The sequence below is a fragment of the Phoenix dactylifera genome, chromosome 6 (genome assembly GCF_051530095.1).
Source record: "Phoenix dactylifera cultivar Ajwa chromosome 6, Ajwa_hap1_PhDact_Kaust_v1.1, whole genome shotgun sequence".
NCBI lineage: Eukaryota > Viridiplantae > Streptophyta > Magnoliopsida > Arecales > Arecaceae > Phoenix > Phoenix dactylifera.
In genome coordinates this window covers 31108519-31240404 of record NC_143195.1, presented here as the reverse complement: position 1 = coordinate 31240404, position 131886 = coordinate 31108519, and the positions used below count along the sequence as shown (strand labels likewise).

At 39.2% G+C, this 131886-nt stretch overlaps 10 protein-coding genes across 14 annotated transcripts; 8 read left to right on the top strand and 2 right to left on the bottom strand.

Annotated features, from left to right (window-relative positions):
• The first annotated feature begins 11625 nt into the window (after window positions 1-11625).
• On the top strand, window positions 11626-17890 carry LOC103716901 (NAC domain-containing protein 37-like). 2 transcript variants are annotated; one of them, XM_039126671.3, is made up of 4 exons: window positions 11626-11782; window positions 15319-15484; window positions 15686-15957; window positions 17172-17890. In XM_039126671.3, exons 2-4 carry the CDS (start codon window positions 15322-15324, stop codon window positions 17736-17738), a joined length of 1002 nt encoding a protein of 333 aa, XP_038982599.2. In that variant the 5' UTR covers window positions 11626-11782; window positions 15319-15321; the 3' UTR covers window positions 17739-17890. The 2 variants fall into 2 exon arrangements, with proteins under 2 accessions (XP_038982599.2, XP_038982598.2); XM_039126670.3 differs by having other exon boundaries at window positions 15275-15484.
• Window positions 17891-18757: 867 nt separating this feature from the next.
• On the bottom strand, window positions 18758-19928 carry LOC103716902 (histone H3.3-like). The gene is made up of 2 exons (XM_008805099.3): window positions 19791-19928; window positions 18758-19693 (listed from the first exon to the last, which is right to left on the bottom strand). Exons 1-2 carry the CDS (start codon window positions 19860-19862, stop codon window positions 19355-19357), a joined length of 411 nt encoding a protein of 136 aa, XP_008803321.1. The 5' UTR covers window positions 19863-19928; the 3' UTR covers window positions 18758-19354.
• Window positions 19929-28081: 8153 nt separating this feature from the next.
• Window positions 28082-42604, top strand: LOC103716903 (lysine-specific histone demethylase 1 homolog 3-like). Of its 3 annotated transcripts, none has more exons than XM_088723636.2 (9): window positions 28246-28401; window positions 28603-31381; window positions 32694-32835; window positions 33241-35757; window positions 35859-35952; window positions 39536-40023; window positions 40140-40856; window positions 41342-41416; window positions 41704-42604. In XM_088723636.2, the coding sequence occupies exons 2-9, from the start codon at window positions 28650-28652 to the stop codon at window positions 41767-41769; spliced, it is 6831 nt and encodes a 2276-aa protein (XP_088579762.1). In that variant the 5' UTR covers window positions 28246-28401; window positions 28603-28649; the 3' UTR covers window positions 41770-42604. The 3 variants fall into 3 exon arrangements, with proteins under 3 accessions (XP_038982600.2, XP_088579762.1, XP_088579763.1); XM_088723637.1 differs by having other exon boundaries at window positions 28285-28401; window positions 28710-31381; XM_039126672.3 differs by having other exon boundaries at window positions 28082-31381.
• Window positions 42605-45640: 3036 nt separating this feature from the next.
• On the bottom strand, window positions 45641-52639 carry LOC103716904 (V-type proton ATPase 16 kDa proteolipid subunit). Its single transcript, XM_039126674.3, has 3 exons — window positions 52447-52639; window positions 52045-52330; window positions 45641-46046 (listed from the first exon to the last, which is right to left on the bottom strand). Exons 1-3 carry the CDS (start codon window positions 52520-52522, stop codon window positions 45914-45916), a joined length of 495 nt encoding a protein of 164 aa, XP_038982602.1. The 5' UTR covers window positions 52523-52639; the 3' UTR covers window positions 45641-45913.
• Window positions 52640-55358: 2719 nt separating this feature from the next.
• On the top strand, window positions 55359-67401 carry LOC103716905 (ubiquitin fusion degradation protein 1 B-like). Of its 2 annotated transcripts, none has more exons than XM_017845154.4 (10): window positions 55359-55579; window positions 58246-58284; window positions 59875-59955; window positions 62490-62514; window positions 62613-62645; window positions 62763-62884; window positions 62996-63126; window positions 63278-63504; window positions 65750-66003; window positions 67090-67401. In XM_017845154.4, exons 2-10 carry the CDS (start codon window positions 58282-58284, stop codon window positions 67180-67182), a joined length of 969 nt encoding a protein of 322 aa, XP_017700643.1. In that variant the 5' UTR covers window positions 55359-55579; window positions 58246-58281; the 3' UTR covers window positions 67183-67401. The 2 variants fall into 2 exon arrangements, with proteins under 2 accessions (XP_017700643.1, XP_008803325.1); XM_008805103.4 differs by having other exon boundaries at window positions 55449-55579; window positions 65744-66003.
• Window positions 67402-71719: 4318 nt separating this feature from the next.
• LOC103716906 (rho GTPase-activating protein 5-like) lies at window positions 71720-79022 on the top strand. The gene is made up of 5 exons (XM_008805104.5): window positions 71720-72500; window positions 75169-75289; window positions 75380-75499; window positions 77960-78190; window positions 78284-79022. The coding sequence occupies exons 1-5, from the start codon at window positions 72118-72120 to the stop codon at window positions 78830-78832; spliced, it is 1404 nt and encodes a 467-aa protein (XP_008803326.3). The 5' UTR covers window positions 71720-72117; the 3' UTR covers window positions 78833-79022.
• A 10623-nt stretch (window positions 79023-89645) lies between these two features.
• Window positions 89646-91148, top strand: LOC103716907 (transcription factor bHLH14-like). Its single transcript, XM_008805106.5, has one exon. The coding sequence runs from the start codon at window positions 89709-89711 to the stop codon at window positions 91023-91025; it is 1317 nt and encodes a 438-aa protein (XP_008803328.3). The 5' UTR covers window positions 89646-89708; the 3' UTR covers window positions 91026-91148.
• A 10841-nt stretch (window positions 91149-101989) lies between these two features.
• LOC148703217 (uncharacterized) lies at window positions 101990-104140 on the top strand. The gene has a single exon (XM_088723326.1). The coding sequence runs from the start codon at window positions 101990-101992 to the stop codon at window positions 104138-104140; it is 2151 nt and encodes a 716-aa protein (XP_088579452.1).
• Window positions 104141-104493: 353 nt separating this feature from the next.
• Window positions 104494-105606, top strand: LOC148703216 (uncharacterized). Its single transcript, XM_088723635.2, has 4 exons — window positions 104494-104666; window positions 104768-104891; window positions 104979-105302; window positions 105412-105606. The coding sequence occupies exons 1-4, from the start codon at window positions 104509-104511 to the stop codon at window positions 105538-105540; spliced, it is 735 nt and encodes a 244-aa protein (XP_088579761.1). The 5' UTR covers window positions 104494-104508; the 3' UTR covers window positions 105541-105606.
• Window positions 105607-115977: 10371 nt separating this feature from the next.
• On the top strand, window positions 115978-119159 carry LOC103716909 (putative lysophospholipase BODYGUARD 3). Its single transcript, XM_039126675.2, has 4 exons — window positions 115978-116924; window positions 117028-117362; window positions 117468-117667; window positions 118394-119159. Exons 1-4 carry the CDS (start codon window positions 116324-116326, stop codon window positions 118716-118718), a joined length of 1461 nt encoding a protein of 486 aa, XP_038982603.1. The 5' UTR covers window positions 115978-116323; the 3' UTR covers window positions 118719-119159.
• The last annotated feature ends 12727 nt before the right edge of the window (window positions 119160-131886 follow it).

The following is a 131886-nucleotide window of genomic DNA, read 5'->3' as shown; positions in this document are numbered from 1 at the left end:
AAAAATTTAAACTTGATGTAATTACTCGTTGGAACTCCACATATAGCATGATACATGATGCATACCCATATAAAAATTTATTAAGTGCATATATTAATGATCGTGGATTAGGATTTACATTGACTGAAACTGATTGGAATAAAGAAAAAATTTTGGAAGATTTTTTGCTTAGTTTTTATAATGCTACCAATGTTCTTTCTGGTATTTATTACCCTACTTCATGTTCATTTTTACAACAAGCATATATAATTAGTCAAAAATTTGCAGAACATAGATATGATGATGTTTTAATGCCTATTATTCACCTAATGGAATCTAAATGGAATGAGTATTGGGACAGGATATGTCCTATGCATAACTTAGCTGCTGTATTTGATCCTAGAGTTAAATTAAATGGCGTGCTAATTTTACTTGATGCATACGCTAAAAATATGAATCAAGATGCTGAATCTGCTAAAGATGAGGTAAGACAACTTCTTTATGATATTTATGCTATATATGATGAAAAAATTCGTGGATCTAGAACACAAATACAAACCTCTATTCCTCCTTCTAGTAGTTCTCGTTCGTCATCTATTTTTTCATTCATTGCACAGAGAAGACACACACATGCTTCAAGTTCCTCTTCATCTTCTTCATCTTTAAGTAGTGAACTAGAATTTTATTTACGAAATGATCTTCAGTCTGCATATGATGAAAATCAAATAGAGAATCTAGATGTATTATCTTGGTGGAAGAGTGTTAGAAATCAATATCCTGTTATGTCTGCAATTGCACGCGATATTTTAGCTGTGCCGATGTCCACGGTAGCATCGGAATCCGCTTTTAGTGCAGGTCGGCGTGTTCTTGACGAAAAGAGAAGTAGGATGACGGGCGAAACGGTGGAGATGCTTCTCTGCTTCAAGAATTGGCTGGATGCTGAGGCAAGACTTCAAGATAAAGGTGGACATAATACAACATCCTCTGATGATGATGATACAAACACTACTGAAGACTGAAGACTGAAGACTGAAGACTGAAGAGTGAATACTGATTCACTGAATCACTGATGATTAGTAAGATTTCTTAATTTTTTATAATTGTACATTTTTATTGTATTCTGGAGGTCAGACCAAGGTCCAAACCTCGGCCCTTTCTTAGTTTCTTATTGTATTCTAGAATCTAGAGGTCAGACCAAGGTCCAAACCTCCCTTCATGTACCATTTTGATTTAAATTAATAAACTGGTAGGGGTCTATGCCAAACCCCCCACCATTAAGGTGGCTTTATATTCATAAATCAAGATTTCTTAGTGTTCAATATTTATTAATTTATTAAAAAAATTTTATCGGGCCGAGCCGGGCCCAGGCCCGGACCGTGCCAGGCTCGCGTGCCAGCCCGGCCCAGGCCCTTATGGGCCGTGCCGTGCTGGCCCGCGGGCCGTGCCGTGCTTGGCCCGCGGGCCTAGACCGGGCCGTGCCGGCCCAGGCCCGAAGCGGGCCGTGCCTGGCACGGCCCGCTGGCCAGGAACCTCTAGCCCAGCACGGCCCTATCAAAGGGGCCGTGCCAGGCACGGCCCGGCACTGTAGCTGGCGGGCCGTGCCAGGCACGGCCCGGCACTGTAGCTGGCGGGCCGTGCCAGGCACTGCCCGCTTCGTGCCGTGCCGTGCCGGGCCGTGGGCGGCCCGGCCCAGTGCCCATCTCTAGCGTTCACAGGTCGGATCATAAATAGGCTCATCCTAAGTTTCTGATGGCTCTCGCATAGATGGGCTGATGGAGGCCCTGTTGGGCCAACCAGCCCATAAGCACGATATTCCAGTCTCCACAAGAGTGGATCAAAAGTTCAAGAACTGGCCCAAGGCTTTGGGACCGAAGACTACCTCTAAGACAGCCCTCATCACATAAGCACCAATTCTGTTTTATGGAAAGGGTTTAGGTTGTCTCCCCTGGTGACTGCAATCAAAATATGAAAGGAGATTAAGGGGCCACGGCTCAGATTCCATGCTCCCTTTCTTAGTCGCTTTCTTATTTTATAAGACTTAGTTTGGAGAATAGAACATAAATTTTTTTCGGTAAATGTTTTCACCCTCAATTAGGTGCAGTTAAGATCGCGATAAAATGAAGGGAGTCTCAATCTATATTTGCTCAAAGAATGTTCATCTCTATTTTTTAGTATTATAAATATCATGGTACAATCCATAGTAGTGTGGTTACTTTTGATTGAAAATCCAAATATATCTCCACTTATGTCGCTATCTTTTGCAGCATGTAGCAAGTATATCTATCAGGGGGGCATTTTTCATTCCAAGAGTGAAAACATTAGGGAAGAAAATTGTTTGGCCTTATTCAGACACAAGACCTCTGGGATTCTTTGAATCCAAATGAACCATATCAATTTAGGACAAGGGTTGTATCCTTCTTACATACGGATCCACCATTGGATCGCACAATGGTCGCTTTGAGATCTATACGGCAGATGAATGAAAGAGTTCGTAGTGCTTTGAGAGCTGTACGGAGCATGATCCAATGGTTGACGTAAAAAAAGATCAATCAATTTTTCATGTGAAAGATCCAGACGGACCCCTCTAATCTACTTGGGCCTTAGTTGCTGTGTAATCTAGAGCTCTCGGAAACTCGAAGAATGATAATTTGCCTTGATTTTTCAAGGTACCGCTTGGTTATGTGTTAACCGAAGATGTGCAAAGGAATCATTATCAGATATCAATCCTAAAAAAACTGAAGTTGTCTAACTGCATCGCTTCCTAATCTTGTATGGAAGCTGAAGAAAATATTACTCAATGTTGCTTTCATTTTGGTTAGGCCTGGACCAAAATGCTAGATCACCTCTACCTTCAAGGACCACAATACCCCAAAAGACAAGCTTCCCTAGCCTTGGCCTCATTTGGTTCTCATATCAAAATAGCTTAAAGCCAACACCTTCATTTTGCTTCGGCTTATCACTGGATTAGATAAACAACTATGAAGGAGCTAGCGATCCTAGGTGACTTTTGTTCTGTTTCAAAATGTCACCTCCAAGATTGGTTATTTTCATTAACATCAAAATTCTTTTTCGATAGAACATGTCGAGGATCATGTGATTAATAAAAAATAGGTTAAAAAGAGATAAGAAGCATGCTTTTAATCCTTTTGGCACTTGCTTATTTGATACAATTAATATTATTAGATCCACCATGTAGCCTGATCACCTGCATTCAGACTTGTTTCTCTGTGCTTTGAAATCACATTTTCCTCCAAACATTTCTAATCCCACCTCGTAGTCCTCAAGAAATGTATAATGCTGAGCCTAGCAATTGAAATTCTTCAACAAAATTCGGCATTGTTCTCAGATGAGTTTATGTTCTTTTTCTTCTTTTTTTCTTCTTTGCTAAAGTGGGTAGATCATACTCAACGAGTACGGATGCACCCAATAAAATTAGAAAACAAAATGTCTCCGAGTGCCCATAACAACTCTCCATTTCCACCTCATAAGGTACTACCAAAATGACTGGCTACATAAGCAGCCACCCAATCCGCAGCTCCATTGGCTTCTAGAAAAATATGCTTGGCCTGGAAAGCCCCTCTATCCCTCCATGTTGCTCGGATATCTTGGAGCAATGGATGGTCGCATCCGTTACTCGGATCCGGATCCAAGAGCTTATGTTCTTTTGCCTATGCCCATGGATGAAGAAATTTTGCAACGAGGAGCGAACACGGGCATGTTAACGGGATCAAACAGGCGTGTCTCCCCAAGCATGAACACATTTGGGCTAAGTCGATCTCAAGATGCCATCATGTACGCAATGGACCCTCACCATTAACTGAGAAAAGTAGTCATCACTGGTGACGACCGAGGCACGACCAGCGCCAACCCATCTGTCCATGGACGATCCATGCGGCAGTGCCTGCTTGCTCGCTTGCAAACATCATGGCTGCTACTCTCGCTTATACATTCTTCTGCGTTCGAGTCACCATTCTAAGTGGCTCGCACCCGCGTACTTACCCTCTCTTCAGCTTTTCCCTTCAACTCCTTTCACACTCCACTGGTACTAAAGGTTCTACGCTATTGTTCCCTCTCTCTTTCATCTGGCTTCTTCTGATGCCATGATTACAATATCCAAACTAAAGCTCTTAGAATTAAGACTGCTCATCTATTGAGGAACTAAGGAAGGATCTGGTCAAACGTCTATGGTTTTCTCAAACAAACAAACAAAAAAAAGGAGGTGATAGCTATCATTTTGAGAAAATCAGACTGATAGAATGTGTTTATGCTGTTTTACTGCCATCATTAGTGAACACATTTCTTGTTTCATTTAGTGGAAAAATGTGGTAACGAGGCATGGCGCGAGGGGTAGCTACCTCTCAATAATTTTTGACCGTTATTCCATACAAGGGAGCAATCATAAGCTATGTCCAGTAGAGAGAAGCTTGAGAGTCACAACCTCAAAGGAGGAGTACAGATGAAGTGCGTGTCCATTAATTTCTTCTTCTTCTTTTCTTTTTTTTATTGATCGAGGCATCGCACTCCTCCCCTTTCACCAACCTCCATCAAGAATAGAAAATGGCAAGCTGTATCAAATTTACCTTGAGCCCCTCCCCGGCTCCTTCTAGAGAGAGGGAAGGGCCCTCGAGGATCTAACCTTTTGAAGCTTACGCTATGGTGCTGGTTACTTTTTTGATGCGAACCTAAAGAGATCTCTTTGTATGGGTGTTCAATTATGGCCGCTGTCCCCCCTCGGAGCCGGATCGGGTCACCGCCCGCAGGGCCAGAGCGAAACGCGTAAGGTGCGGGGCTCAACGAGTTCAATGATGCTGTCCTCCCTCCGCCGCCCCACTTCCCTTGGCTGCAGTCCCTCCCCTTACTTTGCTCAAAACTGGTCGCTTTAAGTGATGAAATCTAGACCCACAAGTGCTCCATCATGTATCCATTCTACTACTATTTGATGGCTGTTCATCTCTATGTCACATGCACCATGGCAAAGAAACAAAGAAAATTATGAAGATGTTAAATGTATATACTAAGTATGTGCAGATGTGATGTCTATTTCACCTAGAGTGATATGCCGGACTTGATCATCTATTTCTTGAGATCAAGCATTATAGTGTCATTGCAATCTTTCCTTTTGAATATTGCTATAATATATTGAACAAGTTTTTATAGAAGGAATATTGAACGCCTTTTTTTTTAATATTTAGCACGAAGCCAAAAGAGATTTTGTGAACTTGATCAATTAGGATGTCAGTGTTGCTAGCTATTGTGAATTGTAATCTTTTGGGGATGATAAGCCTTGCATGTTGACATGCATATCTTCAAATTAAGTTGCCAATTGTAGCTCTGTTTGCCGACTTCAGAGAAATATGTGCTTAAAAACAAAGCCGATGCATGCCGTGTAGTGTAATCACAAGAATGGTAGCAATGTAGTATTGCTCCTGATTTATTTTTTTTGTAAATATACCTTGTTAATCGCACGTGCAAAGTGAGGTAAAGAGTTCTTTTTCTAATGGTTCTTTCCCCCTGCTTCTCCGTTCAGTGTTCAAACAAGACGTCCTTTATTGCATATTTATTGTCTATATTCGATCCTGTTTTAAACAATGTCTTCATTTTGTTATCCTTATAACAAATAATGGAGAAATTATATCATTACTAGATTCATTTATTTTTTTTATTAAAGTTATGATTTGGGTAATCATGAATACTTTTTTATTCCATAGTGTTGATGTGGATGGAAGTTTACTAACATTTATTTTGTGGGCATTTAGGGACAATGCCGGTCAATGAGCATAGATGATATACTCGATGGGCAATTGATGCGATGGCCAATCACATTCAAACAATTAGTTTTTGTTAGAGGACACCAAGTCTTTCTCAAAAGAAGTAATCAGTCCAAGTGAAAATGCCGTGGGCCCTTGTGTCTAGAATGTGTGTATGTATGTATATATCTATCTATCTATGTATATATATGTATGTAAGTATATGTATGTATGTATGGTCTCGGTATAATGTGATGTAACTAAGGACTAAGCTTGTCTAGCTCATTATTGTGTACTAGAGCCAATACAAAGGCATTCCTTCTTAATTTAACTTACACTTTTTCGATAATTTAACCACTGGAAAGGCATATTACGAGGTAAGCATACAGAAAGACGACGTTTTGGTAGTGGGGATGTCAAGCCTCAGCGGATATGGAAAGAGATTGATAAGATCATGACCACATTGAGCATAGCTACAATGTGCATCTAAGAAGATTAAGCTTGCATAGGCATGTCCCACCATATAATCCTATGGATTCTTGCCCAAATGATCTTCTTTACATCCGAACACTCTAGCCTCTTGAGCCTCATAATCTCGAGAAATAACAACTCATCACTACTAAGGAACATGCCGACGCCCTTATTTTTTAACCAAGCGAAGATCCAAGTCCATGTCATGTGACTCATATTTAAGACATGTAAGTGTTCAATTACAGATCCTCTGTTGATACGGCCCTTAGATTTCGTAATATTTTTTGAGAGCATACATCTCGAACTCAACCTCTCTCTAGTATACGTGCTAAGAAATGGGCATCATACGACACATATTACCTTGGATTTCAAGCATTAGCTCGAAAACTTGCATCTTGTCTGAAAAAGAACATCAAGCATACAACTACTAGCTCCATCTGTGATGTTCTATCAAAGTGAGAAGTATGTCTTTCATAAGTGGTCCCAAAATGAGCACAAACAAAGTGAACAAGCTATACCGCATTGGACGATTGGGAGCTGTCGCCGGAGGCAAAAAGGCTCCCGGATTGTATATCATTCCTATCCATGCGGTCATTGCGGTTTTTCTCTTCTGTCTCATTGAAATAGGAAGTGCTGGAATAGTCTATACCTTTTTCATAACAACGTACTCTTGTTTATCTTATACGTAAAGTACTTTATTCCTTACCCATATTAGATCGACACGTGTGTCGCCAACGTCTCCTCCAAGATACATGTCGAGCGTTTGCTTTGAGGTTTTGGTCCATTCACCTGCATGATGAACTCACCTCTCTCATTTCAAGGAGCCCATGGGCAAGGAAAAAGGAGAGAGGTTTTATTGTTTATCGTTGGCTTATTTGGAGAGGGGGGTACTTAACAACTTCATAGAGAAAAATTGTGTCGAGTGATAAAAATGGTCCAAAGTCGAGACTGTATGCAATACCTATAAACACGATATTTAGGGAGTATTTTGATAGTTAGCACCCTAGATAGTGGGCAGCAACAACTCTCTTTTTCTCTCTCTAATCTATGGAGATCTTGGAAAGTATATCATATTTCGTGTATTAAAAGTTTACATACGCAAAAAGTGCCTCCATTTAGTTTCTTTGGTTTCAAGATAATGCTAATTGTAGTGCTAAAATATTCCGTTGCATAGTTTGGTGAAGCCAATCATATAGAATGAGCTAGACATCAGACAAACAAATATTCGGATTCATGGATGTTGCATTATTCACTACTAATTCTCTATCAATTTAATAGTACTTTTTGAAAAATGCAATGGTAATGAATGTACCATCACCTTGTAATACATCCAAGATCATCTTAAAATAATAGGGTACGGGCAAAGTAGACCAAGTTTTATTGGTGCCTCATTTGAAAAAACACACAAAAGATATCCTTGGTTTCCTTTCTAGATTGTAGATGTTCTAGAACCAGTTTCACAAAAAAAATAGAACTACCAACATAAAGGCCTTAAAAGGGAGATTACTCATATTCGCAAGATTAGCGAATTACGCTATGGATTATCTAGCCAATGCTACTAACTTCAATAGAATGGATGCCAAGCACCAATTAGGCTTTTCTTAGCACACCTTGCAACATTGATTCGAGATTTATGAGCTACTAAGAATGAGGTAGAGGACCATTTCAATAGATGGCTCATGCAAACCGTGCAAAATTATGCATGATCATGCATCATCCTAATTTAACTTGGTTCATTCCGAGGTCGTTAGCATGGATGGCAGAGTATCAAATAAATATTATGTTGAGCTGCGTGATATACCACAGGATTAGAGCTGGAAATTCTGGACACCAGTTTTCAAACAGCAGGAAAATGAACTAAAAATCATTTTTCGTAGGCCAATTAGCGAAGCCAGGAAGGGGCGGTGACTCAAGAGCCGCTCGTCTCTTTTATGTTATCTCCTTCCACACGTGTTGGTTGGAGAAAAAAAGAAAGGGAATAACGTGCGCCAGCGGGGCCAAAAGGTGGATTGCGAGGATAACGTGAGAAATTGGTCAAAGGCAATTTATTGCCTATAGTTATTACCTATAGTTTTGACCTTGGAGAGGAAGAACCCGGCCGTGGGGCGGGGGTGTGGTCACTCCCCTGTGAGAATGATAACCAGTTATCCAAACGATGGAGGTACAACTAGGGCCTTCATGTCTCTTGACTACCAATTCCATTACTCTTGAAAGCTCTAATCTTAGGGCTTTGAGTGGAAGCCCATGGTCCCAAGAGCGTTCGACAATCCTTGGTGTATTGTTTACTCAATATTGGTGGCATTTAACAATGGCTGTCCTTGAAATGAGTCACAGCTCGTACTTTTGAGCTATTACTCTTTTTAACTAATGAACGATACAATAGACATGTATCTGAAGGTGAACATAGCTGTAAACTGGGTCGCCTTATTTACTGTCCAATATGTTGGAGAGATCTTCTGGGCATGTAACTGCTCCTCCACCCCTATGTTATATTCTTTCTCTTGACTCTGCTAGTTATCTTCACGCTAGATCTTTGTGACTAGCCGTTATAGTTATATATATATATATATATATATATATATATATGTATGCAATTGAGATATATAAGCTAGCTTTGAGTGGTTCATTATATATAGTGGAATTAGTATCTCACAGTATGAATCGTAACGGATACCTTATAATGTTCGATTTGTATAATGTAGACTTTTGATGATGTATATACTTTTTCCATTAGAAATTTGCTCGAGAGCTATTCTTGATTTTATTTTCCCCTGTAGATATATATTTAAATTATCACAAGTATGATGTTGTTGGAGTTATTTGTGATGCAACACACTCTGAAGAATTTTGGAACTGGAATTATGTCTCACTAGAACTCTCCATGTGTATAGCATGGAGGTGGGGTTCGAGCATAAAGAGGCACATTAAGGTTATATCTTGATAAAATGGGGGCCGAGCAACCTGGTGCCCCTTGAGACCGTGACGGAAGCTTCAGGGAGTTCTCATTTGCTATGAAAATAAAATACTTTTCAACAATCTCAAATATGGTGAGCCCATAGAAAGTAGTTCTATAACATGCAAGTACCATAAAAAACAAAGTAGAATTTGTTTAAGCACTCAAATGACAGTGATTTCTTGAGAATGATTCATTAAAAGAAGAGACAGCGCGAAACATGCCCAGGCAGGCATTTAAAAAATGTTGCCCTGCCATTTGGGGCTCGTTTGGTTCGCGGAAAAAGAAGGGGGGAAAGTGTGGTCAACGGGAAAGTAATGAGATGCCTCTTGTTTGGTTGGAGTTTTCAAATGAAAGAGACGGAAAAGTTGTATTTCCATGGAAATATAATTCCTACATTTCATGGGAAAGTCTTTCCCATGAGAAACATGGAAAAGTTACTTTCCCATGAGGCGGGAATCACTTTATTTTTATTTTTTCCCAAAAAGACCCTTCAACATTAAAGAAGCATTAAAGAGATATTAAAGACTTAATTTTTATTAAGGGCATAATAGGAATTATACATAACATTTTCAGAAAAGTGGATGGCCAATCAAACATAAGCACTTTGGAAATTTGTCACTTTCTCATGGTCAACCAAATATGTTAAAAGTACTTTCGTAGGCATCCTCTTCCTATGAATTTGTTTTCCAGGAATTATATTCCTAGGAGGAAAATGCTTCCCGCGAACCAAATGAGCCCTTGGTTATTGTTAACTAATCTTTGTGCATCCACTGTTCTTTTATTTAGTGTTTCATTTACTTCTATTAATCCAATAAGATTAAGTCATTTACACACTAGGACATTTTTTCTTGAAACTTTAATTCAACTTCTTACCTTTTATTTAGAGACTCAGCTGGTTGACTCGATCGACCTGTTGGTCTGATCAACCCATCGACCCAACAGACCTGTAACCCATAGCCTGTACCAGGTTTCCAAGACCAAGCAGCTCGGACCCCATGAACAATGGCTCTCTCCCTGTCCATCTTCTAATTCTAGGTGGCATTGAGGGCAAAGAAAATATGAAGGACGTAGGATGCTTCGAGAGGGTAGAGAAAAAATGAGAAATTCAGGGCTTTCTCTTTGCATGTAAGTTGAACCGATCGACCCACAGTTGAACCGCGTCAAAGAGGAAAGCAGCTGTGAATCGGAGGATCTAGCGGTTTTGTCTGGGTCACCTTGTTCAGTATATGGGCTACCTTTAGAGAAAAAATAACCTTTTTCTCAGTGTACCAAATTAATGTTCAAAGTTTACCATTTCGTGTATCTCCTTTAACTTGCATGTTCACTTTCAAAATCTTAACTCTGCATTTGTTGCTCAAAAATCTTAACTCTACATCTTTATAGGAGCAATTTTTGGTTTATAAAGAAAACAAATGATTTAGATTTTAATCTCGTTTAATTTTTCCCCAGGTATGCAATTGCTGTTGAGTTGCAATGCCTCATGTCAATCAAAATCAGTGTCTTACCTACATAAATAGCTTAGGCCCTAATACCACTTGTCGTGCTTGTAATCCTGAATTTAATATGATTTTGCAAGTGCAACAAGTTATTTACTTGTAAAGAGAAAAGCAAACTGTTGGTAAATTAGTTTTTTAATAATGTCCGAAAAATAACAAGATCTTTCCGAACTCAAAAATGATAAATCAAATGTCAAAATATCAATATTCTAGTCAAATTCATTTCTTACAGATAAAAATATTTAAAAATTATGTTCTATGGCTTGAAGTCAGCTTTTTAATATATGCTTATTTACCTAAGCAGATGTAGAAATTTCCAAAGATCTTTGACTCGGCTTACTCCAACATGACTAATGCCATCTCTTGGATGGATAGGTAGTCGTGTTCACAATGTCATTTCCTTATTACTCTAATAATCCCAAATCCACAATGGGTTATGAAGCCACAAACAAAGGTGATTATGGCATCAAGTAGCAAGGATGTTACACTGAAGACATTGTTTTATCTTTGAAATTCTCAACCATGTCCCAGGCACTCAATTTTACCACCCAACAAAGCCAGTCATCATCAGATTAGTACACCCAATGAGAGAGACCACCCAAAATTTTAGGTGGAATGTCAACAAACAAGGAAGGTGGCAGCATCAGCTCGCACACATCATGCTCCTATCCATGGCCGTGCTCAGCTGCACGTTCCACGCTACCACAGCCCCCAGACAATTATATTGTCGATGTTAAGATTATCGCCCCGAGACGGGATGGAATGGTCGCCAATGGTGAGCAAAGACACTTTATGATAAGATAGCAAAAAGAAAAGGTGCTTCAGAAATACATAGAGAAGGCTGGAAAGAGAGAGAGAGAGAGAGGCTTTGGAGGGTGGTGGGGTGGGCCAAGGAGGGTGAAGGGGCGACGTCAGCGACGGGGCAGCAGGTCCTTCATTCCATCAACCCACGCGCAATCGAAAGGGGGTCCTCTCTTTTTTATGCCTCCACCCTCTTCTTTCACCTCTCTCTTCTAACGGGAGCTCCCAATTCCTCTCAAGTCTCACCATCGCCTCTTCTTCTAAGATCCCTTCCATCTCTCTCTCTCTCTCTCTATAGAAGGGGAAGCTTTGATTGGTTATAGTTTTTTAAGGTGAGTTGCAGTCGCTGCACTGAGTCCCCTTCATAAGAAATGCATGGGTGTAGTATCTTTCTATCGTCTGCTCCATGATCTTTCTATCTCGATCTGTTTGTTTTCCCCATTTTTTGACTCACGATGATTGAAGATCTTGGTTTTGCTCCAAGTGTCAAATTTATGCTGCTGTAGCTATCAAAAGTGCTTGGGTTTTGTCTTGGATTTGAGTGTTGTGATGATACAAGACATCTTAGAAAGAGAAGGAATTATCCATATCATACAGTTAAAGATTTAGAGCACCTGAGTTGTTCCTCCTCGTATTTGTTTGCGTTTTATAATTCTTAAGAGCGCTCAACTGTAGCTTTGACAAGTTCATATATAACTTTTGTGACGATCTTCTCTATTTTCATAGTTGTGGTGTAGAAGCATTAGGGTTTCTGTTGGTTTTGTTTTTCGCATCCGGTGATCTAGGCCATCACAGAGATAGCTGTTCTTCTTTGTGTAATTAATATTTCAGGTGTATATCTTTCCTTTACAAGGATTAAAAGTGGTAGATATCATTAATTAGAGTAGTATTACAGTTGTTGTTGCAATGCTATTCTGCTATTTGTTTCAAGCTTCAACCTTCTTCACCTTTTGTTTTTGCCAGTAGGTTGACATTAAAAAGAAAGCATGGTTTGCTAATGGCATTACAGTTCTATTAATTCTTAGCTTCAATTGTCATTCAATTTTTTTTCTTTTCTATTATTTGTCCCATTTGAAGTCTAAAATTCATCACAAATATATCAAATTATATTAGGCATAGTGTCTTTTTTTTGGATGGAGAACTCACTCAAGTTGTCGTAAATTTGCATCTTATTCTTCAGGAGAAAATCAGAGACTAATTTTACATAGAGATCTTTCAAATCAGGATATAGAGCTTGTACATGAAAGATATAAAGATTCTTCAAATTACTTATTAGATTGTTCAGCTTGTTGAATAGTTTAATAGACCTACTTATAAACCACTTACTTTTGTAACAATTTTTTATTTTTTATTTTATTTTATTTTCTTGCAAATTCTTTATAAATAGCTTCTGTAAACTCCATTTTTCTAATAAAGCCCGGGTGGCTTTGCCTCCCTCTTATCAAAATTAATTTTCCATAGATATTGTATTTTCCCATTCCCTCATCCATTTTTGAATTTCAGCTAGAAGTGACCAGCTTCATTTGTATAATATCCTATCTCTTATTTTGGAATAAAATTTGTTAATCCATCTTTCTCCAAAAGTCAGTCTTGCTATTCTCTCCTAATTATTTCTATTTCAAAGTGTTTTCTCTCCCATTCTCAAGAATAAATAAGAAAAAAACGGAGAGAAAGAACTCCCTCCATCACCAATATCTTTCTGTCTCTTGATAATTCCAATCTCTCTTCTAGATCCAATCACTTAGTCCACTAATCCTCTTTTCTCAAACAAATGATCAGCCTAGCTATTAAGTTTTTCATTGTATAGCCTCTCTTCCTTCCTGCCGAGTCCCACAATCTCTCTATGTCTTCATAATTCTTGTAATAATCTCTCTTCTAGAGCCTGCCAATCTCTTCCTCAAACAAATCAATCTAGCTATTACCTTTTACGTAATATAGCTACTTTGCTCATTCGCTCTCCCTCTCTCCACCCTCCCCCCACCAACCTCTCCCTCTCTAGCGTATACATAGCTAAAATCCATAATACAACACCAATACCCAAGAGGATTGACACATTTAGACTTTTCTTGCCGCAGCTGCTACTGCTTCAATATAAAATACTTATGAAGTTGGCATTCTGAGTTAGTTACTCTACAGAGGCCGAGGTCGTCAGATGTGCCATGGAAGTCCTAGACAAAGGGACAAAAGGATCAGAAAGCTGTGCAGGCTTAGTGTGCTCGTTTTTTAAGCCTCTCCTTGTCAGGCCTGATCCAAGAAAGAGTCTCCCTCTCTCCCCGTTCATTCTTTTTGCTCCCAGACCAACTTTTTTCCTTTGAACAAGAAGCGCATGCTCTCTCCTAGCAAACGTCAGCCACTTGTCCCATGCTCTGGGGACCTCACCTACCTTCTGTTCTCTTTTTAAGTTGTGTTATCATCTCTCTCTCTCTCTCTCTCTTCTCTATTCAATGTTGCACGAGGAGACTTTCTCAGCCAATAGAAAATTAAGTTGCATGACGATGGAAAGCTGAGGACTGCTTAAAAAGCTCAGAGAAGATAAATAGATGGTGATCCTTTTCTGATGGATTTTCTCTTTCTTAGGAAGAAGAGATCCGCAATTCCTAGCGAGAGAATTTATGAGAATTGTTTTGTAAAGTCAAGGCTCTTCCTAGTGGGTCTAAAGAAAGTGCTCAAGGTGATGAGACTAAGGGCATGATGAATTCTGAAATGATTTGTTACATCATTAGATAGTTGTAGACTTGTAGTTATCAAGGAGTTCAGAAAATCTACGTTCTGCCTGTATAGTTTAGATGGTAAAAGGACATGAATTTTACATTTTAAAGAACATGCGTAAAAGAAATATCAATTTTCTTTGCTGCTTGAGTTCTCATATGGATACCAGGAACAATTCAGTTTTCTTTGTATGCTACTATTGAAATGTTTTATGATGTTATGAATTGGTAGTGCTGTTGATTTTTTTTTTTTTTTTTTTGAGCAAAATGGTAGCAGTTCCAAAACGAAATGCATAAATTATTTTTGTATGCTTGCTATTTTCTTATTCTCACTCAAAACTAGATGTATGACCCTGTGCGGACTCTAGTGAGCATGGACTTTTTTTGCCTACAGAAATAATGATCTTCATTTCTTATTTCATTTCCATAATCTTTATAATAATTATATCCAGTCAACTATTTCCTCCATCTAGGAATACAAATAAGCCTGACAATAAGAACTTCATAGTTACTCTTTTGGTTGTCTTCTTTAAAGTCAAATAGAAGTTATATTGCTGACCGATTCTAAGTTTTTTGTTGGTAATACTATATACTGTGATTGTTAAAAATATAAGATCATGGGTATAAGATGTTCTCTACAAACTTTTCTCCATATTTAGATCATCTCCAGCATGGCAAATGTTCTGTAAATAAAAAAATGTAGAGCGGCTTTGAGCTTTCTCTCTTGGTCAGTCTTTCTTTTATTCCCCTTTCTATATTGGAGCTATGATTCTTAGTATGGACTAATGGAACACATGTTCTTTGAAGAATCATTTACACCATTCCCCTTCAGGGGACAACATCATTAGCAGGAATTGTACAACTTGCCTGTGGTTCTTCTCAGACCATTGCAGCACCAGCTGCTAACCTAGAACCACCATAACTCCCTTCTGACTTAATCAAACTGTGAAAACACATCATAGCTGCTTTCTTCTCCAAGGCCTTGTGTCCAGTAAATAGGCTGCCTTTCCTTTTGGGATATGAAAAGCCCGACGTATGACACATGGCTTCATGTGATTTGAAGAGTTCTTTTAACATATAATAACATCTGTGTGCTTGTGTTGTTGCATTGCCTAGGAACGATTGGTGATGGAATTATGGGTGGGTGGAATTTGATGCAGGTAATGGACTCCATGGAATCGTGTGTTCCTCCTGGGTTTAGATTTCATCCTACTGATGAGGAGCTTGTCGGCTATTACCTTAAGAAGAAAGTGGCCTCTCAAAAGATAGACCTTGATGTCATCAAAGAAATTGATCTATACAGAATCGAACCGTGGGATCTTCAAGGTTGGAACGATGTACACTTTAAAAATCTCTCCTTTCGGGATTGTTAGTAGCTATCTACCTTTTTTCTTAGCTCCTAAAAGTTCTTAGTCTTAGTTTTGGAGTTACCCTTCTAAATCTTTTACAACATAGGACTGGTTCATATTTATCTTTCTACAAATACAGAAATAATGAGTATTGTTCTTTCTTATCATGTACTAAAAGAATGGTGTCAGATCGGATATGAAGAGCAAAGTGAGTGGTACTTCTTCAGCCACAAGGACAAGAAGTACCCAACGGGCACAAGGACGAATCGGGCAACCATGGCTGGTTTTTGGAAGGCAACAGGCCGGGACAAGGCCGTCCATGACAAGAACAAGCTTATTGGCATGAGGAAGACACTGGTCTTCTACAAGGGAAGAGCACCCAATGGACAGAAGAGTGACTGGATCATTCACGAGTACAGGCTTGAGTCTGAAGAGAATGGACCACCCCAGGCAAGCTCAAAAACAAACCTTCTCCCCTCTTAAGCTTACAAACTTTAGGGTTATATCGAAATGGTACAGAGTTAAAATATTTGGTTATCTCTTCTGTTACTTTTATGGACAATCTTCTTAGAGGATATGTCTAAGAATAGTTTTTTGCATACCTACACACACACACACACAAAAAAAAAAAACCTTAACAAACCTACGTTTGTTTTCTAGAACACAAAATGGTCGAATTTTCAGGAGAAGATTGGTCTAAGCAAAAGCACATGAAGAATAACTGGATGGATAAAGTTTGAGCCTAATTTGCCTTGCAGTAGAAAACGTTAATTTCTTTACTATCTTGCTTAGTATAGAAGAATTGTATTGGATTAATGGCCATTGCTTTAGACAGTGCTCATCCAGAAAGGAGACTTGGTAGAGATGGATTTTAGAGATTCTGTCTGTGGACTGTGGATATATACGCATAGCAACAAAGTAGCCCAGTTGCGAACTCACACACCTAGTTTTTGCCTGCAAAGTCAAATATGTACACCTTCTCTTTTTGAGACAGGACTCCTTTTAGTCAAACTCCTATTCTATATATATTGCTACAGTAAAACATTATGTTCCGCTATCTTTTCTTAACCTCTTCCTTTTAATCTCTCTTCAGAAGGTCTTAATATCTTTATGGAGTAATGCGGTAGACAGCAACAAAAAGTCTCAAGAAAAAAGACCACTCGCAAAGGATTTTTTTTTGCAAAAAAGAACACTAGGTGGGTAATGTACAAACCCTAGTTTCTGAACCGACGCCCGAGTGGACCGTTTTGAGCTAAAGACTTAACGTATATCAAGAATCTTTTAATCAAGAGATGTCCCACTTATCCCCTCCCAAAGGACGGACCGAAAGCCATCATCCCTTTCTGTTTTCATATTAATCGTTTGTAATATATGGAAAAGTTTCCATTACACTCACAAAAGGAGCTTTTATCTCCTATTCACTTTAGAACAAGACTATATATCCACCCAAATGTCACCCTTCGCATCTATCAACTAACCAACGTGTCTCACCCCTCAAGAAAACTTTATAAGCTTGTCCTCACTTTGAAAGAAGATTCTTTTAAACGAAACTCCTGTCAACCTCTCTTGACTCCTGTCAAAAAGATTTTTCTCCTCTTCTCTCACTCTATGGTACGCACTAACTAATACTCATCTCCTGCTCCTATCCTTGGTGCTCTTTGCAGGAAGAAGGATGGGTCGTTTGTCGAGCATTCAAGAAACGACTCGCCTGCCCAACAAGGAGCGTCGTCGATGTGTGGGACTCCAACTATGGCTATGACGAGCCCAGCAGGGTGATCTCCGCCATGGTCAACCCAATCGAATACCTCCAGATGCAGCCCAAGACTCTCCTTTGCAAGCAAGAGACCGAGCGCGATCGCCTGAACCTCTTGCACTCAAAACAATTGTTCCAACTCCCGCAACTCGAGAGCCCCCCCCTTCCCTTAGTGAAGCAACCCAGCCCACTCTCTACAGCCATGGAGAACGAAGACGAGGAGCAAACAAGGGGGTGCAATTCCATCGAGAAGGTGACCGATTGGAGGGCCCTCGACAAGTTTGTTGCATCCCAGTTGAGCCAGGAAGATAGGTTCAGCGCCCAACAGGTCGTCTCAGATTTTGGCGTAGACAGTGACCCGGAGGACATCGCGCTGCTATTGCTTCAGAGTGGAAGGGAGGAGGTGGGCAAAATGAATGGGCTCTTGACCTCCGGGGGACCGGAATGTGACATAGGCATCTGTGTATTTGAGAAATGAGCCTATATGGAGAGGTGTAAGGGAGTTGCTCGATCAAGACTTGTTCTTTCTTCTTTCTTTATTCTATGTATGTTTGTGATTGGTTATTACAAAGTGGGGCTTTATGGTGTATAGAGAGAGAGTTGCAATGAGCTACTACATTATCTCTACTATCTCCCATTGCGAGTCTACTGGCATATCTGGTTGTCGCAGAATGGGAAAGAAGTATTGTGTGTTAATACTGTGTTGTGTTTATCAAAAAAAAAGATTGTCTTATAACCTCTCTCACTTGAAAAGAAGTCATGAATCATAAGCAGGCTAAAGACGATCATCTTAGAATATTTTCTTTGGACGACAAATAGCGAGAGGAACCCCAAACAAAGGCTTGCAAGCCAAAAACAAGAAACAGAAATATAAAAAAGAGCAGAGGCCACATACAGAGAGTAGTGTCTTCTTTTTATTTATTTATTTTGAAAGGGGAGGGAACCATCCGTGCTATGACCTAAATTTTTAAGATATTACTGCTTGGGCAAGCCTCAGTCACGAGCCATCGAGCCTTTTTTTTTTTAACTGAATTTTTTGTGCCTCGATTTTTTGTTTTCTTTTCACAACTGAAACACGAAAACCCGCATAGTCTTAACAGCTCACGTGAGATAAGAGTCAAAGGTCGGGTCAAGGTCTGGACGAGGGAGGGTGAGTTGACCCATAAATGAACTAATTGGACCCAGATAAGATATCATTAGCTTAATCTGACCTAATTCATTGCTCCGCTCCAAAGAAGCTCGAGTCAAGCTCCATCAAATGCCGCACAAATCAGACTTAAACCAGCAACATTAGCTTAAAATCAGTTTCAAGCCAATCAAAAATCAACCCAACTCGGTCAAATACAGCTCCATAAGACTCGGATATATTTCAATTATATATTATACATTTCATTCTTCGGATCAATTAAATACTAATTTAACCTTAAATAATAATAACAAGAAAGGAGACAAATGCTGATCTCATTTAACAATACTTTTGAGTTTTGATCCGGTCAAGTTACAGAATTGAGTAACAATAACGTCCCAAACCTTTAAAACTGATTAACCTCTTCTAATGGAAATTGACATGAATCCTACCAGACAAATGTACTAGGAACGGGCGGCGAGACAGTTGCATGTCATGTCAATTGAGCACCCCGCCCTAACTTTCTACGGGACAGGGCCTGCGACACCAAAATCTAACTGGCCGACGCAGTTCAGAGACAGGCCATACCTGTCCCGACCACGAGACATCTCATATCACCATCATGACAGGAGATCCGGCCATGGACGACAATTTCCCAAATCAAATTCATCATGGCATGTCGAACAGAACCCCAAAAAAACCCAACGACCTCTCATTACACTTTCTTGGCGTTGCAAAGGCTCGGTTTTTGTCCGCAAAATCAAACAAATCGTTCTAACGATTAACACTTCGAACAAGAAAAGAAGCATCGCCATAGTCTCTATTTCCAATGTTTTATCTCTAAGATAAACATATACATCGAAACTATTTTTTTAAATGGCAAAAGAAAGAATAGATAGAGAGACACGAACGGAGAACAAGGAAAGAACGGGTACGGGAAGAAAACGAGAAAGGGAAAAGAGGAGTCTCTAAGCGCGCTCGCCACGGATGCGGCGTGCGAGCTGGATGTCCTTGGGCATTATGGTGACGCGCTTGGCATGGATGGCGCAGAGGTTGGTGTCCTCGAACAGCCCGACCAAATAGGCCTCCGCCGCCTCCTGGAGAGCCAAAACGGCATGGCTCTGAAACCTGAGATCCGTCTTGAAGTCCTGCGCGATCTCCCGCACCAGCCGCTGGAACGGCAGCTTCCTTATCAGGAGATCCGTGCTCTTCTGGTACTTACGGATCTCCCGAAGCGCCACCGTCCCCGGCCGGTACCTGTGGGGCTTCTTCACTCCCCCGGTAGTCGGAGCCGACTTTCTCGCCGCCTTCACGACGAAATCCAACAAAGAGGAGGAAAAAAGATTAGACCTTTGAAAGAAAAATTTGTCACCAAGTCGGCGAAATCAGGGAAGGGATCAATACCTGGGTGGCCAGCTGCTTCCTCGGAGCCTTGCCGCCGGTGGATTTGCGGGCCGTTTGCTTCGTACGAGCCATGGAGGAAGGCGGACGGCTAGGGCTAAGGTTTCAGGTTGTTAAAACCTCGAGTCTCGGAGAGGGAGTAGGAACATGGGATTTAGTGGAATAGAACCGGCTACGAGGGTCTTATATATAGAGAGAGAAAGGGGACGGTGACGTGGGTCGGCGGTTTTGGGAGCGGGGCCGCCTGTTGCTTAGGAATTGGATAATCGGACGGCTGCGGATTTCTCTGGAAAAGCAGTCGATCCGTGTGCCTTTACCATTGAGTCGGGTTTGGGGAGGGGTTTACGAATCGTGTCCGCGATTGAACCGGAGAAAAGAGTCAGGAAACGATCTGAACTCGTACAGATTAACGACATCAAACATGGACAAAGTCCTGGGGAAGGACTATGATTCTGTGAATGATCCAGACCATACCTGATTCGCTTATGCTGTGTTTAGATGGGGATTAAGTGGGGCGAGGGAATAACTGTTAGTAATATATTATCCAAATAAACAAATAAATCTAAAAATTATAATTAATGAAAAATCTTAAAGGGAATAATATATGTATATATTATTCGGCATCAAAGTAATTCTATTTCAATAAAAAAAAAAATCTATTCTAGCACAAAATAAACCTATTCATTTAATATATTTAAATTATAAAATTGTAAATATTACAAATGTACTAATATTAAATTTAAAATAAAAGTTAAAGGTACTTTGACACTATTAGTTAGTGGATATAATCATTAGAAATCACACAAATTCCAATTTTTGCAAAAGCCTAAGTGCAAACTTAAATTTGTTGTTACGAATTAACCAATTTTCAAATTCTCCGTTTGAAATTTTTTAAATTAATAATAATTGATTACTAATTTTGTGCCAGCAAATTAATTATTGTAATTGAGATCTAAAATGTCAATTCAATGAATTATAAGATTTATTACCTTATTAGAATAATTGATTACTAATTTTGTGCTAGAAAATTAATTATTATAATTGAGATCTAAAATGTCAATTCAATGAATTATAAGATTTATTACCTTATTAAAATAATTGATTTAGATCTAATAAGTCAATTTAATGAATTAATTATTATGTATTAACTAATTTCCGAATTTTCCTTATTACCTTTTTAAAATGATTTACTGAATTATATATTACTAAAAAAAATAAACAAGCATTTCTTTGGATTGTTAGCAATATATTGTCTAAATAAACAAATAAATCTAAAAATTATAATTAATGAAAAATCTTAAGGGAATAATATGTGTATATATTATTCAGCATCAAAATAATTCTATTTTAACACAAAAGAAATCTACTCTAGCACAAAATAAACCTATTAATTTAATATATTTAAATCATAAAATTGCAAATACTACATATTTATGAATATTAAATTTAAAATAAAAATTAAAAAAAAAGCCTGATTGAAGGCAAATCGAAGCGCGTAAACGCTGTCTCAAGGAAGTGTTTGCCCCCACGTACGTACGGGTCTTCCGGCAATCTTCCTTAGAGATACGACGATCCTAAACTTCTTCTTCGGTACGTCTCGGAAGAAGCCAAATCAAATCCGATCGAACTTGCAGATCCAGCGAAGAACGGAATAAAAAGAATAAAATAAATTAAATATAATTGCAAAAATGAAAATCAGAAGAGGCTAAGAGGCAGAATTTTTTTTCAGAATTTTTTTGATATTTTTTTAAATTTTTTCGTATCCCAAAAAGATGAAATCAAGAAGCATTTATTAGGGATAATTGTGCCGGGGCAAATGGATCGTTTTGCGGATGCATTCGTGCTTTCCGTAGATGCGCCCGTGCTGATTTCGCGAAATTGGAATAACGAAAGCGTTTCGCGAAATTCAAATAAAAAAAAAAACAGCAGCGGGCGCCTCCATCAATAACCCCCATACCCTTTCTCATTTTTGGCTTTTGTGCCGGCGGGTTAGCCTATTCCCATGCCGCGACATGTAGGAGGATATCCCTCCCACTCAGGGGATAAGCCTATGCATGAGGATGGATGGAATAGACTTAGGCCCTGTTTGGGGGAGCTGTTGGCAGTAGAGCTGTTGGAAATAGAGCTGTTGGAAGTAGAGCTGTCTGAAGTAGAGCTGTTATAAAAAGCTGTTTGCTGTTTGGTAACTACATTTCTAAAGTGCTGTGGCGCTTTAACATGTGTTTGGTAAACAAACTGAAAAAGTACTTTTGTGTGACAAAATGACCATAAAGGACATTACTAGTATTATAAAACAGAGCATAATAAAATATAATATGTATTAATACATAAAAATATGATATAGTATAATATTAATATAATATAATATAATATTATTATAATATAGTACTATAATACTGTGTACTATAGAATAATAATTTAATATAATAGTAAATTATTTAACATAACATATCAATATATTATGGTATAATGTAATATAACATTATATTTATAGTATAATCAATAATAAATGTATAAAATATTATAATTATTAGTGTAAATTCATTTTTCATCCTTCTGATGACCATTTGCAGTTAACCAGCGGCAGTCTCGACGGAAGGAAGCCAAGACGGACGCACGTTGCCGTGGGCGGACGCCGCCGCTCAAAAGGGCACCCCACGATTTCCAATATCATCAAAAATATGAGCATAAATTAATTTTCCATAATATAACATAATATTAAATTATTTAACATAATATATTAACATATTATGATATAATGTAATATAATATTATATTTATAGTATAATACATAATAAAGGTATAAAATATTATAATTATTAGCATAAATTAATTTCTCATAATATAATATAATATTAAATTATTTAACATAACATATTAATGTATTATGATACAATATTATATTATATTTATAGTATAATACAATAATAAAAATATAAAAAAAATTAATTAATAGCGTAAATTAATTTTTACTCTTCTGATGACCATTTATCTCCCTAACAAATTTTCTTGCTAGATGATAAAATTGGTTAAACAATTACTAATATTTTTATTTATTTATTTATTTATTTTATCTTCTTTATTTTTTTCATTTCCTTTTCTTCTTTTTTTTTCTTTTCTTTTATTTTTCTTTTCTTCTTTTTCTTTTCTTTTCTTTTCATTCTCTTCTTTCTTTTTCCTCCTTCCCGAAGCTTCTCCCCTCCCTTCTTCCTCCCTTGCCTCACTTATCCCGCATGGTCATGCAAGGGGCGATCAAGCTCCCGGCGGCGCGACGACGGGAGGATGGGCGACGAAGCCGAAGAGAGAAGCTTTGAGGAAGAGGGAGAGCGGTCGGGGGAGAGGGAGAGGTGGTTGGGCGAGGGAGAAGAGACGGAGGGAGTCAGGGGCGGCGACGGGGGAGAGGGAGCAGCAGAGGAGGATGGAGAAGAGGAAGACGATGTCGGAGGCGGCGGCGGGGGAGAGAGAGCGGTAGAGGAGGAGGGCGTTGGCGACAGCAGTAGGAAAGAGGGAACGACAGAGGAGGACGGAGAAAAGGCGGAGGGCGTCGAGGGCGGCGGCGAGGGAGAGGGGGCGGCAGCGAGGGAGACGGAACGGCGGCGGAGGAGGGAGAAGAGGGGGAGGGCGTCATGGGCGGCGGCGGGGGAGATGGAGAGGAGGGGGATGGGCGGAAGAGGAAGAGGAAGAGGAGGGTGATGGGCGGAAGAGGAAGAGGCGGTGGATGGGCCACTTTGGGAGGAAAAAAGGATTTTTAAATGGGGGTACTTTTGGTAAAATAACAGCTTTCTGACAAAGCTGAAAACAGCTTTTGGGGGGAAGCTACAAATTAGAGCTTCCCCCCAAAAGCTGTTTTCAGCTTCCCGCAAAAGCTGAAACAGCTTTTCCGAAATTTTACCAAACATCTTTTTTTGTTTAAAAGTACTTTTGGAGTGCCAGAAAGTGCTTTTTGGCCCTCCAAAAGCTCCCCCAAACAGGGCCTTATCTACTTTCACATCTTAAGTCAATTTGTATTTTACACTCCTACTTTTTCTATCTGTCAAGTATAAAAACAATGGGAATAATTTTGTATTTGTGAAAAAAATCTAAATCATCATGAAATCATGAAGTCATAATGCACTATATTCCTTCATCTTTTGGCCTCTCACTTATTCCTTCAATTAAACTCCAAAAACCACATATCTCATGACAGGAGAGGGAATAAACCTATCCGTTCTATAGTGCTCAATTTTTCTTATCCGCTTTAAAATTATTCTGCAAAAAATGCAGCCTAAGTCAAGTCAATGCGTAATTCGATTCGATATGATGTAAAAGCACGAGTGAATTAGAATTCATGAAACATTATTCAACTTATTCTTGATGAATTTAGTATTCGGCCGGCTAAATCCCAACAAACAAACATATAAAAAATTGAATTTAGAAAAGCAAAACAGCAGAAACTTCGAACTAGTCAAGGAATTATTTCTTTGGTTTGTCCACAGATTAATTGAGGTTTAGGCCTTTGTGCGACAAATCTGCTTCAATTTTAAATCGATTTGATTTGAGCAGAATCAGGCAAGTAATTTTTCTGGTTTAATTTGTATATTAATCATAAGTTTTTGATAGTAATCATGACTGCTTAGACTAACGATATTTATGATCTAAATTTAGTTTAACTAGTTTAGGATTTAACTAATTTATAGTTATATTAAAGCCGTTGATAGAAGAACAATAAATGGCGACATTTCTCTCCTGTGAGAGCCTGTTCACAATCTCATGGGCTAATTAGGTTAACATGACCTGAAAAGAAGGATTTGTGTGCTATATATTAAGCATCCATGCTATATAAAAACGTCCTAAAATAAATGATTTTTATTATCTCAGAAAATATCTTGTGATGTAGTCTATGTAAAGAGTTAGTCTCTCTCTCGGCTGCTTAACAAACCTCATTCGATGAATCAGGAATCTAATAATCCCTCGTTTTTGCCAAAGTGCTTCTTGAGGATCCATCTCTATATACATCACTAAATTAGAGTTTGCTTGTGGATTTCCTCTAGCTATTGACACTTGGAAGGGGAAATATATCCCATAAATCCTCATTTTAGTGCCTCCAGAAACTATGATTTGTCTGTATGTTCGTGTAACCTTGAATATAAAAACCTTTTGAATGTTCAATAGGGGGAGGGGGAAAAGAGCTGGATGTTAAAAAAGGGAAAAAGAAAAAGCTTGCATCTAAAACAAACTGTTGATGTGGAAAACCATATAAATTAAGTCTGAATAAAAATCACATAAATATTATCTTTGTTTCGGTAATTCATTTTTTTAATTAAATATAAGCTTTCCACTTAAGATATATTAGAACTTATGAAAGCAGTGAATATTCACCCATTATCAAGGTAAGCTTTCTTTTATCAAGACTCATGCATTACCAGGGCACTTCAGTTAAATGATTTTATGAGAATTGATATTTTATCCAAGAATGTATGCTATTGTTTTCTTATACACATTAGAGCGATTTGGTACATAAAGAGTTTTTATCAAAAACAGAGTAAAACTTTGTTGATGTATTGTAACAAAAAAATGGATGTAGTTACCACATGGAATTAGATCTAAGGCCATGAAATTAGTTTTAGAAGGAACTAGCTTCCTATTGGCTTCTCGCCAGCTTTAGTAGTATACATATGCATATAAATGCGTATGTACATCCATATATACATGTAGGTATGTATGTATGTGTGTGTGCATATATATATTCACATATACATGCATGCATGTATATATGCATCCTTGCTAGGATTGATGCGTGCGAGACACATGCATAACTCGCCATAAGATAAAAGGAGAACATGTATAATGAGCCTCGGAAAAAAATTCAAAGTGATAAAGACCAAATGGGCATTGAGTAGAAGTCAACTAAAGGCATCTAATTAGAGACCAAATATGCAAGAATGGCCATAAGAATGTTGACATGAAATAGGTCAAATGGAAGAATGGCAAGGATTTCAGCTAATTAAATAAGGATATCGAGCTGACAGTTGGTGCGGAGCAATCATGCTGAAGAACGTGTATAGTGAGAAGAGAATTGGTGTCAGTTACTATAACTGTTAGGAGGGGATGCAGACGTGGATGGCAATAGCCATAGCAGATAGTTATTTTATTTTAGTATATATATTGGGATTGTACTTTATATGAAGCACCATTCGACAATTAATTCAATGTATCTTTTTACCTTATCTTAGTTTTACTCTATTAGTAGTTCTACTATAGGAGTAGTTGTAACTTAAATTTCTGCCATAGCCCAATACTACACTTTTATCGTAGCCCAATGCGACGCTTTTATCTGATCCATCTTCTTTGAATTTGCAACGTAATGAAAGTGAAAGTTCTTAAAAGTCAAGGTACACGGACCATATTACTCTCTATCCTTCTTTCCATCCCCATCATCATCTTTTCAGTTGATCAAATGTCAGTGGCACATTTGTACACATCAACCTTGTTACTGTTGAGACTTGACACATTTCTTTGCCAACCAATCGAGTTCCCAAGTGCTCGCATGAACGAGATAAAAAGATTTAAAACTTGAAATTTCCATATAAAATATTAAGGGCCTATTTGAGTAATCCAACAGGATTAGGATGAATTTCCTGCTGGATTCATAGATTGGGCAGCCTGTTTAACTATGACTCATATCAATCAAACACTTTCTAGCCATAATCACATGGGAAAAAAAAAAAGATCCCCATGAATCTTTTTTTCTCCTTGTAGATTAACAATCCAGCAAGCTAGGAGGCCATTAGAAGATGTAGGCTAGGTAGGCCAACAGGTTTAATTCCTACAGAATCCAAACAGCTCTACGTAATCTTGCTATTGTGTTTTTTTGCCCTGTTTAAAATACTCGATATAACTTGTGAGTCCAATAATCTCTTTCCTTGTCTTAATAATACCAAATCTAATTTCCAAATAAAACAACATATCTTGGATATGCCTCCACCTTCTAAATCTAATTAAATTTATTGGGTGCAAAATGACCAAACCTCGAGTCCTTAAGGGCTCGTTTGGTTCGCGGAAAAAGAAGGGGGAAAGTGTGGTCAACGGGAAAGTAATAAGATGCCTCTTATTTAGTTGGAGTTTTCAAAGAAGAGAGAAGGGAAAGTTGTATTCCCATGGGAATGTGATTCCCACATTTCATGGGAAAGTCTTTCCCATGAGAAACATGGGAAAGTTACTTTCCCATGAGGTGGGAATCACTCCATTTTTACTTTTTTCCAAAAAGTCCCTTCAGCATTAAAGAAGCATTAAAGAGGCATTAAAAATCTAATTTTTATTAAGGGCATAATAGGAATTATATATAACTTTCCTAGGAAAGTGGATGGCCAACCAAACATAATCACCTTGAAAATTTGTCACTTTCCCATGGTCAACCAAACATGCCAAAAGTACTTTCCTAGGCATCCTTTTTCGAGGAATTTGTTTTCTAGGAATCATATTCCTATGAAGGAAAATGCTTTCCGCGAACCAAACGAACCCTAAAGGACCTCCGCAGCTGCTACCCTGCACTTAAATCCATCACCCCCACAGAGAATATTAGCATCACCAATCTTAGATTAAGGCATGGAAAGAATTTCCATCAACCACTTCATGTGCAAATTAGAGTTTCAGTAAATGAGGTGTCCATATTGGGAGGCAAAATACAAGGTGAAAGTAGGGTTCATTTATAGTGTGCTTGTCAATGATTGCACAGAAGGGCAAACTAGATACAACCAAGATCCAATGCTCTTTCTACTATGTAAAACTCAATGTAACTGTGATCTAAACCAATTTTTTTATACTTACGCCATATCATGTTTTTATTAGATATTTCAAAAGTTCGTTAGCAGTTATCTTTTCCAAAAACAGATAATAGTAATCTTCCTTCCACTTCTCTCTTTCATGAAGGTGAAACTCGATATCGGCGGAACTCGGTTATTATGTGATTCTATTTGTAATTATACACATCTAAAAACTAAATTAAGATTCTTAAAATTCTGTTTGTACCCACCAAATAGACCTTCATCATCCTTCCTGTGCCTCATACAGACTATTGTAGTCTCATTTGGTCTACATCATCATGTAAACTTTGGAGGATTTCTTTGGCTTGATATTTAATTACATCAATTTTCTAGTTTTATAAAAAAAATAGATTCATATAAATATGCCTGTTTATTTATTTATTTATTTATTTAATTTTCAGAAGCCTTGCTACTCTGCAGTTTTTCTCTGAATCACTCTTCTTCTTTGAACGTATGCTTAATATCAAGCTGCCCATCTCTCATAAGAATCCTCTTCTCACAAAACAGCCTCAAAAAGAAAAAAAAGGCAGATGGATAAATACAAAAAGAATCCACAGCCTGGAAGACTTGTATAAGAAGCACAAACCCAACTCCGAAAGGAATCACCGAAGGCAACCCCAACCCCGCCCTCCTCCCTCTCTCCCCCTTTCTCTTATAAAAACGGCCCTCTTCTTCGTCCTTTCCTTGCTCTATCTCTTTCGCACTGTTTTCCTCCGACTCATCGGTCCTCCGAGCGCCGAGCTGCCGATATCCATCTGAGGTCGCCCAATCCGCCTCGCTGTGCCGCCTCCGGACGCCACTATCTCTCTCAGGTCAGCTGCTCTCTCCCCTCGTCCTCTTTCGAAAGATTTGTTTCCATCGTTTCTTCGTCACAAACAACAAGGCTGAGCTTCCTCCAAACCTCTTCCCACCTTCCCTTCGTTCTGTTTTGTTTGGTGGGTTTGTGAGTATTTGGAGGTTTTCGGCTCTTGGCGTCGAGAAAACTAGAAAAATAACCATATGAATGATGCAAGGTGTTTTACAAGAATCCGGTTTTGGTGGCTCTTTCGATGATAGTGGCATGGTAGGGTTGGGAACCACGGAACTGACCTATTTGAAACCTTGTTCCAAGAGCTTGAAGGTGGCTGATGAGGCGGAGAAGCAGCAGTATGGAAAATCATTGCCTTCGGTAACGATGGGAGGCGAATTGGATGACGCTGAGCGTCCTCTTGGATCGCTGTTCAAGCTGAAGAGGTCGCAGGTGGCGACGAAGGGGAAGCCTCTGGTGGTAGAAGCTAGGGCAGAAAACCCTAGGGATGAGAAGGGGGATTCTGGTGAGTTGTATGATACATTGGCTAGTTTTAGGAAGAAGGTGAAGGACCCAAAGAGGGCTAAAGGTGCTGGCGATGCGGGATCCGGAGTTGAAAAATATTCTTCCTCTTTGGATGGGGTGGAAGTGCCCGACTGGGTGGAGGATTCAGGTTTAGATGTGCCACTTGAAGATGCAGTAAAATCTGGAAGCAAAATATCTCAGAATGATTTGGAAGAGGAAAATGAGAAAAAAGGAATTTCAGGGCTTTATGAGAGTTCCGACTGTTCTTCAGATGCGAGTCTGGAAGATCCGCTTTCTTCTTTTTTCAAGAGAGCTCGTTCAGGTTTGGCAAAAAGAACTTGGTCGGTTTCTAAGAAGAGGAAGACAGCAGAAAGAACTGCAAGTACTGAAATTGAATTGAAGCGACGTGCTCATGAGAACTCAAATGATTCAAGTTCACCAGTGGTTGAGGTAACCCCTTCATTGGATGGCAGGTTATGTTTACATTCTGATGGAGCGCAACAATGTCTCGTTGCCAGATGGCAGGGTAGAAAACCTCGTGGTGCTTCTGTTGCAGAGATGAAGGAAGTTAGTGCTGCAGTTGTTGAGGGCATGGATCAGACTTCTAATGATGAAATGTTGGAAGAAAAATTGTCTGTTGTCTTTGGGGAAACCCTCTCTTCTTTGGCTCCGAAAGAGCGGGTCGGAAGTCAAAAATCCCTTGAGTCAAGACATAGTTCCAGCAGAACTTGGAAAGAATCACTTCCTATTCAAGAATCTCCTTCTATTTCCCATCTGGAAGTTGGAGTAGAAAGTGCAAGGCATGATGCTGATGGTTTTGACAGATATGCTGAAAGGGATTTAGATAATTTGGAACCTTCTCTACTTCAAAAAGAATTGAGTTCTGATTTGGTTCTGGAAACAAAAAAGACAAGGCCTGCAGCAACCGAGGAAGATGGATTGGGTACATTTATAGGAGACAGCAGTAAGTTGAATCAAACTTCTTGTGAAAACTCAGATGATATGCTGCCTCACCAGGTGAAGGATGAGTTGTTGGGGCTGGTGGATAGCTTGAAGCAATGCTCAAACGGGAATACGAGTCACTTGATGCATAAGGTTGATGAATTATCAGCTCCTGAGCCCATTTCAACATGGACGGGTAATGTTGTTGAATTTAAACCATGTTCTCAAAAAGTTATTGGCAGGAGGCCCTCAGCATCTAAGGATGTAACATTTGAACATTCTGATAGCACCCGTCTTCTAGTTCAAGATTCAATTACTGTGCAAGCAGCCAGGATCTCAGAGGAATGTTTAGAATCTGGCAATGCTTTGAGTCGAATAATTGGTGGTGCTCCTACAGGAAACTCTTTACTCCAAATACAAAAGAAGGAAATCATAGAGTGTTTAGATAATCAGTTTGATGATCCATGTGAAGAAACAATGGCTAAGGATACCATCATGAGAACTGACAGTCTAAATCTACCTTCCAAGGAAGCATTTGGAAAACCATCTCCTCATAATGATAAGGTATCTTCTGTTTTAAGATGCAAGCAATTGACAGAAGCTGATGGCTCCGACATTCTGTTAGTCTCATCCTCTGTAAATCTGAAAGAGTCTTTGTGGAACTCTCTAGATCAGAAATGTGAGCCTCCTATACCAGAAAAGATGGATGTTAATCCTGATGACCGTTTCAAAGAACAATATGATACTCTCTCACATTGTGTATCATTGTCAGATTGTGGTATAAAGGCAGAAGATATTCATGACTATGATGATAATTTAAACCTGCCCAGAGATGTTCCTCTATCTGTTAAGTCAGAATGGATGCCGGTCATCATGCATCTAGAAGAGAACTTGGGACATGGTAATAGATTACCTCAACCTTCCGACGTAGATATCACAGTTATGACTTCTCAAGTAGATAAAAAATCAGCTCTTTCTTCTGCCATCAACTGCAAGGATTTACCTGTTACTGGTGAATCTTTGGACCAATTTGTTGAAGAAAACTTGCTGGAAGATTTAGTTGATGCATCCAAAGAGCCATCTGTTGCAAGAAGTCCACATCTTCTTGTCACCAAGGATAACAGTACTTGTGCAGCCTTTTCTAAGGCCAATATGTTGGATCTAAAAGAAACCTATCACATTGTTGCAACTGTCGTGTCAGATCATGATAATGCAGATAATCAGTCAGTGGTGCCCTGGGTGGTGCGGAATATAAAAAGGTGCAGAAATGTTGACACCGCATATGAGGGAGATGTTGACTGGGAACTGATGCATGAGCAAGGATCGTTTACAAATACCCCTGCATATGATGGAGACCGATCTGTCAGAGCAAAGGATAAATCTGATTCACATTCGAATATTCTGGATGAGGCAAGTAATTCTCGTACAGCAGCAGTAGCAGCCGGGTTGAAAGCTCGTGCCATGAGTCCAATTGAAAAGATCAAATTTAAGGATGTCTTAAAACGCAAAGACGGTCTTCAAGAATATCTGGAATGCAGGTCTGTTAAATCCCCTTCATTTTAAAGTTGGTTGTTGTTCCACATGATTTTCCCATTGAAAAGTTGCTTAACTTTACAATGATGTTTCTTAGAGTTTAAGTTTCTGAGTGGGTAATAACTTTTAACATGTCCTCATTGGCTACATTGGCTTTTGCATTGACTTATATGATGGCACTGTATTTTTAATTCTAAATTCTCATGTTTTTTAGGAAATTTGGTTTTCTTTTATCAATCATTGTTTAAACTCTCTTACAGTTAAGCTGTGAGTTTTATATTCCCTGACATATTTGATATGTCTAGTTCAATTTTTTCTCAGTTCCAATCCCATGATCAGTGAAAGCGTACATCTCATTAGTACTATTATTTGGTAGGCTAGTTTGATATTTTCCCAATAGTCTAAACCAAATCGATTGTTTGGAATAGAACATCTATCCAGTGTTTGAAGGATGTAATTAGAGTGAACTGTGCACCATGGTTTTTTGTCAAGATAATGACCAAGCTGAATATCGTTTGAGAAAATGTTTCACACTTTTCATCTTTTGATGGTTGTTTGTTGGAATATGCACTAACGGGGATGAGCCGTCATTAGGAACCGCCATGGGATTTTTGTTCTAGGTCATTCTTACTAAATTGTTGTCAATGGAGCTGAAATTGGAGTGACATGGTGAACAATATGGGTAGAATGATAAAAAAAACATCATTGCTGAAGGTGAGTCATCAGATTTCTTGTATGTAAAAGTAGTTTTAGCATTTATAGCTTGTTGTATAATTTGAAGGATAACGAATTGGGTACAACCTCTAAAATATATTTTTTATATTTTTTACGGCATTGAGCTTGACAAGGAATACTAACCTATGAATATGTTGAAAATCTCTTATCTAGGCCTTCCTCAAATAGCCCTGCTTAATCTTTTTTTCTTTCAATAATGTTTATCTATTTATCATTCTCATGGTGAATTTCTGCATGCCAAAAGGTAATAAATTTTTGATAACAATTATAATTATGAATTGACACAGAATCTGTATAATTTCCTTTCTCCACCACTTTTTTTCATGTTTCATATGCTTTGACATGATCGGTGTTAATGATCGAGATGTATTCTAATTAACATCTTCTCTTAGTAGCACAGTCTTTGAATCTTTAATATTCTTTTTCTTCAGACATTTTCCTCATTTTAACTCAAACAATTTGATCTGATGTGGCTTGTGATCATCTACAGCCGTAGGACTACCTAGGTTTTGCATCAGTGGCTTTTTGACTTGATGATGATTCGCTAAACATGCCTGAATTTGTTTTTGCATTTCATCCCAGGAATTTAATTCTAGGTCGCTGGAATAAAGATGTGAAGCACATATTGCCTCTTGTAGATTGTGGTGTATATGATACCTCTTCAGAAGATGAATCACCCTGTGATCTTCTCATTCGTGAAATTTACTTGTTTCTGGACCGCAATGTAAGTTTTCTTTTGTAGCATCCACATGTTTCATGATATTCATTTTTATTAGTGAGTTTGAGTTCTGACTTACACAAGTCACTCTTTTCTTTTGAAAATTTCATCATATGACTAGTTCTTCATTAAGTTGTCGAATCAATAATTGTGATGGGCAGGTGGCAATTGATAGTTTAATTATCACCAAGCTTGATATTGAAAGACTGGCTTAGGGATTTTCTTTTCCCTTTAAAGAAAATTTAGTTATTATTTTTTTAAAAAACTTGTACATTCCACTCATCTTTCTCAAGCATAACCTACTTTGCAGTACATAACCATATTTATTTCTGTGTTTTACACCTCTTCTTCCATTTCAAAAACAAGATCATTATAGAGCACAGAATTTAACTTCTAACAAGCTCCTTGCAGGGTTATATTAATACAGGGATTGCATCAGAGAAGGAGACAACAAATCTGTGTGGTATACCTCATTCTAAAGTTCCAAAGAAATTCAAACCTAACAAAACTAATGGGGTGAATACAGCTGGTTCTGAGCATGGAATTCCCTCTGTTCAAAGTCAGTTTAGTATTTCTGAAAATTTTGAGATAAAGGAGAATGATATGCCCTTTGTAGTTCAAAAAACAAAATTGAAGCTTGATGCTGAAGCTAGTGAAAATAATAATCTCCAATCACCTTGTTCGGGATCAGAGTTATCCTCTCAGGTGAAGTCAAAGGAACAAACAGTTGGCTGCATGGAACTAGATGTGCAGTCTGCAAGTAGAAAATGTGAAACAGAAATAATCAACAGTGTTAAGGTTGGAGATGATATGTGCATGGATTGGCATTGCAGCCCGAGGAGTGGGTATGGCAAAGTCGTACCAGATAACCAAGGGATTCAGCGCAATGATCGACAGGCAAAACCACATGGTGGTTCAATTTCTGTTTCATCTTCTATCTTTGGTCGTGAACCAAATCCTGATGTTTCTGTGAAGCAGATAGAAGATTTCTCTGATATGCATCAATCAGTAGAAAGTGAAAGAGAAAATATTGCATATATTGAAAATATTGGGGCCCGTTCGACTGAAGTACACTCTATCAAGGTGGATAATAGTACTGAATCTGATTTAAAAGTTCTCAAGAGAATTATAATTGTTGGAGCTGGTCCTGCTGGCTTAACCGCGGCACGCCATCTGCAACGCCAAGGTTTTTCTGTCACTGTTCTAGAGGCTCGTGATAGAATTGGGGGTCGTGTGTATACGGACCGCAAATCACTTTCAGTTCCTGTAGATCTTGGTGCCAGCATTATCACTGGTGTAGAGGCTGATGTTGCGACTGGAAGACGGCCAGATCCCTCCTCTCTAATTTGTAGGCAGTTAGGACTTGAATTAACTGTTTTGAACAGTGATTGCCCTCTTTATGATATAGTCACAGGTCATAAAGTTCCTACTGAATTGGATGATACTCTGGAAGCTGAATATAATAGTCTCCTTGATGACATGGTTGTACTTGTTGCACAAAATGGTGAAGGTGCAATGAGGATGTCACTTGAGGATGGACTAGAATATGCTCTTAGAAGGCGTTGTATGGCTCAGTCAACATCAGTGGCTTTAGATCAAGTTAAGTTGGTCTGCAATTCTGGAATGGTGAATACTGTTATGAATCCTCCCATGGCCACTGAAATCACCAATGGTGCTGAGGACAGTCCTACTATGAACATATTGAGTCCTCTTGAGAGAAGAGTGATGGATTGGCACTTCGCGAATCTGGAGTATGGTTGTGCTACCTTGCTTAAGGAGGTATCTCTTCCCTACTGGAACCAGGATGATGTTTATGGAGGATTTGGAGGGGCTCACTGCATGATTAAAGGGGGTTACAGCACCATTATAGAAAGTTTAGATAAGGGACTTGATATTCACTTAAACCAAATTGTTACAGAAGTCGTCTATGACATGAAGGACTCAGGTGAAGTTGGCCAACATCAAAACAAAGTGAAAGTAAGCACATCCAATGGTGGTGAGTTTGTGGGAGATGCAGTCTTGATCACCGTGCCACTTGGTTGTCTAAAGGCAGATACCATTAAGTTCTCTCCTACTTTACCAGGTTGGAAACAGTCCTCAATCCAGAGGCTTGGTTTTGGTGTGCTGAACAAAGTAGTGCTAGAGTTCCCTGTAGTATTTTGGGATGATACTGTAGATTATTTTGGGGTTACTGCAGAAGAAACAAGTCGGAGGGGCCAATGTTTTATGTTTTGGAATGTCAAGAAGACTGTTGGGGCTCCTGTTCTTATAGCACTTGTGGTTGGGAAAGCAGCTATAGATGGACAATTTATGAGCACGTCTGATCATGTAAATCATGCTTTGATGGTTCTTCGTAGACTTTTTGGTGAAGCTGCTGTACCAGATCCTGTAGCTGCTGTTGTAACAAACTGGGGCTTGGATCCTTACAGTAGGGGTGCTTATTCCTATGTTGCTGTGGGCGCATCTGGGAAGGACTATGATATTTTGGGGAGACCTGTTGCAAACTGCTTATTTTTTGCTGGCGAAGCAACCTGCAAAGAACATCCAGATACCGTTGGTGGTGCAATGTTGAGTGGTCTTCGAGAAGCAGTTCGTATTATTGACATCTTCGGTACTGGCAAGGATCATGGGGAAGAGGTTGATGCAATGGAAGCTGTACAAAGACGGTCAGATAGTGAAAGAAGTGAAGTCAGAGACATGTCAAAGAGACTTGATGCATGCAAACTTTCCAGTGTTCTTTGCAAGAACGTAGATGACATGCATGGCTTGCCCACAAAGGAAGGCTTACTGAAAGATATGTTCTCTAGTGCAAAGACTACTTCTGGACGATTACTTCTGGCAAAAGAATTGTTATGCCTTCCTGTTGAAACTCTCAAATTCTTTGCTGGGACCAAGGAGGGACTTAGCACACTCAATACTTGGATCCTTGTAAGCTGATTCCTCTTTTAATTGTTACATGTGTGAATTTCAGTATCAGGTTACTAAGATCCTTGAATATCTGAACACTGTTCTTTACCATTTTAAATTAGGATTCGTTGGGCAAAAATGCTACACAGCTCTTGCGTCATTGTGTCCGCTTGCTTGTGCTTGTATCAACGGATCTTCTTGCTGTTCGTTTGTCTGGTAGGTATTTTTCCAGCTGATGTTTTATTTAAGATTTCAGTAAAGCATGAATTTTCTGCATCACTAAAATAGAATTAATTTGCTCTGCCTATCTTGTAACTTCTAAATGCCTCATGTTGCATCCATTGCTCTTCTGTTGTCTATTATGTAATTCTTGTGATGTTCATGTAGATCTGTAGATTCTCTCAAGTACTCATTCCAGTGAACGGTCAGCATGCTGGTGAAGACGTGTTTATCTTATCCAACTTTAGTGACTAAGTGAGGAACAGTAGGGGAGGAATGCGAATATAAGTGGAGACGTAGAAGTTGCACCAATTAAGTACAAAGTGATCAATAACTAATTAATAAAGTATGGGCCTATGGATTGAGGATATGTGGAAGCACCCACAAGGAGAAGTATTTAAATTTGTACTATAGGATCATGAAAAGGAGCAAAGCTTATAATTGTGACAAAGGAATTAACAAAACTTGCTGTTAAACGTAGTCCTACAGTTGCTATGGAGCTTACTCCAAATAATTAGGTCAAGGTTAATCGTTGTAGTTAGTTTAGCTTGAAACAATTTTTTGTTCTCTAGTTAATACAGTCATTTGGGGTATTGCTTCTTTAGCATAAGCTCTCATCTTCAGATCCCATCATGTATATCAAATGATCAAATGCCAGGGGTTTACCCTTCTTTTGGTCTTTAATAAAAACATGCAAGTAAAGTACGACGTATTGGCCTGAACTAGGCGATATGGGGCGTGCCGTATATCCAGTATGGGTGGCGTACCAACACTTGGTATGCCAAAAAAACTTCGTACTGTACTGTACCGACACTGTGCGAGTGTGGCACTGGTACGTGGTCCGATACCGAGACGGCGAACCTTGCATGCAAGTGTGACTGCTCTATGGAAAACCTCATTGAGTGGCTGAATGCTTAAAGAAGATATTCTCTTCCATTATTCATAGGAAAGGTTCTCTCTTTTTATCGCCAAGGATGTGATGATTTGTGTTTGCTAGTGTTGGCTTTCAAAATCTTGCATATCTTTGTTAATTCATACAAAAAACTTGGATGATTTTCAAAATTTGAAATCAATCATACGGCTGCTTTTGGGGCATCTGATTTTGAAACCATGATTTTATCCTCTACTATATTTGAAGTCATTGAATTTCTAGAATTGAGAATTGTAAGAAGTGTTTAGCTATTAAAAAAGATTAATGGAAAAAAGTAGGATGATGGGGAGTGAAACACGAATTCAAAAATTTCTTCTTGAAGTAGAACCTGTTTTTGTGATTTGAGGTAGGAAATTTTGTTGCAAAACCAAAAACATGATGGTATAAAAACATAACTTGTAAATTCAAGCAGAATGTGGAATCACGAAATATCATGATTTTGTAGTACATTCTGAATATAAGCTGAGAGCTTGTAGCAAAACTCTGATATTTAAGTAGCCTTGGCAGAAGGCTTAGCATAATCAATATTCTTTTTCTCCTCACCTTGAGGAGTTCTTTATTTAACGCACAAAGGAATAGATAGAACTAACTTGTCTTCCTCAAGCTGTTGACTCCTTATGAGTGCCATTTGATAGGTATTGGCATTGAGTAATCTTTAAGCATAGCTGCAGTAGTTAAATTTTTGCAGCATTCAGGACATGTAGACACCAAGACATGACACTCTTTGGCACCCCGAAAATGCAGTGTTATGCTTATGTTAGATAAAAGTATTGGCACTCGGAACGATCATTAAGTAACTAGCAATAGGCATTTGAAGTTGTGACATTGTAACTTAAAGTCTTTCTACTTGTTTAGATTTTTAACAATGTTAGATTAATGTTTCTAGACACTTCTTAAGTGTCGCACTCGTTCCCTCTCTCTTTAATCTACTATTGCATTAAATGCTAGTTTATACTACTGACATATGTATGTTTTTGTGCACTCTCATAAATGTGCATAGGAAATGTTCTTTAGTTCATTTTCGTAAGATTGCTATGAAATTATATTGGAAATTCTATGCTATCGAGGTTGCTATCAGGGTAGCAATGTACCATGAGCATATTGCACACAGGTCCAATATCATTCCACATTGGCCTAAACCTCGGCAATACATTGCAACACACCTTGACACAAGTTCACAAAATTAATCCATTCATGTTTATGCTTATTTTCTGGTGTCAAAACAGATACAAGCTTACTTAATTTAGAGTAACAAATAGGTTGTTAATCTTGAAAGAGTAAAACATGTTCAAAGTATTCCATTTGCCACCTAAAAATTATTATCAGTACATAAGCTTTTTGCTTATTTAATCTTTATGTCTTGATTGATGACTGAATAAATAAAGCATATATGAGCTACTAATTGATAGTATTACATTGTGAAAACTAGCATAAGTTGTGAACAGTAGTTTTGTTACAGTTATTGAAATTTATGTGCAACGAGGATTACAAGAGGCAAAGAGACTTAGGGTCTAGAAAGAGGTGGGAAAGGTGGACAAAAAATTTGGAAAAATTTGCAGTAGCTCCAAAGGCTGCCTTTAGTGGAAACAATTGACAAATGAGGGTATCTAAAGCTGATCCCAAGTAGCTGGAATAATGCTTGATGGTTTATTCCTTTTGTTTTACCTTATGAAAGTTTTAAGTGCCTTACCCAAAAAAAAAGAGGTTGTAAGTGAAGGAACATAAGTGGCTGGGTAGCTTTCTTTCCAAGATGGGACCATCCCCGCACGACAATATTTCTTGGGAAGTACAAAATGTGCCTGGTTGATCAAGACATTTAAGCTGTTAGTCTTCGTGACATCAGTGAAATTGCTTATGGTGATGCAAGTGAACAAAGAGATATTTGGGATTGATGAGAGGACTTGAGTATTGCATGTTGAAGTGCTTATTTTTCTGCTCCAAGAATTTTAGAGGGATCACAAGGAGGGTAACAGAGGTCATACTCTGCATCCCCAGGAAGTGTTTAACTAGCACCTCTCATGGATATTCTGCATATGTTCTACTAATTAGAAATATGGGATCTTGTGATGCACAACTACTGGAGAATCTTCATAAGGTCATGTAGTAATAAATAATATGACCTGGACTGAGGGCAGGTAATCTGATATCTATTTGTTTAGCGTACTACTTTTATTATTTCATGTACAATATTGGATTAGTGAGAAACTTTTGTCTTTAAATACAGTAATACTGTCAGTTGTTTTTGTGAACAGGGAGCATGCATTTCTTGTTTTGACCCAAAACGCTGTGGTTCATTTGGAACATGTATTTTTTTTTAATTTTAACCAGTCAAATAAATGCTCTCTATAGCATACTGTAGCATGCTTTTGCATATTTTTCTGCCACATCATGTCTTTTTCAGTTTTTTAATATGCAAGATGTACCTTTTAGTTAACAAGCATTAGATTTTCTTATTGTATGTATGTATGTATGAATGTATAGCATTATCAGACATATGGTTTTGAAATGGTGGTATTGATACATTTTGAACTATGAAGCAAATTTATTTGATGAACAATTTTTTTTCTTTTTTGAAGTTTGTTTTGGTTCGCACGCTAGTGCTTTTTAAACCTGTTGTCAATTTTTTTGTGTGTGTTTTCACTGTTGTAGGGATTGGAAGGACTGTAAAGGAGAAAGTCTGTGTGCATACTAGTCGAGATATCCGTGCTATAGCAAGTCAGCTGGTCAGTATGTGGATAGAAGTTTTCCGTAAGGACAAGGCCAGAAATGGTGCGGTGAAACTATTAAGGCAAATAACAGAATCAGAATCATCGATGGTCAGATCTAAAGATCTGATATCAGGAAAGCCACCTCTACATATGGCTAGTGAAGCATTGGATAGTAAAGGCAATTGGCAGGTTCCTTCAACTGCTAGAACCCATTCACCTTCCAGAGCAAATAATAAGAAATTTGATAACAGGATAGCCAAGTTAGAACCTTTAATAGAAATAAATTCTGAGGTTAACTCATCATGCTCCCAGAGAGTGATACAGGGTATGGAATCTATGTTGGAGAATAATGTGGTAATGACTGAAGAAGCACCTGCAGCCTTTGCTGCTGCTGAAGCTGCACGTGCTGCTGCTCTTAAAGCTGCTGAGGTCCCTCTTTTCCTTCTTCCATCATCAATTAGAAGTTATTCTGTTTTCTCATTGAGTATCAATATTCTTGTTCTACCATCAACTGACTGAATTTAGATATCTTGTGGTTCTTGTAGGCATATGCATCTTCAGAAGCAGAGGTTAGTGCATGGCGCGATCTTCCAAAGATACCATCATTCCATAAATTTGCAAGACGTGAACAATATGTACAGATGGATGAATCTGACATAAGAAAGAAATGGTTTGGTGGTGTTCTTGGAAGGCAAGATTGTATATCTGAAATAGACTTGAGAAACTGCAGGGTGAGAAATTGGTCGGTTGATTTTACCGCCTCCTGTGCGAAGCTTGACAATTCAAAAATGTCTGGTGATAACTGTACAGAGAGGAGTTATTCAAATGAAATGGTATGCCCTTCAAATCTAAGAGAACATTCTGGAGAAAGTGGAGCGATAGATAGTAGATTGACAAAGGCATGGGTTGATACAGATACAGATGGAAGTGGGGGTGTCAAGGGTTCTCTTGCCATTGAGAGGTGGCAGTCTCAAGCAATGGATGCAGATGCTGATTTTTATAGCCATATGCACATAAGGGACGAGGAAGATTCAAATAGAATGTCAGATGTATCCAGTGCTAGGCACCAAGGGCAGATGAGAGGAAGTTCTGCCTCACAAGTTGCAGGCAACAGATCATCATTTGATGGTCAACCAAGAGGAGCAGACTGTATTAAACAAGGTGTGGTGGACTATGTGGCATCATTGCTTATGCCTCTGTATAAGATAAGGAAGATTGACAGAGAAGGATATAAGTCTATAATGAAGAAAACTGCTGCCAAGGTAAGCTCTTGTTCTATTCTTATCTCATGTAAAATTAGGAGGATTTAGGTCAATGATTTGCATTTTGCAATTTTGGCATATCTTTGCTGTATGTACTCTACAGGTTTTCGTATTTCGTCATTTATAAGTTCTCGGAGAAGAGTCCTTGTCTTGCCAAGTTTTCATCTATATGTCATTTTATTTCTTATGAGTATGTCTGTAGACTCTGGTTAAGTTCTGATTGTGCTATCTTCTGAGTCTGCTTATGCTTATGCCTGTCATGTACCTTTTCTGCCAACTTTGCTAGTTCATTAGATGAGTTGCGATATGTAGTATGAGATTCAAAGGTCATAATTTTCATCACATCTAAGATTATTCATACTAGTTATCATTGGGAACTAGGTGTGGAAACATTGAAATTATTGGAAACACCCCTTCCCTCTTTCTTAAGTTTGAACTGTAACATTTTGTGACATATGTTTATTTTCTTTGCTCTGATTTTTCAGGTCATGGAACAATGTACAGAAGCAGAAAAAGTGATGGCAGTTTATGAGTTTCTTGATTCTAAGCGGAAGAACAAGGTCTGCACTTTGTTCTTTGACCGAAATTTTCCACGTTGCTTCATGCAAAAACCTACTTAATCATGTTTTTTTTTTAATCTCCATAGTAGCAACTACTTTTATTGGCTGTTTATTGTTTTTGCTATGTTGTCAATATGCTGGCCTTTTTTTTGGTGTAGTTATAATATCCTTGTGCTAGACATCTGAAATTTGTCCTCTGACCTGTTGTACATTTTCCTCTCCAGAGTGAGTACTTGGCAGCTACAGTTTGTCTTTTGACTCTGACTGTTTTATATATATTTTTGCAGATTCGATCTTTTGTGGACAAGTTGATTGAAAGGCATATGGAAATGAATCAAAAAGCAAAGTCATGATGCTTCCAATGGCTGTCTTGGAAGCAAATCATCTGCAAGTGATGCCTGTTATTTATAACTTGCATCCTGTTGAAGAACCAAAATGGCTTATGAGCTCTTTCTGCAGTTCCATGGAATCAGAAATGCTTGCCAGTCGATTGTCTGTTTTACAATTTTCATGCAGAACCCATAAATTGTCAATGCTGAAATGCACTCTAGGATATGGCACAAGCATCTAGTTGAAAGCTGTCAAACCATATGGAGCAACTCTATGGACCTTTAGCATTCCAAGATTCATGGAAAATCAGATCTTTCTCCTTCAGGGACAGTCCCTTGAGGACTTGCACGAGCCTCTTTCTTTCATGTGCTTTGGGGTTCACAAGGATGCTTCAGAGGAAGGAGAAATAAAGTCATATAGGGACTTGGGTGACATTGGTTTCTAGTGCTGATCTTAAAGCAACAGATTTTTTGCCTGACCATTGGTATTATGTCGAGGATCAATTAGATTCAAGTGCAGTTGTTCCATTTGGTATCAACCGGAGCTTGTATTCTTTATACAGATTAACCCTATTCTTTGTTCAAGGATCCCATACATGAGGCGATCTTTTTCCTCTTTGTTCATCTCTGTACAAAAAAAAACTGACAACTTGCATAACCTGTTCATCCCTCTTCTGAAGTGGTTCATTGCTCGAGTTTTGTATACAAAAAAAATTAGTCCAAATTGTACTTAATCTAACTTAATTGTGGGTTTGTAAGATGGGACCCCTCATTTCTTTGTTCTCATGCAAATAGACATTGATCATAAAATTTCTTGTACCATATATTAATTGACAGTTTAGATATTTTGGTCTTGCCAGCTTTCCTCTTTAGCTCTGATTTAATTGAATAATGGATTTTATCCTAAATGGAATATCACCTAATCTATTTTCCTAACTCCGGCATCAATAGCAGTTGTGTGAACAGGCTTGTTTTCGTCGTCCTCTTTCCCAACAGTTAGAATGGTGAAATTGCAAAGAACAGGTTGAAAGGTAGGTTTCTGTTGATGCTGCATTACTGACATTTTTAAACTTTTCCTCATTTATTCCAATGATGCTGGATTTGTATGAATGCAGTTTATTAGTCAAACACAAACGCAGCATTTAGATCGCATTCGCCTGCCATTTCATAATTGTCAACAAGGATTCTGGGCCTAAAGTAGGTTTGATTTTGCAATGTCCATTCTTTATGGGGTTTGCCTATAATTTCCATGTTTGTTTATGCGGACTTGACAAGGTTTCTTTTAAAAATGCTTACAGTCGCAATGTCTGCATTTTCTTCAGATGATGGGGGCTCCACAGCTGACTAAAATAACCTGTTACTTTTACATGTTTTTTTGCTGTGTCAAGGGACTACTTCAATATAAAATTTTGAGTTTACAGTGATGTTGAATTTCACTCCATGTGTGTTTTGCTATGGGACTTGCTGTTGATTATATTCTCTTATGTCTCTTTGCTGGTTGTGTCCTCTTAAGCAGACGTTCAGTTCTTTTCCTTGTAGACCCTAGCACGACATTCTCTCTGTACCTCCATGACCATGGTATGACTCGTCTTTACAGCCTTTTGCCATGACACTGGTGCTTTGGTGGATTGAGGCAGCATAGGGTGAGCATTATCTCCAATTTTAATACTTGCAAGCTTTCTCAATGTGTGATCTATACTTGCTTTTCTAAAGCTTAACAATTTCTGAGCAGAATCCTGAATAACTTCTCGTAACATTTGGGCACTGAACAAAACGATAAGCTTTATGTGCGAGACAGGTTTACTCTCCATTCAGTGCTCTCTCCTGATGCTGTAAGCCTTTACATTTAGCCCAGCACGCAATTCCTTTGGTTATATTAATATTGCACAAGCCACAGTTCGCTGGTGACATAAGCAAGCGTGCATTATTGCTGGTGATTATTATACTGACACTTTTGCCTTGTTGTAGAATAATTTGCAGCTCATGCTATGCAAAATGCTAGCAATTTGTCAACGACAACTTTTGCAAGCATGTCGAATATTGTTTTCTTGATATTACCTTTTTAAGCTTTTGCAGTAGAATGCAATCCTGTGGATGAAATACAAAGTCGAATGACCATAATATATAACTACTCTGAAGTTCTTGTTTTGATAGCATCCTTCTGTTCTTTGTTTCAGATTACTATTGCAAGCGCTTTATGGAATGGTATCGTCGCTACCAACTTTTTCAGCTGAGAGCGTGCTGGAGTGAGACACATATTCAGTGTTTTGGTGGCTGGTGAAAATGGGACGATCGTACTTGACAATCATGTTGAATGACTGGAGATGCAACTGTTTTGGATTAGAGTTGCATTCATGAAAGATCAGAATCCAAACCTGATCAGAATCCAACTGATCGTACTTGATTATAGCACTACTTACAGCATCTGTTAACAATACATGGTTATAATGGCCTTTGGTGTCCTCTAAGAGCCACCGATCCTAAGTTTGACAATTCTATGATATGGTATAGGATCGTCAAACTGGTTCAAAGTTTCCATTCGTACTATTTCATTGAGTCATCAACATGTCTTGACTTTCACGATCTTCTAAGATCAAGAGAAAAGTACGGGTTAAGCCTCATTTCTGTGTCCTGGATCTCCTATAACTCAACCATCTCCAATAATTCTCGTCAGGATCATTTGTGTTACTCTCAAGTTTTAAAGGAATAGGGATATCTGTCGTTTTATATACAAGTAACATTTATCCCAAAAACAATGACCAATCTTCTCCACGCAGCTTCACATTGTAACAAAGCAACCTGGTTTAAAAAGCACACGCTAGCACCACTAAATCAAGATCTTCGAAGGCGTTATCTTGTTCTCACTAGCTCAAGCTTGTTCTAGTGGCGAGTTCTTTTATTAGAAAGATTCGGCTTTGTATATTAAGAAGAGTGCAGCATGCAAAGATTTGCTAGTTTCACTTAAAAATTGTAAATTTTTTTAATGAAAGGATCTTTACTTCAAATAAAATAAGAAATCCAGTTCGAAACAGTTGTAGCATCATCTTTTGCACCAGCATTGGCATCTGCCAGTCTCTTTCTCTCTTCCTCCCTCTCCCTCTTCTCTCTTTTTTTCTCTCTCTCACGGTCTACATTCGCTCTCTCTTGTGTCGGTACAAGTTCGGCACGATATGGGCCCATACCGACTCAGACCATCGGACAACCGATATCGGCACAGTAGACCGTGTGCGTAAAAGAGTAAAAGATTGCACCTACACAAATACCCATTCAATCATGGCCGACTTGGCTCCTAAAAACAACCTTGTCATAGCAATGTCAGCAACGATGCCTACTCTAAACGCTACGTTTGCATGCTCCACCTTATCTCCATATGAAGCATGTTATTCACTTTTATTTTTTTTAGAGACAGTATTATGCAAGCAGTCGGTCCATGCACTGACATAACAAGAGTCATATATAATTATAAACCGCTTTCATGCCAAAGATTTCATATCAAGTTAGCCTTGAAATAAATAAATGTGCGCAATATTTAGTTTTATATATTTTATTATTATTATTACCTTTTCACAAAAATTCATCAAGCTGAAGCTTTAAGCTGTAGACATTATGTAGAAAATGATTCTAGCTATACACCAGCAAGCTGGCATATAAAACTACAAATTTAGATGGATAATTCTGTCTATGTAGTGGGCATTGGATCATTTCATTGGTGAAAGTTACAGTTGAGGTGCAAAAGCGTTATGATGCGTGAGCGTTTGTCAAGCACCAACAAAATATAGATCCAAAATATAAAATCGAAAAAAATCCAAGGCTACCACCTCTGAGCAGGCAAGACTGACACCTTGAATCAGCATCAAAGCTAATTAAACAAAATAAAGAAATTTAGGCCACCAGGTGAAAAAATTGGTCAAGTTTACATTGGCAGTTTTCACAATAGCTGAAGCTCTAATTCAAAAGCTGCAGCCTAAAAGGTAACAGCTATGTTATCTTTATTCGCATACATATTCATCCCTATTGTGCTAAAAGAGTAATCCTACATAGAAAATGACCAGTCCAAAATTTCACGAGAATACAAGCACATGAAGAATTGCAGACCTGGTATGATTTTGAGGCAGATAAGGATCTAACTTTCCAAACAAGCCTACCAAGCATGACTCTCCGCCCTCTTTTAGTCTGCTCTTGATTGGCCTGCGCGAGATGATAGAATGATGCCAACAATGAGGCCATAGAGGGCCAGCGCTTCGGCAAAGATGAGGATAAGGATCATTCCAACAAAGAGCTTGGGCTGTTGTGCATTAGCTCTGCAAAACAATTAAGACAAACCGCAGCAAATTTCAAAAGGTATTCTAGTGGTAAAACCATTTTATCCAAATAAAACACCAACATTCCAAAGACCACTTATTTTCATTTAGTAAAGGCCAGGGCCATTTCAAAACCAGTTTTTTGTGGAAAACCTGAAAATTTGAAAGCCTCAACTTGTCCTAACTATCATAACCACCAGGTTTTCTGATACTTGGCTGATGGAATTTATCAAGCGATCTTCTTTGTTTGTTTAGCAAAACAGTCGGCTGGGCTTCCTTCTACTCATCAATCATCACAGGAAACTATCTTTTAAATTTTAGCTATCGACCTTACCATTTGTTTTTCTTATTTTGGAGAAAACTTGATGAGGATCATTTGTTCACCAAACATGTAAAAAGAAACTGTATCATTGAAGAATATGTCTGGAGAGAAAACTTGTTATATCTTTTTATGTCCATTTGTTAATTAAGAAACATATTGAATAAATGCTCTCCCACTTGGATCAGCTTGTTTCTCAAATTTGGGCGAAGTGAGCATATTTTAGATGATCCACTGGTTCTTATTCTGCATTGATAACAATCCTCCCTCTTTTAACAAAGATGTTAAAAGCCTAAACTAGGTAAAATTTATCTTCATAAAATTTTAGTTGTTGACCTTCAAAAATCAGTGAACCTTTGAATATGACAAAAAAGCCATATTTTCTTTTACAGAAGAACATGAAAATTTGTATTTGTTAAAATATTTGTATTTAAGGATGGCTTTCTTGTAGGCAAGGCCTTCACAGAGAGCTTTCTCATGCTTTGAAGTAGAAGTTGCTAAGAAAGAAAACTATTGAATTAAATCTTTGCCACACAGATTTGCTATGATAGAAATTTACTGAATTAAATGTTTGCCCACATGGATGAGCTTTCCTTTTATTTCTTTCTTGTTTCCATTAACCATATATTCATGACCCATTTCTGCTTACCCTTGACATTTGAACTTGCAACAAGCCAATGAAGTCAATTTTAACAAGCATGGGCGGCAACAAGCCAAAAAGACTGCACAAAAGAAAACCCAAAGGAAAGCCAGAAAGTAACCAATGAATAATATGTGGTATGAAGATCTATGGAGCACTGTTTAGTAACTTTGGAATCAATAACTGAAGAAAATCTGGAGAAATAGATCAGTCGGCCAATAAGGCCTGACTTTCCCTCTGTTTTTGTTCAGACGTGGAAGAATCTATTAGGTTTAAGGAAATATTGTGCATGTAATATTTTTTTATACAAGAGTCCCATGGAACTCGATTTGGAATGTTGGTTGTTCCCCTCAAAAAAGAATAAGGGAAGACAAACTGGGAGTGAAGACAGACTTACGAGTTTTAAAATGCACAAAAGCAAGCTATCATTTCCCCTTTTTCTTCATCCTACAACTTTATTTTTCTGCTGCGACAAGATCTAGGCAGCAGATTTTCTGTCCTGCTGCAAAGAGTATGATCACTGTATCCTTTAGGTTGTGTTAGGAAAAGGAACAGAAATTTCTGGTATAACTTTTCTAGTCCTCAATAGGTAAAGTTAATTGCAGGAAATTGGGATGCGTCTTAAAATTGTGGTTGCATAAAGTGTTCTTATCCCCATTTAATAATTGCATAATACCAGAATACAGCTGACAACAGTGTGGTTACTTTTTTGTTAAAAAAACAAATATGCTCCAATCTTTGTTGTTAACTTTTGCTAACAAGGGGTGTTTTTATTTTCGGGTCATTTTAAAAAGCAGGTGGGGATAAAATGGCAGGGAGATGCTATGGAACGGCTGCTCCTAAGATATCCTAGGTTTGACTGAATTGCAAGGGATTATGAATCCCTGCATCTATTTTGGCAGCTCAACAAAAATAAGATGAGATAATAGGCTCTGTCCAAACTCTATCCACCTTCGATAGGGGCATTGTCTTGTTATAATCCCAGCAATTCGGGGTCATAAGAGAGCCAAACTTAAGACATACCTGCCCCTTTGGCCAATTTTTGCACAAAGTATCTGCCTAGGACTTGAACTTGTGCCATTGTGCTTCTCAACACAACCCTTTTACTATTGCTACAAGCAATAGCCCCTTAATCTCCCTCATTATCCTTGTCACGACCATAAGCTGTAGTCTGTTCAAATCAGGTGCTCACCTAAAATAAACGATCCTATACAGCATAAAGCACTGATTAAACACACCACATAACACTCCTCTTCCAGCCATTGGATCCTAAGGTCTAGATTGAAATCAATATTTAAATTATTCTGCTATCCTTATTGAAGTGATATGTCTATCTAGCAAATGATAGTTACCTGCCTCGATTCTACTCAGTTTTGAACTGTTGGGGGCGGTTTAGGCCCCTAACCTTTTTTTTCTTTCCCTTTTTCCTTCTTTCCTTCCTTCATTCCTTTTCCTTTTTCTCCCTTCCTTTCTTTCTTTCCTTTTTCTTCTTCTTCTTCCCTTCCTTTCCTTCTTTCCATTTCTTATTCTTTCCTTCCTTTCTTTCCTTCCTTTTCTTCTTCTTTCCTTCATTTAGTCAAGAGAGACAAGCCAGCCTCAGAAAGTGGACTCTTAGCTCTATGATATACTCCAATATTAAACCTATAGCAAAAATTATAGTTCTGGGAATCCAAGCTTCAACGATTACATGTCCGAAATTGAAAGATGCTTATGATGCATGGCAAAAACTACTACATGTAAGACATTCGACCTACCATATAGTAATTTGACTAACCGGCAATATTGATTTTATACCATTAGCATGTCAACATGCCACAATAATAAGACAAGGACTTGTGTATAATAATGATGTGCCATTAAAAGTTCCTCAAATTCCCTAGTGGAAGTTGCTATAGAGTCAATTTCCGTGTTTACATCAGATGGCAACAAGGACTGCCAATCCTTTCTTACCCCCAAACGACTTGGTGATGATTGCAACACCACTTTATGCATTGATAGGAGAAATTTAACTTTCATGTTTCTGGTATGACTCAAGAAGGTAACCCAAGGATAAGGTATAGAACTTGCAAGATCATATAGTAGTCAAGATTTTTTTCCTATTATATTTTATTTCTTTTTTTACAGTTTTATAATTTCTTGTTAAGAATTCTTCTACCAAACCACAGCCTATTTCAAGTTTGGAGACCGACCATATCATCATTGGGACGTTATTCCCCAATCGTTTAAGAGTTGTTGGGTAAAGGTGATCTCATGGAGGAAAAATTGAAGAGAGTTGTTGGGCCAAGGTGGTCTCATCAAGGATAAATTGAAGTGTTCATGTGTGGCCGGTAAGACACCAGGTCTTAATATTTTCAGACAGCCACGCTGTTTTTTGTTTTCAAAGCAAAGCCTATACTTGCACTCTAAAAAGAGGCTATAGTGCTAGTATCATTTCTAAAAATATCTGCAAGTGCTGCAGAGAAATTATGAGCCAAATCAATAGTATAATTTGCTTCTCATAGTATAAATTTTCAGAAGCACATAGGAATCATGAAATAAAGAGTTTGTGACTTGTATAAGGAGCATGCTGTTGCATATAAGTGATTTTGTTAGACAGGTAATTTATATTATTCCTAAGATTTTTGATTAATGGATTCTGTGAACCAAGGTCGGCAGAACCGTTCCGAACCGCCCAGTTTGAAGCATCTCGAGTCGTACCGGCCGCAGACAGAGATGGTTCTAGTGACAAAAACGAGACCTGCGCTGGAGGAAGAGAAGACAAAGGAAAAAGAGGAAGAGAGAGAGTGAGGGAGGGAGGGAGAGAGAAAAATAGAGAGGAAGATCGAGGCTGGCCTCCGCAGCCGACAGAGAGCCGCCACGTGGATGAGGGAGCCACGGAAGAGGAGCTCGCTCCAGTCCCATATTTCCTTCAAAACAGAGGCCGGAGGGGCTCCTTTTATTTTTAAGATTTTTAAGTGAAAGTCGGCAAACCAATTGCCAACTTCACTTAATTTGTTTTAAACACAAGGAACCAGAGGGAGCCCTTCTTCCACGGTTTCCCGGCAACTCTCTAGCCTCCTCTGCGCAGCGGCTCTTCGGCCCTCCACCGGCCTTCCTCGGCCTCCTCCTTCTCTCTTTCTTTTCCTTTCTCATTCTTCCTCTCCCCGCCTCTTCTACTATGTCTATACGGACTCGACATGGCACAGCACGAGCTCGTACCGACTCGTTCCATCGAGCAACCAGAATGGTGCCCGATACCAGTTCCGCCGACCCTGCTGTGAACTTCATCAAATCTCAAAAACTTTTTGTATCTAGTCAACTTCTTTTATCAACCTTTTTCCACATCATGGATCCTATTGCTCTCGATAATATTATCTTGTCTTCAACCAGGCCTTCACTACTCAAATATTGCAACTATCAATAAAATAATTTCTGGAGTAACAAATAATATATTTTGAACCACTTTATATGATTCTAGGCAAATATCCATGAACAAATATTCCTGACTAGATAAATGTTTGCATACGATAGGTTGAACAAGAATTGAACAAACAGTATTACCATGTAAAGTACTTTGAGCATCCATAAAGCTTAATTGGGGCCTTTGACCAGTAAAAGCTTAATTAAGTATTTTCAAACATCCATGAAACATTAAAATAATCCTAAAATAAACATTAAAAAAACCCAAAAAAGTATCGCACCAGTATCAAACCGGTATGCATTTGCATATCGAGTGTTGGTACCATACTATACCAGTTAGATATGGTTTGGTATCATACTGTACCGGTTAGGTGTCAGTATGATACTCGAAATTGGAACCACGGGCCTTGATCATGCCAAAAAGAGATTCTAGGGATAGGAGAATGAAAAAATAATCAAGGGAAGCAAATCATGCAGAGAGAGGGAGAGAGAGAGATCATAGGGGTGATGAAAGAAATGTTTTTACCCTCTTCCCCTTATAAAATCTCTTTGTGTCTCTCATTAACCTCTTCCTAGTTTCCACATTTCCCTAAAGCATTCGCATTATTATTTTAATTTCTGTTCTATATATTATATCTTATTTTCTTATATTTATTTTATATTTTATTTAACATATTTTGTTTTTTAAAAAGTTTTTTACCTTTCATTTTATTCTCTTTTGTCTTCTTTGCAAACAGTTACTGCAAAGGCACACTATTCATTCTGCTGAATCTTGCAGGCTTTAAGTAAATGGAAATTTGGTAGTGTGTTTTCAATTAAACCCATCGGTGCATTGATCTTCTCAGAAAATGATGAATGATTTGATAGATAAATCAATTATCACCATAACAAGAGTGCATTGGCTAACCTATTTCACTGGAAAGAATTAATTTGTGACTTGATACCTGAACACCATCTAACCAATCAAGGCACCAAGATCCTTGTTGAAGAATCAATGCACCATAATTTTGTCAGTTTTATTTAAAGTCTCATTCAGATCAATTTACCCCATAAATCGCTCATGCATATCTTGCAACAGAGCAAAAATCTCACATTGACTAAGACAGCTTAGAGATAACAAATAAATAGAGGCACATCAATGCAGTAAACGGGTCAACAAGATGCATTTAGCTTTTTTATCTTCAACATCCATCCATAGCCCATCATAAAGATCATGCGATGGATCACGAATTAAAACCAGCAATCAAAATAACTTTTATGGTTTACATAAAAATAAAGCTGACAGCATAAGAATCATTTAATCTCAGCATTCATCCATAATTCATCAAAAAAAAAATCATTGAACGGATCCTGAGTGAAAACCCAATAATCAAAATCCTACATTTCTGAAAAAAAAAAGTGGACAGCGTTTTCATTTAGAGGGAAAGAACTTGCGAAAGCCTAGCTTGAACAAAGAATAGGATCAAGATTTAGACAATTTCCCAACAGATCCATTCCGACCAAAAATAAGACAAAAAAGAAAGAAAGAAAGAAAAAAGAATTCTATATTCACAACACTTTATAAAATCAAAGCAAAATAACAGCAGATCTCAAAAGAGAAAAGAAGGGGGGGGAGGGGGGGGGGGCATATTGATTGGTACCTGACGCCGGCGTCGCCGACGATGCCAATGGCCATGCCGGCGGACAGGCCGGCGAGGCCGCAGGCGAGGCCGGAGGAGAGGTGGGCGTAGCCGTCGAAGAGGTAGTAGGACTTGGCCTTAGGGTTGATCCCGGTGCTGATGATGACCGCGATGATGAGGCCGTAAATCCCCAGCACTCCCGCCATGACCACCGGCACGATCGACTTCATCACCAGCTCCGGCCTCATCACCCCCATCGAGGCCACCCCCACACCGCTCTTCGCCGTCCCGTACGCCGCCCCCATACCTGTAATTCAGAGAGTCCAACAAACCGACGGCTCGGATCAGATCCAAGACATGATCATCATCATCGCCAAGAAGAAGAAAGAAACGAAAGAAAGGGATGATTATTTTTATTCTTACAGGAGAAGACGAGGGCGGCTGCGGCGCCGAGGAAGCCGAAGAAGGGTGCGGTCTCGTCGCCGCTGAAGCTAGACATCTTCGAAGACGAGGGGGTTGAGAGGCGGTGCCGGAGACGCTTCCCTTTTATTTTTCCGTTCCAAAGCGGGAGGAAGAGGAGGAGATGGAGTGGCAGAACAGAAAAGGCATCGCCAACTCTCCGTTTTTTATTAAAAAGAAAAAAAAAAGAAAGTAATAAGTTGTTTCCACGGTATTGGTTTGCGGCGAAGGTTCCTGCTTGTGGTCTTCCGCGCGACAGCGTAAGGAACCGTACAGCTCGATTTTGACGGCAGCTGATTTTGGCGAAATTCCAGCGCGTGAGGGAAACCGTGTAATTCGTGGTGAGAAAGGCTGGATTTTCGCTGGCACACGTGAACTGATGGAAAGTCGGGTCGGACTGGGGACCGCATTGGAAGCGGCCGAGTTTTTATATACGAGCGCCCGCATGGGAGACTCGTGACATACAAAATCTTGATGATATGATTTAAGAAACTGGTCAATAATATAAATCCAATCAAATTTTTTCATTATTTTTAAATAATTATTTTTATTATGAAATTTTACAATCAATATCGAAAATTAGATATTGTATGATTTACATTATCAGTCAATGTTTCAATGTTCTGATGCTAAATATATATTGGTAGAGATCTCGAAAACTATAATTTTTTAATATTTTGCTCACACCTTGACTAAGAAATATTGAGATCTTAGTTCGTCTCACGGCCTGTCGCCAATCTAGATGGCCGGTGTTTTACCTATAAGAGCCTAGATGGTAGCTGATTAAACTGTCAATAGCCACGGCGGTCCAAGAAGGCTTAAGACAAGATACAAAAAATTTAAGCCTAAACTTGGATTTTAAGATTCTAGGACCAATCGGTCTCACAATCTTGAGTATTGATGCATACAGTAGTTTGGGCTAGGCTTGTGAGAATGATTTGCTAAACAAGAGTATTGAAACCCTCTTGATTTATTAAAAAATCTAAATATAATAGTTTGGCAATCTAGGAGTGATCGGAACTGGAAATTTGGATGATCCATAATGCTCTAGAATTTAATCATCATGCACGTGCAAATGTACGTGGCTACTCCTTGAGATTTTAGATATAGAACAAATTTAAGAGGATGTTAGCATGAATTAGTTGCTAATATACCTTGCTCAGCAAAATTTTTAGATTTTTTTATTTGATGTATTATATTGTTAACTTCTTGTCTCAATTATTTTTTCACTTCACTCTCAGCGTATGGTCTTGGAGAACATGACTATCTTCTCTTTCTCCATGTTTCCATTAGGAAAGGATACTCCAATAAGCCAAATATACATATAAGAACATTTCAAGAAGCCAAATATATAAAAAAATTCTTCATTATAAGCTAAAATGTTGCCTCTCAACCATAGTTTCTCTCTTCACGCTCCACTGCCACAAGTTCTCTTGCATTTCACTTTATCATCAACCACTTAAAGGACACTTTAAACAAAGGTAACACAGCCATCCAACACTTCGATGATAATGTTCATACTATAAGGTTAGGTACATTTTTTCCTTTTTTGGATAGAAGTAAGGTACATTTTGACATTGTCATTTGACTTTTATATGATAGAACAATACATGTATGCATCCTGCCTTTTTTTTTTTTTTGATGAAAAATATGAGGGGGGAGGGACCAGCCCACCCGCATAGCAGCCCTTACTGGGGCCCCCTTTCACCAGAAAATATTTGATACAGATCGCAGGTTTTCGCGTGCCTTCTCCGACTTGTGAACTCACCGCCTCACGTGTGGGTACGTCACCCCAGCGCCACCTTGGTACAGGTGAAAGAAAAACATATCCGCCAACAAGCCGTCCGGGCGTAGAGCATCCAGTCCCTTAATTTAATCGACGCCCGCACGTTTCAAACCTGGATAACTTGGATGGAAGTATTGCCCCCTCACCACCAGACTACCACCTCAGTGGCACATCCTATCTTTTTTATTAAAGCCTTGAATCATTTATTTGTGCATGCCTTGAAATTTTTTTGTAACAACGGGTATATTTCTACGTTATATCCATCGTAGTTTCTGATCATCTTAAAGATAATAAATTTGTCGTTATTGAAGGCTCTTTTCATAGTCCATGGATTAAACTTCAACATGTCAGGTCCATAGATGGACATTTGAACTAATTTACTTTTTCATATTTCTCCTTTGTTTCTTTTCCTTTCTTTGTTTTGTTCATCTTGTTTTCTTTTCTTCTTCTTTTTTTTTTTTCGCTCACTGTGTTGTTATTGTTGCTGCGTGGCTCGCCCAATGAAAAAACCCTAATGCTATTGAATAAGTTGGATACCAACCCATCCTTTGTTTATCACGGTAGGTTTATCATTAAGACCAGCAAATCTGAATCTAATCCAAATCAGCAACCTACGGATAGTTATGGGTTCAAAAATAGATCTATAACGGAAAAATCATGATCCAGGTCTAGTCTACCGAAAATGTATCGGCCTAATCTTAGTCTAACCCTATCCAATATTGGCTAGGAGATCGATTTGTATGAATAGGATCAAACATGGATGTGATCATGGCACCATAGCTTAGCCAATATACAATGCATAGCATATCAGCACACTTGTACCCCTCAATTTTTTTGAATTTATTAAATTATATTTTCCACTTATTGCTTTGATGCTGGCTGAAAATTACAATCCTCTTGGAATCCAGATCCATATCTAATTTCAACCAGATGAATGCAGTGTAGGATATACGTCAACATATTCGTGCCCAATTTGCAAAATCGACGAGCCATATGGCATCTGGTCTACTCCGACCTATATCCTGGCCCAGCCCCATCCTTTCATGGACGCGGCTTGGATTAAAACCTTAGACTCCAACATCTGGTCCACGTCGGCTCGAGGGTACCCGGATCCGACCGGACCCGCTGGCACCGCACGCATCGCCTGTGGCTGTGACCTATATACGAGCCATATGAAATCCCGGTTCACCGCCGTCCGGGGCTGATGCTTTCCCCATCGATCGCCAGATATTCCCCTCGGAGTGCACGTTCCTGTCTCTTCCCTTCCGCGCGGTAGAGCGGAGCCTTGGCAAAATCCTCTCTCACCGAGCGGTATTTTCTCTTCTGCGCCCTCCAATTACTTTTCCTTCAATCTCGTCTTGATAAAGTTATGAAAACTGGGAATTCTTGATTTGTCTCTCCTTTGATCTTCGATGCATCTGAAATGTTGGATTTTCCCCCTTTTTCTAAGCTCGCTGTTTGCGTCCCCCCAATTGCAATCTTGAAAACTAGGGTTTGTAGTTTACTCCAACAAATCTGTGTCCATGTGAGACTGTTTGACAAGGCTCAGATTTTTTTTATTATTATTATTATTTTTTTTTTTTTGGGCAGGTTTGTTGTGCGCGCGGGGGGGGGGGGGGGGGGGGGGGGGTGCGGTGGGGGGAAAAGACGTGTTTATGGTCGAATTTTTATGATCTTGCTGATGCCAACACTCGGAGTACGTTGGCCTCGGCAGGATGCTGTGTGTTTGCGCGTCTGTGAATTGTAAACACACTGATGAATTCAGAGGATCACCAAGAAAACTAAATTAGTAGGTGAAATCTTTAATTTTATAAATTGTTTTCTCCGATGCGTAGATGACAATTGGAAATTGATGGGTGATAAATAGCAACAAGCGTGTCCTTCCTTTGGACATGATAAACTACGGTGCGCTAAACATGTTCATAAATTGCAGAAAGGAGATTTGAGCTATGAAATTAATTAAGGGCCTGTCTGGATTCTTCACTGCCATGCCGGCTGAATATCATGCAAAAGGAAGGAATCGGATGATGAGAGGAGCCAACAGAAGGGAGAAATCAGGAAAACCAGGCTGTCCGATCAATCTTGCTACTTCATGATTTCTGGGGCACCAAGATTTACCATCTTAAATAGGTTTGGCTATCCTCCTGGGGTTACAGGGCTAATCTGGATGTCCAATCCATTCTTTTCAGCTGAATTGCACTCGTGTGGATGTTTTAAGGGGATTTCCTAGTCGGGCATCCAAACTGCTCTTCAATCAGTCAAAGCTATGTAAAAAAGTTAACTTCAAGGGGAGGATTTTGACTTACATATGATGAGGGTTGTGAGCTTTTGCATACAAGGATATTGCAGCTCAACAATATAGTCATGGCTTGAGGGTTGCATGGATTAAATTATGAAATTCCAGTGTTTAATTAATTATGGGGGATTTAAGTTACATATGATGAGGGTCATGAGCTTTTGAGTACAATGATATTGCAGCTCAACAAGATGGTCGTGGCTTTAGGATCACATGGAGCTTTAGGATCACATGGACTGAATTCTGAAATTTCAGTGTATAAATAATTATGGCTACAAGTTAGTATATTTTCTAGCAAGAGAACCGAATAGGTTTCCTAGTTGAATTCTCTTCTTCAAGGGTGAGAAGGGAAAAGAACCTCTGTTTAGCTTTAATAAAAAAAAAAACTCTGACACTTTAGAAGATCGCAGCAAAACTGCTCAATAATTCACATTTTTTGTATCTTGATTCTCTACTTGAATCGCCTCTTTTATACAATGTATGCTATTTGAACTATCTCTTGTTCTAGTTCCCTTTATACAATCACTGAAAATGGGATATAAGTACAAAACGCCCCCTTTTCACCCCATGACTATTTTTATATGTGATGCAGTATCACTTTCCAGTATAACCTGCCTAGTTGCTTCTATTTATGATGAGGAAGTATCCTAGGCTTCTGCTGAGAGGTTTGACCTTGGTATATGATGAGTTCAACTGACTTGATGAAGAAGGGTCTGTGGCCTAAATGATACTTCCCTAATACTTACAGAGCGGTTGTGATTGCGTTTAATATACCTTAATCCAACTATAACTGATCTTAGACCTGATCGAGGAAAAATGGATTGATTGATTGTATATACGACATTTGAACCTGATCCAATACTTTGATCACACTGGTCATACATTTGCAAAACTGCAAAATTGAAAGACATGAACAATATAGATTAGTCCAGGATGAAATAATTCAAAAGGTGAGTTTTTTTTTATAAATTTTTTCCCCATAAATTGAGATTGTACATCTCAACCTAAACTAGATGCATGGTGAACTTGAACCATTTAATAATAATCTAGAGTCAGAAATAAAGCCAATCTGGGTTGGATTATGTCAAGTTCACAACTTATCCAAATTATTTGCACCTTCAGAGTTGATCTTGACCTTTCTGTCCACAATGGCCACCATTTTAGCCACCACCGCTAGATAGAAGGAAGTATATGAAACTTTAGGTTTAAAATATCAAGTAATATTCTCTCATTTTCTTCTCCATCGTAGCTCTCTATGTACTTAGAAATCCTATCAACTCTCTTAGTGAACTCCTAGAGATCTAACCTTTAAAATTAAACACCTAATATTCTTATTCTTTTTATTTCTTAAATAAGTGGCAAGCTGGCTAACCTTCATCTGTTATCTTACCTATTCAAGTTGCTGGACAACTTGCCTTGAATGTGAATATTTTATACATGATAAAGTCAGGGCATGAATTCATTTCATGAATATCTTCTTATTTTCTATGACTAAGCTTATTCATGATAACATAGGCTTCTAATTGTGGTTAACTAAGTATTCAGTGTATATATGCAGTTGCAGATGAGCCATTATGTATTTTTCTTTTAAGTTTGTAACTACTGTTTGACATTTTCATGGGAAATATACATATTTTCAATAGTAAATGTTACTTACGTGTGTTGAATTGCATACTGATAGGATCACTGGAGGGCTAAGTGCTGGGATCTAGGCAAAATGGTATGTTTTATTGGTGCAATTCTCAAAACTTTGTCCTTACTACAGTATTCGTTTATTATATATGGAGTTATTAGAATGTTAAATTTAACTTTTGAAATCCATATGTTATTTTCTATTATATTAATGATATTGTCTCATAAATGCTGCATCTTTCATTGTGATCTTTATGTTCCTAATTGTTTGTTACATGTTGTAGCACTATTGCTTTTTTAAGAATATTGGAATATGCCTTTGAGGGATCTGATTAGAAGGTTGTGTATTTATTAAATTCAGGTTTTGTGCCTTTTTTTGCTGTGGAAATATCAAATTGTTGGTATTGAAGATTTTGCTATAGGTAGATTGCTCTACTACTCGCTGTTTAGAAAACAAAATTGAAACTTGCCACGCCTTAAGTCATGAAGCAATTAATAAGGTATTATAAATTATACAAATACATGCAATAGAGTCTCATGTGCGGTACTTGCTTCATGCCTCTTCTGATTACTTTATGAGAGGCATGCCAGTAGGGAGAGGGATGATTTTATCAACATAGTCATCAACATCTCATTGTTGCCATTGTTGTCATCTTTTTGTGATGTCTGTACTTTTAGTGCTTTACATAGATATGTAATGTTACCTTGTACAAATAATCATATGATGCTGGATATTTGAACCAAATGCTAGATCTTTAATCAAGTTTTAGCAGCCCAGTCAAATGTAACAATCATATCCTTAACTACTTAACCTTGCTTTTTCACATGATTTTTCTAATGTTTTGGATCTATCATTTAAAAAGTCTCAGAAGCTTATGCTTTGCCTGTCAGTTTATCGAGGATTCTAAAGGAACCAACCTCTCTGGGTTCTCGGTTGCCTACCTTTATTTTTTACCTTTTCTTTGAATAATTAAAATAGGTAGTAGACAATAAATCTATGCCTTTCTCCATCTTTATCAAAATTTTAAATCAAGCTTCGCTGTCTCGGTATTGGATCCGTACCGGTGCCACACTAGCATAGTATCGGTATGGTATGATACAGAGTTTTTATCGCATACCGAGTGTCGGTACGCCATTCATACTGGGTACCCATACTGAACCAGTAGTACCGTAAGCCCCGTACTGCCTGGTTCAGGCTGGTACGACGTACCTTGCCTTGAATAACTTTATTGACATTCACTTGCTTACTAGTAGTTTTATTGACTTCTTCCACCATTTGTTCATAAATAAATTGACATCTTTTTCCATAATAACTAGAGTGGCAATGTTGGCACTTTGTGGTCAAGCTCAATGTCAGATCTGTTGATATGCTGGATTAACATTCTTCATAGCATTACAACCAAGGTTTTAAGTACTTGAGTGGACCAGTCTGTACCATGCATACTGTATAGGACATATAGAGAATTGGTATTCAGTATACTCCCTGTATTAACACTAGGTACTGGGGCGGCTTACTATACCAACACTCTGTACGCCCAAAATAGTCGGGTGGTGGCATGGGTAGCGAATTGGTACTTGAAACCTTGTTTACAGCATTTTCCATATGCAAAATTTTGAAAATAAGCATCTCAACAATTATCTTCATTCTCCTTGACTTTTTTGCTTTCAAATGTTGCAGTTCTTCGATGATTATTATGGTTATCATGGAAGTTCTTTTGAGCAGACGTACCGTTGTTATTCTGCATCTTTTATTGATAAGGTTTGGTGTTCTTTTCATGCTGTAACTCACATGGTGTTACTAAATTTTAAGTTTGCTATACATCTTAAGTTATATGTTCACTGAATGCTGTTTATGCTTTTAACTGCCATTTTTTTGTTGTCCAATGATTGCTTGATGTTTATAGTTGACTATCCAAAATATGTCGTATGCTAAAAACCCTTGCTAAATACTCTTTGGGTTGCAAGAATCATCATTCGTAATGGAGCTACTTATTAAGGAGAATAATTGACAGTTTACTTAGTTGCTCCCATGTATAGATTTTTTATCAAATAATTGTTTTCTGGGATATCATGACACATAAGAAGGTCAACAGATATACTATTTACACCACAGATATACTTTTTCCACCAGGGTACCATGGTCTTACGGACTTGTCTCCTTGATTGAAAATGCTAGAAAAGATATCAAATATTTTCATCATGTTCTTTTGTCAATAGACTCCGAGATTCTTGACTTTGCAGAAAAATGAAAGAAGATCCTCCTAGGTCGTGCTGGATACATTTTCTGCGCTCAAGTTTGCTCTGAGGTTATAGAAACATGACATTGGAACTAATATTGGGTGTCACGCTGTTCTGTGACCATGATCTGGAAATCCTTTCTCCCGTACTCTCCATACTTAGCATTGTCTATATGAGGAGTGGAATTGATCAATTATCTTTTTGTCCTTTTACTTAGAAAATTCTTGTATGCTTGTGGGACATTGGAGATGGTAGTTCTGTTCAACTTGATGGAAGTGATACTCAGCTCCAGTGGATCAGCTAATAATTCTAGTCCATGAGATGTGTAAATACAGAAACTAAACCGTGGATACAAAATCATCTTTCTTTGTTTTGGCTTAGAAAATATTCAAATACTTGTATTTTATTCACCATTCAACTTGTCAGAAGTGATATCATTTCAAGTGGATTTACTAGTAATTCTGGTACATGGGACATGTAACATGCAGAAACAAAGTGACTAACATGAATGTGAAGTCATCTATAATACTTGGGGAAAAAAAACAGCATGCTCATCCGGACATGCAAGATCAATTTGCTTATAAATACAAAATCTGCAGTAGGGACCTTGATCTTACTGATACCAGTCCATATGTCATTTCTTAGCATTGCAATAAATCCTGTTCAAAAAGAAACATAATAATGGATCTTCTTTGTTAACATTTGTCTATGCATGAAGAAGTTACAACATTTTAAAGGCACCAAGAACAAAGCAGTTGTTACAAACCATTGAGTTTGCTGCATGATTATTTTGGACTCATCTGGAGAAGAAGATGGCTTATTGAAGCTGGCACTTATTCTCTTTAAAGAATCAAAGGAGGAATGAAGTTCTTTTACAAAGAGATAATGGCAGTATATAGTATCCATGATCGATATCAAGACCAAGGAAGCACTAGATTTGATCTCAATGCTGATTTGATGCACTGTGAGGACTGAGGACCATTCATATTTCTTCAATTTCTACCTAAATCTGTGTTTATACAAGTAAACAATCACCTGTAAACACACGAAATATATTGGAGCAGCAACGGGGCCTTAACGACGCATGCAAAAGTGAGATCTGAAGGATGTATTAAGGAGGAGGAAAAAGGAGGAAATGAATCTGGAAATAAGAGAAAAGTGCAAAAAGAGAGAGAAGAAAAAGAGAGATGTGGTGGATTAGAGATGAGGAGCACACTGGTTGCTATGATCATTTGTGTGTTCCTGGCTGTCTTTAAAGTTAGGGCAGCCAAGGTTGGTTTAAAGGACCAAAATATCCCTGAATAGCAGCTGAGTAGCATTTGCGTTTTCCTCTATGATTAGGACCAAATATAGCCCCATTTATATGATTTACATCAGAAAGTAATGCATTAATCATATCGTCCAAAGTTCAAATTGATCTTTATCAGTTTTAAGATAGTTTTTGAATTTGTTCCTACTCTTGACCCAATGAAAGTCATAACATCATAATTATAGGGATGAAGCTAAGCATGAAACTTGACTTCGCAAATATCTTTTCATTGCACGCATAGGGCCTGTTTGGATGCCTGAACCAGCTATCCAAGGATAACTTGCCCTAGAAATGGATTTTCTTTAAATAGAGAGAGCGCCTTGTAGCAAAAATTAACGGAATGGGTACCTTGCAGATTATACAATTCTGAAAATTGAGAATACTAGATTTCTTTTGAGAAGTGATTTCCAGTATCCGGGTTGGTTCAGGATAAGCATTTTTTGACAACACACAATCGACCTGACCCAAATCCAACCTAGTCCAGGGGAAATACTACGCCACCGATGCAAAGGTTTTAGGCAACTTACTGGGATAAATTAGCTTTCTTTCTTGAAACCTTTAATTTTGGCATGGCAGAATATTCATATCATTTCTTTTGTTGCCACTTTTTGAAGCGTCAATATAAGCAAAGAAACAAAAATATATTATCTGGGACTTCAGTGAGGAGGATGCTTCTCACCATCATTCTAAAATTGGTGTTTGTATCATTTTTATCCTTGTGATAATTCTAATTTCTCTCTCTGCAGCCCCAGCTGGAAAGTGGTGATAAAAGTATGTACCTTCATTCCTCTAGATCAGTGTCAAATTTCCATCTTTCTTTTTATGCTACCTCAACTTCTGATGATCTAACATGTTTTCTGTTATCTCAGTTATCATGCCTCCCTCTGCTCTTGATCGACTTGGTAACTTGACCTTTTGTCCTCTTTTCCCTTAGACCTTGTGTCAAATTAAATGTTCATTTATTTGATTGTTTGTGTCATTCCCTTTTTATTTATTTATTATTTTTCTTTACTTTGCAGCATCCTTGCACATTGATTATCCAATGTTGTTTGAACTCTACAATGCTGCCGCAGAACGAGTTTCACATTGTGGAGTTCTAGAGTTTGTTGCAGAGGAGGGCATGATCTACATGCCATACTGGGTTGGCATCACTCAGAGAATTTTTAATTAAATTTGTTTTAATCTAATTTATCTACAAATGGAACTAAAAGGAACCTTCTGCTTCTTTTGATTTTTCTTCCTTTGTCTTTAGATGATGCAAAATCTTCTTTTACAAGAGGGAGATACTGTGCGTGTCAAAAATGCCACCCTCCCTAAGGGTACATATGTCAAACTGCAGCCTCACACAAAAGACTTTCTAGATATATCAAACCCCAAGGCGATGTTAGTAATTTGCTTATGTACCATTACTATTATATCAGCATGCTTCTGTATCATATTTGTTGTCGATGCTTTTGGATATAAAATGGAATGTCATTTTTTCTAGTAACTTATTAGCATGGTGAGGTATTAACATTTTCTTTTCGTACTGCAGCTTGGAGACAACTTTAAGAAGCTTCTCCTGTTTAACTACAGGTGACAGTATCATGGTAGCTTACAACAATAGAAAGTACTACATAGATATTGTGGAAACAAAACCTGCTTCTGCCATTAGTATTATTGAGACAGACTGTGAGGTGGATTTTGCACCTCCACTTGATTATAAAGAACCTGAACAACGGCGACAACCTTCAACTACTCCCAGTGAAGCTCCAGATCAAGGTTTCCATTCTGGGTGACCCCTATAGTTTCTATTTTTTTTCTTGGATTTTCTTTCCACTATCCTTTTGGTTTTCAAATTTATACACCTGCAAAATTAATATGGCTTATCCATGCAAAATATAGGTCCCTCTTCTTCCTAGAAATGTTTCTAAGATCTGGTAGTTCCATCATCCATTGCTTGCTCTGATATTTTCGTAAATGTAATTAGATACACTTTACCTGTGTTGGATTTTCCTAGTGCTGTTTTCAGTTAGAAGATATGGTGTGGTGTCACGATTCTAGAGGCCAAAGATCTCAAGGGAAGAGCTAAAATGTATTGGCACCATGGTATGTTGTATTAGACTGTACTACCTGGTACGGCGTGTACCATATTGTGGCTGTAGGGTATTGAGACTCGATATGCTCGCCCCTATCAAGTGTCGGTACCAAGATATGTGCCATACCAACATGGGTGTATTGATTGGATGCTAGTATAGGGTTTGATACCAGGTCTGCGAACCTTGATTGGGACAAACTTGCTTTTATTTTTTATTCGCCAAAATATAGGTCTAGGCCTGAAAGTTTTCTGCAAAGTTAAGCTCGTGCTCTACTTGAGCTGGCCTGTAGACTAGATGACCATGATCCGAACTAAGCTCGAGCAAGTTGATCCAAGTCTAGGCTCGAGCTTGACATGGTGGAGGGCATTAATGGTGGTCTCGGTAGAGCATGATAAGCTCGATCCAACATTGTGGAGGCTGCGGCACTTGCAATTGGAGGTGGCAAGGCGGGATCCAATATGGGGTTAGTTATCGTGTTAGATCGGTGGGGGCATGATCTGTACTAAGCTCGAGCTGGTTGATCTAAGTCTAGACTCGAGCTTGACATGGTGGAGGGCATTGATTGTGGTCTTGGCACAGCATATGAGCTCGATCCAACATTGTCGAGCCTGTGACTTGCAATTGGAGGTGGCAAGATGGGAGGCAACATGGGGGTGGTTATCGTGTTAGATCGGTGGTCAATCTTGTCATGGATGAGACCGAGGAGAAGACTCTCCATGCGTGGTCAAGGATGGGCTCGGTGACCTTGGCTAGACGAAGTCAAGGTGGTTGAGGGTAGCCTTGCAAAAGGAAACAAGGTTGGAGTGCTTCCAGTCAAGGGTGGGATTGAAGAGGCGGCCAACACAAAAATGAAGCTGTGGATGGATTGGGCTTAGGATTAGGATTTGAGATCAAAGTGGAATGAAGCCATGAGAGTGGGAGAGGGAGAGAGAGGGATCTCTGACCCCTTCATCCAGATGAAATGGTAGGGCAAGGGAAGAGGGCTTAGTGGAGGTTGAGGCAGCTAGGGAGAAGAGGCGGGAGGGTAGGGTAAGGGTTGGGGGGCTAAGATAGAGCAAGAGGAAAGGAACGAGAGGGAGACGCGCACGCACACACACTAAGAGAGAGAGGCTGAAAGAAGGGGAATGGGATGGGAGAGAGGCTGCAGCATGGGGGTGGGAGTGTGGGGTTAATGGGTTAGGGTTAGATTGAATTAGGGTTTGGAGTGGGCCAGTGGTCGGGCTCTGAGTTGGGCCTAATTTTTAGAGGCTCTAAAACTCAACCTGAATCCAAAGAACTACTCTCTTGAGCTAGGCCCGAAGCCCGATATAAAGCTGGCCTGGCCCAGCAGACCATAGGCTAGCTTGAGCCCATTTCCAGCACTAATTTGCGGATAGGGAAATTCTTTTACATGCATTTATCTGAACATATCTCTTAAATAACTACTTGTAACAACTTAAGTGTGGATGTCAAGCTGGTTTTTATTGAGTGGGTCCAGTGATACCAAGCATGCTGTTATTGGAACCCAATAATGTTATTTGTGGTTGTGGGTAAAGGTTTGTGCTAATTTTAACATTCACTTGTCATGCTACAGTTGAAAAATTAGTTCATTTGTATTGCTGGGATTATTTAATTCACTTTACATACTTGAACTACCCACTTTTTTGTAGTTGAAGATTCAATTTTTTTTTTTTGTATGCACATATTTTTTTCGCAGCTTTGATATTTGCTTATACTAAGGCACCACTATTTGGATCCCTTATGTTGCCCGAAGTGTTCCTTGTCCATCTTTGAAGTCAGTCTGAGAAAGGAAATTTTGGTTCCTCTTGTGTGTACTTGATTAGTTGGTTGTCCATGTTTCAAGGCATCTGCTGATTTAGCAAAATAAGAGAGAACTTGTGTTCTATCAAAATTTGATGTGATTTGTGTTACTGTCTTGAAAGTTTCAGATCAAGAGGCTGAAGCTGATGCTGAACCAAAATTCAACCCCTTTACTGGCATTGGAAGACGGTTGGATGGAAAGCCTTCAGAGTACCAAGAGCCAGCCATCTCTTCTTCACTAGTGAATCATCAGATAGAATCACCAAAAAATGCAAAACAGCACTCAGCAACATCTACTTCATCCAGTAGTTCTGCCCGTCAATCTGTGGGAAAGCTTATCTTTGGTTCAAATGCAAATAATGCTCCCAAGGAAACACCCAAGGTGCGCTTCAGCTAATCTAACATCATCTCTCCACCACCCACCCCAACACCACCCCTCCCCTACCCCCCCCCCCCCCCCCCCCCCCCTTTTTTCTATCTCTATCTTTCTTCTTTGAGTGTAAATTGATTATGTGGGGAAGTGAAGGAATTTGGCCAGTTTCTCTTCCAGTAGATCTCTCCTTTTCCCTGGCCAACTCATACAGTCTACTTACTCGAAATTTGATATGCATGCTGATTCTAATGTGCATAGTTGTGCCGGTAGTAGTTAACTTTTCTAAGTGCAAATAATTTGTAATACTAAGCACTGTTCTGCAGCTTCATTTTATAAGCGTTGTTGATTGAATTGTTTCTAGAGAATTAACTATTCATTTTTATGTTACTAGAGCTTGGTCATCAAATATATTTTATTAATTCTTGCAAGAAAGGAAAGTTGAAGAGGAGGAAGATGGTCAAGCAATGTTCTATAACAAAGAGTAGTAGTAAGAATAATTCCTTTGGCCTCATGCCTCCTTTTGCTCATCAAGTGTTAATTAACCAACTCATCCCCAAAGCTTTTAGCTGTTAGGGAAGGGGTCATTGATGTATATCAGGCCTCAACATCCCCTTGACATGCTTCCCGAATCATGCACGTGAAGGCACGGGAAGGCGTAAATGAGTTGTAAATGACTTGAATGAGTCAAGAATGACTCAATGGGGAACGAGAAGGAAAGATTCAAGATAACAAATGGTGATACAAAGAAAAAAAAGGCCTGAATAAGAACCTATGACATTTGGATCTCATACTATTTTAACTTACGATTACACATTAAAAGGTTGAGGTGTTAGGAAAGGATCAACAACATAAATCAGGCCTAGAAACTAGACATTGTTATCAATCAATTATATACCTATTGCAGTGTATTCAGGCTTTGTCACCTTACGTTATATTCACCTGTTATGTTAACACAAAATACGGGAACTGAGGTAAATATCACAAACAACTCATGCCTATGAAACCAATCAGTTTTTATCCACATTTTTTATTACATGATTAGAATTCCTGAATGAAACTCCACCATAAATTAATATATGCTGATTTGTGTTGCAGGTTGCTACAGAAGAAACAAAGGCTGAGCCGCCCAAGAAAGAAGAGCCCAGGTTCCAGGCATTTACCGGGAAGAGTTACTCATTGAAGGGCTAATTAATCGCTCTTTTCATGGATCAAAAGTACTTATTTTCACGCACGTGATCTGTTTGTTTCTTTTGTGTGTATCAAGGCATTCTCTGATAAGAATATATTTTCACATAGAAACCTTCCAAATCCCTTGGAGTGTGAACTTATTTATCTACAGGTAGTCTGTAAGTGATGCAATTGCACAAACACATTCCAGTCTAAATCAGTTATCTAGTATTGTGAATCCCTGATATTTTAGTCAGTGGTGATCTGAATTTTACAGTCTCAGATCTTTTACTTTGTTGGTTAAGCGAATATGACTTAAGGGAAGCAACGCAATTCTCACAGAGGAGAGGCTTTTGGGGTGTCATGCATCATTAAGCTATTGTAACCTTAAAACATGCGGTAAGTCTACTCGTTCTCAGAAACTTGGAATCTGAAATGCTGAATCTTGTTGAATGGTTCCCGAATTTTCACTAACGATAGCATCATTGTTAAGCTATTTAGGGATATTATGAATTATTCCCAAATTATTGTGAAGGTGAAATATTGACCGCTTATGAAAGATTTAATAAATTGCTAACTTATTAACCAATGATGTCGCATTAGTTTTACAATTTTTTTGTTCTTCGGTAGAAGGGAGGTCAAGCCTCAAATCTTGTTAATCTCCAATAAAGATACCATCAGATGGTGTTAGCAGCAACGAGTTGAGAAAGATGAGATGGTAATTGGTTTAATCGTTAGATCCATTGAAACCGCTAGCTCCTTGCCCAGCCAGCTAGTCTTGTGACTGGTTTCCTTCTCTCAAAATGTGGATTGCTTGGAAACTAGAGAGGGATGTTCTTGACGTCCCGCAGCAAGGTTCGGTTTCCATGACCTCCCAATGGAGGTCCATTAATCCATGAAATGGTAGATCGATAGAAAATCCCCTTCATTAATAATACTTGCAGGGTGAAATATTTGGATAGCTGTCAAGCCTTCCCACGCTGCTCATCTTGCGGAACAGAACAAGTAGGCAAATGAGTAGAAGAAGCCCACAGTAATATGCCATCATGGTCTGTAACAAGAAATCCAGTTCCTTCTCAATGCGCAAACATAATACCCAACTGCTGCTTCTTTCATATAGATGTGATGTGGATGAGCATTCTTAATCTTTCCCTGGAAAATTTTCTCATTACGACCATTCCAAATCATCCAGTCTGCACTCTTGACATCTTCTGGCATGCTAGGAGAAATATTCAATGAGCTGGGAGAGGGATTCAAGCACGAGAGGTCTATGAATAGTAGTAAATTGGCTGCTGAAAACAGCGCTAGCGAAAAAAAAGGAGAGAGGCTCGATATCTTTATGCATGATCGGAACAGAGATTGCAGTAACTTTTTTGGTGATGGAGCAGGACTTTTCTGGCAACCAGCTGTTTGCGACATATTTTCCACCGAACGAGATGCACTTTTGATTCGCCTTCTCATTTCCAGATCCAATAGAGTTCAGCAGTGGCAGAGTTCGAATGGGTACTCTTAGATGCCAACAAGTTGCATGTGTTATCTCTTTCGATTTGATTCTAGTAGATCCTAAGCCAAGACCACCACTGTTGTCATATTTCATCAAAGAATACACTTTTCATGCCATAATAGTCGCATAAGGCCATTGCTGACCTAAAGCCACTGCTTTCATGATCATCGCCATGGACAGGTGATTCCAAACCCAGACGATTGATGGCTTTAATCTCCTTCCTAACTCATGAGCCTGGTTTCGTGCTATTATGTTTGCGCATTGAGAAGGTTGTTGCCTTTGGATCAAGCCTCCATGTCCAAACACTGGTCAGGAAATATAGTGGAGAGGCTTTGTCTCGTAAAACTGACACTGCCCTTCGTTATGAGAGGAATAAAATGGGTTGAGGATCTCAATTGCACCGTCGGACTTTCTTTGGAGGAAAAAGCACCATAGGACTTTCAGCCGACGGAAACGCCGGAGATTATCTTGTGCAGCAACGTACGTGCATGTGCATGCAAGTTTTGAGAGAAAAGTTGGCTAGGAAGCTCCTACAATCAAAATCAGAAGCAATTAATCTTTCCCTGCAACAATTTTACAACACTATTGCAAGCACAAAATAAATGAGAAATTTTGGTTTTAGAAGGAAATCTGAAACAAGGTGAGGAAGGTACAATGGTAGGATGAAGGAGAACGTATAATGGCTTAAAAAAAGCGGGTGCCAACTTGTCAAGATTATAAATTCATTGCAGGGTGGTTGCAGATAATTTCCTTATCATCTGTTATTCTAACCTTTTGGGGTCGGACCCATGTGTTTGGTGGTTAGGAGTCACCTACAGTGAGACATGACAGAGATGGTACATGTACATGCTCCCCCTCGGAGGTGGTGGACCTACTCTCTTGTCGCTACGCCCAGCGTTTCAGGAGCTGCAAAGAATCGAAAGATATCCTGTTCTTTAACCAGGGAGCCACAAGGCATCATGTACCTGTCGACCACCCTTTTGCTGCTTGGGTCACCTCATTTGTAGCTCGGCACTTCGGAGAGTTCATCTGGACGACATCGACAGTTTTACCTCCGTGCCTGTATTCTTTACTTTCTTTTGATTTGGTAGGATGTACTCACGTTAGAACTATATAACATACCGCTTTTACCAAAAAAAAATATTTGGCATTCTTCTTTCTTGTTTAGTAGGATGTACTTTGCTCTCTCTCTCTCTCTCTCTCTCTCTCTCTCTCTCTCTCTCATATCCTGTGGATAAAAAGAGTTAAACAACTTTCATATAAGATTCTTTGAGCTTAAGATGGAGTTCTTTCCTTTGAACAATGATCGAAAAAAGTTTTTTTTTTTTTTAAGGAACTGCTTGCATCTGATCTAGTTAAAATCCTGGTAAATAGTAAAGTTATCACCCTTTTGTTTTTTGAGGTAAAGAAAAGCTGAAAGGCTAAAATTGTGCAACAGCAAGTAGAACTTTAGCCTCCAAAGTAAGAGATTGCATGAAAGAAGGGATCTTCTTCTATAGATTGCCCTACAATAATAGGGATAGGGAGAGATAGAAAAAGCAGATAAGTGATCGAGCTAAAAATAAATGGAAATTCGTATTGCATAAGATTTCCTCTCTGAGCTGATAGGAATTATAATATTGGCACTCCAATTTTTCTTTATGCATGCGTAGCTGAAGCACATCAAGAGCTTAAGCCTTTAGTTTCAGCCTTTCATGGTCAAACGTGGTCCTGCTCATAGTAACTTGATTAATACAAAGCAACATGTAATAACTTGCTTCATTAATCCCCTAAAAGGGGGTTGGTTGGGAGGTTAGAATTCACATCATCTCCAGCACACACCACACAAATCCCCATGATGTTTATCTAAAAGAATATATAGATTTAAGGCTCTTTGACACCACCAAATGACGAAAAGAAAGTTTCTCTATTCCAAGCGGCCTTCTTGCGTACTCAATAAACAACATAAGGTTACTGAAATTTTTCACCAATACCCCTGTTCTAGTGTTGATTTGAAATGCTGTCACAGGGTTGGATGGTTTAAATCAAAAAGTGCGAAAGAGGTCCTTCATTGAGAATACTTTAGCATGTAGCAGTGCGATTGGATTGATCATGAGTAATCTGAATGCGACTTGCGTTTGATCTGATCTTGATCAAACCTACCCTCGAAATTCATAGGATCAACCCTAAACAAACAAGGCCTGCAAATACCAACTAGAATTAAAATTAGACAAAAAAAAAAATTGGTTCTGATTTACATAAATTACATGCCTTGGATATATTTACTAGCTAGATCCTCTACCAGCCTTACTATCACCTGGCTTCTTTTCACTATCACCCCCTCCTTTTCGAACATGGTGATGAGGAGAAGAACAACCTTTTTTTCTTTTTTTTGGATGATGGTTTCATAATACCACTATTTATTCATTGGTAACAGGTACAAGTCAATGCTAAATCTATAGATTATATTGATCCATGTGCAAATAATGAAACATAACAGTACCTAGCGTATGTTTCTATGCATATCGTGTATATAAATTTAAAAGCTTGCAACGAGCACATGAAAGGAAATAAAGAAGGTTGGCTTAGGGAGCAGCAACAATTGGCCTTCAAGTTTATAACTATTCACACCTTCAATGGATTAAACAACTTGAGATCTAGGAATCACTTAATGTTCTTGATACTTTCCTATTCTTTGACCCTACATATGGTTTAGACATAAGGAAACCGGAATAGAGATAACTATGCCTCTTGGAAGAGTCATGTCACAGATTATTTCTATTTCGATTTGGCTATAATTTTTGCAATAACCTTTTTATTAACGCTCAGAGTGTTTTTAGTGTTTTTATTTTATTTATCATTTTGGTACAATGGTTGATCACGCCAATCTAATATTGTAAGTGTAATCAGCAGAGTCAAAAGACTCTTTGGGTATATATGGACAGTCTTAAGAGAGTATTTTTATTTAAGAAAAGAAAGTGACAAGGCATGAATAACGGCTCATGGTATGAATAGTTTATAATAGATTTCGTTGCGGCGGGTTATATTACTATAAACAAATTCTAAAACGAGCTCATTACTTCATTCCCGAACATAATTTCCAATCACACCTTTCCTTCTCAAGTAGCAAAAGCCATATGTCACATGAAACGCTTCAGAAAATATGGTCGTAACAAATCCAACGCAGAAGCTCCGTCAACTTTTTGCTCAGCGCCGCGCTCGTCTCGCTTGCCGCCGAGAATAGTGATAAAAGATTGCAAAAAGGGGAGAAAATGTCCACATCAATCCCCCAAGACTCTCCACTCCTCCACCACCACCTCGTCCTTCTTCTCTCCAAACCCCATCCACCTTCCCCTCAAATCCCTCCTCTCACTTGTCCCCGACTCCACCATGCGACCAAACCCTAACCCTAATCCTTACCCTTCCCTCATTGTACCCTGATCTCTCCCTCTCTCTATCTCTATCTCTTCGCCATGGCCCGCTTCCACCTCCACCTCCGCTTCCAGCCCTCCCCTCCCCTTTCGCTCGGCTCCCGCGCCTCCGAGGAGGATTGCCCGATTTCGTCGCCGTTGATCTTGCCGGGGACAGGCGGTGGAGCGGGGGATAGGGGAAGCGGCGGCGGCCATGGCCACGAGTTTTCGATCGTGGCGGTGGTGGTGGCGGCGCTGAGGAGGTCGCTGGTGATGTGCAGCGTGGGCGCGGCGGCGGAGGACGGGGGCTGCCCCTCCTCGATGGAGATCGGCTGGCCCACCGATGTGCGCCACATTGCTCACGTGACCTTCGACCGCTTCGATGGCTTCCTCGGCTTGCCCGTGGAGTTCGAGCCCGAGGTTCCGAGAAGGGTGCCAAGCGCCAGGTCGGTTTCTAAATCTCCAACACCCTTGATTCTTGAATTTTTCTAGCAAGTTTATTGACATCCGTTTCTGATGCGATGGGATTTCTCCTTTTCTCGTTTCTGTGTACTTGTTAAAATAAAATAAGAGAGAGCATTGAGACTTGTGTTTGGAATTGCGGGGAAATCTGTTTGACTACAGAGAAAGCTTTTCTTTCCCAACAGCTTGTTTCTTGTAAATCTTTGCAGAAATTTTCTAAACCTCTTTCGTGTGTATAATCTGTTCCTATCGGGGGAACTTTTTCCCCTCTTTTCAATCTAGTGAGGTATGGGATGTGAACCCGTGGATTCTTATGATTACCCTGATGATGCCATCGTTGGGGCGTTTTCATCTTCCATTGGTTCAAAATTTCCTCTGTACCTTAGTGGCAGATATACTTGGTATTCACAATGACATGTGGATCAATTCATAGGCTCAATTGCTCAGGCCATTTGCTACACTTGTCTTGCATCTATAGCTTTTCTTCGTGAGCAGGTCTACCAGAAATCTGTATGATATCGTAGCTAGTCCAAAATATGAATCGCAGGGAGTGCTGAAAGGAGAACTAGGATAATGAGAAACAACTTGCATAAAAGAATCATTTAGCTGATTTCATTCAATTATGTAGTTGAGTTTTATACTAGAAATTTCAGATAACGAATCTTACAAAATCTAGATTATGAATGAAACATAATAGAGAGAGTCAGATTGGTCGCTTATTTCGTGTAAATAGCAGACTATGCATTACAAATAATGAATAGAATTTGCACGGAGATGCACGACATGCTTATCTACTTGTGTGTTGCAAGTGTTTATATTTGGCTGTATGCACAAGTCAGGTTATCTAGTAATTTCAGAATTCACTCCCCATTTCTCTTTGGTATCAGAGTTTGTATTAATGGTCATGAGTTCACATGTGGCTCTAGAGGCTACTCTTTGGACATCAACATATCTAAACAAGTGGCACCATTTTTGGTGCAAACTGTTAGGCTATTGAAGTGATTGGCCATCGGTGGTGTTGGAAAAACCAAAATCAACTGACTATTGGGTTGTTGGACATATTTTCATGGAGATCTGGAATCTTCTATCCAGTCAGTAATTTCTCCCCAAAATCATTGTTTCATACCTTCTTTTATCGCAAAGTAAACTGGGATCAACAGCTAGTAGTTCCTCTTTTCCTTTGCCCCTAGCAGTTGTGAGAGCACAACAGGTCCGATTCTTTTTGTTGATTAGGTCTCCAGTCTTCTTGTTGCCTCCTTGGAAACTGACATCTAATCCATTGCAGTCAACTCCTTGGCTCTGCCTGGTTCTGAATCAAATTGGTTTGATTTAAAATGGAGTTAGGTCTCTTTCATCCTTGGTAGTAATATTCGGGAATTAGGATAGCACAGAATCAAATGTTACATAACTAACTTTGACTGTATTTTTGTATATGTGCATAGGTGAAGCTTTTCCTTAGTTCTTGGGGGATTGGTTGGTGGGTTAGAGCGATTGGCTACTCTAAAACATTCTTGTCACCCTATCTGCTTTATGCCTGCATTTTTTCCCTAGAAAAACCATTTATCTTGAGACAATACTGGAATCACTTATTCAATCATATTATTAATTTCTGTGCTACAGAGTGGAAACACCATTGCATTGAATGATTTGGTTTGAATGTTCTTGGCTGTGACTGATCCATCTTGGCTAGGACTGAACTGAAACCAACTCCTATATTTCAGGTTTTCAGCTTGTTTCAGTCAGTTTCTATCCGGTTACTGCTACTTTTGGTGATTTCAGCCAGTCCAGGCTGAAATTGATCACAGATGGTTTATTTGTTTGTTATTTGTCCTTATAATCCTATTTTAGGATAACTCTTCAATCTCTTTAACTGCAATGGCTAATTAACCTTCCTTCCAGGTTGTTTATTAAAATTATTTTTGTTACACCAAGGTATGCTTTGACTTATGCAGTAGCATCTTCAATGTATCTGAAAAATACTAGTAGTTCTTTACTAGAATTTCCAAGCGTACTCACCAGATATTATTTATGGAAAATAAAACAGATAAATTCAATGCATTTAATTTTCCAATCAAATGTAAATAATGGAAAATGTAGCAGAAGGGATGACAAACCATCATTTCCATGGATAATTGGTTTTGTTCATAGTTATCCTTTCAAACTTTTGAACTTAATCTGTAACTAATGATTATTAGTTCATGGTTACCAAGTCTAGCCTCCATAAAGCATTCTTTTACAATTAGATGCTGATTTTATGCAATTTTTGAGAACACAGGAAGCAATTGGAAGTTTGTTTAAGAAAAATATACAGAATGTTGACCTTTTTTCAGATGTAAGAGACCTTTCTTGAGTTTTTGAGAGATATTCTGAGAAAAAAAGAAGAGAAAGAGATTACGTGTAGTAGATTGAACTCCCATAGGATTGAATTCGTAAGGAAAATGTTTGGATTTGTAAACTTTGAGCTCATAATTTGTAAACATTTAAAGATGTATTGTTTTTGTCCCCAGAGAGTATGCCATATTTGTCCCCAATCTAATTACTTTTGCCTTTTGTTTGATTGAAGCCTTACATGATCTTGTTCAGACTTTGCAAATTGTGATGTTCCTATCTAAAAGATCCTATGGACACAATGCGTCCATCCTTTCTTTGCAGTGTAAGTGTATTTGGAGTTTCTGCCAAATCTATGCAATGTTCTTATGATAAAAGAGGGAATAGCGTGCCAACAATTTTGCTTTTGATGCAAAAGCACTTGTATTCGCAAGGAGGCCTTCAGGTAAGTTCTGTATTGTCGGAATTTGCTGACTGTTGGTGATATTATTTGTAAGATCTGTAAAAGTTAATACTATTCCTTTTTTGTTGAAAGATGGAAGGAATCTTTAGAATTAATGCTGAGAATAGTCAAGAAGTATATGTTAGAGACCAATTAAATAGAGGAATCGTGCCACATGGAATCGATTTACATTGTCTAGCTGGTCTGATAAAGGTAACCATTATCTTCCAAAACTTTGTAATCTTAAGCATCGGTTTCTTTGAGTATTCCAGTTGGTCCATATTCTTTTTACTGTATATTTGAAATAATTTTATGCAATTCTCATTCTTTACATGTGCATAGATTTCATTTGAGCTCTTTATATACCTGTCCCAGTCATGACATATCCATGTACAAGTGTTATAATCCCTGGGAAATATTGGTACAAGAACTCTATTCACCACCGACACATTATGAAGAACCCATCTGTGTATTGCTCTGATTGATATCAAGTTCTAGATTTTGGATAATTCTGTGAGGCCTCTTAACTTGAAAATTTGGTTCATAATATGTTGTTTAAAGAACTGAAGTGCCTATATTTCCATGAAATGTGGATGATTTTTTCCAAGTCCTCTTCATTTTGATTGTACTGTACCTTGGCATTGTTGTCAAGTTATCAGCATTTCCATTGTCAGGTTTTCCATGTTTGATGGCAATCAATGTGTTACAAATTGCTGATGTACTGATTAATAAGCAAAATATACTAGAAAAAATTTTGATGATTCTGGAATAAGTCATGCTAATTATATTTCTGCCATGAAAGGAATAACTTTGCTGTTATCATTTGTGACCAGTTAAAGCCATCAGATAGAGGCTCTAAAGAGGTTAGTTTTACTTGGATTCATGCAGTACTTATATCTAAGGTAAACAGGATGTAGTTTTTGATCCAAGCTGGCTAGGACAACATGATTGCTCTTGGATTTGAACCAAATTTTTGATTTAGACTCATCTTTTATCCTTTTTGTTGGATTTTGATTATCTATTTGTTGAACCCATTGATTTGCAGCTCTGTATATCTGAATATGGAGATCGTATCCATGTTAGCTTTTCTTTTTTGTTAAAAAATGTATATATAACAACTTTGTCATTAGAGGTCTAGCTTACCTGATTTGGAAAGGATCCTGTTCTGCCCAGCTCCTTCTCACTGTGAGTCTTCCTTCCTCATATTTGTATCATTGCGGTCTTTTTTGCAGTTTTATCATGTCTTTGCAAAAGCATAGACTGGCATTCTTTTTTTTGAATGATCTTTTCAAACATAATGTATGCCATGATCTGTGGTAATTAGCTTTGCATTGTGATAGTGTTGTTCTTGCCTCCATCTGGCCTTGACTCTGCGAAGCCTGCTTTATATTTAGTAATCATTATTAATAAACATGGCCTTGGTGAAGAACGCAGCTGTGGCTATGGGTAAGGCAAAAAGATGTACTTATAATAACAAATCTGGTCACTCCCGTTATGTGTCATATGATACATGACTAGTGAGAGCAGACCTATCCACCATATGCATAGCAAATGGTAATGATGAGAATTGAAGAGGTCCATGATATGTGATATGATTAGGTTCGCATGCATGTTGAAAACCTGACAAAAAATTGAACTGAACCGAAAATGACCAGAATAAAACCTGATATTTGGATCTATTATTAAGTCCACCAGCAATTAGACCCATTTTCTGTTCTCGATTAAAATAAAGAAAAGGGGCTAGACCTTAATCAACCCGCTATTACTAATAAAACAACTAAAAATAACGAGTCAAAAATTTTTGGTTCCGACCCAGTTAAATAGGATCCGAACTGACCAGTAACACAAATTACCAGTTTCAAATTGTGATTGGGTCTGGACTGAAAAGTGGCAGGCCTTGTATGCAAATTTAATTTGGTACAGAGCATGATTAACCTTGATTAGGTTTCTTTGCAGCCCGAGATAGGAATGCTTAAGCATATTTTTGGTGGCGTGTATCATGCCTCCATGGAGTCATACATACTTGGCTGATGTCAGAGTCGATGTAAGTGAGCGTCAGCAGCTTGTTCATCAGCCTGATTTTGTAGATGGTTCATTGTGGGAAACATTAATTGATACTTGAATTATGCATCCAAATGAACTCTTGAGGCACCACTCTGAAAACACAAAGCTTATTGGGTTCTATTATTTATCTTATTTGCCGAGTTATAGGAAGGATGCCCAAGAGATTTCCATTTATTCATTTTTAGTTATCGACACTAATAAATCTGTTGTTTTTCAAATATCCACATAGGATGTAAAGTTATATCCTGCTGAAAAGGTTATTTTCATATATTAAATTCTATTGCAATGCTACCATCTTTTATTCTGTAAACAACTGAGGAATTTAGTAAAGAGAAAGAAGCAACAGAGTAGATATTTAGAGAAGGAAGCTAAAGGAGGAATGGCCAATTTTATATTCATATAATCTGAAAAAACTACATATATAAAACTCAATACTCTAGGGAAAAATAGAAATATCTTCAGATCAATATCTGAATGTTGCACAAGAAAAAAATAGTGCGAGAACACACCAAAATTACTCCATATTTGAGTTTCATGTTTTTTGTATTAAAAATTTATTCTTCACATGCATGTTCCTATAATTCTTTCCTGAAGTGAGTGCTGTTGCAGGCATGGTTTCGGGAACTCCCCACTGGGGTGCTTGACTCGCTGACTCCAGATCAGGTGATGCATTGCAACACTGAAGAAGAGTGCTGTCAACTTGCAAGGATTCTTCCACCAATGGAAGCAGCATTGCTTGACTGGGCCATCAATCTGATGGCTGATGTTGTGGAGCATGAACATTACAACAAGATGAATGCTCGTAATATTGCTATGGTTTTTGCACCTAACATGACTCAGGTTACTAGAAAAAGTCAGATTTCAAAGAGTCCAGCTATTCTGCATGTAAATCAAATTGAATATAAAATAACTGCTGTGGCATTTCTCTTTCAGATGGCCGATCCCTTAACTGCATTGATCCATGCAGTTCAAGTAATGAACTTCCTCAAGACATGGATCATAAAGACGCTGCGAGAAAGGGAGGAGGCATCTGCAGTAACCAGGGTTTTCCGTCCCTGTTCTGAGTCTCCTAGTGACAAGGATGAGCCCAATTCAGCAAAACCAACTGAAAAATCTAGTGTGGGTTCTAATGAGAAAACTATGGACATCTGTCTCGTTGACAGAACTGCCTTCAGCAAATTCTTGTTCGGTGCAGAACATGCTCCAGATAGTGATGTTGATGAGAGCTTTGAGAGCTTCCAGAAGAAGAGTGAAAGCAGTGAGGACTGTGGATTCATTTCTGGAAAAAGTTCGCCCGTCTGTAGTCATTTAGATTCAATAGAAGATGGCTCTAAAGGTGGCTCGTTGGATAGGTTGAATTGGAGGAAAGGAGCAAGGAAGATTTGCAGGCACCCTGTGTTTCAATTAAGCAGGTCCAGCAAGAAGTCAGGAGAGCTTGGCATTGTAAATTCTAGGGTAGAAGGAAGAGAAGCTTGGGCATGAGGTGTATCATATAGTGGAAACATGTTTCAGTAGTTATCTGTGGTGTCTTTAGTTGTGATTATCTGATGTTTGTGATGGGTCGCGGGAATTCAAGAATTTAGTAGGTTAATGTTCATAATTCAGCTGGAGGAGTATTAAATAGAATGATCTTTAGTATAGCATTGAAGTACCGTGGGAGGTATTCACAGTTTATGATTTTCTCTATTTGCTTTTAAAACGTAGGTCGTCTTTGAAGTTATAGGTTTGAATTTGTACCTATATATTCTCCATGTTGATTGATTTTATCAAAGAGTGGATCGGTTTGAAAAGCTTACGACACAAATGAGCTCTAAAGATACGTACCCGGTATCGCTTATTTGGAAGACCGACTCCTGCCGTTGATTGACAAGATGCATTTCGCATCGAGATAGCTTCGTGCTTGGTATAGTTCAGATATTGGTTATGATGCCAGTTATGCTTATACCGAAAAAAAAAAAAAAATGGTTGTGAGAGCTATATGGCCTTTTTTAAGTTTTACACGCCGGATGACTCGAGATTGAATATGTGAAAAGAGTCTGTTAATTCGAACACTAGAGTTTGTTAATTTGCATGGGACAACTAATTCAAAGGCTTTAAAAACTCTTCAGAAATTGGATGCTTGGCTCCCCTAGTCAGCGTCATAATTCCTGCTTGACAGGAAGGGAGAGCAAGGGGTGGGGAGACAATATCCCATCATTTAAAAAGATGATTATGATATTTTTGATCTGTCCCATCATACTGTATGCATGATAAACCGATATCGTGTCTTGGTGGCTCACTCGTGTTGGCCTTGTTCAGCCAATATCGACTAACTATGAGATCGGAGATGTCAAGGCTCGTTGGATGGTCCATAAGACCAGCGCGCCACATTGGATAGGACCCTGTGACCTGGATACAAACAATATGATAATTTAGGATAGGGGTGGCGATCGGATGGGACCATATATGATCAAATAAAATACAGCTGCCCCCTAAACAGGACGGGCTCAATTTTTAGGATGCTCTTTCAGAGGGACCCTAAGTCATAGACCAAGAGAGAAGAGAGCATTTTGGGTCTTGAGTCTCCGATCGCCAATCTAGCGTAGATGGATTTGATCGGAAAAGTGAATCCGACCGGACTTTCATCTCAAAAAAAGACAGGTGGGCTTTGCAGCCATGGACAATAGATCAAAAATATATTAACTCAAATTTAATTTATTTATTAAATAAATTAAAAATTTAAATTTAAATATAACCATTTATTTCATTAAATAGATAATTTAATCCAATCTACAATGAATTGAAACATGTTAAATGACTTAAATAGTTAAATATTGCCAAACCTAATTGAGAGCCTGTTTGATCTTGCTCCTATTTTATACTTTTAATCTTAAAAACTCAAGAAAATCCATAAAAAAAGCTAAATTGAATAATATGGATGATAAAGTTATTATATTTTTGAAATTATATATGTATAATCTTTAGAGCTTAGGGCAGTAAAGATTTATTTTTTAAAAAATATATATATATAAAAAAATAAAAGTAAGAAATAATAAAAATTTTGTGCAAATACTTTCTTTAAAGTCCATCTCTATACTACATTTACTAATTTCTAGAGAAATAAAGGAACAAGAAAACCTACTATGTACAGCTCTAAGATTTTGGATGAAGACAACCAAGCCGTTCTTATCTTCATATTGTTTGGTCGGTCTAAAATAGGAAAAGATCGAAACAATGTCCATAAATGATCCATAGCAACGTATTCCTTTCGGCCGGCTGGTCCAAAAGCAAAAACGAAAGTCGGTGCTTTTCAAATAAACCAATTGCGAGGCAGCTGCTATAGACTAAGTTCAAGAAGAACTTTTTCTTGAAGGGAAAATAAGTCTCATAGTTTTTTCTCATTTCCAGGATAGGGAAGGAGTACTTTGAGCGTTAGCTCTGGTGCTCATGGACGAAAAGAAGCTGAAACAATCCGAAAGTAATAGGCTGCTCATGCTCCGCTCATAATCTTAGCCGGGCTTAATGGAGTTTCTTTAATGAACTAAGCTGCACAATAATGTTAGTCTATACTTTATATTATAAAAGAGTTTTAAATTTTGGCATATCCTTCAATAAATTCCATCCATTAAGTTTTTGACCAAAATATCCTTACTAATCATGGAGAGAAAAAACGATTTCAAATTTTACAAATACTTCTTTCTACCAGATGCCTTTCGAAACTAAATCAATTTTTTTATCTAATTATTTTCTTTAATCTTTTCTGTTAACAGCATTATTTTGACAATAATATTAGAGTTTTAATTTGATTGGAATCTTGGAAAACCAAAAATCAATTAACCATTCTAGATGTGTTTTATCCATATCTTTGGATTCGTTTGATTCGCGCGAAGAGGGGAAAAAATATGGTCAATGAGTTTGGTTGGAGTTTTCAAAGAGGAAAATGAAAAAGTAGCTTTCTCGTAGGAATAATACTTTTACATTTATGGAAAAGAAAAATTCATATAGGACACGAGAAAGTTCAATCCCCACCGACTAGAAATTTGGATAACTTTTTTTTAAAAAAGTACCCTTAACCTTTTAGATAGAATGAAATATAGTTGTTTATTAAGGGTATAACAGGTATTTTACATAATTGTTTTAGAAAAATAGTTGCTCAACCAAGCATAAACCATTCTGAAATTTGCTAAATTTTCATAGTTAATCAAACATGCAAAAATTACTATTCTCAGTATCAGCTTTTTTAAAAAAAATATTTTAGTAAAAAAATTATTTCTTCCGACCAAACTATTTTTTTAATTTGTTCTCTTTCCAACCGGATTCACCTCCCTCTTGCCAACCAAAAACAAAATTTAAACCTTCTAGCTTTTATTATCCTTCCCCATGTCACCTCCCTCTCTCGACAAACCCTTTCTATCATCTCCCCTTCTCTTCCGCAACCATCATCCCTCTATATCTATTTCATCATTTTCCCTTACCATTGCAATCCCCACCTTTCTCAACGGAATCCATATATAAATAATTCATTTTAATAGTTTTAATATTTTTTAAATTTTTTAGTACTTTAGATAATTCAATTTGTGCATATTTAATATTTCATATTAACTTCTAAAAATTATTTCTTAGTTCTTATTACATTTTAAATTTATTTTGATTTTCTCTTAGTTTATGGATCATCCTTTCTTTTTAGTTTGCTATTAGGTTTTGTTATCAATTTTCATTTTGTTATTTCATTTTCTCATATTCATATTTTTAATTTATTTTTTTTATATTTTAAAGTTTCTATCATATTTTTCATTTTTCATTTTATTATTAATTTTGTGCATAATTTTTCTTATATTTTTGCTCTATCAGTTAAATATTTTGTAGTTCCCAAGCTTTATTTTTATTTTTTCCAAATATTAATTTACGTTCATATCAATTTATGATCTGGACCATCTAGTCAATTTTAATTTTTCTCATTTAATCTCTTTATCCTTTTATTTAATATATTTATTTTATTTATTGTATTATATTTAGTAAAAATTATATATTTATTTTTGTATTATTTTCATTAGTTATATTTTTATATTTTATCCTTATTGCTTTTCTTTTATGTGCATTACACGTGCATGTAGCAAGTTATATAGTTGACGTTTTTCTTGCATATTTTCTCATCCATTTAACAAAATTATTTATTATCTTTGTAGATAATATTATTTATTTGTTTATTCTTGATTTAAAAAAATTGGTAATTTACAACCCATAACACCAATCTCATGACAACCATGGCTAGACGTGGCAATCAGGTTGGGTTTGGTCAGATTTGAGTAATTTGGATGCATTTTGGGTTGAAAATTCGTCAATTCGAACCCAACCTGTTTATTAAACAGGTCAAAAATTTTGATCTGAACCTAACATATTTATTAAATAGACAACTCAATCCGAGCGACATAATCCATTTAAATAGACTAAGTTGGTTTTTAACGGATTAAATTAGTTAAGCGAATTGAGTTAAATAGGACAAAAATAGATTAAGCAGATTTTAAACCGATTAATTAGATCTCAAACGGGTTAAACAAATTAAACAGGTTGAATGAGTTACCCAACCCAACCAGGGCTAAATTAAATGGGTTTCCAAAACATTTTCTAGTGGCCCTCGTCCTTCTTTCGCACTACCAACCAAGGCGCGGAACTGTCCGAGTCGACCCACTCCCACCTTCCTACTCATCATAACACCAAAGATCAGGTGATTCCACTTTAGGGCGTCTAATTCGTTGCAATTGGCCTACCCAATCCCAAACCATTGCTCGATACCAGTGGTTCAACAAAAAATTATACCACACCAGGTGCACCACGCCAGCAGTGAACCACGCCAATGAGATTTCAACATGTGTTTGGACAAATAGATTTTATTGCAGATGGCTGTAATCTATCTAAAAAGGATAGAATAGGTTTTATAGTTGAGTTAATTGTTATTTTTCTCTCAATTTTCAACTTGCGGCTGCTTTTATGGGTGCTTCAGTTTTTGGATTCGTGGAGTAGAATTTTGATTCTGGAGACGACTAATCTATTGTGTGTATTAATTTTACCCTAGAGTGACCGTCACTTTCCTTGGAGGTTGAAACCACATAGCAGCGTTGGAATGGTTTTCTTTGTTTCTTCTTCTTAATGTGCAAGTTAGCTAAATTTATTGAACGCAGTGTTGCAGCTTGTAAGCGGCGTTGTCAAAAAATTATGGGCCACCTATTCAAACAAATAAATGCTGAACGCCTGCAGATATACATATAAATATGGGTGCCGAGTCAGACTAAAAATTATTATTTTTATCATCAAATTTATTCGAGTTTACTAAAAGACCTTTAGGTTAGATATTTGTTAACAATGTCACAGGTGATATCAACTATTCTGTCCTACTTGGGAGGCAGGCAATATCTTTTGCGTGAAAGAAAAAATTTTTTTTTTTTTTTTGTAAATTCATCATTGGATCATTTTTGGGTCACTTTGAGATTTATGATAATAGATGAATGATGGAGTTTGAAATACTTTAAAATATGTGCGGTAGATGAACCAACGGTGGATGCGCACGAAGGAAGGTGAATCCTTCTCTCCTGCGAAAAGATACAACCCCCATCGTCAGTGATGTTCACGTGCATTGTAGTGTAAGTTACTGAAAATGAGACGACAGTAAAAACTTATGGCTTCCATTATTTTGTAACTAAATTCCAAAAGAAAATAAAAAAAACTTATAAATCACGCAATGCCGCACCCTCTTATCGATAGGGCTGCAAATGGGTTGAGTCGGACCGTGTCATGAGCGACCCCGACTCAATTTAGTTCCTTGTCAGGTCTTAATTTTGGATCTAAACCAAACCCAATAGAGGATCGGGTCGGGTCGGATCCAAGGCTACAATTTTTGACCCAACGAGTTATTCGAGTCGAGTCGGATCTATATATAATCCGGTCCCGACCTCAGAAATTCAGGTCTAATTCGGGTTGGGTTCGGACTCTATTCAACTTTACAAAATAAATATGAAACAGATTTCAGTATTCATGTACAACGCATTATAAAAATTTATGTACAATTAACAAATCTGAACCCCACCGAAATATGAATGAACAAATTGGTAAATTAGAGTCTATGGGATTCTCTATCTTGTGGTGCTTGTATGATAAGCTTAGAGAAAACTTTCAAATGGGTTGCAAAATTATTTGCATGGTAGTATTGAAATACATATCTCACTCTACAAACTGTTTATTGACACCAAGTTTAGGCATTGCTTAATTTCACTATTAAAATAATTTTCAATATTTGCACAAATTTCTTATGTCCCAACAAATGTTTCACTTTGGCAACTGGAAATGAAGTTTTGGGTATATTATAAATGATAGCAATTTAAACACAACGATTCATGTTATCCATCACTTGTAGAGATTTTAAGAGACAAAGGCATGAAGGATGCCAATGCTCGGAGAATGCCATTTCAGACTAAGAGCTCTTGGAATGAATTCTCCCAATTGATATGTAGAAACTGAGCTCTTAATCCTTCTTGCTGATCTTGTTGTCTTTCCCAAACATGACACAATATTTATATAGTCTCAGAGAATCAGAAGAAAAAGAATCAACATCTCTCACAATATCCAAAAAAATGAAGTGCACACATATGGTGAGGGAGAGAACATACCAAAGGCCATAGAACTCTGAGTATGCTTAGCACCCAATATCCTCCATTTTTTGAAAGTAACAAGAAAAATTGCCCACAATTGTAAGAAAAATCAAAAGGATCGGGTTATAGAGTAAGAAACCCAAAATTTTTCTAAAAATCAAACAAATCGGGTCAAATCACGTCAGGTTAGAATTTAGTGAACCTAAATTCGATCAAAAAATAGAATGGATCCAATTTTAAAATCCAACTTTGCCCCACGTGCCTTTTGAATGGGCCAGCCGGGTTGTGTCACGGCCAACCGACTCATTTGCAGCTTTACTTATCAATCGAATGCATCGCGTTGCAAGCAAATTAGCCAGCCATTGGGTTCTTGGGACATGCGGCGAGCTAGTGGCCATATGCACCTCTTGATGACATCAGCACTCGGCGTCGCAAGGAGGGACGAAGGGCAAGACGTCCGCTGGCGCTCGGAGACACAACTTGTTCTGGGTTTCCGACGGAGCCTTCCGGTTTGCGGCTAACGTTGCTTTTCTTTTTATCATCGATGGCTCAAAGGTCTCATCTGAAGAAAAAAAAGGTCTCATCTGGGATGTGGCTTCTTAAAAACAGCAACCAGCTTTACGGGCTTTACAGCATTTTCTTTTATTTACTACACTTTTTTGCACGACTTTATGACTTTCCTTTGACTTCTACCTTAAAGAAAGAAAGGAAAAAAACATAAAAAATAAAATAAAAAAATTCTAAGGCTTTGCTCGGATGAGAGGTGGAGACTATCCGCAGGTAAGTTTTTATGAGTGTGGATAAGTTGTGCTTGATAGAATTGTCCTCTGCAGGATGCAGTCCAAGGGATTGAGACAGGGATCAGAATAATGGGGTCCATCTGGGAGGATACTATATGCTGCTGGAAATTGGACCCAGAGATGACTACTAGCCGAGAAAGAGGAGCTCCGGTGCTTATGGTACGTCGACGGGCTGCGTCCTCCGGGGCTTCCGGCGCCGGCCCTCCGATACTTAAGTCAGAGGGGGGCTTAATTTGGAGAAGGAGATGAGTTGTATATCAGGGTTTAAAAGTCAGAATCCTCCTTCAAGAGAAAGAGGTTCATCTTTTATAAGAGGGGTACAGGGTTACCTGTGATGTGACCGAGCGAATTAAATGAGTTACTGTCATGATTGAGCACGATTGTGTGAATTAATGCATTGCCGTGGAGGGCTAGGCTGGAGCCAATGAGTTGTTGTGGGTGACCGGACGTAGTTGAGTGAGTCGATTAGTTGCTGTGGATGGCTTGAGATTTTGAATAGGCTGAAGGTCCGTAGAGATCGTATGCATTTAATGGTTGACAGTCGTAGCAGGACATGGCCCCTGATTGATATGTTGTGGCATAGCTGGCGAGCGAAGCATGGTGCAGTGAGGCTGCTGCAGGCCGTGGCTGCAACATGTGGACGACAAGGTCGGCCTTCTCAGGTAGGCTCGGCCTTCATGAACTCGGCTTGGCCTACTGAAGTCGGAGGTGCTGAGGTCGGGCGTCTTGAGGTCGAACTTGCCGAGGTCAGGCGCCTTGAGGTCGGGCGTCTGTCATCACGTGCCGGCGACGCACCCACGTGCTTTGGGGCAATTTGTTTTTCCCCCAACACTATGCAATTGTGAAAAATGGGAACTAATGGTTGAATATAGCATCATTATATGTGGAATGGATTTTTGTTTGTGATTTCGAACCTAGAAGCCAACCTTCTTAGAGACAATGCTTGCTAGACGTTTATGGAGAAACTCAAAACCCCAAGCCCTCCTATGCCTTCTCCCAATTCACTCCATGATCTTGTATTCGAATCTCGTACTATCTCATTCATTTTCTCAATGAGACATGGGATGTATATTTCGTGCGAATCAAGAATTTACCTTACTTCTCAAGAGTTTATTATTGGATTGTGTAATGGTTGTTTTGAGACCTGTGCAAGTAGATGAAGAAAAAAGTTTGAAGTATTTTGAGATATATGCAAAGTGCGATCCAATGATTAATGTTATGAAAAAAGATCAATTATTCTTTCACACGAAAGATGCAACCCAACCTTTTTTTTGATACATCTCTGGTGGGATAACCACCAGTTTCTCAAAAAGAAATAATAATCAAAATTGTGTCAATGGCAAGTTGGGTTAATATTTTTAGTCCAACTAAACCTACGTTAAAATGATGTGACTAAGTTCATAATTTTCTATTTCAAGCAAATTAAAACAAGTTTATGAGTTGTAGTCCTCGATTTTGATAAAAATAATTATCCGAGAATTCATGTGATGCCATTCTGGTGGCCAAGGATTTAAATGGCTACATTCAGAATCAACAATTGTAGTTATACTTGGCACTTGTTTTGAACCATTGTAGTTGGCATTCCTTCAAAAACAAATAAAAAATAAAATAAAATAAAATAAAAATAAAACCCTGCTATTAATAACAAAATGAGAAAAAAGACAAGTGCCCAGCTACAATTCATATTTCTCTCTAGTACCTCCAATTAAACCATCTATTACTGTACATTCAAGTGAGTGCCTCTAATCAACAATGTGTAATTAAAAAGACATTGAAACTCACTCCAATTTGTTTTTGAGTCAATACCAACTGTAGGTTGGTTCATATTTAAATCAAGTGAGATCCCTTAGCTGATATTACATGGTTCTTAAATGATTGGAGTAATATAACAATTGCAAATCAATGATTTTGTTACTCCATTGCTTCTCACAAGATGTTAAATTGTTCTTTGTTTATTACATTCATATAACTTCCCCAATTTTTGTATATTAAATGCAGGGAAACAAAAATAGCTACTTTGATTTACCTTTTGTCCATTAGTTTTGGTCCTGATATTACCAGTGTTGGCGATTTTCTCCATAGATTTGATGTGTAACTCCTAGCATTATAATTGATCTTCTCTTTGATCAAATAAATTTAAAACTACATCATTCAGGAATCAGGATGCAGTATAAATCTTGAAATTCTTCTTAGATATATGAATTATAGATAGAGATATGAGCTTAATGCGAACCCTTCCTTCATGTAACCATGCTGCAATTTGTTCCTCATTCACAAGTGCCGTACTTACAGCACATGCTTGTGATTAAATGCCATTTATCAGCAGCATGAATCACTGCCATTTAGGAATGGCAATCGGGTCAGGTCAGGCATAAACAGGTCGGATCAAATACAAGTCGGATCAGAAAACTATAAATCTGAACCCGACCTGTTTATTAAACGGGTCAGGAATTACAAACCTGAACCTGACCTGTTTATTAAACAGGTAACCCGATCCGACCCGTTTAACCTGTTTAATAAACAGGTAACCTGTTTACCCAATCTGACCCGACCTGTTTAACCTGTTTGCCCAACCTGACCCGTTTAACCTGTTTAGACCTGTTTAATCTGTCCAACCCAACCTGTTTCACCTGCCCAACCCGACCTGTTTAGACCTGTTTAGACCCGTTTAACCTGTTTAGACCTGTTTAACCTGTTTAACCCGTTTAACCTGTTTAGACCTGTTTAACCTGCCCAACAGTTAAACAGGTTAAACGGTTTAAACGGGTCAGACATCTAAAATCCGTATCCGACCCAATTAATAAACATGTTAAACGGGTCGACCTGTTTACGACCCGAACCTGTTTAGGCCAAATCCAAATTTGTTTATGGCGGGTCGAACACGGGTCAGATTGGCGGGTCGGGTCATATTTTGCCACCCCTACTGCCATTTTATCTTAATGTGACTCGCTTACACCAATGTTTTTTCTCTTCTCACGGCTCTTTTCTTCCAGTTATCTATCCAGTCATTTAGCCCGGAGACCTACACTGGCAGAGTTACGAAGGCCTTTTACTCGCTGGCCATTACTGAAGCAGAGGAACGAACTCAACCAGATCTCGGTAAATGGATACGGGCCACCGCAGACTACCAATACCAAGCACTAAAGGACGAAAGAACTTTTTTATTTTTTTAGCCTAAGGAGCGACATCGCCACCTTCCCGGAGGCTTCATCCACTGCCGTACGTTACGTAAGCACTGGCTTTCCACTGACGACGGACGAGTACGTACACATTCTGGATGGAAACAAGGCATGATACATATATATATATATATATATATATATATATATATATAAAGAGAGAGAGAGAGAGAGAGAGAGGGGGGGCCCGCAGCTAGTCCTACGTTGGCACGGCCACCGAGGCGCCCGTGCCGGGAACTGTGCGTTCACGCCGGCGCGGAAGCCATCGCGAAGGATCGCGGCTCCCCCACCCGACCCGGCGTACGTCGACGTCGCCTCTCGTACTACAAATGCCATGGTGCATTCATCATGCCACCCACGTGAGAGGAAAACTGGTTGATAAAGCCACCGCCATTACTCATAGCATCACGCCTTTCCGAAAGGGAGGAGATGATTGCTTGGTGAACGACCACTGTTTACATGTCTTTTGGCCAATATTTCCATACCTGGTAAGTGGTGCATCTCGTGAACTTTTATCAACCGAAATTAGAAACAAGTGGGCCTCTCGGTGTAGACTCTAGACTTCCCCACAGCCACTGAACGGCAATGGATCTAAGTCGAGCAATTAATAGGTGTACGTCCAAAAGGAGGATAATGTGTTGTGCTGTCGCTAGCTTTCTTTCTCCGCCACACGTTATAATCCCCGCATTCACGCCTGGAAACCACCGCCAATCCCCCAACGTCACTCTCCACTCACCACCCTTAAGATAACAAGATAATGGAAGAGCTCATCTCCCACTCCTCCTCCTCCTCCCCTCCGCCTCCTCAGCCGCCATTGTTCTCCTCCTCCGCCCCGGCCGGGACTCCCCCTACTCTACAGCTCCGCCTCCAGTGCCTTCTCCACTCCCGACCGGAGTGGTGGGCGTACGCCATCCTCTGGCGACCGTCCGCCGCCGAGGATCGCCCCGCCGTCCTCTCCTGGGGGGACGGCTACTTCCGCGGGCCCCGGGACGCCGACCTTCCGCGGAAGGCGGCAAGGAATGAACCTATCGGCAGCGCTGCGGACGGGTGCGGCGTCACCGACATGGAGTGGTTCTACGTCCTGTCGCTGACCCGGTCGTTTGCGGCCGGGGACACGGCTACCGTCCCCACCAGCGCCTTTGGATCGCTGTCCCCGGTCTGGCTGGCGGGGGCCCACGCGCTGCAGGTGTGCGGGTGTGAGCGGGCCCGGGAGGCCCAGCTCCACGGCATCGAGACGCTGGTCTGCGTTCCGGCCGGCGAGGGCGTCCTGGAGCTCGGCTCGGCGGAGCTGATCCCAGAGGACTGGGCTCTCGTCGAGCAGGCCAGGACCTTCCTGGCTGCCGCCACGGACGTCGCCGCCGACGCCACGGTTCCCCTGGCCGTCCCCGGGAGGCCTCCGCTGCAGCCGAGGTGGGACGGCCTGTCGTCCTGGGTCGACTCCGAGCACTCCGACGCCGAGGAAGGGACGGTAGTGGACCGACGGCGGGGAAAGAAGCGGGGTAGGCGGGCGGGGACCGGGAAGGAGGTGCCGGTGAACCACGTGGAAGCCGAGCGCCAGCGGAGGGAGAAGCTGAACCACCGGTTCTACGCGCTGCGGTCGGTGGTGCCGAACGTGTCAAGGATGGACAAGGCGTCCCTGCTGGCCGATGCCGTGACCTACATAAAGGAGCTGAGGGCGAGGGTGGAGGAGCTAGAGGGCGAGGCCCGGAAGGCAAAGGAAGAACCCAAGGTCGTAGATCAGGGTGGTAGCGGCCATGGAATTACTACCACTACCACAAGTAGTAACAGTACGGTGTCGTCGGAGATGGGGGAGGGAGGAGAGAAGGTGGTGCAGCTGGAGGTGGTGGTCGTAGGGACAGAGGAGGCAATGCTGAGAGTGCAGACGGAGAACGTGAAGCACCCGCCGGCAAGACTGATGGGGGCGCTGCGGGACCTGGAGGTGGGAGTTCACCATGCGAGCGTGGCCAGCCTTAAAGGAGTCATGGTCCAAGATGTGGTGGTGAGGGTGCCTCAGGGCCTGAGGGGCGGGGAGAGCCTAAAGACTGCTCTTCTTGCAAAGCTGGAGATGGATTGAGGTAGCTTCGTTTCCCCACCGGAGAAGTTGGTCTTCTTTTTCTTGTTCTCTTGTGTTCTCCCGTTTGCTTGTATATATTATTCCAGGAAATAATAAGAATGTGATCGGATGGTTTTTTATTCAGTCGATGCTCAAATGGAGGTGTAGCCTCTGGTAGTTCTGGAAGGTGGTAGGGTTAATTTGATTCCCACAAGTTTGGAGCATGTCAACCTGGAGACAGTAATGGGTAACGACGGGCCATTGCATTTTGTCACAGGCCTCTCTGTCTATGGGAGTGGCTACTGTTTAATATACAGTGGGCTCGATACTTTATGACCATTGAGCATACACGGGCAATCATGGTAGCAGAACGGAACCACCAAGTTCATCAAACTCGAGAGAAAAGGAACACGAACTTTTCTTTTAAACAGTACATCTAGGATGTAGCAGCTACTCAACAACATAGACCATATTCATCGTGGGAAAAAAAATTCCGGGTCCTTTATGATCTTCACCAGTATTTTTGGTTCAGGTTGGCCTGATATCCTGTTTGATTCCATAATTATAACTAAGTAGAATCATCACACAGTCACTTTCTTCACCAAATAACTTTTTCAACATTAAAAGCAGGTTAAAAATTTAAACTTGGCAAACACTTTTAAGATCTACTTAGAAAGGAGATGGCTTTTTTGGGACTAGTCATAATGCATGTGCAAATATGCATCACCTATTCAATGTCGAATAGGTGCTAATATGCCACCAAGGTGGTAGCTCAGTTGGAACGGGGTGTTTACTTCCAACCAAGTGGTTCCAGGTTCGAAACGCGCGAGCGTCGATTAAATTTGGGGACCGAATGCTCCACGCCTGGACACGGGGTCTGGAAGTGCTACTGGTCGGCTGATAGCCTGGGTGGTGCCAGGTGTGACGTACTCACACGGAGGGTCGGGTCGGATAACCAAGCCGGCTCACGGGTGGGGAGGGTATAAGTAAAATAGGTCGGCGTGCCCAACACACGACCCGGTTTGCCCGCATCGAACATTCTCCTGGCGGGGTGGGGGGCCCAGTGGGGGCTGCTACGCGGGGTTGGGCTTGTCCCTTCCTCCCTCATGCTCCCTTCTTTTAGCAAAAAAAAAAAAAGGTGCTAATATGTCTTGCTCGTAAAGTTGTTTGATGAATGAAATGTCAAGTTATGGTGAATTTTGTGGATTAGTATGGATCTTGGAGGAGTTTGGACTCTTATTATCCATACACAAATGCAAATCCCTGACTCCTATGGATTCTTTCTCATAGTCTACTAATTTTAGAATCTTTTATATAAAATTTTAGTATTAATGGTGATATTAGGGTTTCTGGATATTGAAAAGGTACGAAATATATATAGCCACGTACTTTTATATAGTTTTAAATGATGATAACCGAATCGGGTATGTTTCAGCTTATACGAGAGAGGAGTAACAATCCCAAGTGGTCTAAATATGTGCTTCGCACTTATCCCTGAGTTAAACATGTGTGAAAAAGGATTTTTACCCTTTCCAGAGCTTTTCCTTAAAAGTTACTTATTTATTAACTTGGATGACATTAAAAAAATAGATTATCTCAACAAATATAATTGGGTTTCAACATACAAGGTAGTGAAATGAATTTGTTCGTCTAAATAGAGATATCAAAGCCCTTCAAAGAATATTGACCTACAAAAATCAAAAAAATTAAAAGCATGAACTTGGGAATGAAATTTCAAAAAGTAAGGCCACATAAGGAGGTATCATCCAGCATGCTGAACTCGAAATATTAAGCTTAAAAGTAAGGTTGCAAATGGGTTTGGTTGATCCATAGCTTGATCTGACTCAACTCATTACCCCACCCAACTTATTCACGAAGACTTTCGGGGTTGGGTCGGGTTCACATATATTTTCGAACTGCTCCATATTTCAAGTTGGGTCTAAATTTTATAAATTTTGATTCTATCATGTTCTATCCGTACACTTAATGGAAATTTTTGAAACCTTCTATTAGTTATCTGACTAGAATTGATCTGAGGAAAGTAATCCAAATGACTTCTTTTTTTTTCTCTGTTAAAATAAAAATGCTCAAACTAATCTTACTGCATTAAGGAAAGCTACCTATTGAGGTTATTAGCTTCTTGAAGCATATCGTAGTTCTAGATAAGTATTAACTCATGGAGTTTTGATTATGTTAGCAAACAACGTGGCAATCAAGATTCAATTTGATTCATAAGTAGGCATAAATTTTTCTCCATGAAATCTTATTAGTAAACAAATATAAATTTGGACCTGGATTGGACCTAACCTAGACTCAAAACGATTTATTGGATCCAAAATATTTTCCATGGATCAGATCCAACCTGGCCCAATCATCTATTTGGTCGATTCATGTCCAATATCAAGATTCGTACCTGAAATCGGATCGGACCTGGGCCGGGCATGCCTTGAACCAACCTAGCCATTTGCAGCCCTACATAAAAGATGGATGAAGAAAGTACTTGAGCTTGGGTATCAAAACAGAATTTGCGAGTAAACTTGACTGACCTAGCGAGGACGACAGTAGTGCAGACCCACTACCAAAAGAATGTGATGGAATTACAGTAGAGAAAGGCATGGTGCCTGGAATTAATAATGGATGAGGTGGGGTGGAGCCCGCCGCGGCGCTGGAGCTAGCCCCCCGTGATTGGAGAGATGGGCGGAAGCGCTCGGGCACGTGGGCGACGATCCCGGAAGCACGGGAAGTCGGTCCTCCGTGTCGGGGGACGGTTGCCGCGCCGCCGGCACTGGTTGCAGCCCGGCCAGCCGATGGAGTCCGGCTGAACTCTTATTTTTTGTTTGTTTGGTTAAAATTTGAATTTGGAGCAGAGGGTTAGATCGCGAAAATGAGCTTTTAAATCAGTGGTTAAGACGATGTTTTTAAGGTTAAAAACCTCTCATTACTATTGAGACAAAAGAAGTTATATACTTAATATTTCAATAATCAATTCCTTCCATTAAAAAATCAACCATTTTCTCTTTGAAATAAATTTAAAGAAAAGTATACACTTCATTTTATTTAGTTAGATATTTTAAAAAGATTTTTTTTTTTTTTTGCAGGGATATTGTCCAACATATGGAATTTTGCTTGAATACCCTTCCAAAATTGATATTTACATGTATACCCTCGTAAAACACTTGTTTTATTATTTTACTCTTTTTTTATTCACATTTTTGCATATGTACCCACGCCATCTGATGCCGTTAAAAAATTAATGATTTCAAATTGAAATGACTAAAATACCCTTAATAAATAGATGTGCAAAAAGAAATATTTATAAGGCGATCACGATGGAGGACAAAAAAATAATTTCAAAATTTTATTTTATTTTTAATTAAAATAAATATGGTTCTTATTGACGGTGTTAGAAGAAGTGTTATATTATAGGCATTTGAGCAAAAATAGTATTTTATAAGGGCATAGAAATAAATATAAATTTTAAGATGGTATTCACACAAATTTAAATTTTAAGAAGGGTATTTATGCAAAAAAATTCTTTTAAAAGCTTACTATTTAAAAATTCAAGAAGATCAATAAATTCGTCATAATTTCCTACATCATGTTTCACCTTTCTTGCTTTTTTCAGAACTTACATGAGTCACGATTTTCTATTTATGTTGCAATTAAAAATAATATAGAATATAGATTAATGTAATTCAAAGAGTATTATTTAAAAATATATATTTATCAATATCTATATATATATATATAAATATATAATATCATATTATATTTAAATGATCTACCATCTTAGTTGGGTGGTTCTTGTTTGGGATTTAATAACTATGGTTTGGACCTGAGATTTTTTTTTTTTTAAATTTAATGTTGCAGGATGTGCTTATCCCTGGATTGGTTGGGTATGGCATTTTATTTTTGCAGGCTGGGTTAGAGCTCAACTGGCTTTAGAGCTCAACCAACACATCCTACAAAAATAAAATGTGTGGTAATCTTTCCACTGTTTTGTTAAAACGAAAAAAAAAGTTAGGCTCCGTGTGAAAACTTAGAATTGAGGAGAAAGGAATGGAATGGAAGGAAAAATTAAAAATTTTGATGTTTGGGAGTTTTTTACTGGAGAGAAAGGAAAAAAGAGAGGAGAGAATAGGAGGAAATATGAGGAAAAACTTTGGGCTTCAATTCTCTCATTTCTTTCCTCCCATAAGTGGAAGGATTTGAAAAGAAAGGAATTGGAACTTAATAAATTTTTTATAATACTTATTTTAACCTTAAAATTAAAAAGTACTAAATTAAAAAGAACAAATATATCTTAGGATATCTTTTGTTTTAACCTTTCTGTGGGTTGGGTCTGGGTCTAAAATTAGGACCCGAACAAGAATCCAAGTTGGGTCAGGGTCACTCATAACCCGGTCCGACCAGATCCATTTGCACCTCTACTCATAAGCATGCCCCTTTTATAATAAGGGTATTTCTTTTTTTTTTTTCTCTTCAAACTCTCAAACAAAAGTAAGGAAAGTACTTTCTCTTCCCTCCTAAAATCTCAAATAAGAGGAGAGGAAAGTCTATTTCATTCCTTTCTTTTCTTTTTCCTCCTCATTAAAGTTTTTCTTTCTTTTCTTTTCTTCCCAAAACTCCCAAAGGGAGGGTTAAATTTTTGAGGTGAGGAACTGCTTCAGAGCTCCAAATACAAAAGCATGCTAGTTTGGCTTCAAAACTCTTTGAGCAGCCACCAATCTAGAGATCGGGTCTTGGACACAAAACCGGCTCCTCTTCTTCTTCCATTATTCATCATACTACTACTACTATGAACTATCGAAGTTGATCCAAGATAAAGGCTCCCAACGATGAGCGGTAAACGGCTCGCGGGATGCGAGTGGGGCGTCCGCCCCAAATTAGCCTGTTACGACAGCAGGGGCGCTTCACAGAGCCTTCTAACCATGCTGTAGATCTTGAGGGAGAGCGTAAAGTGCCTCCGGATCTAGGCATCCAGCCGAACAGCCTTAAAGAACCGACGCCAAAAGCGAGGCTGACAACGAAACCTGGGAGTCCGGAAATTTTGTTGTCCATGTAACATCAAAAGGCTGTCAGCTATCGCCTAGAGAGGTGAGCTAGTACTTCCTGCAATTCCAATTTTTTTGAAGAAAAAAGAGGGGGGAAAGATGGTGATGCCTTATTTCCTGCAATCGGCAGGCATCACCATCGTTTGTGTGTCAACATGGTTAGCCGTCTAGAAACGATGGTGATGCCTGTCGGAGGATGAGAGGAGAGATTTATCTCTACAGTTTGCCTTGGTCAAGAAAAATATTATTGCCGCCATATTCGGACAAAAGTAGGAGCATAACTCAGACGACCCTAAGGTCGCTGGAGATGAACCGAGCAGGTTGGTTGAGGCATTGGGCGCTGGATTCCTCTATCGGGTGGCCTATAAAAAATCCACTTGCCGGAAGAGTTTCGACGAGAAATTCTTCGATGCAGTCAGAACAATAAGACAATAGTATAGAAGAGAGAGATTTTAGCAGAGTGAGGACTCTCTGAGAAGGGCAGCGTATTGCGTACCTCGGATCTTTTGGATTGTTCCTCTTATATAGGGGAGACAAGCTTGTCATTACATAGACCGACGTGATGTGTAATAATGCCAAACAACGACTGGTAGTACGGCTACAGCACGGGCTCAGTCCATGTGGGCAGAGTGCAGTGTAGGAATGACGCAAGGACCAAGGTGTGGGGCTACCATGATCAAGGATTGATAGGGCTGTTGGTTGTTGAAACTGTCAGCCCCTGTCAACTCATGCTGATAAATGCTACTTTTATAACCAGATTTTCTCGCATCAGAGGTTGGAGTGTTCTGTATTTTTTCCATCAGATATAAGAAAGAAAAGGATTAGCAAAGTTGGTTTTCAAAGGAAAGCAGATGAATGCTACTTCTATAACCTAAAACGTCACGAGGACCTTCATTTTTGGAGGCATCGCAGTCACAAAAAAAAACCTAAAATCTCTTTTTCCATCCAAATATATTTATTTCGAGGACGCCTCACCCAAAGGCCCCATCTCTGATCCTCTTATTCCAAGCAAAAAGGACTCTCGAGGTTTTGTTTTGAGGATCGAAGCCAATGGTACACGAGAAGAGAAAATAACTGAGAGTTTGTTTCTCTATTTTTATAGAATTAGATTGAAAATTTTATAAAATTTATAGACTGAGCTGTCTAGTAAAGCATGATCCTATATCAACCAAATTTCATCCAGCATAAATTATATGAAAAAAAAAATCTCTATGTATTTTTTTAATATTATATTCCAAAAACTAAGATCTACGCTAGATTTAAACAAGTTTTTAGAAAATACAAGCTAGATGGGCCTTCATATCCGATTCTTATAAAATTTTTAGTCTAATTCTGTAGAAATATTCAAACAGATCTCGAGAATTGTAAAATACCAGGCACAGAAATGATAGTGAAAACTAATCAAGCACCGCTCAACAATAATGTTGTTTTTAGATCTGTGTCGTCTTTAGCATGAAAGCTTTGGTGTGGCCTCATAAGGCTGGTCCCGAGCGACTGCCGCCTCTTTTTCTTCTTACGTTCCTCTAAGTGCTTGTTGCATATATGTCTCCTCTTTTTCTTGCATGTCTCTCTAATAATAAGCGGATGATGTTTATATTTTAGCAAGAATAGAAATAATTTTATTTTTAAACAACTGTTAGATGGTTTGCAAAAGATACAACCAAATGATGCAAAAAGCCAACAACCTACGTGTACTCACGCTTACCTTCTAGCAGGATGTGTTTTCTAAATCACATTATCCACAGCCGCGAACATCAGAGGAAGATCATGGTCCAACAACTCATCGACCCGAGGCAATCCATCCTTGAAGCATGATGATGGTCGCATATTGTCTTTTTTTTATGAAGAGGGAGGCAATGCCACCCGATCTTTATTAGAAAAAAAATTACAAAAACTATTTATAAAGGATTTGCAAAAAAAAATACAAAAAAAGCAATAAAAATCTATTACAAAAGATAGTGTTATGTAAGTAGACCTGTTAAACTATTTAAAAAGCTGAACAATCGTATAAGTGATTTAAAGGATCTCTGAATAAGAGCTCAACAGCATATCCTTAAGTTTATTTTATACTCTACTTTTATAGTTTCTCAAAGATAAATAATGGATCCCGCTGATGTAAAAAGAGTTTTCTTGGATCATCTTAAATACTATACTTTTTTGTGTATGACCTTCATAATTATGCTACTTGTGTGGTTTTCCTAGCATGTATGAGAAATAAATTGACGAGAAGGGAAGATGGAAAATGCATAGAGGAAGTCATAATATTATTTCATCACACAATCCAAAACTCTGGGATTCCACAAAACACCAAAATAAATAAAATCAGCCTACAATTTTATCTACCTCAAAGCTTTTTGTAAACAATTGGCTTGATTAGATACCATCATGTGCGATGAAGATGGGAGGATTTCACTAACAATATGCTTGCAAGCATAGTTGTATTGTATCTTAACCATGAGGTCTGTAATTTAAGATCCATGAACTAGCAAGCTAAATTCTCTTACATCCAACATGAACAAGCAAGCCGCATTGCAGCATCCAATCTAATATCAAAGAAGACTCTGAATCAACAGTTCTGCTCTGTTTAGCAGCTGATGGAATCTTGAACATAAACATGTCACCAGAACAAGCTATCCACAATGCTCGATTTAGCAGCCCTGATGCTGCTAATTGAAGGCCTTGTTACCATGGATCTTCAAATTAGGTAGCATACTTGTACAATTTTTGGACATTGACAGCATAGGCAGCACTAACATCACCATCACCACTGACACAATTGGCTGCTCCTCTCTTCCCTATCGCCACCCTGCATTCTAATTTCCCTTCTTCTTTTCTGCTACCATACTGTCTTCTGTGTTTTATTTGGTTTTTTAGTTGGTCGGCCTGATCTTATATTTTCTAGCTCCCTTCTCAAGTTCTTTATATATATATATATATATATATTCTCTGTATTACTGCTCCAGTACATAATTTCTTTCAAGAAAATAATTTGTGATGGTCCTGACCTCCCCTTCCGAAAAAAGCATGCCAAAACACATACGTAGATCGATCTCTGCGGACAATAGAACTCGAGTTGGCTTCAGGTCCTCCGAAGCAAGTGAATGGGTGAAAACTGCCACCGCAGCAGGGATCATTTACATTCCCAAACCCTTGCATTCCAACACTGAGTTCAGTAGACACCATCACACATTGATTTTCTTCTATCACAACAGGCTAAAGTGGGAGTAATACGAGGTGGGCAGCCCTTACCTTAACGACAACAGTTTCTTATGATTTCTATTACAATTCGATAAGAATTAGCATATATATAATCAGTTATCATTTCGGGTCCCATCCCTTGATTTAGCTGTTGGTCTTCTTCCTCAACTTTATGTTGTAACCTTGAATTAACCTATTCGTACGTGATGAGCACTTCCCATTTTAGACTAACATTACAGCACGAACATACCGGTCCAGTTCCAACAATGCCGAACTTTCTGGCCCCCGACTCACATATACGTTCTACCCACAAAAAAAAGAAAAAAAAAAAGGCATGACCACTACCAGAAAACACGCGTATAGTGACGGAAAATTAGTGACGGACCGTTATCAGTTACTATTTGTGACGGATTAGTGACCGACAGAAATTTGGTCACCGTGGTGTAAACTTAGTGACCGTTTAGTGACAGACCGGTCACAGAATGCGCGGGTAGGATGGGCGCCAAACCTTAGTGACTATCATAGTGACGGGGTATCTGTCAGCAATATGATAACCAAAATTGCAACCAGACAGTGACAAATGCAGCCGTCACAAATATAGTAACCCTAGTATTTATAAATTTTTAAAAGATTATTTTTGGCCGTAACAGATTATTGACAAAAATTTCTGTCACCAAATTTAATTTTTAATTCCAAAAATATTAAAAATATTATTTTTGAGTAAACCTAAATTAAAAGAAAAAATAAAAGGAGGAATATCCAAAATGAAACTAAGTGTGCCCACCGTTCCGCCCAAATTTCTTCGATAATCCAAATTCCAATCGCTCTCTATAAAACTCAAATTTCTTCTTCTCATTTTAAAATCTCATGGTGTCGGCCATGACCGATTTGCACCCCTATTGCAAGTTTCCTGCTTTATAGAATTTTTTTACCATACTTTATAGTTCAAAAATATTTTTTTCTTGCAAGTCCCATCCAATCAGCCTTATAAATAAAAAAAAAAAATTGATATGAAATTTGGCTTGCAAACCGATTTAGCCCAAATCAGCCTATATACAATTTGGCTTGCAAACCGACTTAAATACCAAAACCCTAACCTTTCCCTTCCCTTCCCTTCCCGTCCCTCGCTGAGAGCAGCCGCCGCCCCCCCCCCCCCACTCCCTCGCCCCCCCTCCCTCGCTGAGAGCCGTCGCCGCCCTCCCTCGCTGAGAGCCGTCGCCGCACCCCCTCGCTGAGAGCCGCCGCCGCACCCCCCCTCCCTCGCTGAGAGCCGCCGCTGCCTCCCCTCCCTCGCTGAGAGCCGCCGCCGCCGGCCCCCCTCCCTCGCTGAGAGCCGTCGCCGCCCTCCCTCGCTGAGAGCCGCCGCCGCACCCCCTCGCTGAGAGCCGCCGCCGCACCCCCCCTCCCTCGCTGAGAGCCGCCGCTGCCTCCCCTCCCTCGCTGAGAGCCGCCGCCGCCGGCCCCCCTCCCTCGCTGAGAGCCGCCGCCGCCGCCCCCGCCCCTCCTTTTCCCTCGCTGAGAGCCTGATAGCCGCCTCCTCTCGGTGTCGTCGCCTCTTCAACGACCGGCCGGCGGCTCTTCGCGTCCTTCTCCCCCGGATGGCAACCTCCGCGGCTCCGGTCACCGACTCACAGTCACCGGTAAGAGTTTTCTCCTCCTCCTCCTCCTCTTCAAGCTCGATCCCGGTAGATTTTGCCCAAGCCCGGAGAGAGAAAGAGAGAGAGAGAGAGAGGTGGTGGGGCAGCGAGACAGCTCGGAACAGTGGGAGAGTGGGGAGTGGGGACAGTGGTTTTGTTTTGGGTGGAGACGGGAGACAGAGAAAGAGAGGAGGGATTTTTTTTTTTTGCTAAAATAGACGAAAGAAACTTTGATATATCTGAGTAGCTGCTTTTATTATGATACTTGGACACATCACTTGGTTGGGTAAATCATGATACGGGCACTGTGTCGAATTTACTGTTGCTAAAATAGACAAAAATAATGTTGTACTTGAGGAGCTCCTTAATATTATGCATTTTTATTCTGACACATTTGTTAGTCCTACCAATGGTTTGCATATATTTAGACTGCTTCACTGATTATTGTTGTAATTTTGAGGGTTGATGGGTTGGGATTATGTAAAGTTCATGGATTTTAATTTTTTCGTCATGTTATTCATTTTTACAATCATTGTTCATCTGCAAGGAATAATGGAAAGTGGTGGAAAGTGGTGTTGCTTCATGGTTGTGAGTTATTTCCAGTGTGCAATCAAGAAGCTGGTCAAAAAGCTTGCTAAGAAGTACCATGCTTTCCTAGCATCAGAGGCGATCATGTATATTCACATTTGTTCTATGTGAAGCAGATAGTATTCCATATGTAAATTTGGATGATTTGACTTGTATTCCTTGTCTTTGTAAAGATTAAATGCTTTTTGAATATTGCTGGTATTAGATGAATGAACAGATAACTTGTAAAGGTTAATTCCTTATGTTCAGCTTTTTGTAAAGATTGAATGCCTTCTTAATGTCAATGATGCTGGGACAAGATTGAATGACTTATTTTTGTCATGCTTATGATAACTTCTCATCTTCATAAATATCATACCAGTTTTTGTTTCTTTTACATTTTTTACGATCTTGCCTTTCGTGTTTTTAATGGTTCGGTTTTTCTTATGTTGTTTTCTTTTTTTATCATCTCTCTAATATTTTCTAGGCTTTCTTATGTTGTTTTATTTTTTTGATTTTTAGAGGAACTATGTCAGTTGATCGTAATTGGATGTACCACCGACTTAGTGAAAATGGTTATATAAGAGCTGAGTTCTGTGATGGAGTTAAAGGGTTCCTTGAGTTTGCATTTACTCAGTTAGAGTATTGTAGTGGTGATAAGATTAGATGCCCTTGTATAAGATGTGACAACCAGAAATTTCTTAACCGTGATACGGTCAATGTTCATCTGTTGAGAAAGGGGTTTACACCGAGATATTCAACATGGTTTGCACATGGGGAGTTACTTGGTGCAGTTGCTCCTGTAAGTACAAGTGCAGTAGAAGCATCCACATCAATGGATGTTGGTTGTGAACATGGTCAGCAATATAGAACCATGGTGATGGAAGCTATGGGTCCAGAAGAGGAACTTCATTTGAGAAGTGCATTTGAAGTTAATCATGAGGAAGAGCCAAACAAGGATGCTGCAGATTTTTATTCTTTGTTGAAAGATGCAGAAGTACCTTTGTGGGAAGGGTGTAAAAAACACTCTAAGTTATCTGCTATTAGTCAATTATTAAATTGCAAGTCTGAATTTAATATGAGTATATCTTGCTATGATCGAATCATGAAAATAGTGAAGAATATGTTACCGGAAAGTGAGAAGCTGCCCTCTGATTTCTATCAATCAAAGAAGATGCTTCGGAAGTTGGGGTTGGAGTATACAAGTATTGATGTTTGTGAGAATAATTGTATGCTATTCTATAAGGAAACAGAGAATTTGATTGAGTGTACTATTTGTGGTCATCCTCGTTATAAACTCAGAAGAAATGATGGTGGTGGTAGAAGAAAAGATGTTCCTTATAGAAGGTTGCGATATCTTCCAATAACACCAAGACTTCAGAGGCTTTTTATGTCAAGCAGAACGGCTGAACTCATGTCATGGCATGTGAAGGGAGGTGATTCAGATGAGATGGTGCATCCTGCTTGTGGGGAGGCTTGGAAGCACTTTGACCGCATTCATCCATCCTTTTCTACCGAGCCTCGTAATGTTAGACTTGGGTTATGTACGGATGGATTTAACCCCTTTAGCCAATCAGCTCGTCCTTATTCTTGTTGGCCAGTTTTCGTAACAGTTTACAATCTTCCACCATCAATATGTATGAAACGACCCTACATTTTTCTAAGTTTAGTCATTTCTGGACCTAAGAGCCCTGGCAAAAGTATTGATGTCTTGCTTAGGCCTTTGATTGATGAACTTAAAATATTATGGGAAGTAGGGGTCACCACTTATGACATCTTTAGAAAAGAGAATTTTCAAATGAAGGCAGTTTTATTATGGACTATCAATGATTTTCCTGCATATGGCATGCTTTCAGGATGGAGTACGCATGGAAAGTTGGCCTGCCCGTATTGTATGGAGAACTCAAAAACATTTACACTACAACATGGTGGGAAGACTTCTTTTTTTGACTGCCATCGCCAATTCTTGCCCATGGACCATGCATACAGATACCAAGTTGATAGTTTCTTCAATGGTAGAATAGAGACAGACCCCCCACCTCGTCGACTGTCTGGTGAGGAGTTGAAAAATAGGATCTCTGCTTTGCCTAATATAACTTTTGGTGTGTGCATTAAGGGAAGCAGTTACAATGACTTTGAGAGTGACTATTATGGGATGTTGGTTGACATTATCGAGTTAGACTATTTTGGGATTGGTAATAAAGTAGTGTTATTCAAATGTGACTGGTATGACAGAGATAAGGGTATGAAAGTGCATCCTCAACATGGCCTCGTTGAGATCAATTACAAACTAAGACTTCCAACTAATGATCCGTTTGTATTAGCTCAACAAGCACATCAGGTGTTCTATACTGGTTACCCAGGTAAGAAGAAGAATCGAAGATTGTGGTGGGCAGTAATTAAGACAAAAGCTAGAGGTAGGTTCCTTCCTAGTGGGACAGAAGAAAATTTTTCTGATTTTTATCAAGAAGAAAACTACAGGATTCCTACCCCAATCTCGATGACAGATGAGCTTGATGACCCAGACATTTTGGTTGGTGTTAATAGAGATGCAGAAGATATTGATGCAGCAGAAATTGAGTTGACAACTAACCAAATGGAAGAGGATCTTGAGGATGAAGAAGAAGATTTTGAAGATGAACAAACTGAGGAAGAGGAGCATGAGGCTGAGGAAGATTAAAATACAACATGCATATTTATGAATGCTAATATAACTAATTTTAGACTTATAAATTATAGTTGTGCAGACATGAGAAAGAGCAAAGGGAAAGCAACAGGTCCACTGATTGTTCTTTACTTTGATTGAATTTGTTGACATTTACATTGTGAAATAACTATAACTTTTTATTGTTGTGCAGTTATGGCCAAGAAAAAAGGGAAAGTAATAGGTAATGGAAAAGCAGCTTTAATACTGGCTGCTACTCAAGTTCCTCCTCAACCTCCTAGGTTGCCTGAGCGTGTCGAGGAATGTCATGATGATGATGATTACATTCCTGATGGGGACATGATTGAAGAGTTGGATGCAAATGAAGAAATAAATGATGAAGAATGAATGGTGCAGTGCAAAATCATGAGGATACAATGAATGAGGATCAGATGAATGATGAACTTGGAATTGATCCAAGACAGAGCAATGGCCCAGAACCAACCCTTAAAGCCCCTGTTGATGCAAATGGAAAAGTGATTGTTAGGTGCAAAAGAGGAATGTATGAAAATATCACTTTCTTATATCACTAATTTGAATTTATGTGTTTGTTGCATTTAAAGTATTTAATTTATTTTCTAATGAATATTTTTTAAATTGCAGGTTTCTTGATTATGAGGTCAGTCACAAAGCTGTTGCTATCATGCGCCAATTTTTTAATGGTCCGTGGTTGTCATGGAGGGAGGTCCCTACACATGCTAAAGTTGGAATGTGGAACAAATTTGAGGTGATGTAATTAATTTATATTTCTTATCATTAACTTTTGCCCTTAACAAATAGTAAGTCTGATTACTTGCGATCTATATATTGTTAGGAGATACACACAATTCTTCCAGGACAATTGCATCATGTGCATGAAGTTTGGAACAAGCATTGTCAGCGACGATTGACAACCTCATTAGGGAAGGTCAGAAGCCAAAAGCTTCTGGAAGCAAAAGGAGATTTAAACAAAGCCCGTGATAAACCCCCTAATTGGATCTCTAGAGAAAATTGGAATAAGCTAATTGATATTTGGATCTCCCCAAAATGGAAGAAGAAATCAGAAGCCAACAAAAATAATAGAAACACCATGAAGAACGGTAGCATCTCTAAACACTGTGGAGGATCAATCACATTTGTCAATCATGACGAACGATTGGTACATATCTTTATTCAATTAGATTTCTATAATAATTTTTATATTATTGTTCAGTCATCTTAAATTAGCCCATTATATGTTAATGAATTTTTTCTTTTCTCTTTTGTAGAAATTAAAGTTAGGCAGGGAGCCAACAATAGTTGAATCTTTTAATCGGACGCATAAGACAAAGCAAGGCATGGGAGGATATGTAGATAAGAGAAGTGAAGCTGTCATGGTAAGTATAATTTTTTTATGATTCATAAATATTATTGAGCTTGCTCATGTTTATCTCTTGTTTGATCCACCATAATGTTTTTCTCTTCTTTTAAATCAACTGGCAGACAAAGTATTCAGCTGAATACTCCAAAAAATATGGTGATGCCTCCACCTCAGATGCTCCTCCACGTGATTATGACTTGTGGTTTGAGGCAACTGGTGTCCCAACTCATGGCCATGTCTATGGCTTTAGTCCCCTAGAGGATCTCACTGGAATTATTGGGCAATCATCATCTGCTTCCACCTCTACAAGTCAAGCTCCAGAGCTGTACACTCATGAAGACCTTCTACGTATTCTTGAGCAGGAAAAGAAAAAATGGCAAGAGGAGGTTCTTCAATAGATGAGAGAAGAGATTGGCTTTGGACCAAGGCATGCAGATCGGGGGAGTAATGGTGATTCTGGTTCTGCTGATCATGCTTCATTATAATTGTTTTTGCCTTAGATGATAGGTCTTTGCATTCCTAGGAGGAATGAAATCTCTGTTGATCTTTATGACATATTTTTAGACTTTGATTTTGATGGATTCAGGACATGTTGATGCCAATTTTGAATGACATTTAAAATGACTTTTGCGTAATGTTGAATGCCTTTGCTATTAATGATATTATTGTTATTATTATTATGTGCCAATCAATGTACCAAATGTACCAGGTTATTAGATTGTGATCGGTGACCAAATTTTGGTTACTAAATTGTTTACCAACTATTGTGACGAGCAGTCATAAACTTAGTGAGGATTTTGGTCAATAAAAATTGATTTTGCTCAGCGCGTTTGTAACCAATTAGTGACCGTAAACTTATCACTAGGTCAGTGACGGGATTAATGACAAATGTAGTGACAAAATGTGTGACCATGTCTGTGACGACTAAATCTGTCACTAAAGGTCGTGACAGATTAGTGACCAAACTTGTGACCGCATTCTGTGACAAAATCAGTGACCAAGTTGCCTTCATCACTAACTCCGCAACTGGATAGTGACGGGAAATACATAATTTCTTAAATATTTAATTCTTGAATTTGTAACGGCTTAGTGACGGCGGTTCTGTCACGGAGGTTAGTGACGGGAATCGCCGCCGTCACGGAGAATTTAGCGACGCGTGTTTTTGTAACGAAGTCAGTGACGGGAGCTCCGGTCACAAATTCCATATTAGTAACCGGAAACACGGTATAGTGACGGGAATCTCCGTCACTATACGCGTGTTTTCTGGTAGTGGACGTGAGAGTCGTGGATTAATTTTGTTAAACAGCTCGATGACAAGCTTTCAATGAGAGCATTGCCTTGAGACGTAAGGTCAGTTTGGAAACCATTATATCCTGAAAAACCGTAGGGGGCACCTTTTCTCGACACGGAAAATGGTATGAAGGGTTCAAGGTAGTTCATGATGTCATTAGACACTAATGTTAGGATTACTGCTATAACAATTTAGGACCTCAGCCAAAATAGCTAGCCAGAAAGTATTATTTGGGTTTCTTGATTCTGTATAAGTACTCAAGATCTATCCAACGAATAACCGATGTGAGAGTAGACACACGCCCGCATGGATCCTTATATACTCCTTCCATTCAAATCCTGACGTCCTCGTCACGCTAAGAATTTAAATCCATTCAAATCTAATCATAAACACCATGATTAGCCTGTAATCAGTCCCAATGGATCCGTGCTGCAGTGTCTTCTAGTCCATATAGATTATGATGGGGTCTGCTCTGATCCCATTTGTAACAACTCAGGATCTTACCCAAAATAAATAGCTGGAAGATATTATTTCGGTTCCTTGATCTTGTATAAGTACCCAAGATTTATCCAATAAATACCAATATGAAACTAAACACACGTCCGCACGGATTTTAGTAGCTGCCTCTGAGAACTCAGCTGCAACATTCTCTCCCACCATCCCCACCATGAAACCTCTCGTCTCCTCAAAATAGTTTATCTGCTGCGCCATGGTACTTTGCCTATCTGTTCAAGGATCAAAGGTGGTAATTAAAACACACATAGCTCGACCTGCAAGTGGCTTGAACTCAGAACACTCGAGCTATTTAGAACAAATAAATCTGCAAGGGGCGGTGGGACACTGGGCCATAGCTTAGTTATGGCTCCCACCTTTTATTGGAGGAGGGTTTGTATTAAAACCTTAGAAGGTGTTTCTCCAAGGATTTGACATGGGTAATCTTTTCCCCTATTAAGACCGGGTTTTCATATCTGTGATGTCTGATATGGTTTATCATTAGTGAGTCTTCCCGTCGGTCGATCGGCGACCAGAAGGAGCAAAGTCGATGCCATAAGGATTGAAGTCAGCTTTTGAGAGGGTAAAGAGAGAGTCATTGTTTCCAGCATCCACGAGTGAACCCCCAAATACGTACAGAAAGATAAGTGATGGAGGGAGATGAAGAGATAGCAACACAGTAAGGCGAGGAGATGGGTGAAAGGCTTCAAGTAGGAGCACTGGATGGATGTAGACATGAGGGAGTCCCAAGACCTTGGTTTTACGTGTTGATGGGCTTGCAAAGTAGGTAGCCACGTACTTGGTGCATGCAACCTGCATGGACTTGGTCATTATGTGGAAGCAGACCAGGGGAAAGTACGATTGTGTTGTTTGGAGTCTTTGATAGAGTAGTCTCCATCGGAAATGATCCGTCCCCAGCTAATTAACCTCCAAAGACCCACGGCATCGTTTGGAACTTGGGAACCCTATTAGGATCCACTCTCTCCTGCGGAAGACCACGGCAGGTCAACTAGTAACTTAGCCAATTTATTAATATTAGGTGAATTGAGTCACTACAGGGTAATTCTTTTTAATCACTTTCAATTTATTTATTTTTCAGCAAAGAGTCCCGAGGTGAAATGGCTGTATCAGATGATCAAATTACAGTGAAGGGTCCGGAAGGTTTGAGCTCTTACAAGCCTATTTGAAATCCTTGCCTCTATCCAGGGTGTGAGTGGGTCGTATTAAGGTTGGGTTTGACATATCCATATCTATATTCATATCTAAATCCAAAATATATTTATTAGATCCAAATCTAAATCCTAATTCAGCTAAAACTTTTTACCCATATTCAATATTGGACATAAAAAAAAGGTCGTATGTTGGGCTAGATTTTTGGTAAGAAATTGGATATTTCGCAAGTTACCTTACTATATTTTAGAACTACTTTCTTAAATTATTTAATGGACCCGAAAGAGGGTAGATCATGGTGCAATGAAGCTGCTCCATTGTGATGTAAATATCACATGTTTGAAACATGAAAATAGCTCATCTTCATATGGAGGTAAAGCTGTGTATATTTAACTTTTTCTGGACTCTTATACATTGGGATGCTGTTTTTATATAATGCACCCAAGATATTACTTCATAAACTTAAAATGCACAAAAAATAACAATATAAAATATATAAAAATTATATTAAAAGAGGGTATGTACTCAACTATTATCTTTGTTACTTTAACATCCATACCAACAAAAGATATGAAGAGTAAAATTATGAAAGGATCCTATAATAATAAAGTCCGATATGAATATTAAACTATAACAAATATATTATTAAAAGACTACTATCAATAACATAGATAGAAATTTGCTCGAGCAAGATGGATAATGGTTTTACTATGCTCTATTTTAGTTTTTTATTTTATGATTGAAAAGGATAGAAATGATAGATATACAGACACACACATACACACACAAATATATATATATATATATATATATATATATATATATATATATATATATATATATATATATATATATACAAATTAATATGTGTATCCATATATTTTTATGTGCAAGAATGTATATGCATATATTTGTACGTATGCATATAGTTGGGCTGGGTTTCAGGTTTTTGTGTATGAATCTACTAAAACCTAGACTCAAGTTGAATAGCTTAATGATTTTTTTTTGTTTTTGCTCGTACCCAAATCCTACACTTTGAATCGGTTTTGGATTGACACCCATTCCTCCTAACCCCACGCAGACTTCGAATTAGGATTCTCTCTATTTCAGAGTTGAACGAGACGTTCAGTCCCTGAATCACTATTTCAGACTTTGATGGCGGTGTGTTGAGTGGATCCTACATGATATCATGCAATGTGATATCATGCAATGTACTATCCCTCGTCTCTTCTAGGATCGAGAGTCTTGGACCATGCAATACATAGTAGCTGTAAGTGGGAGACTGGATCTTTGTGCTTCAACCAGTAATTTGAGAGGATTCCAACTTATTGCTCTTTTTGTTATAAATAGAGTGGTCAAACTAACTGTAACAACTCAGGATCTCACATAAAATGGCTAGTTAGAGAGTATTATTTGGATTTTTTGATGCGAATAACCGATATGAGACCAAGCACACGCCTGCACGAGTTCTCACATACTCTCTCTGTTTAAGCTCTGACATACTTGTCAGACTAAATATTCTAATATATTCAAATCTAATCACAAGCACCACGATCAGCCCGTGGTTAACCTCAATAGATCCGTGCCGCAATGTCTCCGAGTCCGCATAGGTTATGAGCCGAGTCCACTCTGATACCATTTGTAACAACCTATAACTTCATCCAAAATAGCTAGCCAAAATGTATTATTTGGGTTCGTTGATCCTATATAAGTACCTAAAATCTATCCAGCGTATAACTGATATGGGACTAAATACATGCTTATACGAGTCCTCACACTATCATCTGGTCACCAGCTGTTAACTTAGCTAGTTGGTACCCCTCGCTTGGTAGGAGACGTCCTAAGATCAAATATGCATGGTTCTTAAACTCGGCATGTGAATAAGATCTTTCGCTGGTTGGCTTTTCTCATGAAATTGGAGGTGCATTTGGACCCTTCAAAAACTGCCGAGCCGGCCAATTTCTAGTGAATCAGGAAAAAGCTTAAAAACATCGGAGCCAAAACTAGGATTCAAATTATTAACACCTAAAATAACATAAATCTCCCAACCACTATACAATTGCTTGTCATTGAACCATTAAGATGCTTTATTACACTTGGTCCTGTCATTAGGGTGCGACTATTTTAAATAGGTTTCCATATATATTTTAAATGAACAATGTAAATACTCATTGTTTTCTGTATATCTCCAGCACTTTGGTAATAATATTAAAACATCAGTAAGTTTCATGTGTTTTCTAGATTTATATAAATTCTTATAATATAAAAAATAAATGATTCATAATTATTTTCTACTTATGATACACCTAGAGAGTAGTGTAAAAATATTGATCAGTGTAACCTACAAGGTAGTATGTAAATAAAACCTTATCAACAATTAAGCATTTTCTATATTAATTCCGTTTTTAATATTTTAATTTTTTCAATTGATTGATCCCATCTTGTTTTAATAACTTTGCAAATCTGAGTGGTGGTAAACAACCACCATATCTGTGAAAAAAGAGTAAGCCATGCGGTGTTTCATCCAAAAGCCACGTTAATAAACTAGCTTCCCACAGCCCATACGTCTTTGTTCTGAGAAATGAGTTAGTTCTCTTAGCATGCATTTTCTAATAAATGTGGAAAGCCGTTGGTTTTTAATCGGACAGAATCAGTTATCACATAACTGCTGTTAAGCCCACATCTTTAACATTTCTTGGTATTGTTGTGGGAGTAAAGGATTCGAACTTAGTCCTACATCGACTAGATAGCGGAGATATATATTCCTTAAATGGAGGGGGCTACCTCTTTCTCTTTAGAGGCGTCTTTTGTGGGGCAAAACCGTGAGGATAGTGCATGACGCGACCAAAGGGGCTAGTACCTACGTGCACCCCCAAGCGCACGACGTGCCCAAAGCGGACAATACCTCTGAGGAGAAGCAGTCGCTTCCGCTGTCTGAGGCCGGTGGGGACGGGGTCGGAAGGCAACAGATCCCCCCGTAGCGCTAGACGCGCGGGCCAGAGGCCGACCTCACTCGACCTCATCAATGGTGAGGTCGAAGGACGGGAGATCCTCCCGTAGTCCTGGACATGCGGGCCGGAGCCCGACCTCACTTGACCTCATCAATGATGAGGTAGGAGGACGGAAAATTCCTCCATAGTGTTGGACGCGCGGGCCGAAGCCTGATCTCACCTTGACCTCAATAATGGTGCTTTCATTGAGAGCCCTTGACCCCGGCACAGACCCCTCCGCGGGGGGGGGGAGGGGCTATATTGTGGAAATAAAGGGTATGAACTTAGTCCCACATCGACTAGATAGCAGAGAGGTTTGTTCCTTAAATGGAGAGGGGCTACCCTTTTCTCTTCAGAGGCGCCTTTTGTGGGGCAAAACCGTGAGGGTAGCGCATGACGCAACCAAAGGGTTTAGTACCTATGCGGACCCCCAAGCGCACGACGCGTCCAAAGCGAACAATACCTCTGAGGTGAAACAGTCGCATCCGCTGTCTGAGACCAGTTGGGATGAGGTCGGAAGGCGGCAGATCTTCCCGTAGTGCTGGACGCGCGGGCCGGAGGCCGACCTCAATGGTGAGGTCGGAGGACGGGAGATTTTTCCGTAGTGCTGGACGCGCGGGCCGGAGCCCGACCTCACTTGACCTCATCAATGGTGAGGTCGGAGGATGGAATATCCTCCGTAGTGCTGGACGCATGGGCCGAAGCCCGACCTCACTTGACCTCATCAATGGTAAGGTCGGAGGATGGAAAATTTTTTCGTAACGCTGGACGTGTGGGCTAAAGCCCGACCTCACCTTGACCTCAACAGGTATCATCAGGTAAAACATCAAACTATGCGAACAAAATTACCTACATTTATCACATCTGTTGCACACTGTGCTTGCAGCTTGTGGAACAAAACAGAGAAATCATCTATTCCATTGACGATCGCACACTGTAACACCATTGATGCAAGGCAATCGAGCAAACAATTATATGCCAAAAGCTTCCAAAACTTGATACCGTATGGAGTGCAAAACTCAAGACAGACCACAGAGAAATAAAAAAACTCGACACAAGGCTTCTTGATAGGGTTTGACGTTCATGCACCAGGCACCGCAGACTACGGAAAGAGGACTATCTGACTCGGTCCCGGGGATGTGACAAGTTTGACATGCATGAATCTAAAATTCTCAGATGACATCCAGTTCGGCCGAAAGCCCTCTATCTTTGTTTCGCAGCAGACCCAGATCCTATCCTAAATTATTTTAATTGTCATGCAGCAGATTAAAGTGCGGCCATGTACTGTATATGTTGATTGATGGAAAGATGACTCCTTGCTTTAATGCACTCTTTGATGAGCTTACTTAACTTGCCTATAATTATTACTACCTGGCATACTCTCTAGCATTAAAATAACTTACTGTTGTTGATAAATTAAACTTGCTATTGATGATAAGGACTCGTATTAAATGAAGCCGTTTTCTCGGTTATAGAACATCAGGATAAGAACAATCCATGTTATCTAATGCTCGGTGCCAAGCATATCCCAGTCCAACCTTTTCTAATGCTTGCTTACTTTCACCATGACCAATATTAATGGCTGGCCAGGTAGCTAGATGGCACATCAACATGAAGGAGCTTTTCTTAAGCTAGTGTTTGGAAGCTTGTGATGGTTTTTAATTCATGCTTCCCTCTGTTTGCTAATTCCAAATAAATCATCCCCGGACGAAGGCCTATCATACGTCCACTCATAAAAGCGAGGACGGCGGTGGGGTTTTGGTGCGAGGCTAGAGTCGCAAAAGAACGGGGTTTCATGTGCCATAAAACAGCAAGCATTAATTGGGATGAGGGTGACCAGATTCAAGACACTCCCTGGTATACTGTTTGCACCATAAAGCACTGTATAGTACTTAATAAATACGGAGATAGATGGGCATCAAATAAAAAATATTATATATGACACGTACGATCATTGACAGCGATCTATTTCCTAATGGTGGCCATCGAATACTGAACAATATTATGCCGTGGAGCATCCATACTCGGAGTGACAGAGTGGGTGGTAGAAAAGATAGGGCCATTGCCTTGGCTCCCATAGATGGACTTTGCTCGCTGACGTTCGTTTACCAAAATTGAACCTGGTGGCTTTAGGTATGGTACTGTTGAAGAAGTACCAGTACTTTGAAGTATTTAAGAGGTACTAGCTTGCTTTCTGCTTGAAAACTTATTATAGACATACCCTATGGTTTTTGAGAGGTGATACATGTCGTATTGAATTTTTTAATGATTTACGAGGCACGAGAGGGCAGAAATGCATGCCAAGATGTACATACACAAGTATGCAACGTGAGACACGTAATTCTGATGATGTGGACGCTGCATGCAATTGTATTGGCATAGATATTAGTCGGAAAGGTGTGGCTCACAAATCATGCAAGTTATGTGCCTGGCGTAGTATAGAATGATGGGGGTAGTGGTTAATATATAGGAAAAGAAAAATATGGTTAAACTAGAGCCTACTTTTGAGCTATCTGGCAATCTTGATCCATTTTAGAAAGTATGTAATAAAAAACAAAATCTTTGGAGACATAACATTGAAATGTATATGACAATTATGAATGCATCGATCTTCTAGGTTAGAGTGTTTGATAATAAAACAAGAATACATATCAAACTCCTTTCAGAGGAAAGTGCCAACCCGCCGATCTAATAGTAATGTAAAGTAGTCTATTATCAAACTCCTTTTTAACTTATGCCTAGCAAGAATACATATCTGTGGACATTTTTCTAGATTTGTTTACTTGACATGTAATTCTTCAAATATCTACAAGAATCATTAAAATTTCTAAACAAAAATCGAGTAATGTATAAAACTCAATTTTAAACAAACTTTGAACTCGTAAAATTGCTTAGTTATATCCATGCACATGCATACCCAGCATATAGGAGATTCAAAAGTTATTAGAGGGATTTGAAATTCGCATGTTTGTTAATATTGAGAGAAACAAATTTCTACTAACCAAGATAAAAGATATATACAATATAGGAGAAAAAAAAATAGTATGTTGTAGTCAAGTATCAGATCATCTTACGTAGATATCTGCAAGAGGACATATCTCCTAACCTAAGGACCAAAGGTAAATGTATCAAAAAGAATCTAAGCTTTCTTACTTGAGCAGAAAGCAAAACAGTTGTCCAACCTCATGGTGAGGTCGGGTTGGAACTTGCCTATATTCTGCATTGAGTGAATGAGGAATTTTTCTTAAATTTTTGTGATCTGTTTCTCAAAGACATTAAGTAAATGAGTAATGCTGCAAGACGCAATCTTTCTCTTCCAAGGTGTTAATCAACTTAGTAAAACCTCTTGTATTAATATAAAAGACTCAAGATCACTCACTCTCTCACTCACTCTCTCTCTCTCTCTCTCTCTAGAAAAGAAAAGAAAAAAGAAAAAAAAACAACTATGGGACCCGACCCACATATCGCAAGGCTGGTGCCAAGTGAGAGGATTATTGTATTTTCTATTTGAGAACACAGTAGTTATTTGCCATCAATTATATTTGATCTTGAACCACCAGTTTGCACATTCATCAAATAAATACAATGTCTATAAACACATACATCAGACAGATCACCACTAAAATATCTAGATGGAAGCTCAAATTCTCATGTTACCACATAACATTTGATTAAATATGATCCATCACCTAAAAGGTAGGCAAATTCTTCCTCATTGATTGCAAAAATATATAGATGAAAGCTAGAATTCTCATTATAATACTGAAAATTTTCATTTTAGTAATATTTTGATAAAGTGTGAACTTAGGGCTAGCAGTCAAGTTGGTTGGAGTAGATATGGGTTGAAATTGATTCATTTTAATTAAATAGGTAAACTAACCCAATCTACAAAGAATTGGATCAAGTTAAATAGATTAAACAAGTCGAGATTATCCATCCCGACTAACCGTCTTTTGTGAGAATTAGGATTTCATAACATGTTAGCAACAGAGCCTAGCTTGTGGCCATGGCGTGTTATTTTCAATTAGAGGCGCGTGTTATTTTCAATTAGAGGCAACATCGACAGGATGGGGTTAAGTTGATGCCCAACTAGATCCAGTCGTACAAACAAAATGCATAAATTATAATTTAAAGCTATCCGGTCATGCATCTGGCATATACGCCAAGATTATAGGCTCTTTTATCAAGTGAACTTATAATAAGAAGGCGATGTGTCATGTCTAAAGATATAGTCACTTTCTTTTATAATAAATAAAGATATATTTCATAACCGTCTTCTTTACTCCCCTCGCGGCAATTTAGACATCTGCTATGGTTCTTTGGATACCTACATGATTTCTAAATACGTTGCTTTTTATGTAATACCTGCATTTGTCTGAAATCAAACTCTTCTCAACAACTGTATCTGAACAAAGATTTCATGTGAGATGAGAGTAGCCATTGAAAAAGTCCCTTAATTTGAGTCCAGACTTTTCCTGTGCGAGGCACGTGCCCATCGCATATAAAATGGCGCCTTGGGGTGGCCGAAGTTAAGTGTTAGCCGGGGAGTTCCAACCACCACCTACCCCTTTTCCATGGCCAAGGCCAAGGCCAGCGAACGATTTTAATGAAACAATCAAGTCCTTCATCTCTCCATCCCTCCCCTTGCCCTTAATCTTACAGCCCCCACAGGCGGAGACGTCCTCCTCGACCCCCCCGATCACCCCCATCCCACTCTGTTGAGTGGTGGCTTATTAATTCCAGTCCAGACACTCTCTCGCTGCTTGGAGATTAATCATCCAAAGAATCCTAAGCTTTTCGTCTCGTTCTCTTATTATTGATCGACGCAGAGGCTAGCGTGGAGTGGCAGCACTTGTTTCTTGTTGTACTGACACAAAATGGGAGGTGGCGGGGCGGCGAGATCGGCAGCGGCGCTTGCCGGGCGGATGGCGAACGACGTCGTGAGCTTCATCGTGTTCACCATTTTGGATTTGCTTGATGTAATGCTATGTCTTTTTTATAAGCTCGTGGACTACGCCATGGAATCCGAGTGGAAGCCTTGCTACTGCTCCTCCTCCCCCAAGGACATGGTTACCAGCAGCGGCGAGATCCTCGTGTCGGAGAATGGGGGCTCGAAAGTAGTCCGGCTTTCCTCCACCAAACTCCAGCTGGAGGACATCTCAGACACCTTGTACTCCAGGCCCTCCCTCGTCTCCGAGGTCTCCCGGACGACGGTACGTGAGCTCCGGAGGATTAAAACGGGGCGGCAAGGCAGCCGGCGTCCTGCAGCGGCTGCGCGGAGCGCAGGCGGGGTTCGATCCGCGTCGCCCAACACCACGAAATTCACCATCAAATCCACCATCATTCAGATGCTCCAGGGCAGGATCGGCGGCGGCAAGTCGTACCCCGTGCCGCGGTGGTCCGACTGCGACTGCCCGACCTGCACCTCCTGGAGCTCCCGCGACTCCCTCCTCTTCGTCCACGCCGAAGCCCCCAAAGGTAACTACTACCAGTCAGAATTTATGGCCTTGAAACTTAATGCAGGATTTAGAAATGGCGTGAGAGAGTGAATTGGGTAATGTGATGCTTGTGGTGTGGGTAGATGGAGGGGTGGCGGAGGAGGACGTGCTGTTCATACATGGATTCATATCGTCGTCGGCGTTTTGGACGGAGACGGTATTCCCGAACTTCTCCGAGGAGACGAGGGCGAGGTACCGGCTGCTTGCGGTGGACCTGCTGGGGTTCGGGCGGAGCCCGAAGCCGTCCGACTCGTTGTACACGCTAAGAGAGCACGTCGAGATGATCGAGCGCTCGGTGCTGGATCGCTACAAGGTCCGGTCCTTCCACATTGTCGCCCACTCCCTTGGCTCCATCCTCGCCCTCGCCCTCGCGGTGAAGTATCCTGGTGCCGTCAGGTCTCTCACCCTCCTCGCCCCGGTATATAACGTCGAACACCATCCGCTTCTGTTCCTTCCTTCCAGTCCTCTAGTTTGTAATCTGGTTTGCTTGCTAAGAATCAAGGGCTTGTTTCGATGTCTGCAGCCGTATTTCCCGGTGCCGAAGGGGGAGAAGGGGACGCAGTTTGTGCTGCGCCGGGTGGCGCCGCGGCGGGTGTGGCCGCCGATGGCGTTTGGGGCGTCGGTGGCGTGCTGGTACGAGCACATCAGCCGGACGGTGTGCCTGGTGGCGTGCAAGAACCACCGGTTCTGGGAACTCGCCTTCAAGTTCGTCACCCGCAACAGGTTGGCACTCAGTAATGCTTCTGGTTTTTCCTTGTCCGCTCCTTCTACGCAGTAGTAGCCCAACTTCCTGAATTAATTCTCAGCAACGCCCACCATCAGGGTGACCGGCGAGAATTATTAGGTTAGCTTCAAATCTAATTCTGCATCCAATCTGATCAGATCCATAGGCCAACGCTTCCAAGTCCGCGCTCCCTTACGATTTTAGAATCTCCGGGGTAAAAGAATGGTCATCCCATACTCCATCAACTCCCAAGTCCGTAATTCTTAAGCCACCATTTTCTGAAGCCAGTTTGCTTCTTAGAAATTATCTTATTTTCATGATAATAGTTATTTTATACATGGTACATGCACGTTGAGCTGCAAGGAATTGAACTTGCTGACCAGTAGCAGGCCAAACAGTAATAATAACTCTCAAAGTACGCAGTTCTTTATGTTGCCAGCTACACCATCCTAGCCAAGTTGCTGGATTGGGAGGGCCGTTCGGATGGTAAGCCACCACGTACCGCACAAGGTGGTTCACCATCTCACCCTACGGTCCATACAGTAGTCAAATGGGGTATCCACCCATACCAACTATATATTCCTCCAAATCCAGCTGCAAGGGAACCACTGGCAATTGGCTGAGCCAGTGATCATGAATCCTGAGAATTTTTTTATTGCAACTCATTTCTTAGGTACTGAATTCGTCTTCGGTACTTAATTATGTTATGTTGATGATGGCAACAGGATTAGGACCTTCTTGATGGATGGCTTCTTCTGCCACACCCATAACGCTGCATGGCACACCCTCCACAATATTATTTGTGGAAGTGCCGGCAAGATTGATGGCTATCTTGATGCAGTGAGAGAGAAACTTAGCTGCGATGTGACAGTGATCCATGGGAGGGACGATGAGCTCCTTGCAATTAGTTGTAGTTACGATGTCCGGTGCAAGATTCCTCGAGCGCATGTCAAGGTTGTGGACAACAAGGACCACATCACCATCGTCGTGGGCCGCCAGAAGGCTTTTGCCCGGGAGCTTGAGGAGATATGGAAGAATACAAGACGCTGAGTGTGTATCGAAAGAGAGAGAAATATTGTGGAAAAAAAAGACAAAAAAAAATGTTAAAAGGTGAGAAAAAAAAAGAAATAAGCAAGAAAGACCAATATGTCTGGTAACAAAGGAAGAACAGCCTGAGGGAAATGCAGAGGTTGGGCAGATTTATTCTGCCTTTAGCTTTTATTTCCTTTTTTTTGTTAAAAAAAAATCAATTCAAAATATATCTGACTTAGTGTTATTGTGGAAAGTTATGTGGAAATTATTAGAATTTAGTCTGCCATTTTTTCTTTATTCCTCATCTATTCCTGCTGCAACCTATACTTAATAGATGCCCCTGAAAGAATTGTCAGGAGACCAGACATTATTTTTCTTTTTTTTCTTTCTTTTTTTTGGATATTCCTTGTTCTTTGATATTGATATCAATCATTGCCATCCTATGTTTTCTACTATTAACTATCTGATATCTAATTTTCGTACCAAGCTAAAACAAATCTCAAAAGAGATTGTGCTGGAGAAAAATTATAGAATTATAAAAATAACCGTTTATTAATGGACAAAAGAACCTTGGATTCTCCATATTGCAGCACAACCTGTGAGCCACACTTTTCGCACGTACGTTACGTGAAAGAGCATCAACAATTGAACCTCTTCTGACAAGCTGGTGGACGAGGTGGATTGGAAGAAGGGGAGGTGTAGGAAATAGAACTAAAATTTCCATGGACCTCTCTATCTATTCAAGTCTTTGCTAGTTTGGGCGTGGGAACTGTATGGCCGATCTGGACTCTCTGAAGGCTTTAAATCCGTGTCACATTGACGGGTTGCAATCCATGTCAGGCATATTAATGTAGGAGAGAAATTACGGGCCTTATTTGACCTCATGGAGCTGTGGTGAGCTATGAAAAACATCAAAGGATGGGTTCATCCCCTTAGTCCATAACGTTTAATTTCTTAATAGGGCCAACTTCTCTGTCCCCACCATGCTTCTTATGATTTAGTATTCTTCTGGTATATCTCGTTGGAAGTGTCAAAATAGGGTATAGTAATCTCTTCTATCTACTAAAGAAAGAGTTGGGTTGTCTTCTGTTTGGTTCCTGTTGCTGATGTGGTTCATGGCCTGATAGTGTGTGATTTTGGTGCAGCTCGGAGGGCTTAGTTTTCAGGCAGTTTTTGCGCAAATGGTTGCAATTTGGTTCATGCCCTGATAGTATAATGGCTTTCAAAGAAAAAAAAAACCTCCTAAACTTTGGCTAATTCAGGTATGTTATTTGCTATTTGAGGTCTAACGTTATCCAAAAAAAATTCCTAATTTGAACATCAGACTCATGCTGCTCAAGCTGCATGTTCGAATTGTCCATTATTTTTTAATTTCTCATAAAAACTATCACTTATTTCATTAAAACGTAAGAACGGATGGAAGCATTGAAATGGAAAAAAACATCTGTCTGCATGGGCCAAGTATGAGAGCATGCTTAGACTTAGTAACTGTGTCGACAAGAAGGATGGTTGCGTACACATTGAAATACATGATTTCTCTTCGATGATAGGTGTGCCCTAGCTGTTGAATGTGATATCCATGGGAAAGCCATTCTCTTTACTGATTGAAAAGGGCTAATTTCCTCCTCTTAAGGTTGAGTCCAATGGAAGCGAACACCCTCTTCCTTACTGAAGTGGCAAGGGGTGATGCCATCCTAGTAGATCCATGGTGGTGTAAAAAAATCTATATTAAAAAGAACTTTTGTTTATACCAAATTCTGATTTGAAATTGCTTGAGTTTTTGAACAGAATTCTCCTAACAAGAAGATGAGTACCTTCATTATTATCATTTAGAAGACAGTAGATGAATGCCTCAACCAACTCAAATGAAATAATGTTTCAGGATCATTATAGCGTACTTGGCAGTACTGTGGACTTATGCATCATGCGTGCTCCAATGGAACAATGATGCGGCAAGATGCTTCTGGAATCAAAGGTTGCAGTAAGGTACATGCGGAGAATATGTCTGATATCCCAGGTCATGCAAATACTTATGCAATTCTTAAGACATCAAGATGCGGTGAATCTTGGCTAATAAAAATATAAAGTTGGATATCAGTTCAGGAGCTGACTACAAAAGGTAGATACGTAAAGCATGCCTTTGATCCAAGAGTTGGTGATTGATCTCATCCTCCAAACTGACCACAGGATTGTGATTTCGTCTATCAAGAGATGCTAATTAATAAAATGGCTAACCAATACATCAAAGCTACGGAAGGGTAAGCATGTAGGTGAGCAGGTGCTGGAAATTCCGTCGTGCGCTTCCAAAGTCCAAACCATAGATCACCTTCCTAAAAGAGAGTCATTGCTTGGAGATCTAAGCTAGATTATTGGCAGACTCCCACATCAAACTAGGGTATAAGAAAATAGGAAATGCAAGAAGGGATGGTTCAGCAATATAGAAAGAAGCCGTCCACGTCTCCGCTGTGATTGAATGGCTTGCACGAGCTAAGATGGAAGCTCTAAATCGTTCTTGCTTGCACGGAAACTTCATCATCTTCCATGACTTCAGTCCTGCTGCTTCTCTCCATTCTTAGTACAATTCCTTCCAGCAAGGCCTCTCTTTCACCGACTTCATATTAAATCAACAACTCCTCTTCAAAGCAATAATTAAGGGGATGGTCATCAGTCTGGTACTTTACAGTCCTCCAATACAAGGATTTTTACTTACCATCCGTCTTGGAATATTGTATAAGTATGACCATTTTGGGCCTTGTTTGGATATTTCAACCAGGCCAACTGGTCGTTGACCCTCATCTTTAAGGATCCATCGAAGCTCCAGCCTCGATCCTGTCGGTTTATTGGTCGTGGAAAAAACAAAGAACCATGAAGATCTTATTTTTATTTCCGCATATTCAAGCTTGGAAGTGTTAGGCTAATATGGGCTTCGCTCAAATAGAATGCCCCATCCGCGAATCCAGCAAGAAATCGATCCCAATCCTTCTGGATTCCAAGTCATTCAAATTCGTTTGTTTACTTATTTGTTTGCTATCAATCTATGGCAAATCTCTGGTTACAGCCAAACTTTTCAGTGCATGGATTTTTCGAATGACCTCTCTGTTTAGCAACAATGAGAGGTTTGGGGATCAAGTATGGACAATGCAACAGTATTTGGATCTAGAAATTAGTGTGGATGGATGGATCTTTCTTCCTTTCTCTCTTAATTTTTTTTTAAAGACAAAATCAAGATGGCTACTAGCGATGACTAATTCAATTGTATTGGTAGCATGGCTGTTGGTCCCCCTCAAGGTCCCTGGAACGGCTGCAGGCCATGGCCATTTTAGAAACCTGGCTTACCTTTGTTAAATTCGGCTTTGTGATTCTGACCTAGAGTGCTGGAAGTTGATAGCTGCTTAATGGAATGATTTTAACATGTATTTGTAATAATATTATCTTTTTTTATGAAATTGTTTAAGATTTATTTGGCTGTGTATGATGCTCTTAATATAAATCACTAAGAATTTAGACTTCGCAAGTCAACAGAAGAGTTTTGCCCTTGGACTCCAAGTGCAGTGATGTAGCATCATTTTTGTAGAAGTTTAGTATAGTTAAGTCACTAAGATAAGAAAAAAGATCTAATCTGAGAAACTACAGGAATTAAATACTTAGAAAATTCAGCCGCTTTTATAGTGGGTCAGGATTAGGATGTCTGCATTGTGGAAGAGCAGAGAGGATATATGGCATGAATTTTGACCTCCTCCGCATATGTATCATGTTCTTATGCCCATCCTTGGGGGTAAAAATGACAAAACTGGAACTAAGAGTTAAAAAAATGAAAAAAAAAACTAACTACTGTTCTTCAATCACAGGGGCAGTAAAATTAAGATTTGACTCTGAAGATCCTACTCCTAAAGTTAAAAATCATTACAAATACTTCAGTCATGACATAATAAACATTCCATCACATTACTCGATGAGATGCATTAAGTAGATCCATTGGGAAGAATTAAAATCCTGTTATAGTGAGACTAAGATAAATTGCCCGCAAGATTAAGCGTGTGCATTGGAGAAACGAACAAGAGATTGCTCGTAGCGAGGGGCAGCACCACAGGGCCTCCATTCGGCTTTAGGAAATAAGCCCCTCTTGCAGTCTGCCACTGGAAAGAGCACAACCGCAATCTTCCTTGTCTCTTCTTCAGACAATTTAGATGTCCTTGGCTTTCTGGATTCCAGTTTCATCGACGGGGCGCTTGGGGTCACATCCGTGTCCTTCCTACTGAATAAGAGAGTTAAGGATTTTTGTGAGCATAATCAGGAAAAAAGATAAAAAAAAAATATAAAGAGTTCATTACCCGGCAAAGGCCATTACTGCCTTCTTCGGTGCCGGGGTGGAGAAGTCGAAGTGCAACTGTTGAGCCATGAGAGCCTGCTCAGAGAACATCAGGGGGGAGGAAAAATAATAGTTAAGTTTCACGTATGACATCCCTCTATTTATTTAAGTAAAGAAGATGGAGTGGTAGAGAGGCTTCACGGCATTGTGGAAGGATTTAGAGACGACGAGCGATGGCTTGAGTTCATCGTGGTTCAATTTGCATAGGATCTGGACCTTTACATGAGAAAAAGAGTAAGGGAGGAAAAGAGTCGGAAAAAAGGCCTGAGAGTTGGAAGAGTGAGGATGGAGATTGGCTTACCAGAACGTCCAGAGGGAGGGAGTCAATGGAAGCAGGCATGAGAAGGCAAGAGGAAGATGGTGCAATCCATGCTCTCCGGTTTCAGATACCAGTTGGTTCCGTTGTAGCTTTTAATATTTGAATCCTCTCTTCTTAACCGCTTCAGTTAATCTCTGTTTGTTTTTTTTGGAAAATTTTAAGAAATCTCACTCACCCACGTCCAATTCAAAGCCTCATCTCCTAAGCTCTAACCGCAATTCCGCCAACCTACCCACTCGTTCCAACTTCCGAACTCTCCTCATGCCAACAAATAAATGGGCTTGGTCCCTCTCTTTTCTGAAAAAGACAACAATGCCATTTGTGTTGGGCCAGCATATAGTTTGTGTTGGGCGAGCCCATTGGGCCAACAGATGAGCTCAGTTGGGTCAAGCTCAGGTTGGACAATTGAGCAATTCGGCCCTGGTGCCAGCCCAATCCAAATTTATGTAACAAGGCCACCTAATCAAGATAACTCTTTAAAAGCCTACAATTTGCAACCCTTTAAGACCTAACTTGACTCAACCAAATAGAAGGTCTGTATGGGTTTGGAGCAGATGGTTCAGTCTTGGGTTACGTTGGGTTGCAGGTTTCCTTCTATGTTTGCCTGAACAGTTGGCAAGACCTAACCCAACTTAAAGATGAGGAGAAGAGGAACATAAGGATGTTGAGGACTTCATAAAATATACAAGTCCAGACTTGCAGTTTGAATATATTTCGGGGAGACGTAGGTCCAGATTTGTTAATTGTAGCTCATAAAATGCCTCCCATGCCTTACAGCCCTGCACGTGTGCACTCGCATCTGGGCCATGAATGTGCATGCATGTGAGATATCTATAACATGTATAATATAAATAATTTTGACTCCATCATGTGTTATCCTTAATTCCATCCGACGAATATGAGATAACTGACGTTTGTATATGAACATCCATAGAACCCATCCTCCGAGTACAAGCTGGAAGAAAGAAAGATGACTTGTTATAAACAATGAATAACTATAAACTCACCACTTCTGGGTAATCTATAATAGCTCTCCAACAACTAATAATCATGGTCGGGATGAAACATCAGCAGTTATTGTGTTCAATATATTATAAACTCATTAATTATGTTGACAAGCACAAGTTGTTATTCTAGAATTTGATGAATGGATACCATATGATTTACATGCGCTCAAAATATGTGAATATTTATGCAAGTCAGTCGCATCAAAAATATAGACCTACTTCTAAAATTGTATCACAAAATAGTTTAGAAACGAATACTCCTTTAATGCAAACTTTATATCTTTTCTATACTACCAGACAAGAGAGAAGAAAGGAAAAACTTCATATAAATTCAGAACCAATCCGGTTGTTCTATGGAAAGGTTTTTGGATTTATTTTTAAAAATGAATTGGAGGAAATAATCTTTATCATTCAGTTAATGACAGATATCATAAATATCTGTGTTAAATGATATATAAATGTTCAGGATTTTTTTTTTGAATATTATAAAACAATCCTTATTATCCAATTAACGACTTAAATCATGAATATCCTTAAATGATTATTGTAAATCTTTTATGGTGCTATTATAATGTTAAAAAAAACCTGTTTGAATGATTCACATCTTTACTCTCATCCATAATAGAATAAATTAAAGTTATAAGTATCATTTAACATGGGCATATTGACAGGGTTCACCATTAGTTGGATGATATGGAGTAGGGACTACTTTATCACTCTAACTAATTAAATTAAAAGGATCTAAATGTCTTTTAGCAGAAAAGATAGATGATTTGGTTCTAAGTTGAAATAGAGAGATTAATATGTCAAAATCCCAATCAAGTCAGCCTGCAAATTTTCATTCAAATCATGTTCGCAAGAAAAAGGGAAAAAAACATGGGAAACCAACCCTCTATAACTAATAGGAATATGGAGAATTTAAGATACCAGATATGCAGCTAGCACCCTAGATTCAAAATGCAGTCCTAAGTATCCTTCGTGGCTTAGAATGTAGAGTTGATCACCATAACTTCAAAATATAAAAATTTATACCTTCACCTAGAGCGATGCTTTGCAATTGTCTTTGAGTGCATATATTTATTAAATATTAGCTTTAGCAAAGAAAACACCAGTATTTGCAAACAACAAATCGGTAGGTGGCAGAACATATCAAAAGAATCTTGCTTGTTTAAGCATGGCATAGCCGCCTTGTAATAAAATATATAAATATGATGATGTAGTATTATTTATCTGCCGTAATCCACGACTCATACTAAACCAATCCGTCAGCAATCCATTTAAAGTAATGATAAAATGAAAACCTTATAATTTGGAGTGTTGTTTTAATGACTCGCGGCTTTTCTCACCTTAAAAAAAAGTTCCTTTTTTTTTATTTTGAAGTAAACCTTTAAAAACAAAGAAGTTGCTACTCAGCATTCTCATTTTTTTGATCGAAAAATGACATTGCCATGGTGGTAAACATGTTAATCTTCTTCTCGACATTGTCATAGGCAGTAAATGTGTAAATTTGAACATCACCACACTCTTTTTTCTTGGCTTTGTTAATTTATTATACAATCTCTTTTATGAGAGGAGAATTAATCACAATTTGCTCCAGAACTACAAAATTAGCTCAAATGTATAGATGATTTTTTAATGATAATTAGCTGATTAGTTAAAACCTTTGTTATAATTTTACATAAAGTATTACATAAATTAATTATTCTGAAATCAGTGATATACATCGTGTTAGAGGAGGCATTCGGAATTTCACTTTTGTAGTCTAACAAGCATTTGAAGGAAATTCAATCACTGATCAGTTCTATTTTAGGAGGATGGATGCAAGCGTTGAGCCCTGGGTTTTGTTGTTTGGGCTTTGCGGGCCTTATGGACAAGTAAAAAAGACCTTCCTTATTTGGAGCCCATAATCATAAACTTCAGCTCAAGATTTCCCCAAATACCAAGTTCTGTGTTTGGTTCAGAAATAAAGGAAAGAAAAAGAACAGGAATAGATAATCCTTTTGGTGGCGTTTGGTAGAAGCACAAGACCTGGAATAGGGCCTTATGCTAGCCAAACATCACGTGTAACATGGGTATAAACTTAGAATAGACTATGCTGGGTTAAACCTTCTTATGCAGAGTTATGCTATTTTTTCGGAGATAGAATATTCCACATCCATCTTGAAAGTCTTTTGGAATATATTCCTAAATTTAACTTTATATTGTCAATTATATTATATGAATATTTTAACATGACAATCAATATTACAAGTACTATAATATTATAATATATTATTATAATATTATATTATAATATATAGTGTTACTAGCATAACTTATTATTATTTTAGTACTGTAATAAAAGTTATTGTATTATTATATTATTATAGTATCTATGATATCTTAATATATCTCGGTATGCTATAATAATTAATGATATTATAATAATATAAATATTATATGTGCTATATTACATATTTAATATTTGTTATACTATATAAAATTAAATATTATAATAAATTTGTTGTTATATAATGTTATAGTATAGTAAAAACATAATATCCATTGATATCGTAATAATATCATATAGCATTATTATTATATTATCATAATAATACTCTATTTAATGCATCATATTATTTACAGTATCTTTTGTTATTAACATTATAATATAACATCTTATAAAAAATTCTAAAAATAATTAAATAATATATTAAATATAACCTTAATATTTAATGTAGATATTATATTGAAAAATTGATTGTATCGTGTATAATATATTATAAATTTATAATATATCAAGAAAATTTTTACCATGTCAAAAAGTAGGCAATTTATTCTAACTTTTAACTTATTTCAAAAGTTTTGACAATTAAATAGAATCTAGCATAAATACCTGATTGTAGACTTGGGCATCGGGCCGTGCCGGGCCGGCCCGGCCCAGGCCCACCGGGCCAGGGGTCTAAACGGGCCGTGCCAGGCACGGCCCGCTCAGCAGAAAACCGAAGCCCGGCCCGGCCCCAGGCCCGTCGATTGGCGGGCCGGGCCCGGCACGGCACGAGACGGGCCGTGCCTGGCACGGCCCGTCTCGGGCGCAAACGGGCCGTGCCTGGCACGGCCCGTCTCGGGCGCCCCGTCTGGAGAGGGGGGGAGAAAATAGCCGTTTCCAACGGCTATTTTGGGATTTTTCCAAAAATGCCCCTCCCAACAGTCCAAAAACGGCTAAATTGAGGGGTATTTTGGGCTAAATTGAGGGGTATTTTGGGTATTTTAATGGAGACGGGCCGTGCCTGGCACGGCTCGGGCCCAGTTCAGGCCCATAAGGGCCTGAACCGGGCCTGGCTCGCGGGCCGTGCCCGGCCCAGGCCCTTATGGGCCGTGCCGGGCTGGCCCGCGGGCCGTGCCGTGCTTGGCCCGCGGGCCAAGAAGCGGGCCGTGCCAGCCCAGGCCCTAATGGGCCGTGCCGGGCTCGGCCCGCGGGCCAGAAAACCGTGACCCAGCACGGCCTCCTTGAATGGGCCGTGCCAGGCACGGCCCGGTACTGTAGCAAGCGGGCCGTGCCAGGCACGGCCCGCTTCGTGCCGGGCCGTGCCGGGCCATGGGCGGCCCGGTCCAGTGCCCAAGTCTACCTGATTGGTTGCTAACTATATTCTCATTCTCCTTATGCCCCTACAGATGCCACCTTTGTGATAGCCATTCCCTTTTCTAGCTCAATTCTTAAATTCTTGATTGCAATACCTACACAGTCGAGGATATATTTGTACGCATATATGGAGGGAATAGAATAAACGGGCAAAAATAAAGTTATTCCAATCATTTATAAATTAATTATTTAGAAAATAAATAAATATGATCAGAACAGCTATTCCTTCTTTATGTATTTTCCAAACTTGCTTGGAATAAATAAAGTCTTTGTCCCTTCTTCCTCCAATAACCAATCCCCAGATTCTTGATCAAAGTTTTTGGGCTGCTGTTGGACCCCACATATGATTCCAATTCCACAGCGAATCCCCACTTTGGCTTCCCGCCCGCCTCCTTTGGCCTTTTTCCTCAAATCTCCCGGGAAAAATGCCTCTCCTCCGCACCCCTTAATTAATCCTTATCTCTCAAGATTTATGCGATCTAACATGCCAATTCCTTTCAACGCAGAGAAGAACATTCCAAATGGCCTTTTGATAGCCAATTAATGACATCATTTTTCGAAACAAACAGATTAAGAGTCAGCCCTTTTGTCTCTCAAATCCTTAGCTCCTAACGTAACGTGACAAACCCACAAATCTTTTTTTTTTTAAAAAAAGCCTCTTTTTTTTTTTGGAAAGAGAGACAAACTTACAAGCCATGACCCATACGGCTGAAACATCTAAACGTCGCTAATTAGCCTCCTATTTGTTTAAACCTTGTAGTCTGGAAACAAAGTAGCAGCTAAAGTTTTTCCTTACACGAGTATCGTCATTATATATAATTTCTCCTTGTAGCTACGCAAAACGGATCTTGTCATCAGATGACTAAGAACTTCGCATTCAGGCTTCTGGTCATCTTCATCTCTGCCGCCTTCATAGACCGTGAATAAAATACAATTTAAGGAGACCAAAATGGCATCTACTACTGCTTCATTTATAAACGAGAAGGAAACCTCGTATAGGTGAAGAATTTCAAGAGAATCTCCTCTGTGGATATGGAGCAGGAGAAACACCCCCAGGGGAGGAAGATTTCGGCGTTGTCTCTGGCATGTCTGTTCCTCGTTAGCACCCTCGGTGCCGCGCTGTTGGTGCGGTGGTTTCTCGTGTTTCACCCGAGAAACGAGCAGCTGTGGATGGTTCCTGTGGGCCTGGTCTTAAGCAGCACCCCCATCATGGTGTGGTTCGCAGACTTCGCTGCTGTGGCCTGAGGTTGGAGGCTGCTGAGCTGGGAGCATGCATGCCATGATAGTCTTCTCATGCCTGTAAAGAAGGATTACTTTGTTGAAGATTGCTTTACAGGTAATTGTATAGTTCTCCATCAAATATTTGTTGATGATGGAAGATTCGCTGATGATGATGTCTATTTCTCACATTGTTTGGTGATTACTGATAATAAATTTGAGGATTACTTCTTCTTTTTTATGATGATGATAAGGGAGGTGGTGAAAGCCACCCGGAAATATGAGAATTACTTATGCACTTATATAAATTTCCGATAATTTCCTAGCTTGTGCACCTTACTTTTTTCACAGTTAATTTGCCCAAGTATAAGGAGTATCAGTCTTAGAATGATGGAGTAAATCCTCTCACACTTCGGGTTTTTTTTTCATTTAAGTGTTATCATTCGAGATTACGGCATGGTCATATGTGATGAATTTATATATTATTTATATATTTATTTTGAGTAAAGGAGGAGCAAAGCTCCGGCTTCATAATGAAAGATCACAAAAGGACAAAGTTACGGAGGTAAGAAAGGTTACCTCTGTAGGCCGTGGGCCAACTTATGTTGACAAAGATCGATGTCCACTTTCATGTCTTGAGAGGGCATGTAAGAAATTTTTTTAATATAATTCTTAAAATTAGAAGGAAAATATGTAAACTAATCCATTATTTGATTTACTGCATCCAAATACAGTGATACAATTACAAGTATGCTGTTAAGTTTGACAGTACAATAGAAAGTAATTCTAGACAACAATTTGACGTTGTAGAATACAGTACCTATTGGATATTTCATAGAACATCGACTACAAGTTGGTAGGGGGAAGAAAGTTGGAGATTTGCACAGCCATAATAACTTGATGAGACACTAATAAGCCTCGAGGTTCACGGGCCTTGCTACCAAATTCGAGGGCACAGCCATAATAACTTGTTTGTCCTCTCTTGCTTGGTTTATTTCAATGCTGGATTTATTCTCTTGCAAGATGATCCTTGGTACAATGCTTGTTGTGGCCCAATTGTGGATGTATAATGGTTTTGAAAAATTAGCCCTGAAAAGGGTAATCAACTTATGTTTTTGCAACTGGGAAGGCCTCAACCAAATGCAGTGTCACCAGTTTAGAAACATGACCTTCCCTAGCCTAAACCAAGATTTATATATTATTGATCCTGCATGGGGCAACATGAGGTCACTCAGGTCGCTGCTTTTGCTTTAAAAAAAGAGGAAAAGACCTACAACAACAAGAAGAAGACGTTGGTCTAGGATGGGTCTGGCTGAGAAGCTGAGTTAGAGACTACAGAGGTGAAGTTGGCTAGGTTGGGTGCCATGGCTTGTGTAATTGTGAGATATTCTAGGGCGGTATATCATGCAATCCGACCAAATAACTTTAGTGTTTTGATAATATACTACAAGCCTCATTAATGCCACTTATCCCTTTATTTTGGTTTTGATATTCTAGGGCGGTATATCATGCAATCCGACCAAATAACTTCTCTTTCCTGATCTTTTTGCGCTTATAAAATAATCCCTATCAATTCCCAACCAAAGAACAATTTATTCTTAATCCATGAATAAAGGAATCCTGAAGAGATAGCAAAAATTAGGAACGACTATTCTTGACCTTTTGTTATGCAACAAATGCAGTCTAAAAGGCTACTTGGTTTATAATAACCCTTGGTGAAGATATCATTACTTCTGGAATTACATGAACTTTAAGATAGCCAAGAATCTGGAAAAAAAATTATATAGAATACATTACATAAACATTCGATAGAGAAAGAATTGTCTCAAATGAACAACAATCTATCAACCCTAGGTCGGGATCATCATTGGGCCGGATGAGGTTCCCATATTATAGTATTTCAAATCAAATTAAGATAGAGAGGTGATTTGTATTCCCCAAGTCCACTTAATGAGGCTTGGTGGAGCCTTGAACATTCTTTTATCAAAAAAAAAAAATTAAATAAAATCAGAAGAGTCTGTTGATCATTAAAAAAAAAAATAAAGACGAGCCTGATGTTTTTTAATTTTTCTAGCTATTATTATATCCATGTTCCATATAAAAAAAAAATGTACAAACTAAAGAATAGAGAGTATAGCCATAATATTTAAAATTATGTGTATCAAAGGCTTCCCCTCTCTCCCGAGATGTTAGTAAATAATAAACAAATAAATAAGTGCACGTATATCTGCAAAGAATCATCATGGGAGCCCACAAGTTTGATTGCCGCCCGCCTGTGTCTGCCGTGCCGCCTTCGGAGACCGCATGGTGCTCATAAATGACGGGGACATTTCTTGGGGGTAAGGCGCAGCAGAGAGGCCACTGCGATGATGCCGGAGACGGACCAAGACGCCGGCAGGACGTGGAGGGTGGCCGGCGGCGCGTGCCTGCTCCTGGTTGGCCTCGGTGGGGCTGCGCTCCTGGCATGGTGGGCCATGGCGTTCCACCGGTCCGACGAGCAGCTCTGGATGATCCCCGTCGGCCTGGTCCTCCTCGGCACGCCGCTCGTCGCGTGGCTCTCCGTCTGCGCCTCCGGTCTCTGCCGGAGGTTTGAGTTGCCGGTGGCGCCTCCGACTTTGAACCCGGAGAGGTGATCCGACGAGAGGAGGCAA

What these genes read in the sequence shown, in the direction of transcription:
- LOC103716904 (XM_039126674.3), bottom strand. Translation starts at nt 52,522, where the DNA reads ATGTCTAGCTTCAGCGGCGACGAGACCGCACCCTTCTTCGGCTTCCTC. An exon ending in AGCCGCCCTCGTCTTCTCCT is followed by an intron (nt 52,331 to 52,446) that starts GTAAGAATAAAA and finishes TCTGAATTACAG; the next exon opens with GTATGGGGGCGGCGTACGGG. An exon ending in GTCGGCGACGCCGGCGTCAG is followed by an intron (nt 46,047 to 52,044) that starts GTACCAATCAAT and finishes ATTGTTTTGCAG; the next exon opens with AGCTAATGCACAACAGCCCA.
- LOC103716909 (XM_039126675.2), top strand. Translation starts at nt 116,324, where the DNA reads ATGGGAGGTGGCGGGGCGGCGAGATCGGCAGCGGCGCTTGCCGGGCGG. An exon ending in CTCTCACCCTCCTCGCCCCG is followed by an intron (nt 117,363 to 117,467) that starts GTATATAACGTC and finishes CGATGTCTGCAG; the next exon opens with CCGTATTTCCCGGTGCCGAA. An exon ending in AAGTTCGTCACCCGCAACAG is followed by an intron (nt 117,668 to 118,393) that starts GTTGGCACTCAG and finishes TGATGGCAACAG; the next exon opens with GATTAGGACCTTCTTGATGG.
- LOC103716905 (XM_008805103.4), top strand. An exon ending in GCTGGAAAGTGGTGATAAAA is followed by an intron (nt 62,515 to 62,612) that starts GTATGTACCTTC and finishes CTGTTATCTCAG; the next exon opens with TTATCATGCCTCCCTCTGCT. An exon ending in ATATCAAACCCCAAGGCGAT is followed by an intron (nt 63,127 to 63,277) that starts GTTAGTAATTTG and finishes TTCGTACTGCAG; the next exon opens with CTTGGAGACAACTTTAAGAA.
- LOC103716903 (XM_039126672.3), top strand. Translation starts at nt 28,593, where the DNA reads ATGATGCAAGGTGTTTTACAAGAATCCGGTTTTGGTGGCTCTTTCGAT. An exon ending in CACTCAATACTTGGATCCTT is followed by an intron (nt 35,758 to 35,858) that starts GTAAGCTGATTC and finishes ATTTTAAATTAG; the next exon opens with GATTCGTTGGGCAAAAATGC. An exon ending in ATTCTAAGCGGAAGAACAAG is followed by an intron (nt 41,417 to 41,703) that starts GTCTGCACTTTG and finishes ATATTTTTGCAG; the next exon opens with ATTCGATCTTTTGTGGACAA.
- LOC103716902 (XM_008805099.3), bottom strand. Translation starts at nt 19,862, where the DNA reads ATGGCTCGTACGAAGCAAACGGCCCGCAAATCCACCGGCGGCAAGGCT. An exon ending in GGAAGCAGCTGGCCACCCAG is followed by an intron (nt 19,694 to 19,790) that starts GTATTGATCCCT and finishes TTCGTCGTGAAG; the next exon opens with GCGGCGAGAAAGTCGGCTCC.
- LOC103716907 (XM_008805106.5), top strand. Translation starts at nt 89,709, where the DNA reads ATGGAAGAGCTCATCTCCCACTCCTCCTCCTCCTCCCCTCCGCCTCCT.
- LOC103716906 (XM_008805104.5), top strand. Translation starts at nt 72,118, where the DNA reads ATGGCCCGCTTCCACCTCCACCTCCGCTTCCAGCCCTCCCCTCCCCTT. An exon ending in ATTCGCAAGGAGGCCTTCAG is followed by an intron (nt 75,290 to 75,379) that starts GTAAGTTCTGTA and finishes TTTTGTTGAAAG; the next exon opens with ATGGAAGGAATCTTTAGAAT. An exon ending in TTGCACCTAACATGACTCAG is followed by an intron (nt 78,191 to 78,283) that starts GTTACTAGAAAA and finishes TTTCTCTTTCAG; the next exon opens with ATGGCCGATCCCTTAACTGC.
- LOC148703217 (XM_088723326.1), top strand. Translation starts at nt 101,990, where the DNA reads ATGTCAGTTGATCGTAATTGGATGTACCACCGACTTAGTGAAAATGGT.
- LOC103716901 (XM_039126670.3), top strand. Translation starts at nt 15,295, where the DNA reads ATGGGTGGGTGGAATTTGATGCAGGTAATGGACTCCATGGAATCGTGT. An exon ending in CGAACCGTGGGATCTTCAAG is followed by an intron (nt 15,485 to 15,685) that starts GTTGGAACGATG and finishes ATGTACTAAAAG; the next exon opens with AATGGTGTCAGATCGGATAT. An exon ending in AAGAGAATGGACCACCCCAG is followed by an intron (nt 15,958 to 17,171) that starts GCAAGCTCAAAA and finishes TGCTCTTTGCAG; the next exon opens with GAAGAAGGATGGGTCGTTTG.
- LOC148703216 (XM_088723635.2), top strand. Translation starts at nt 104,509, where the DNA reads ATGAATGGTGCAGTGCAAAATCATGAGGATACAATGAATGAGGATCAG. An exon ending in GAATGTGGAACAAATTTGAG is followed by an intron (nt 104,892 to 104,978) that starts GTGATGTAATTA and finishes ATATATTGTTAG; the next exon opens with GAGATACACACAATTCTTCC. An exon ending in TCAATCATGACGAACGATTG is followed by an intron (nt 105,303 to 105,411) that starts GTACATATCTTT and finishes TCTCTTTTGTAG; the next exon opens with AAATTAAAGTTAGGCAGGGA.